A 144,179-nucleotide genomic window follows, 5' to 3' on the forward strand; every position below is an offset into this window, starting at 1 on the left:
GTTTCTGCGGGCTCTTTCAGACTGTAGTTAGGTTTCCCTCCAGTATGTCCTTTCAAATAATAGTCCTCACTAAACTGCTTAAAATAAAATTCGCGCACACTGATTAAAGTTTTGTCACAGTTTGAACTTTCATGTGCACTTTTAAGAGACTACAGTAGTGAATCATCAAAACGGAAAACGCGTTCGAAGATTGCGGCTTAAATTTTGAATAATTTGTCGAAATATTTGGCACACATATTCATAATATAGTAAAGAATGGCGGTACAGAGCCCAATTTGAGAAATATGTTAGTATGTGGAAATTACTCTATAACTAAACGCAATATTAAAAAAACGAGCATGTACCGCCATTAAGAAGAACCAAAAAATACACTTTCTTCAAATAAACTTTGTTATCCCATGCCTAGATTTTGTGTCATATTGGAACTACTAAAAATTTTTATCTCTAACAAGAAATCGAACATATTATGACTAAATAATTGATTAGGCAACATAAATAAATAGTCACTGTCATTTTGACAAACCTGCCTCAGATTTCTAAGTGTAATAGGACGATTCGCTTATCTGTTCTGTTATCTATATCGATATCTGTTCAGTGCAGTAGTGTATTATTTTAAGAATGCGGTTAGTGCTGATCCATAGGGAAGTAGTGTTTATTTTATGATTAATTTATTATATTTTTGTGTAATAGAACTAAGTTGTTGGACTATTTGAAAAAATAGATTATTGTTAATTGTGAGTTTTACTTATAGACAAGTATATTTACGTAAAAATATTTTGAATTCTATTGCGAGTACCTGTATAACAATTTAGGAGGATTTTTTATTCTAAAAATATTATCAATAGTTTAAAAAAAATGGGAAAAGTTCTATTTAAAAATGGGTTGAAACTAGTTAGTGTGCTTTTGGCGCTCTATGAACTAAATAAAACAAGACGGCTCTTGTTTCGCGTCACAACGAAATGATATATTTATTATTGTTTCATTATTATTTCGTGCAAATACCTATGTTAACATAAAATTTTCGCCAATTTTGGTTTATTTTTATAAATATCTATTTACTAATAATAAAATTGTTTTCTGTTGCAAAAGTTTCGCAGAACTTTCGAAAAAGGGTATGATACTATCTCCCTAAGTTATATTGATGACGCGCTACAGTAGGCTCTTAATCACTTTTTCTTCGACTCTGGATTTTCTCCAGTGTGAAATTTAAAATGTTTTTTCAAATGAACTTTCTGTGCAAACTGCTTAAAACAAATTTCACACTTATAAGGCTTTTCTCCAGTATGAATTTTCATATGTGTATTTAAACAACTTTTTTGAATAAACTGCTTAAAACAAACTTCACACTTGTAAGGCTTTTCACCAGTGTGTATTCTTAAATGAGTTTTTAAATGTCCACCTTGACTAAATTGTGTAGAACAAAGTTCACACTTGTAAGGTGTTTCCCCAGTGTGCACTCTCAAATGAATTTTCAGATCAGATGATTGACTAAACTTCTTGAAACAAACTTTACACTTGTAAGGCTTTTCCCCAGTATGTATCCTCAAATGCTTTTTCAAATTGTAATCTCGAGTAAATTGCTTGGAACAAACTTCACATTTTAATGTTTTTTCTTCAGCAGATCTACTCATATGTTGTTCCTTATTATATGAATGTACATTACACGTTTTCATAACTTTCAATGTGTCCTCCTTTTGCAGAAAGCCTAAAATAAGAACCGGAATACACATTATTTTACTGCAAGGGATAATTTAAGGGGCTATCCTAGTGTAGAAGTATGACATTTAGGGCTTTTTTTAGGATTTTAAAATAAAAAGTACTGTACCAGTTGTTTTGAAAATATGGTTGAGCATTTATTATAAAAAGAAGTACATGTAAATTTTTTTTTTAAAAAAAAAATATTGAAAATTAAACGATTTATGCGCCATCTGCTGGCACCGTGAAAAAAAATCCTAACAGAGATCCTGAAATATAAAATTTAAAAGTGATTATTGAAATATGTTATTTTTTATATAACATCAACCAGGATTTTTGAAAAATATTAAAATTTGGAAAAATGACGAAGTATTGAAATTTGTTTTAAAAATTAGCTAAAAAATTCTCAGTTTCAAAAACTGCCAAATCAACATTTTTTATTAAATCAAAAAACACTTAGTTGATGTTATAGAAAATAACTTATAGTTCAATAATCACTTTGAAATCTTATTTTTCAGAATCTCTATTAGTCCCAAACACTGCAGCAGTAGAGCTAGTTTTTTTCACTGTATCAGCAGATGGCGCACGAACCGTTTAATTTTAAATATTTTTTTTATGAACTTTTTTACATTTACTTATTTTTATAATAAATGCTCACGCAGATTTTCAAAACAATTGGTACAGTACTTTTTATTTTAGAAATTCCCAATAAAGTATATGAATTTCGTACTTTTACACTAGGATAGACCCTTAACAAATACAGAAAATTTTCAAAATGTGCCAGAACATAAAATATTCAACATACTATAATATAGTGTACAGCGGGCCTATCGGACCTAGTGAACTTGTGTGTGTCAAAACAATCAAACGTATCCTGTGAACTGTCTTTCTTGTACTACTCCCAAATTTCAATTTTACAGTTGTGATGTTTTTTTCATCTTGTCAATCCTAGCAAAGCTCTAGCTGTTAATTTTTTTTTTCAGTTTTGGGGACAGGGAAAAGTCATACGAAGCCAAATGCGGTGAATATATTGGCTGAGGCACAATCACTAAGCTATTTTTGGACAGAAAGTCATGAACAAACAATAACTTTGTTTGTTCTCTTACTTCTACTTCAACATCGCCTTATCCTGATAGTTCTATACCTAAGTATTTAAATTTCACCTCTTGTAATATAATTAATCCATTATGTCAAGTTTACATCTTACAGGTGTCTTTGACGTTGTCAAACATTTTGTTTCAGCAGCTGATATCAGCATGTTGTGTTTTGGTTAAATTGATGCAGAAGCTGTTTCAATCTCCCATCATATAACACTTCTTGGGCCGTCCGCACATGGGGCGACGCTCGAACTACTCGACTCGATTCCTCCGTACACGGAGCGTTTAGGATTGCAAATCTTATCGTCTTGTACGACTCTCGTCGCTTGCGATCCGTAGTGCACGAGAAAGTTCGAGTGAGACGCACGTTTCCAGTCATAATAGGTAGTTTATTTTATTTGTTTCCTTCGTTTTTTGTTGTTTTTTGCGCTGAATGAAATTTTACTTTTATTTAAAGATCGGTGCATGTTATGTTCGTTGATTGTAGTACTACCTACTAACTTTGTGGAAATATATTGTTTGTAATATAAAATTCTGAAAACATTGAACTTTTGTTTCTAGGTGTTTAATATAAAATTCGTTGTAGAAGTAGAAAAATGTCCTCAGTATAATGCTCATTGTATTCAAATTATACTAAAAATGTAACAATACCGTACTTTTCATAGATCGAAATAGTCGTTTTGGTTGATATATAAAAAATGCGTTCTTCCCGATTGGAAGATGTAAGCAAACTGAATCGACTAGTGTGCGGAGAACAATCGCTTGTGCCACAGAGTTCGTAGAAGACGAGCAAGACGCGCGAACTTCGAGACGTGTCTTCGATCGACCCATGTGCGGACGGCCTTACTCTCAAGCTCATTCTAATGTCAAGGCCGTCCGCTCATGAAGCGACGCTCGAAGTAATCGACTAGATTCCAATCGCGTAGATCTCTCCCCGTCACTTAAGTTCCTTCGTTGTGGCATTGAGCTCCGTACACGGAGCGTTTAGGATTGCAAATCTACTCGTCTTGTATGACTCTCGTTCCGTGCGATCTGAAGCGCACGAGAAAGTTCGAGTGAGACGTTTACAGTCATTATTTTATTTGTTTGCTTCGTTTTTGTTGATTTTTGCCCTAAATTAAATTTTAGTCTTTTTAAAGATCGGTGAATGTTATGTTCCTTGATTGTAGTACTATTAGTTTTGTGGAACTATATTGTTTGTAATGTAAAATTCTGAAAACATTGAACTTCTGTTTCTAGGTGTTTATTATAAAATTCGTTGAGGAAGTAGAAAAATACCCACAACTGTATAATGCAACTGAATAAAAATGTAATAATACCGTACTTTTCACAGATCGAAATAGTCGTTTTGGTTACTATATAAAAAATAATTTATAAAAACAGAATCGACAAGTGTGCGGAGGGCAATCGCTTGTGTCGCAGGGTGCGGAGACGTGTCTTCGATCGACTCATGTGCGGACGGCCAAACTTCTTGTTTTACATTAATTTAATTAAACTTGGTTTGATGTATTTTATTAAAAATTTTAAGCTCAAGAGAGAAATCGTTATTAGCATTATTTAAGCATTGCTTACAGCAAATTTCACACTTGTAAGGTTTTTCTCCAGTGAAAATTTTCACGTGTTCGCTTAAAGAAAATTTTCAGACAAACTGCCTAAGACAAATATTACACTTGTAAGGCTTTTCTTTTTTTTTTCTCTCATTACGAGAAAAGAGAAATGAGTGTGGAGGTATTGATAGAAGAGGCAATAAAACTAAAACTAGGTAATAAAACCTGCTTGGTTAAACTGGAGAGGAGACACGAAAAAGACATAGTCATGAATAAAGTAAACTCAAGTACATCAAAGATTATAAAATTTACATAAATAACGATTTAATAAAAGAGGAACTACATATAGAGGGAAAATTAAGACAAATAGCTAAAGAAGAAATACTTAATAAAGGGCAAAAACGTCAAAATAGAGTTTAGCTTATGAACTTCTTGTTTTACATTCATTTGATTAAACTTGGTTTTATGTATTTTAATAATAATTTTAAATTCAAAGAGAGAAATTATTATTTAACAATTGTTTGCAACAAATTTTACACTGTGTAACATGTGAATTTCATCCTATAGAATAATGGAAACTGAATTGACAGAAGATGTTAATGTGCCAGAGAGGGAACGAAATAGGGGTGTTTCCTGATATTTTCTTATTAGCTTAGAAATAGATAAATAGGAATGACAATAGAAATACTTAATCAAATACTGGGCGCCATAAAAACTTAGGTAAATAACTCAGGTAAAAAAATTATTAAAAAAATAGTTATTACTAATTACATACCTACACATTTGCATAAATATAAATATAGCATGACCTACCTTATTTCTTACTTAGTTGATTTGTACTTAGGAACAAGAGAAAGGGATCAGATAATAATATCAATAATCAAAACATTGTAAATGAATCAAATTTTTATTAAAATAAAAAAGAAAATGATGGATCTCTTGCAGATGTACAATATAAGAGACCATTTTTTTTACAAAAAGACAAAAAGTTTACATGAAATACCTTGTCAGAGATCGTCCTGTCCTTTTTCTACGATTTGATGTCCAAGGTACTCACTTTCACTCAAGTTACAGTAAAAAAATATGGAAAGTACATTATTGATTACTTGTATGAAAACTTTCAGTAACTACTCACAAAAAATAAGATGATACTGCTCACAAAAAATATTTAAATAACTTCTAAACTTCTTCAGTAGATTACTTTAACTTAATAAAAAAAATGCTGAAGGCAATTATTAACAACGCTAACAAAAACTTCCAAATAACTTCCGACTGCATGCGAAAAGATTATACCGATGCTAGTATTGAAATGTGGCATTCACCTAAAGGCGACGAAACGCTAGGGTTTACGACTTGATTAAACCATGATGGTCAAATAATCAGTTTGTTGTAGGACACTCAATTTCACTCTACATCACTGCACAAGACTTCTGAATTCTAAATCTGAACTTCATTCGCACTTAGCTCTGCGGAATCCGTCTTAAGCGGTTTCCGCCGAAGCTGGAACCAACTTCCTAACTCCTTGATTCAACTTAGAATCTTCAATAGAACATAGAACTGAATTGAATGAATCTTCTTCTCCTCTCAGTATGTAACTAGTTCGATTCTCCCTTTTTACCTCCTACCACAACATCATAATAAACCAATCAACCAATCAGAAAAAGTATCTATGTAATTGTGTACACGTTTAAGGCACGCATGTGAAAGTTTGCAGAATGAGCGATAGCGAGTTCTGCAATTCACATGAGTGCCTTAAAAATGTACTTTTTAACACGCATATCATACAATATTTTTTCTACAAACGTAATTACAGGACAATATCTACAAAAACTTTTACTTGAACGTGACTGACATTCCATTTTTATATTTTTTTGACATTACATCAAAATTTGCTATACGGTCAATACGAACTGCAGTGCCTTAAAAATATTTTAAAGCACTAGTGCCTTAAAGTAGCATTTTTAACGCTCGTATGGAGTGCTAAAAATTGCATTTTTAACACGGTTGTAGAAAAAAGAGTTTAAGACATGTTTTTAGTCACGCCTTCAAAAGTAGCCATCATCACTCTCAGCGAATCAGAGACTATACTCGTATACAGCAAAAATCCTACGTTCGTCTTAAATGGAGATTTCCCGTGAGAAGTGCTAACTAGACGAAAATGCAGGTGTGCTCGCCAACTACGACTTTAAACACTTATCAGCACTGTATAAACAAAGCTCCAATATTCCTGGCGTCTATCCGATAATTAAATTACTTTGTCGGTCACTTTTACATAATAAATCGAATACCAAGAGCTTAGATTTCGAGCAAAAATATAAACACAGGAAACCTAATGTATGGGAACTAAAACCATCGCGTCGTTAAAGCTATGGGTACATAATTCGCAAATATTTTACGGCTATCCCTACCTTTTCTGTCTTTACATGGCAAATTACGTGTAGTAAAATTCACACTGGTATGGATATATAAATATTACTAGAATGTCATTCTACTTGACAATGTCATAACTAACTTAAAGAGATGGCTTTTGAATGTTCTTGGATAACTGTTATTTTTTGTATAATTGCAAATTATTAATTCAGTGAATAAATATGATAATTTTTTCACTAACTATGTATTCAGTGATTGTAATAGTTTATATGTACCTACAACAAAAACTAATACTCAATCGAGAAAAGAGGAAAAGTGTTAAAGTGATTTTTGAATAATATATTGTTACTATGGAACGCTTACAATTTTGAGCATCTTTAACAACAAAATACTTGGATCACAGAATATATTTTGATGTATTCTCTGCTTCTATCTTCCATAAATAATACACAATAACTTTTTATAAAGTTCACGTCTTAAATCAATTATTTATCAAATACACTATATATCAATATTATTTAATCAACAACTCAAAATATTCCCGATTCATGTTAAATATTTAAAATTGTCACTGATTGTCAGTGTCTGACTGACATTATCCTGACAATATTCTATTCGACTGAGTGCGTTGTATGACAAAGATAGATTTGGAAAATATTACCACGGACATTGTGTTCATTTTTTTCGAATCCTGAAAAAACCAATAAATATTTTTGAAAAATGTAAACGCAGAATGAAAGACTAAATTATTACCGAGGGCCGAAAGTCCCTTAGAATAAATAAAAAGTTTATTTTGAATGAGATATTTGAAATTAAAAATAACACTAAATTTTCTCTTAGTTTTTCACCCCTGTAACTTATTAAAATAAACATTATAGAAGTTCTCAGGGACTTTCGGCCCTCGCTAATAACGTAATCTTTCATTCTGCGTTTAAATTTTTCAAAAATACTTATTAGTTTTCTCAGGATTCGAAAAAAATGAATCCCCATTTGAATAGCATTGCAGCCGAAAATACGTACCGATCCTCTTAACGAATTACGTAACAGACAGTCATATAATATCAGAAGCGATTCATGAATACAGGGTGGGACGAAAATGTTTTAGATAGAAAAAAAATAAAATTGCCGGCTCTTTTGATTAGGTTCGACACCGTTTCGCTGCCTCTCCCACGATTTTAACTTGGCGCAAGACAGTTCGAAATCGGAACCGAAACCAAAAAAACTGAAATGGACAAAAACAAAAATGAAGAAGACTAACACCTAGTAATCCCATGACAAAAAGCATTCGACTAGACGAGTCGACCCCAGGTGCGGTTCGTTGGCACTTAAGCACAGCTACCAATGGCGGATTTCTACTTCTAAAAGGGTGGAACAGACCAGTGCTGAAGTTTCTGGAAACGAAAAATAGTGGTGCTTCCAGCTCAGCAAAGGCGGGTGGGCAACAGGTAATCGATTTGCAAATAAAAAAAACATTGAACTTCCAACCAGCAATTAAAACATTTGCAACTACAAGTTGAAACTTACAAAAAAAAAAGAAGAAAAAAGGACGGCCTAAAGTTCCTTAAAAATCTTCCGATATTAAACTCAGCGGAAAATCTCCCAGATTAGGAAACTCCTAGAAAGACAAGAGATGTATTTAAAACCAAAACGTTAAAACAAAAATATAATTTTGAAAATAGGGCAGATGTCAAAATGAAACGTCCTTAATAATATCAATCTAAGCAAAATAGAAAGATTTGATTCAAAGCAAAAAACAAAACTAAAATAAATAAAAGCAAACTAAATAACAAAGTAGCAATTTGTTTTAGAGAATCCGCCAAGAAAAGAGAGCTAAACAACTAAACTAAATATATACAAGAGTAACCATGGAATGTTTCATCCAGGAGTCATAATGCATTTTTTCCGAAATGACGACACAGCAGTGTTCACTCAAACACAAATAATTGGTTTACGGTGCCATTGTTCAGAGACCTTAGGCTCACGTTAACAATACACACTATACACCGCATAGACAAAAATCAAACATACGACAGTGCATTTTGTTTATGACAGCGCAACGCGTCATCATAGACAAAAATAAGGTAAGATATGTTAACGCTTGTTTGGTTGTATAGGCTTCTTTTATCCTTGACTTACACCACGAATAACATAAGAATAATGATCGTAAGATATGTTAACGCTTGCTTGGCTGCATAGGCTTCTTTTATCCTTGATTTACACCACAAATAACAAAAGAATAATGATCTTAAGATATGTTGACGCTTGTTTGGCTGCATAGGCTTCTTTCATCCTTGATTTATGCCGCGAATAACATAAGAATTATGGATTTTACATCATTAACGCCATAAAAAAACAAAACAGAAAATAAACATGTTATCCTTGATTTTAATGCATAAAGTCTCTCATTTATGACTTACTCCAAGGACATGTATAATATAACGCCATAAGCAGTTATTTACACACAAACACAAAGGAGTTGCTGATAGTTTACGAACATTATAGTTCTACAAAGAAAAACTATCGTTGGTAACTAGACAATGGGATTTCTGATCTCGTTAATCTGATACCAAAACAAAAAAGGGGTGGATGTTTAGTTTTGTTGTAATACCTAGAATTAGTGATATCTAACGCGTATCATACGGCTGTAATAGGGTCAATATTCGGTAAGTCAACTTTAGAGAGGCACATAATCAGTAGGGTCTAATATTCAGGGTTACACAACTAAACCAATGGAACATATTCTACTAAAGTATTCAAGAAAATAAAATAAGCCTAAGTTTTGCTAACATCCTTAAAAGCAATATAGAGTTTGGTCGGGGTAGCAATAACTAAAATCTTGATATTTGCAAAAAAAAAATTAAAAAATTACATATAATATATACAAAAATATTTACACAAAATAGGATAAAGTTCACGTAACTGTAACTTTTCCTGTACCACGGACAAAAAAATATCAAAGATAAATTACGCAAAGGCGCAAAAGGAATTTTATAAAATAAAAAGAACACAAACAGAGCCGTGCGGTACATCTTTTCAATATGATGCAAGTCTTCGAAATGCCGCCCCTTAAGGGGGTAGGCGCAAAATTTCGTCTCCAATGCTTTTTAAATGCATTTATTTTTTTCGAATCCTGAGAAAACTATAAGTAATTTTGAAAATTTTAAACGCACAATGAAGGCCGCGTCCCACCATCAAATAATTTGATCAAACTGGTTTGAGCAAACTGAAAGTGACAGTTAGTGACGTCACATCCTGAGTGTTCATTGTGGATAATAATGAAAAATTTTAATTTTAAATAAAGTACAAACAAGTTAGACAACTCAATACAAAAAATTTGATCAAACTAGACTGATAGTGAGAGCACAGATTTTTAGAATTTCAAAAAAACTGCAATTGTGACGTCACTTTGACGTACTTCCGGAGTTCGTTCAAACTGTTTGATGGTGAGACGCGGCCTTGAAAGATTACGTTATTACCAAGGGCCGAAAGTCCCTGAAAACTTCTATAATGTTTATATTAATAAGTTAAGGGGTAAAAAAAGAGAAAAACTAGTGTGATTTTTAATTTCAAATATTTCATTCATTAAAAACTTTTGTTTATTCTAAGGGACTTCTGGCCCTTAGTAATAATGTAATCTTGCATTCTGTGTTTAAATTTTTTAAAAATATTTATTAGTTTTCTCAGGATTCGAAAAAAATGAATGCATTTAAAATCATTGGAGCCGAAATGTTGCGCCTACGCCCTTAAATATTATTGAAACTTAACTTTTATTTTTCCTAAATGAAACACAAAATGAACCAAAACTTTTATTTTAAAAACACAACATACTTTAAATAATTAAATGTATTTAAATAACATTTACAAAAATTACAATTTTACCCTTCCGACTTTAATTTTGCCAAACTCCTCAATCAGATTTGTGTACCTAGTCTAAGTAGCAGCTAATGGTGACTCTATTGATATGAGTGCTAATTTTTTTAGTTTTGTTTGTCTTATGGAGCTTGTAAAAAGTTTTTAATTATATTTAATTAATTTTGAAAAGCTTCTTTTCCCACTAGGTAGATACCGAGACAGGGAGTTTTAATAAAATTCTTAGTCATACAACTATATTTAGGTATAAAGAAATTAGGTTATTTTGGCACAAATAGTTCATAACCTCTAAAATTTAATGGAGTATGGTATCATTTGGAATATATCACGAAATTTTTCTAGAAGCTCATTTGACTCTATATCCGATTCTTTTCCTTTTTCTATTGAAAGTATTGAATGAAGATTCATACAACATTTTTTCTAGTGTTTTATCATCTATTTCCCTCAATTTAAAACTGTAATAAAATCTATCAAAAAATTTGAAATTTTTAGGTTTCTAGAATAAAAGGGAATATCGATGAATTAAAGCATTAATGACAATGGTTAAAATAGAGATGAAAAAATTTATTTTAAATTTATATTCCACTGTTAAGAGCTCATCCACAGACTTTTCGTAATCAACTTATATCAAGATATCAGCTTATATCAAGATTTTCTGCAATTTCATTTGCAGTAATTTTCATTTGATTATATAGCCAAATTGTATGTAACTTTTCATTTTTTCGCTTTAACAAAACATTGCTTTAAAAACAACAATCTATAAATCGTATACCTCAATATCGGATAACAGAAAACTTATAGAAAAAGATAGGCGTTGTGTGTATAATATATTTACACTTTCAGCTGACACTTGGTCCTATAGTTCAATTTGTATTTTGATTTTACTGATTATGGCGCCCCCCTTGTGGTACCGCCTGATGCGACTGCCTCAACGCATCATAGCACCGCACGGCGCTGAACACAAAGAGTCTTGACGTGTCTTTGGCACCGTTTCAACTGTAGTTAAGTTTTTCTCCAGTACGTTCTTAAAATGTCCTTTCGAATGATAGTCGTCACTAAACTGCTTAAAATAAAATTCGCGCACACTGATTCAAGTCTTATCACAGTGTGAATTTCCATGTGCACTTTTAATCACTTTTGCTTTGCCTCTGAATTTTCTTCAGTGTAAAATTTCAAATGTGTTTTCAAATTAACTTTCTGTGAAAACTGCTTAAAACAAATTTCACACTTATAAGGCTTTTCTCGTGTGCATTCTTAAATGTGTTTTCAAATTACCTGATAGAGTAAATGGCTTAAAACAGTGTTGTCAAAAAGAGGTATTTGAGATAACTTTTGCTTACTCTGCGTTACCAGACACAGTTTAACAACCGGTTAATTTTGAGTTTTAGAAAAATAACTAAATTTAATTTAATGTTCAACTTGTCTCGCGCCCCCCCTGATATGACCTCACGCCCCCCAGTTTGGGAACCCCTGGCTTAAAACGACCTATTTCGGGATTTTTCCTTAAAGTCGCCGCGTCGGTTTACGAAATAATGAATTTATTCCATTTGGCTTTTCCACAACTAATACACCAACCATACATACCCTAGAATCTAGACCAGGGGTGGGCAAATACTTTTAAACGCGGGCCAAAATGAAATTTTCAAAATGCCTCCTGGGCCGTATAGTCCAGGGTAATAAGGATTTTCTCGGGACACTCAAAGATCCAGGTAGCTGACTACTTTTTTAGTTATTGTAGACCTATAGGAAGAAAACCTACCTGTTTCCTGCCTAGAGTTCGCGTCCGTTTTTTAATTATTAACAATTTAGTGCAAAAATCGCGATTTTTTCGATTTTTACTTACTACTTACTAGCCAACGCCCACCCTTGGCATGTTAGCCATTTGGTGGCGCGCTGACCAGTATAGGCGAGCCGTTTCTCGTAGGCGATCTTCATCCTCCTCGGGTGGGTCTGTTATCAGGGCTGGGCACACTGGGAGGTGAGCAGCATCCATCTGGGGCTGATTACATAATGGACAGTTGTCATTTTCGCGGACTCCGATGCGATGTAGATGGGAAGCCAGGTAGTCATGTCCCGTAGTTATTCTGAACACGGCTACACTAATGGGTCTCGGCAAGTTGCGAGGAATTGGTGACTATTAGGTGGGCCCAAGATTTCCCAGCACCGGCTTGTATTTGCTGCTCTTTTATCTTCGCTTTGATTCCTCTTCTAATGGTGGATTTTGCTGATGTGTACGATTGGAAGCTAGGGGGCTATGGGAGAGTAGTGCCTTCTTTTGCAAGTTCATCCGCCGCTTCATTCCCTTCAACACCGACATGGCTAGGGATCCATTGTAGACTAATCAACCACCCTTTTTCCAGCAAGTTCGATAGTTGAACGCGGCAAGATATTGTTTTGACACAGTCGGTATATCGATTTGTCGACAGAGCGAGGATTGCGGCTTGGCAGTCGATGAAGAAGGCAACTTTTTGGGGCTGTTGGAAATTCTCAAGATTTTTTGCAGCTTCGTGTATAGCAGCTATTTCGGCGTCGTAGTTGGTGAGAGGGGCACCCACAGCTATGGAGCCTTTGAAGAATGTTGAGACATATCCTGCTCCTGTTCTTCCCGACTCCGGCAGCGAGGAGCCATCGCAGTAGATGTGGAGCCATTCATGCGCTGGGTACTTGGTGTGTATCGTCTCTAGGGCGGCTTTCCTTAGGACAATGTCTGACGATAAGTGCTTCGGGTCGTTATGGTTTTCGAGAAGCAATTCTGTGTTTGGTAGACAGCGGGCCAGTGTAGTTTGCGCTGGGAAGGGGACGGCTTCCGACAGGTCAATGTGGTATTTTTCCATGATTTGGTTTGCTACTGTAAGCGGAGTGATTTGTGTTTTAAGACGTGAGGCTGCTTGTCTATATTCGTCCCATTTTTGTGGAAGTATTCGTCTCTGCCTTTCCCAGAAGGGTAACGCGTGTTGCTCTCTGCGGCATTGTATTGGTTCAATACCGGTCTGGGCTTCCATTGATGTAATCGGTGTTGATTTTGGAGCACCGGTGATGACGCGAAGGGCAGTGTTCTGGGCGACTTTAAGCTTGGAGGTGGTGTTTGTACTCGCAGTTATTGTAGCTTCACTCCCGTATTCTAATATCGGCCGGACAATGGTTTTGTATGTTGCTACCAGGACATCTTGCGTGTCGCCCCACTTTGTTGCTGTGAGACGTTTGAGCAGTCGACATCTCTTTGTGGCTTTCTCTGCAATGTCGTCAATTTGAGGTTTCCACGTCATTTTCTTATCTATGTACACCCCCAGGTATTTTGTTACATCCTGTCTTTCCAAATCAACTCCTTTGTATGTCAGCTTGACAGCAGTCTGTTTTGTTGAAAGGGTAAGTACTTGATATACGGTTTTGGTTGTACCGACAGTTAGGCAGTTTTTATCCGCCCATTTTTCTAGATTTTTCAGAGCCTGGTTCATTACTCCCTCGAGCGCTCTCACACTGCTACTTGATGCCCATATTAGGAGGTCATCGGCATACAGGAGGGCTTTCACACCAGGTGTCTTTCTGATCATTGCGAACACATCGTATATCATTTTTCGATTTTTCTCACTCCATTTAAAAACTAAATAGTTGACATAAAATTACAAAATTCAGTTTTTTAGAACATTGAAAAACCTTCAAAATTCCGATTTTTGAAAGTTAAAAAGTTAATTTGTTGCTACGCAAACTGCAAAATAAGTGAAAATCGTTATTTGTTAATAACTTTTACTAAAACTACCTTAGAACTTTAGTGTTTCACCCAAAGTTGGATATTGGGATACTTAACAAACGCTCAAAATTTGAGACCGATCCATTAATTAGTTTTAGAGTTATTCTATTTGATTATCCCAGATACCTTTATTTTGCAATAAGATAAGACAGTAAATAATGAAGATAGAGCAATTCTGAGTATGCCAAATGAAAGTAAAAGAGTGATAGTATCAAAATAAATTAAAAAAAGATAAAAAAAATAATTAACAGTCAAAAATCCTAATGCCAAATTTTTAAAATTTTGTAGTTTATAAACATTTAGAATAACTTTAAAAATGTTGTCCGTAGAAACAATATTTTTATATATTCGAAAAGATAGTATTTTAACACGAATTTTCAAATAAAAAAATTTAGCGTGGACTCATTTGGGACAAAGTTAGCCATATGTTTTTTTTTAATTCACAGCTAATTTGTTTATAATAATTAAGGAATCTCATTAATGCCATTTTAAAGAATGGGATTTGTATTTTTTCTTAAAAAATTTGCACAAACATTATACCTTCACAGCACTCTCTACGATTTTTCAAAAATGTAGTGCAAACGATTACTAGGGGGAACCTACAAATCCAGCGAGTTAAAATACCGAAAAATCAATTTCAAACGAATATAATTTGCTGTATCTCCGGATCAACTCAATGGATTTTGATCTTTCTTTTTTTAATTGGTATGTAATTTTTACGTACATTACAAATATGCAATTTGTTTATAAATTTATTAATTAATAAACAGTCTAATTTGCTTAAACAATTCTTGAAGATATATTTTTTACAAAAATCTATTTTTTTAATCATAGTATCATTAATGATCACAGAAAAAGTTAAAGTACACTTTAATAAATAAATGATTTTTATTAGATAATTATTTATTGAAGATAATTTATTTATTAAAATATATCTTAACTTTTTCTATGATTAATAGGGATAGTATGATTAAAATCATGGATTTTTGGGAAAAAATTATTTTTTCAAAAATTGTTTAAACAAATTAGACTGTTATTTAATTAATAAATGTTTAGACAAATTGCATATTTGTAATTTACAGAAAAATTACATACAAATTAAAAAAAGAACGATCAAAATATATTCAGTAGATCCAGAGATATAGAAAATGATAGTAGTTTTAAGTTGCTTTTTTTAGGTTTTTGAACTCGTGCATTTGTCGGCTCCCAGCCCCACCTTCACTTACCACAACTAGTCACCAATTGAACTACTTTCGCACTTGTAAGGCGTTTCTCCAGTGTGCACTCTCAAATGCTTTTTTAAAGAATCTGCATAAATAAACTGCTTAAAACAAATTTCGCACTTGTAAGGCCTTTCACCAGTGTGAATTTTTGTATGAGTATTTAAAGAAATTTTTTGACTAAACTGCTTAAAACAAATTTGACACTTGTAAGGCTTTTCCCCAGTATGTATTCTTAAATGCTTTTTCAAATTTTCATCTTGACTAAATTGTTTAGAACAAATTTCACACTTGTAAGGTGTTTCCCCAGTGTGCACTCTCAAATGAATTTTCACATAAGATGATTGACTAAACTGCTTAAAACAAATTTCACACTTGTAAGGTCTTTCGCCAGTATGAATTTTAATGTGTTCATTTAAAGCAAATTTTCGGGCAAACTCCTTAAGACAAATATTACACTTGTAAGGCTTTTCTCCAGTATGTATCATCATATGATTTTTTAAATTTTCATCTCTACTAAACTGCTTAGAACAAATTTCACACTTGTAAGGTGTTTCCCCAGTGTGCACTCTCAAATGAATTTTCAGATCTGATGATTGTCTAAACTTCTTAAAACAATCTTTACACTTGTAAGGCTTTTCCCCAGTATGTATCCTCAAATGCTTTTTCAAATTGTAATTTCGAGTAAATTGCTTGGGACAAACTTCACATTTTAATGTTTTTTCTTCGGCAGATCTACTCATATGTTGTTCCTTATTATATAAATGTACATTAGGCGTTTTCATAACTTTCAATGTGTTCTCTTCTTGTAGAAAGCCTAAAATAAGAACCGGAATACACATTATTTTACTGCAAGGAATAATTTAACAAATAAGTACAGAAAATTTTCAAAATTTGCCGAAGCATAAAATAATTGCCGAATTTCAAAATATCCTTTCAAATGATAGTCCTCACTAAACTGCTTAACATAAAATTCGCACCATTAAAGTTTTGTCACAGTGTGAATTTCTATGGGCACTTTTCAAAACTTTTCCAAAATCACTTTTTCTTTTACTCTGGATTTTCTCAAGTGTGAAATTTCAAATGTGTTTTCAGTAGTAATTGCACAAGAGCTCTAAAATTCTATATTAATTTTAGAGATCGAGTGCAATTTGTTGCGATTATTTCATTAATAAAACTGTTCAGCACCAAAATTTTATTGTAATTTATTTATGTAAGTACAAATTAGTACAATTAAACACACAGTTGTTATAAATATTAATTTGACGGTTGAAAGTCATCACTTTTATAATTTTTAAAACATTAATTGTCATTAATGTCACTGAATATATTTTTTCGTGACAACGAAGAGCATCTGACGTAATATACTTGACGACGGGAAATTATCAAGAATTATCGATTTAATTTAGATTTATGTAGCTATTGGTCAGAATCTCAAATGAATGAAATAATCAAATTAATTTGCTGTGAAAACTGCTTAAAACAACACTCTCAAATTCTTTTTCAAAGAAACTGCATAAATAGACTGCTTAAAACAAATTTCACACTTGTAAAGTTTTCGTCAGTATGAATTTTCATATGTGTATTTAACCCCTTAATGCACAATTTTTTTGAAAAAGATTGGCAAAAAAATCAATTTATTTTTAATGTAAAAAGCGATCCTAATGCGCAGGTCAGCCCAACTAGTACTTGCGTTTATCCGATTACTGAAATAATCGTCACGAAACTGTCACTGGACGATTATAATTTTTGTTAGAATTATGAGAAGAATGTTGCGATGAACGATCGTTTTTTTGTTGGAACGTAGTTTTTTGTTTACTGCGCAGGAGCGTATATATATATATATATATATATATATATATTGAAAAATAAGCAAATCAGAATATGAATAGGCAAATTTGTCAGAAAGCAGCTCACAAGGAAGAGATAAGTTACAAGTAGAAAAAGGATTATATTTTATACTTAAATAAGCAAGTGTTATAGCTTACAACCCCATGTAAATGATAAATATCAATAAAACGATTGTTTTTTGCTTTCACATTATTATTTTCAATTCTCAATTGCACTCGAGTGTGAAAAATTACAGTAACATAAACTACAACGCCGCTCAAATTATCTCGAGTGTGCACAGTTTGGCCAGTTTAGCGCACTTGAGTTAACTATAGTGTGCACGTTAAGGGGTTAAAGAACCTTTTTGAATAAACTGCTTAAAACAAACTTGACACTTGTAAGGCTTTTCACCAGTGTGTATTCTTAAATGATTTTTTAAATGTCCACCTTGACTAAATTGTGTAGAAAAAACTTCAACTTGTAAGGTGTTTCCCCAGTGTGCACTCTCGAATGACTTTTCAGATCAGATGATTGACTAAATTGTTTACAACAAATTTCACACTTGTAAGGCTTTTCTCGAGTATGTATCCTCAAACGCTTTTGCTAACAAAAAGCGAAACAGTCGTTGCGGTACGGTTATCCTGTTGACCTAAAGGTATTTTCCCATCAGAGTCCAGCCCAATAAGGTTTCTACAGCTACCAGTCCACATCTTAAAATATGCCTTCTTCCGGTTTAGAGCTTTCCTACAATATCTGCACCTATTAAAATCTCTATAGGACACGTATCACCGGAATTTGATATCTCTATATTCAGCATCTTGAGTTCATCCATCCAGGGACCATTGAATACGGAAGAAATATCGCTACAGATTACGCGTTGATCTAGTGTTTCAAATCTGCAGCTGTAGTTATTTTAACTCAAATTAACATCATAAAAATCATGTTTTTGTGCTAGTCCGCTGCCTCCGAATAATCCATGTACAAGGTTAATCTGTCGCTTATATGGATAATCCAATAATCTAGTAGTAGATTTCAGAATATAAATATGTCTTTCGAGATCTGGTATCTATTAAGGCACGCACAATTCGCGTCTTGCCTAAGTGGTTCATATCGACGCCCAAAGTTTGCAAAAAACATTAGTAGTAGCACTATTGGCCAGTGACTGATTTATTTTCGGCACAACTTGACCATCTTACTTTTCTCTTCCTTTTTTACCTTGCCCATCGACGGTTCTCTGCACATTAGAGGAACATGTGATTTGTGACAAAGTAAACAACTTAACTGGCCACGGCATCTTCGAGATTGCTGTCCAATTTCTAAAGAGCGGAAACAAGCACCTTTTTCTGTCAAAATATTTACTCTCTGGTCATAAGTTAACTTCTGAGCTTAGAAGCAGTGGCTGCTTTCGTGTGCATTTTCGCAAAATACACATCTATTCGTTGTACTATGAGAATTTCATGTGCACTTTTAATCACTTTTTCTTTGACTCTGGATTTTCTCCAGTATGAAATTTCAAATGTGTTTTCAAATGAACTTTCTGTGCAAACTGCTTAAAACAAATTTCACACTTATAAGGCTTTTCTCCAGTGTGCATTCTTAAATGTGTTTTCAAATTACTTGATAGAGTAAATTGCTTAAAACAAATTCCACACTTGTAAGGCGTTTCTCTAGTGTGCACTCTCAAATGCTTTTTCAAAGAACTTGCATAAATAAACTGCATAAAACAAATGTCACACTTGTAAGGTTTTTCGCCAGTATGAATTTTCATATGTGTATTTAAACAATTTTTTTGAATAAACTGCTTAAAACAAACTACACACTTGTAAGGCCTTTCCCCAGTGTGCACTCTCATATGACTTTTCAGATAAGATGTTTGACTAAACTGCTTAAAACAAACTTTACACTTGTAAGGCTTTTCCCCACTATGTATCCTCAAATGCTGCTTCAAATTTTCATTTCGAGTAAATTGCTTGGAACAAATTTCACATTTTAATGTTTTTTCTTCAGCAGATCTACTAGTACGTTGTTCCTTATTACATGAATGTACATAACACGTTTTCATAACTTTCAATGGGTCCTCTTCTTGCAGAAAGCCTAAAATAAAAACCGAAATACACGTTTTTTTACTGCAAGGAATAATTTAACAAATAAATTGATAAGCAAAAAATGGGAAAGTCAGAAACAAAATACTATTGCATTGTCAAGCGTCGAAGCTGTGTAGATAGGAATATCTGAAGCTTCAAAGGTAGTAGTTATACAAGGTGTTTCATTGGAAAAAGGAAATACTTGAATGATGAATAGAGGTCACTGATGAGGTTCTAGATATACTACATTTATTGCGTGTTACTGATTTTTATAACCGAGTTACAGGGTGTAACTACCTTGTATATTTTCTTGATATTTGGTACACATATGTCTCATTTAGAAACCAAACCACCCAACTAGCAATCACAAGGAAAATCCAGGTCCGGACTAAAAAAATTATAAATTCATTGTGACCTTGAAACAACACCATGTATATTGAGATTTTCAAAACCCATTTGCATATTTGAAAAGAGCACAAAAAAAAAAGTTTAATGGTTCGATTAAATTGTTTGGCCAGACAATTAATGACTTTCACATTGGAGACCGCACACTGGACAAACCAATTACGGTACAATAACCCCGGATGGGAGTATTTTTTAAAACTTTACTTTGCAATCTTTATAAACTTACTATTGTTGGAACTCTAAGGTAGAACAAAAAAGAGGTACCAAAGGAATTGATGGAAATCGATAAAGATAGAAGAGTTCAAATTTCCTTGTACCCATACAATTATTAAAAAGTAACCTAGTATCATTGCCTTTGGAACCCTCGCAAATATATGGAGATCAACACAGATTAGCCAAAATACTTAAATAAGGCTATAGTATAGTAAAATAAAAACTGTGCTACTTTATGGGAAATGAACATGGGCAGTAACTGACGGAAATGTAAATAAAATCCAAGTTTTTGTAAATAGATGTCTACGTAAAATTCTAAAGGTATATTGGCCCAAAACCATAACAAATGTAGCACTATGGAGGAAAACCAAACAAGAACCCATCAGAACAACAATAAAGAGAGCAATATGGACAGACCCGCCGAGAGGGCGGTACAGCCGGTACATTTTACCGGGGCCCGGCGTCGACCAGACCAAAGATTTCTCCCATAAGTAATTTTTCCCGTTTTTTTTTGTTCTTCACTTTATGTGCATAATGCGTTCAATTAATAATCGGCTATATTTAATATGGCTTTTACTTCTATTTTGAAATATAGTTTATTGTTTTATTGCTGTTGAGACATCATACGTTGCTATTTTGGTTACAATACCGGCGCACTGCTTTTATTTATCGTCTGCTGGGGTTGAAAGCATTAAACCACTAGCACAGAAATTACCTGGAATTAATAAAGCTCTAGAAGAAGTAATTGAATTTTAATATATCAACATATATTTAAATATAATATATATGTTATGGTTAACGTCCGAAATAAGGTTAATCTCAATATTACTCAGTTAATATCGAGATTCTCCAGTCTAGTTGGTTAATGTCCGAAGCTAAACGATCTTCAGCCTTCAATCGGACAATAACCGGCTAATCTCGACATTAACACATGTGTCTTGTTAAAGTCCACACTGTTTTGTTGCGTAATCAAGTGGCATTCGTGCAAGAAGTATAGTTATTTGAAAGTGAAAATTTAAGTATTCAATATGTCCAATCAATTTAAAGACCAGTTTTACGAGAATCTTGATAAAATTATTTCCACAAAAAGGGATGACAACAGTGCTTATTTATCTCGTGAAAAATATGATTTAATTTGTAATCAAGTGAAAGAAGCAAAACGACAAGCTAAGAAAACAGCGATGTCATATCGACGTTTGGCCAAATACGATATAGTGAATGTGGCAAATCATTTCAAACTTATTGCTCCTTTGCACGAAGGTAAGGAGAAATTTTTATATTACGTAAAAAAAGAGGAATTATTTGATATTCTTTATGAAGTACATTTAAGTATTGACCATGGAGGAAGAACAAGAATGTTAAATTTTTTAAATGATAAATTCAAAAATATAACATAAGAAGTAGTAAAACTTTTTTTATTTTACCGGCACACATTATTACCGGCTGCGAAAATTGGTGATACTGTTAGATTACCTGTCCCCGATGTTGATAGAGGACGAGCTGATGCAAGGAATATATTAGGCGTTGTTACCACAGTTGAAGATAACATGTATTACAAAATTGGGACAGAAAAGGGCACGTTACCACAGTTATTTACAAGAAATCAGTTCGGTGTATGTCGGGCTCCCCTTATTGCTGCCGAAAAAGTTTCAGTTGTTGAAAAATCTCTTCGTGAGATTGCAGCGACTTCATCTCTATGTGGTGGTCAAGGGTACAAAAGATGCTCGTGCAAAACTAAATGTGATTCAAAAAAGTGCTGCTGTAAGGCAGCTAATATTTTTTATGCAACTCCAAGTGTCACGGAAGTTTGTCATGTTTGAATAAATATATAGCAGGTACTTTTTATACAATTGGCAACGTTGTAATATTTTCTAACACATTATTCAACGTTAACCAAGGAGAATACTTAAACTCGACATTAACCTGTTAATGTCAATATATCTGAATTTCGTACGACATTAACATTACATTTCGGTTAAAGTCAAGATTAACCGGTTAATGTCGAGATTAACCATTTTCGAAGTTTAACCGTAACATATACATATACAGGGTGTCCCGAAAAGATTGGTCATAAATTATACCACACATTCTGGGGTCAAAAATAGTTCGATTGAACCTAACTTACCTTAGTACAAATGTGTTCATAAAAAACGTTAAAGCCCTTTGAAGTTACAAAATGAAAATCGATTTTTTTCAATATATCGAAAACTATTAGAGATTTTTTATTGAATATGGACAAGGGACATTCTTATGGCAGGAACATCTTAAAACAAAATTATAGTGAAATTTGTCCATCCCATAAAAATTTTATGGCGGTTTTGTTCCCTTAAACCCCCCAAACTTTTGTGTACGTTCCAATTAATTCATTATTGTGGTACCATTAGTTAAACACAACGTTTCTAAAACTTTTTTGCCTCTTGGTATTTTTTAGATAAGCCAGTTTTTATCGGGATGCCGCTTCTTTTTTAATATGTTTACATAAGAATTTTATGGGGTTTTGTTCCTATAAACCCCCCAAATGATTGTGCACGTTCCAATTAAACTATTATTGTGGTACCATTAGGTAAACACAGTGTTTTTACAACTTTTTTGCCTCAGTCATTTTTTGATAAGTCACCTTTTATACAGATGTGGCTTCTTTTTCAAAATATACCTAATAATATAAATTATAAATAAATTTTCAGATTATTAACAGCTCTCTATAATCGTACTTAACCATATACAAATATGTGGTGGATTAGAAAAATATTCAAAATATCTCGATAAACACTGGCTTATCGAAAAATTACCAAGAGGCAAAAAAGTTTTAAAAATATTGTGTTTACCTAATAGTGCAACAATAATAATTTCATTGGAACGTACACAAAAGTTTGGGGGGTTTAAGGGAACAAAACCACCATAAAATGTTTATGGGATGCACAAATTTTACTTTATATTTCGATATATGAAATATATCACATTTTTCGATATACGAAAAAAATCGATTTTCAGTTTGTAACTTCAAAGGGCTGTAACTTTTTTTGTGTGCACTATTGTATATAGGTAAGTGAGGTTCAATCAACCTATTTTTGACCACAAAATCTGTGGTATAATTTATGACCAATCTTTTCGGGACACCCTGTATATGTGTACCTATTAATGTCATCGATTTGGTTTAAAATTTTAACAGCAATAAATCATATATTACAAATATTACAGTACAGTCAGCTAACTTTGGATATGGAGATTAAAAATAATATATCAAGGCTTCTTTGGATGCTGATTTGTAAACAAACGACCACATTTGGAATGAAAAGTGGCATTTTGATTTTTTAAGAAAACTTGTGTGGCATATTCAGTAATAATAATTGACTTATGCTCCCTTTTTAGGAAGTCAGGAGTATTAATAAAAGAATATTTTTAAAATATATAAAAATTACTAAAAAGATCGTTTTTGTTTCTACTTTCCTTGCTTATAACTTCAAAAAGTTTATTTTTAAAGCGAAGCCGTGTGGAAATTATATTAACGATAATTGAATTTTCTATTCGATACGGCTGGTTAAAAATATTTTAATTTATTACCCTTGATGCAAAATAGACGTAAATGGAAATAAATAGAAAACATGGGAGAAAATAAGATTGTTTTTAATCAATGATTTTCAACCACTTAAATTGCACTTAGTAGGTACCTTCATCATTCGTCCAGAAAATTTTTGTCATATAAGTCCACCAAATTTCATTAAAATCGATTTATTAGATTTCGCATAATTCTAAATTAAAAATATTTAAAACCTTGCACAACAAAAACTACACCATAGGTATAGGAGTTTGCCATTTTTTTTTATATAAAAAGCACTCTATATAGGGGAAAGGCGGGCAAAACGGGGTAGCTGCCTAAAACGGGGTACCCCTTTTTTTTTCAATATCACTCGCTCCATCTATACGACGTTAATGAAATTATATTATAGACGCCTGTTTACGCCTTCTGTCATAAAACAGATATAATTAGCTGTTAGTCGATTGTTGTGAAGAGTACATGTGCGTTTTCAGTTAACCAAGTTATAATATCGGCCGAAAAATTAGTATTACTAAAACAATTTATTATTTAATATCATTACGTCTAACTAACAGTGAATGTGTTCTAGAGTATTCGTTTGTCATTATGTTAAAAAATAAAAACTTGTAATAATTTAAACAGGTCATAATCTCAAAATCTGCTCTTTGGGCAAAATGGGGTACCAATAGGTAGGGTAAAATGGGGTACCCTTTTTACCATACCTATTGGTAGTCTTTACCCTTTTACCATACCAAGTAAGATAGAAGATGATCAAACCAAATCACAGACGAGTAAGAAATCGCAATTGAATAAAACTAAAAAAGTAGAGTCAGATTCAGAAGGCGAAGATAGTGACACTGACTGGTTCTGCGGAAACTTTTATTCAAGTTCCACAGAAGGATGGATAAGCTGATCTAGTTGCCTTAAATGGGCTAAAAATTCATGTGCAGGTGTAGAAGATGAGGATGATGAAGTAGTACTTGTATGCGAATTTTGTCAATAGGCTTTTCTTGGTTTCAATTTGGTACCCCATTTTACCCTATACAACGGGCATAATGGGGCAATTTACATTAGTTTCTGTTTTTTCATATAATAAAAAAAACTTTGACTTTTTTAAATTTAAATTTTATTAATAAATAGTTACTACTATAACAATGATATCTGTCTTATTTTAACCCTTTCAGTCACAACTTTTTTTGAGCTATGGGAAAATTCTCATATTTGGTATATAAAATAAACTATTTTTGTTGATAATTTTAACATCATTTTTTTTTATATGTCATATGTCACTTGGCATATGACATGTCCATGTTGATGGACATTATGACTTGAAGCAAAATAAAATAAACCTGAAGATTTTAGAAATTTATTTGAATATCATTAGAATGACGAAATGAACAATATTCTTTGTAAATAACGAATTAATCATTTTACATGAAATTTAAAAAAACAGTTACGACCGCTTACAAAACATAAGTGAACATTACATTTCACGCAAAATGTATGTGATTTTCCCTTACAGTTCTCCATTTTGCAACGTGTACTATCTTTTTTTTCATCTATTTTCGGAAAATGTCCATAGCTGTCGAACCGTAATTCAATATATGGCCTTGCTTCAGTTTTGTTTTTTTTATTATTTGTTGTACCAGTATTTTCTTGACCAGATGGTCTGCCTCTCTTTGGTGGAACCTTATGTAAAATGAGGTGTTGCCCAATACTCATTCTAAAGTCCCACAAATCCAGGATTTTATTGTGTTGTACGCCTAGCAGTTCAGCTTGTTTTCTATATTCCAACCACGAATTTACTATCGCCATATCTATAGCATGTGTTATCATACGTACAGTCCATTTTCTGGATCGTCTGTAGGATCTGTAAACGCTCAATAAAAAATCTAACTTATCAACACCACCCATGTTGGAATTGTAAAGCGATATGGCTTCCGGTCTAGATACATTTATATACTCTTTCGACGTCTTATCCCATCTCTGGCACAAATCCATTTTTCCCGCTGCAACAAAATTTGAAGCCACTAAAACTGGTTTATTGTCGAACCATTTTGTAATCACAATTCCATCTTCACTAACCGCTACATCAAAACTACCTCTACCATTTTTTTTTAGATCTTTATCAGATGTTAGTTCTGGTCCAAAAAATCGGTTTATTCTAATTGTTCCGACAGCCATAATAGATTTATTGTTCAACCATTGAAAGAGGTGATAAGAACTAAAGAAATTATCAAAGTACAAACCGTGATGAGTTTCTTCAATTCTCTCAACTAGCTGCATCACAGTTCCAGCTCCTTGTCCAAACTGTGCATAATTTTCTTTTATTTCCGTTTCAGCACCTTGATATATGATGAAATCGTAAATGGTACCAGATTGTCCAGCCAATATCCATAATTTGATCCCCCATTTTTTCGGTTTATTTGGGAGGTACTGCTTGACATTGATCTGTCCCTTGAATGGAACAATTTGCTCGTCAATGCACAAATTTGTTTCGGTTTGAAGTTCCCTACAACGATTTCTAATGGAATTATATATTTCTCGGACTTTCCACATGCGATCTGTTTCGTCACCTCTTGCTGTTACATCTACTAAGTGAATGGTATTGCGCAACTTAGAGAAGCGATTGAATGTCATATTATCTTTTACAATTGAAATACCTGTAAGCTGGGACCAATACAGTCTTGCTCTTGGGAATTTTAGATTTCCCATAATAATGTGAATGCCTACAAATCGCTTTATTTCTTCTTTATCTGATGGAGAAAACCGAGCAATATTTTTTTGTACGGCATGTAAGTTAGTCATTTCTGAAATCTTCTCAAACAGAGCATCAGGTATGTATTTCATAAAATATTCAATAGGAGCAGGTAATTCATCAACTTGTACTTCTTCTGGAACAAACCACTGTACTGGCCTGGTAAGATAGGTAATATTTTTTTTCCAACAAACATCTTTCTTATTTGTGAGTTTGAACTCTTCACAAAACTCTAGCAGTCTCTCCTTTGCAGTTGTTTGTTTTTCAGTGGTTTGGTTGGAATTTTCTTTGGTTTTCATGTCCTCAGACATTGGTTGTTCTGTAGTCACTTCATTGGGATATTCTAGATTTTCTAACTCACCTCTTTCTGTTGACTTCTGTTCTTGGATCAATCCGTCAAAAATAGTTTCCTCAATATCTTGGATATCATCGCCAAATTCTGAGGAAACGTCATTTAGATCCGCAATACTGTTGGCGTCATCAGCATCTGACAAACGTAATATTTCTGAGTCATCGTCTTTCATGAGTAAATCCAGAAGTTCATCCTCAGTCAAGGGTCGTGACCATCTCTTTTCTTTACTAGTTGACGGTAAACTTTCCATTTTATGGATATCTAAAACAACACGACCTTGCTAATTTTTATATGCATAAGTATACCTAAGTCATTTTGTCCATCTACATGGACATATAAATATACACCACTTTATAAGATATTTTCAGTCAACAGTTTGATACATAATATAAACACACTATACTAATGCTCTTTACTTACCCAAATCAGCAGGTATTTGTACGAAAAAACAAGTTTATTCAATAGAAATCGTTCCAATAACAAACAGGTGTTTTCACCACCACGACAGCGTGCTAAATGCAACCTGTTTTGCGTTTTATATAGCTTCACAAATCGACTAACAGATGGCTATCAATGTATTCAATGCGTTTCTTATGCATGTACCCACACATGGACAAAATGATTTGGGCGATAATAACCATCGATGTTTTAAGAGAATGCTTTGAAAATCGATGTCCATCGGTGTGGACACGATGACTGAAAGGGTTAAGACCTTAAAAGTTACAGATTTTTTTAAATCCCAATTTAAACCTTAAGTACCCCATTTTGCCCGCCCTTCCCCTACTATCCAATGTACTTTATAGAATTGAAATATGAGGGGTATAGTTTCAAAGTGTACATCTCCATATTTCACAAAAATTAAGATAGATGTCGCATTACGTCGAGATTCTAGCCCTGAATCGAAACAATAGAAAATCTCTTTTCAAAATAGTCATTATCCAATGCATTTTGAAGGCAGAAAATTAGACTTAAATTCAAAACGTACAATCTCCAATGACATTTAATTGTTTCTATGAAAGAGGTTATTCGTTTTTCTTGATTACTGAAAATTTAGGAAACCTAGAGATTGTACACTTTGAAACTATACCTCTCATATGATGATTTGGGTGACCTCTATGTAAGATTTACAAAAAAATAGAAATTCATGGTCTTCATTGTTGAAGAATCTAAATTAGTTACCAGCAATTATGGAATAAATCCAGAATTTACATCAAATAAAGAAAAATGATGCAAGCAGCCTGCGAATTTTTTGATGATTTGCCTGGGCCTAGTAGTAATGCTACTGATAATACAGAATAAAGTGTTGTATTGTGCATTGGTAAGATCTCTCTTAGACTATTCTTCAGTTGTGTGGTCTCCTAATTATGAAGTACCTACCTACATAAAAAGTTCATTGAGAACATTCAGCACAGATTTCTTTGTTTATGCTCATATAGATTTAATATACCTAGGCAGGTACATTATTATCCGGAAATTTTAAGTCAGTTGAAGTTGTCTACTTTAGAATCTTGAAGATTAATTATGATGCATGTTTTACACTCAAATTAGTTCTAGGTAAATTTAGCTGTCCTGATCTTTTATATGCTGTTAATCTGTGTGTACCTTCCAGGCAACTTGCCTGATCTCATCGACTTCTGTATTGTCAAAGGTATCTCTCTAAACTACTTGAAAGTTCAACCTTTGTTCGATCTCTCATCTGATCACTCTCCCTTCATTATTACTCTAAGTACATAGGTGCACCACATCACAAAACCACTAGTTTTATCCAATAGCTGGACAAACTGGAATACCTTCAGAGATATAATAAAAAATAGTATAACTTTAAACCTACCACTAAAATCTGAGCAAGATATAGAAGAAGCAGTCAAACATCTAACTGTAAAAATTCAACAAGCCGCATGGGAAGCTTCACCTGATATATCATATGCTAAGAGACCAGGCTCATACCCGCTCTATATAAAAACAATGATATATGAGAAAAGACAATTAAGAAAAAGATGGCAGACCACCAGTGCTCCAGATGACAAAACCAAATACAACAGAGCAACCCGTCAATTAAAAAAGGTCCTACAGGAACACAAAGAACAAGAAATAAACTATTTTCTAGAGAATCTGTCTAGCTCTGAAGAAAAGAACTACTCGTTATAGAAATTGTCTAAAAAACTCAAAACACAATCACAAACTAAAGCACCGATAAGAAAAAATGATGGCACCTGGTCTCGAAGTGACGAAGAGAGGGCTAACACCTTCGCTGAACATCTTCAGTCAGTTTTACCGCCCTGAACTTGGCACCCTTAATGATAGCACCCTTCCAAATTTTTAGAGTTCTGAGCTCTTTTTGAAGAGTTCTATAGTTCTCGCCGGGGTGCAGAAAGAGTTCTGCAGTTTAAATGCCGTTTTTTTTTAAACAAATTTTGGGGTGCCAATTTCAGGCCGCACCCCTTTTGTGCGGAAGGGTAGTTCCAGGTGCACAATTTGGAAGAAAATAAAGAGTTCTAGAGTTCTCAATAGTTTTTTTTAAGAGTTCCGTCATAGTACGCGAGTTAGGGGCATTTGAAAAAAAAGCGAGGATTTGCCTCCGCATGCGTATTGAACGATACTTGAGAATTATTATAGTTTAATATTATTATAGTATAATATTATTATAGACTAAAAATAGCTTTTCATGGAGCAAATCGAATCAAAAGGAGTTAAAAAAATTTGTAAGACAATATTAACATTTAAACAATCGATGCATATTCCCTTTTTTTATCAAAGTGTACTAAAAATTTAATGTATATTGAATCTCGAATTAGTAATTATTTACATAAGAATTTTTGTCTTTAATTATACAAGTTTATGAATAATTTATTCATAATTCATAAACAATAAATTAGAGTCGTTATATTTTTGTTAACCGCCCTGAGCTTGGCACCCTTAATGATAGCACCCTTCATGAATCAAAGGATTATTATTAACCATTAAATCTGCATATGTAATAATTTAATAAATAATCTGCATATGTAATAATAAATTATTTAATAAATAAAAAGGAGGCAAAAAATATTTTTTCTTTAAGAAAGATGAACCACATATGCAGATATAGTTTAGTGGTTAATAATAATCCTTTGATTCATTTTCCATGAAATCTGTGTCAGAAAAATATTCTGAAGCCGTTCCCGGGATTCGAACCCGGGACCTCCGCGACAACTGAAAATAGCGAAGCGCGCTACCCACTGTGCTATTGAAGGCACATGAGAAATTCCGTAAAAACATAGAGTTTAAGTTTTGAGCTTGAGCAACGAAAAAATATTTCAATTCACTATTTTATTACCTTCAAAAATCGTCATTTTGTAATAATTAATAATTGTGAAAATGTCGCAAGTTGTGCTAGCTCAAGATAAATTAGGAAGGATGAAAATCATGCAAATGTAAACGAAAACGAGCACGTAAAGAATATTAGAATCGATTTTTACTGATGAGCAATCGATGCACAACATATTTATTTATCTATTAAACTGGTTGTAATAGCTTTATATTGATTAATTATTTATATGGGAAATAAGCCACAATTAAAATGAAAAAAATAATTTTATTAACGTTTCGACGCCCAAATCGGGTGCCGTTGTCAAAATACAAAATACTACTAATGGAAACAAAAATGTTGTTGCTTAGTAAAAAAATTCTTCTAATAATTTATTTAATTTGACTCATTTATATCGGCAATTCAGATACATATGATACATTTTAAAGTAGAAGACTTTAAAATGATATTGCCAATATTTATGAGTTGCGTTCCTGGGACGACTTTACTGAAAGATAGTTCATTCGATTACATGAAATCAACCCCAACTCAAGAATATCCGTCACAAAAAAATCATAGCATGTGATCTGTCTTTAAAAAGACAACCACATGCAACGGTGACATTAAAATTCTAGTGTTAGAGATCTCATAGTAAATCACGAGGGAAAACCAGGAAAAACCTCGTGATACTATCCCGACATCGTAAGTATTTGGTCTTACATTTAAATTACTCTCAAAATTAATACCAAATTCTGACTTTACTATAATTTTGTTTAAATTATAAATAATATCAATAATATATGGATATATAAGTAATACTAAAATATAAAATATGTACTAACTCGACTATTGACTTACTAATTGTGGTATTTAATAATAAAAATGCCACAAGGAAATAGCTTCAGAACAGCTTTATATTGCGCTAGAAAAACCTCCTTGAAAAAGGATGCTGGTTATGCAAACTCTAATATCGATAAACAGAAATACAATATTATACTAAATATTTGCAAATCAATAATAGATAATGCATTTTTTTGGTTTATTAAACTAATTGTACTTCTCATTAAAAAGAATGCTAAATGAGCTAATTTGAACTAAAATGAGCACTACTTTACGAGTAGTAGTCATTATTCCCAAATTACCAATCGACGTGTAACCTGTTTTCTATTTTTTATTTGTTATACTAATTGCACTGGTTTGATATTAATCTCGAACAACCTCGTTAAAAAAGGATGCTGAAACGGATCAAATAAACTCAAATATTTCATAAAATAAGTTTCAATGCATTTTATTAATATATTCATATTTCTGCAGAAATTTGAAGTTAAGAAAACAGTTTTATACTTATTCACGCTTATAACCTTTAAACAACATTTTGCATAAATTTGTAGAAAGTATATCTACGTTCTTTGACAATAACAATCTACACTATCTTTTGGATACATCACAGCGTAGTATTTCAGTCATTTTGTTTATACGATGCCAAGTCACAAAATTTTTGATATCGATTCACTGACATGAAACATTAAAAAATATTGAATCGATGGCATGACTATTTTCTTAAATATTACGTTTTTCTTAACCTAAACAGTTTTTGTCTATTTTCTTAAATATTACGTTTTTCTTAACCTAAACAGTTTTTGTCTATTTTCTTAAATATTACGTTTTTCTTAACCTAAACAGTTTTTGTCTATTTTCAGAGCGCCATAGGACAAGAAAATGGCAATTTTGTCGTTTAAATCGCGATCGGACGTTGGAAATCAGCAGCACCCTCCAGAACTCTTGTTATTAATGAAACATGTCCTTTTGAACATGAGAACTCGGGGGTGCTGGGCGAAAGAACCACCCCTTATGTAGTTTCAGAGCGCCATGGGACAAGAAAATGGCAATTTTGTCTTAATATTTATTTCCTGTTTATTCATGTTGAAATTCGCGCAATTAGCATCCTGTTTCAATGAATTTATGCTAGCTCAATATTAAATAAGTACAATGAATCAGTTCAATAAATAAAGAAGGAGGGTACACGTTGATTGTCAATCTGTGAATGTGGACTATGCTACTCTGCTTCTGCTGCGTTTCGGTTTAAATTCGCTTATGCAGCATTTCTTATTAATAAGAAGTACTATTAGTTTGATAAAAAAAAATTTCTTCATATTACTGATTTATAATTATATTGACTTTAATATTTCATTTTTCCATCCATGTTGAAATTAGCATAATTTAATAAATTATGCTACTAATATAAGGCTATTTTTCATTTTAAACTGATTCTACTGGCTTAAATTTAGGCTGGCACAAATTCATTAATTAATGCTGTCAATTAAGCGAATTTAAACCGAAACAAGCAGAATAAGAATATCAAAGTCATATTCACAGATTGACAATAGATGAACTTTTTTTCATTTTAATATGATTCTGCTGGCTTAAATTCAGGTTGGCACAAACTCATCCAATAAAAATGCTCATAGAAAAGTAATTTTTATGTTATCAAGCTAAAATTCATCGACGTAGCACAAACAGTTTCATAAAAAACAAAAATTGTGCATTGTTTTCTGTTCTATAAATAATGACTTCAATATTAATTGTTTGTTCATTGATGTCAAAATTTGCGCGATTAGCATCATTTTTTCATGAGTTTGTGCTAGGTTAATATATAACGAATTTAATGAATGAGGTCATTAAATAAAAAAAGAGGACACACGTGGATTGTCAATCTGTGAATATGGATTGTCAATCTGTCAATCTGTGAATATGCTCTTACTACGTTTTGGTTTCATATTTTACCAATAAGGAGTACAATTACATAGTAAAAAAAATAGTCTATTGTGCACCGTTGAGGGAAAATACGAGTTTTGCATTTTATGGACAAAGTTGAACTCCGAGGCGAAGCCGAGGTGTTTTCAACCTTGTCCAAAACGCAAACGAGTATTTTTCCTCAAGGTGCACATACGATTCTGTCGACGGGAGAAAATGCGAGTTTGAGCGGAGCGAAAACGAGCGTTTTCGATCCGGAGGCGCACAAAAAATATTGCATTAATTTCTGATACTTAATTAAAATTTTTTTCTTTATATTTTTTATAATTTCCAGTATCAGCATCCTTTTTTAACGAGGTTGTTCGGGATTAATATCAAACCAGTGCAATTAGTATAACAAATAAAAAATAGAAAACAGGTTACACGTCGATTGGTCATTTGGGAATAATGACTCTACTACTCGTAAAGTAGTGCTCATTTTAGTTCAAATTCGCTCATTTAGCATTCTTTTTAATGAGAAGTACAATTAGTTTAATAAACCAAAAAAATGCATTATCTATTATTGATTTGCAAATATTTAGTATAATATTGTATTTCTGTTTATCGATATTAGAGTTTGCATAACCAGCATCCTTTTTCAAGGAGGGTTTTCTAGCGCAATATAAAGCTATTACAACCAGTTTAATAGATAAATAAATATGTTGTGCATCGATTGCTCATCAGTAAAAATCCATTCTAATATTCTTTACGTGCTCGTTTTCGTTTACATTTGCATGATTTTCATCCTTCCTAATTTATCTTGAGCTAGCACAACTTGCGACATTTTCACAAATATTAATTATTACAAAATGACGATTTTTGAAGGTAATAAAATAGTGAATTGAAATATTTTTTCGTTGCTCAAGCTCAAAACTTAAACTCTATGTTTTTACGGAATTTCTCATGTGCCTTCAATAGCACAGTGGGTAGCGCGCTTCGCTATTTTCAGTTGTCGCGGAGGTCCCGGGTTCGAATCCCGGGAACAGCTTCAGAATATTTTTCTGACACAGATTTCATGGAAAATGAATCAAAGGATTATTATTAACCACTAAACTATATCTGCATATGTGCCACATATGCAGATTTAATGGTTAATAATAATCCTTTGATTCATGAAGGGTGCTATCATTAAGGGTGCCAAGCTCAGGGCGGTTAACAAAAATATAACAACTCTAATTTATTGTTTATGAATTATGAATAAATTATTCATAAACTTGTATAATTAAAGACAAAAATTCTTATGTAAATAATTACTAATTCGAGATTCAATATACATTAAATTTTTAGTACACTTTGATAAAAAAAGGGAATATGCATCGATTGTTTAAATGTTAATATTGTCTTACAAATTTTTTTGCTCCTTTTGATTCGATTTGCTCCATGAAAAGCTATTTTTAGTCTATAATAATATTATACTATAATAATATTAAACTATAATAATTCTCAAGTATCGTTCAATACGCATGCGGCGGCAAATCCTCGCTTTTTTTTCAAATGCCCCTAACTCGCGTACTATGACGGAACTCTTAAAAAAAAACTATTGAGAACTCTAGAACTCTTTATTTTCTTCCAAATTGTGCACCTGGAACTACCCTTCCGCACAAAAGGGGTGCGGCCTGAAATTGGCACCCCAAAATTTGTTTAAAAAAAAACGGCATTTAAACTGCAGAACTCTTTCTGCACCCCGGCGAGAACTATAGAACTCTTCAAAAAGAGCTCAGAACTCTAAAAATTTGGAAGGGTACTATCATTAAGGGTGCCAAGTTCAGGGCGGTGTCAGTTTTCCAATCGCACAAGAGAGAGGTTCCAGAGAATGAAGAGAAATTTATTACAAATATAGCAGATGAACCCTACCAGATGTGTCTTCCCACCAGAAAAGTTAAAATTACCTAAATTCAAGAAGTAATAAAAAACTAAATACAAAAAAAGCACCTGGATATGACCTGATAACAGGACTAATTCTCAAAAAACTACCTGAAGAAGCAATAAAGCTACTAATGTACATATACAATGCTGTCCTAAGATTGTGCTATTGTCCTTTTCATGAGCATTTTTCAGTGCGTAACAAATGATAGGAAAAAGGGTGAGTCCGTGATAATACACATTTATGACATTTATTCTAACATGACATTTTAGTTAAATCTGACAGTTGTCACATTTTATTTTCAATTTGGAATAAAAACAAATCAATGTGTTTCTTGCATTTATAAAATGGTATTTTCTTTGATTTGTATAGTCTTATAAATTATACAGATTATATTTGTAATATTATTATCTAATTAAAAAAAATATTTTTTTTATTATGGCGCCATCTATCGACAACTAGAATAACTAGAATAAATATTGTAAATGTCTGTAATCATGGACGTGCCTTTTTTTCTGTCACATACAATTTAATGCGTTAGAAAGAAATCGAAAAACTGTGACGCACTGAAAGATGATCATGAGAAAAAGAATACTTCCCCTCCCAATGGAAGGTAGCACAAATCATTCTAATTCATAAACCCAACAAAGACACAACCCAACCTTCATCCTATCATCCTATTAGCCTTCTGCCTTTACCCTCCAAAGTGTTTGAGAGGCTTCTCCTGAAAAGAATAGACACTGTCATTACAGAAAAAACCTAATACCTCATTACCAATTCTGATGTCGACAACAACATGGCACAATTGAACAGGTCCATAGGGTAGTCAGAACCGCAAGAGATGCATTCGAGAACAAGAAATATTGTACAGCAGCCTTCCTGGATGTCTCCAAAGCCTTCGACAAGGTATGGCATAAAGGTCTAATATCAAAACTTAAAAGACAATTGTCTCATCCAATCTGCATGCTCCTACAATCATACCTCACCGGCAGATTGTATCAGATAAAACTAGGGGAGGCCCTCACTACTCTATATCCCATCCACTCTGGCATACCCCAAGGAAGTGTCCTTGGACCCACACTGTACCTTCTGTTCACAGTAGAGATACCAACTTCAGATCGTACAACAATTGCAACATATGCTGATGACACTGTCCTAATGGCTTGCCACGAAAATCTGACCCTAGCTTCACAGATACTACAAAGTCACTTAAATAGACTTGAAATATGGTTTAAACTGTGGAGAGTCAAAGTTAATAGCTCCAAGTCAACACACATTACATTTACACTAAGGAAGGGAATCAATCCAGCTGTAACCTTCAACAACACACCACTGCCAATAAGAAGTGACGTCAAATACTTGGAGATTTACTTGGAGATTTTAAAAAGTATATTTGGAACAAACGACTGCAACTGGGACTCGTTTATAGAAAGATGTACTGGTTCATGAATCAAAAATCACGCCTAAGTCTAGACAATAAACTTCTGATCTACAAAAGTGTACTGAAACCCATCTGGATGTACGGCATCCAAATCTGGGGAACTGCCAGTGAAACAAATTTACTCAAGATACAGCGCTTTCAATCAAAAGTTCTAAGGCAACTGTGCCAAGCTCCTTGGTACATTTCCAACGATAATATAAGAGGGATCTCCAAGTCCAAACCGTCAAAGAAGAAATTGTTTCTCTGTGCTCCAAGTACCACAATAGACTACAGGTTCACCCAAACATATTGGTCACCAATCTCCTGACACCCCTACAGAACAGAAGACTAAAAAGAACAGACACTCTTGACCTCAACACTAACTAATCATTCCCACTTATTACTATTGTATTACAGTGGAACCTCGATTATCCGTCAGGGCACCGGACCAAGGGTATGACGGATAATCGAAAAGACCGTTAACAGAACATTAAAAAAACTGAACATTGAAAATTATTGATAGTACAACTCTCAAATTTTATTTACATAATATATGTTTTGTTTTACAAGATAAGAGGAATTTTTGTTCGTACAATTGAATCAATGTGGTTTAAAATATTCTGAAATCTTTGTTTGTTTTACTGATGCTTCACATTTTTCTTAATACGCGTAAGATCATGCAAACTACGTTCTTGGCTTCTTCTTGTCAAGAATACCAACTCGATGAATTGTTGCATGTGCGATGCAGCTTCTCTAGCTTCTTTACGCAAATCTTTGTTAGTTACAATAACATCATTGACATTGCCACCATCAAATTTCGAGTCTGTGTCAGCTTCTGAATCTGTTTCGTCTACCTCTTTTGCCATTTCAATGATTTTATCGAATTTCCAGCCAGCAAATTTAGTTTGGCTTATCGCAATGCTTAAACAAAATGAATTAATGACCCAATTTTTGCTTATGTAGTAAATACAACTTATGTACAGACCCTGACGGTTACCAGAGATGACGGTTAATGGAGAGACGGATAATCGAGGTTCCACTGTACTATTCAAATTAATTCAATTAATTTATTAATAACTGTACTAATTCAATCATTATTGTACTTTTTTAGGTATTCACCACTGGGTGAATACTGACTGTGTCACACTCTTAACACTCATATGTATTGTTTATTATTTTTTATAAAATAGATTGCAATAAAATGGATGTAAAAAAAATGTTTTACACTCAAATTAGTTCTAGGTCAATTTAGCTGTCCTGATCTTTTATATGCTGTTAATCTGTGTATACCTTCCAGGCAACTTAGAAATACAAATACATTCTACACTAACTTTCACAATACAAATTATGGTAAAAATGTTCCAATGGACAGAATATTGCACTACCTCAATACAAATCCAAACATTGACATCTTTAACATATCAAATAGCAAACTGAAAGAAACAATTTGTGAAATTAGATAGTAGATTTATTATTTTTTTTTGTTTTGATCATTATCAAATTGGATATTATTTTTTATTGTTATAATTATTTTTTTTAAGTTAGTATCTAGTTGTATGAGCTCTTTAAATGCATGTAATATTTACTGTAATGGGGGTTTCCGTCAAAAAAAATAAATAATTTATTTATTTTTAACACATTTGGTGTCCATGACGCACAAGTAGCAGAATGAACGATTTAAGTATGTGGTACCAGCCAAGAGGCGCTTGTTCAAGATGGCACCGAACGTGATAAAGCATAGAAATATACCCATTAGTAGTATATACCCAATAGGTATCCATATGATTAGATATTGATACTGGTCTTGGTCTAGGGTTAAGATCAAAATTATAGTAAATGAAACAAATGTTATATTTATTTAGTTAGGTTCTAGTTCTGTAAAAGGGTAGACTTTTTAGGGATATGAAATTTATATCAATGAATTTTGTTTCACTTGCTGATGATTGTGCAATAGTTTAACACATTGGCTGCATTACGAGACAAATAGACTTCATATTAGATTAATGGTTGGCTGCGTCAACTTTGTCATAACGCATGGTGACAAATGGGGTATATGGGACATATATGCCTCATAACGCACTCAACATAAGTTTATAAATATCTCTAAACACAGACAAGGTGTTAAGCTTTAATTCTTGTTATTTATTTACCTGTTTCATTTGTTCCTATTTCTTCAACTGGTGTAAGCTTACTTTCATCTTGTTTTGCTTCAATCTTTATGGGGAACTGCTCTAAGTCTGAATAAACGAATGTATCATGTGTACTTTCTTCCTTAGATTCCTCCTGAACTTCAATTTTACAGGTGTCCAATAATGAATAATCCATCTTATTATGATATATTTCTTCCCTATAAGGCTCCTCACTGACCTCTGGTTTTATATCCAACTTTTCAATCTTTATGGGAGATTGCTCCAAGTCTGAATAAACGTATGTATCATGTGTACTTTCTTTCTTACATTCTTCCTGAATTTCAATTTTACAGCTGTCCAATAATGAATCATCCCTCTTACAATATATTTCTGCTCTACAAGTCTCCTCACTCACATCTTGGCACCTTGGTTTTATATCTGTGTTTATATCCATTTGGTAATAGTCTACAAGTACACGGTAAATTGAAGGTGGAATTACGAAAAAATTATTTGTACTCACTTTATAATGCTCAAAAAATTACAGGATCTGGATTTCAATTTCAACTTTCAACTTTCAACAATAAAATAATAAATAATGCATATTCAGCCTTGCCAGGCCCAAATAATTTATTTCCCCATATTGTGTTTTAAAAGTTGCCAGATTTTCAACAGAATTCCCCAGACTTATAAGGTTTGTTCAAATTCGATACAAAACCGCTCTGGAACCGTTACGAGCATGCGCAATAACGAAAATTTATGCGCAGTTACACATTTCTCGTTATTGCGCATACTCGTTACCGTTCAAGAACGGTTTTATTTAGGGAACCCCAGGGAATATCATTGTTCGCGGTAGTCACAATTCACCAAACTGTATTGAGTGTGGCCTATATGTGGAATCAGTCACCACGATCTTGTCGTTGTAAAACATTTAATATTCAGCCCTATTCTGTAACTTTTAACAAATCGAATAGAAATGACCAAGTCGAATCGTAATTACCCAAAATCGGAATGTTTGATATCTATCGCGTCATTTTTGTGTTTGGATCGGTATTCTGTAACTCATATCGTAATCGGAATCTCTGACTTCTATTTCACGCGGTTCTGAGGAGGTGGCAGCCGCGCAGTAACCAGCGAAATTGTGTTCTGTGACCTATTTTGTTACTTGAGATATGACACCGTTGCCATTTCCTCAATGTTTTCATACTTTCTTCATACTATCCTCAAAGTTTTGAGAAGTAAATAAAATATTCGTGTAAATACTGGATGCAAAAAGCTTAAAAGAGGATAAATGGTTTTAAATTAAAGTTAATTAAAATTGATATAAAAAAGAAGATAAACTGATAAATAAAAAAGATAAGTGAAGATAAGAAGTATAAATGCTTTTAAATCAAAGATATTTAAATTGATGTTATTAATTCATTATTATTAATAAATTATTTAAAATTGATATTACTAATAATATGCAATCTTTAAGATTCGATTTCAGTTGAAATAACTGCTAAACAACTTTTCCCAAAAATGGCATCTTTTCTATAATTTGTTCAGGCTATGAGCGTTGACTGATAAATATACAAGTATACTGGTATAATATTTATTTATCAAGCTATTCTTGTGCATTATACCATTGATTGCAATTGTACAAGAAATATACGAACAAAATATGGCAACAATGTGAATGGGAAACATTCAGACGCCAAGTAGCAAATAAATAAGGTTAGGTCCAATTATTCATACTCGTACAACATGTCTAAATGAAATATATATAGTTCTCTAAACAAATAACACCACAGACTAAAAATTAAGCAGCTAAAAAAAGGTACAAATACTATAAATAATTATAAATAAGTAGTATGTAATTAATTATTTTTATATATAAAATATAAACGTCAAAACAAAACAAAATGCGCTTGCGTCAACCACAATTCCGATAATCGGAATCTCATAATCTCATCTTGACAGGGTAAATGCTGTCGAAGTGATTTCTATTCACATTACGATTGTAGAGATTCCGAAGTAGTTATGGAATACGGATTTGGACTATTTCTATTCGACTTGGTCACTTCTATTCGATTTTACTGACTTCTATCATCGAAATGAGTTACAGAATAGGTATGATTGACATAATTAGGAATGGACTTTCTAAAATAACTATTTTTTACTAAATTTAATAACGTATTTTAGCCAGTTTGATTTCCCCAGATATTAGTCATTTTAAAAAAGTTTTTCCCCAGTCCCCAAAGTTTATCAATTTTCCCCAGTTATGGGGAAAATTCCCCAAACCTGGCATCCCTGTGCATATTATATATTATTATTTTTTCTCGTTCATGTCTAAGTTAGACGCGGCTAAACACAGTATAGGTAATAGGTATTTAGTCCATTCCGAAGTTGTAGTTTTGTTTTGACATTTCCCTTCTGACTTAACCTATATGTGTGTCTATAAAATAATATAATATATACAGGCATATTATTATGCCTTTACACTTACTTGTGAATTGTTTTTTGTTTTATTTATTTACTGAATATAGAGAGACTTTTAAACTGTCCAAGGTTGTTCTAGCTTTGTTTTTTTAAAATTTGTGATGTTTGTTATAATGATAATAGGAGTCTTATTTAAATTGGTGCATTAAAAGGGATTTATTATATTATTAGCAGTAATTCCAAATGCGAATATTAGAGCAGGGCATTTAGCACAAAATAAATCGATTTTTAAATACAGCACCTAGAGATTTGCAACTTTTTGTATTGTGTTTAGGATGGTGTCAGAAAAAAGGTATACTATAGAAAAATGGGTGGAAATGACCCCCGGTGCTCAAAAATCCTCCACACTCCAGAAGACAACATGCCTTAGCAGTGATCTTGGGCACCAGGTAGTGCATCCAGAAGGTGACGTGACCATAGACACGTTTCTAGACACAAGTCTCTAGACACGAAAAGTTTAAAGTCTCTAGGTGCTGTATTTAAAAGTCGATTTATTCCTATGTTTTTAGTGCTAATGGTCTATATGTTTCAACACTATATCATGCCCAAAACACGCCATAATAATGTGTTTTGAAATATGTCATAGAAACCTCATTTGTGACATTATTTACTTTTAATATTATATGACTACTGCATATGCATCCAATTTTCTGTAATTCTTGACGTTTTCGTAATCGAATTTTATCTGCACATTCTTTTGGCACCATCCCTAATTCCTCTAATTTAATCTAATAGCCTTTTAATAGTCTGTTTAATGGATTAAAATTATTTGATATGTAATTTAGTATGTTTACAAATTATAAAAAAAAGGGTGCCTGATATAATTTTGTTTTGACTATAATTAATGAATAATTAAAAAATTACTTTTTTTATATATTAAATAGTTATTTATGTATCAAGGGCATTAAATCGATGTTTATACCCTAAGGGCGACAAGCTTATAAATTACATAATTATGCACGTGGTGAATATAAAATTTTGTGTCATAGCGGTTCATTGCGTCAGTTAAAGTTTTAATTTTATAATATAATAAATTAGAAGAAATACTGTATCGCAGCAGGTATTTAGTACCGTTGCTAGAAAAGTGATGTTGGTTAGCAATTTGGTATTAACATAAACAAAGTTTTTCTATGTGAAATTGTCAAAAAAGTCAGAATGCAAGAGAAATTCGATATTTCTGAAAAAAGCCAATAAAGTGACTGAGAATTTATTACCAAATAAACGTATCTATGACAAGGAATACGCTAAATTTCAACCATGGATGACAGAAAATAATACTGAATGCGTAAATGAGACTGTACTACTGGCATACACTGTACAGGACGACCAAGAAAAACATGGAACAATAGCATAAGCAAGATTCTCAAAGAAAGAGGGAAGACATAGAGTGAGCCGAAGGAACCAGCTAGAGACAGAAAAGAGTGGTGTACATTTGTAGAAAAAAATTTAAGAGAGCTTGTACACCTCGACACCTTCGGGTATAAGAGGTTTTCGATTATGTATGTATGTATGCATGTTAATTATAGTCAGAACAAAATTATATCGGGCACCCCTTGTTTTTTATAATTGTTACCATACTAAATTACATATCCAATAATTTTAATCCATTATTAAACAGATCGGTGCAGATCGACATTATATTGGATCCTCTACTATAAATAAAAGATCCAAAGTACCAACAATACTGTCAGTAGTCTTAAAATATATTTATTAAAACATACCAACTGTAGAAAAATAATATAACTTATCAAATCTGTTTATTTAAAAAATACAGCTACTATTTATAATTATTATCAATATGATTTATACATAATCATTTGATTCTAATTTCACACTATCACTTTGGACGGTTATAGTATTTCTGGCATTATTCGAATTTCACTTTTATCCAATTGCGGTTGCAACTCCAATAGAGAGTCATGTAACAGTTTTGTAACTTGAATTTGTGGACGTCCGTGAGAGCGGTTGCAACTCCACTGGAGATTCCTGTGGCAGTTCTGTACTGGAAACTGTGTCGGAGAAATCCTAAAAAAATATTTTTGTTAGATTCCAAAGCCACAAGAATAATGGAAACATATAGCAAAGGAATTTGAAGCAAGATTGAACTTTCCCCATTGCTTCGGTGCCGTTGACGGCAAATATGTGCAGAGTATTCCACCAAATGGGCAAGGTTCCTATTTTTATAACTATAAAGGATTTCATAGTATGGTTTTGATGGCAGTTGTAAATGCTAATTATGAGTTCATAATATACGAATTTGGTGTGAATGGGAGAATTTGTGATGGAGGTGTTATAGAGCAAACAATATTTTACAACAAATTAAAAGAAAATACATTACAAATTCTAGTCTTTGATCGCCTCAGTGGTTCAGATGTTTTTATTGGTGTTGAAGCTTTTGCCTTAGCGCCACATTTCTTAAAACCGTTTAATCCAAGAGAATTAACAAATGAACGCAAAATATTCAATTACCGCCTGTCAAGGACAAGGCAAGTTGTAGAAAATGCCTTTGGTATTTTAGCTAACAGATTTCGAATTTTCCATACCACTATTAATTTAAATCTAAAAACTGTATATATCATTGTCATGACATATTGTGTACTCCATAACTTTTTGAGAAGTAAATATGCTTCACTTCAACCTATACTCCCATTGGAAGCTTAGACGATGACAATAGGAATGGTTTAAGAACAGAAGATTCTAATCTCATTGATATGCAGAGATAACATTATATAAGTATTTCCAGAGACGCCAAGCAAACTAAGGATAAACTTTTTTTATGGTATTTCAATAATGAAGGTAGTGTACCATGACAAAATAGCCATGGTGTAATTCATAATATAGTTTAATTATAGAATTTAATTCAAGTTCTAAATATTGTGAACGTAGATATAGTTTAATAAAGAAATTTTTTTAAATTAATCATGGTTTTTAATTGATAGAAACTTACAAAATACCTTTTCAGGTAGATATGATTATTCCACAAACGCAAATATGCAACAAATATGTGTGTCAAGTGTCAACAATAGAAATAGCAGGAAGTTTCTTAGACAGTTAGAAATTCAATTAGCATCTTTTATTTCGACAAAAATTTGGCATCCATGCCCAAAATTCTGCTTAAATTTTTGTAGAGAGTAGAAAGACTTCCGGAGTGGAAATTGAAACACCAACCAGTAGTAAATTAAGAAATGCAATTTTCTTTACACCTACAATAGTGGCTCAATCCCATATGAACATAATACTACATTAAATATGCCACAAGAAAACAGTGTCAGAACTTTGCAGAAATACATAAGTTGATTAATTATTATATTCTATTATTATAAGTATATAAATTTTTTTTGGCAGTAGTACCCCAATATTGGAAAATTAAATACTAAAATGGTAAAAGAAATTTATATGATTTAAAAGAATTCTCTATTTTAGAATGAACTAAAAATATAAAAATAAAATATTGCCTCTTTTAATTTTTCAATCATTAAAGTGTATGCTTCATTCTCTACTTTTCACCTTCCATAATGCATGCCAGCTCAAAAATTTGTACTCTTCAATTAAGAATAGGTTTGCAATGCTTCTATATCACTCATTTCGACTGTCCACCTTGAAAACTTTTGCTGGACTGAACTTCTGACCACACTTCAAGTAAAACTGCACAGGTAAAATCTTCAGCATGTTGACGAGAGTACAGACGGCGCGCGGCGCTTGGAGGCTTACATGTGATACCGTCTTGCTGCTCTTATGCTCTTACCTGCGCAAATGAGTCTCTGCAGACATGGTCTCAGGCAAAACGTAGTGTGTAGCCAGTGTATTATACTACAGACCTCAAGGCTCTGAGGATAGTCAGCATAATTTAGATTGCTCAGATTTCTGCATTATCATTATGAATGATATATCTACAACATTATGCTGTCATGACATTTGCAAATTTATTTTATATGGAACTAATCCATATAATTTTGAGTTAACCACTTTGATGGTTAGCGATGACTTTGGTGAAGGCGTTGCTGTGACATACATGATTTCGAATAGAATGAATACTACAATTTCTAAAATATTTTTTGACTGTATTAAAACCGCACTAGGTACCTAATAATATCACTACAGATATGTTTATGAGAGATATAATGGAAACTTTTTATAACGGATGGACAGCAGTGATGGGGCCTGTGTCTAATCGATTATTTTGTTCCTGGCACATTGATTGTGCCTGGAAAACTAATCTAGCAAAAATTTCTGTAGTTGAAAAAAGAATGGAAGTATGTATATAAGTGCTTGAAATTTATACAAAGTACTTTAAAAGTTAACAACTTTTAAAAAGATTTGTTGAATTTTCCAACTGGAGAATGATTCTGGTACTGTTAAATTTTATGAGTACCTGAGTAAAAATTATAGTTCGAATACTAAGTCCGGGTTCTACTGTTATAGAAAGGAATTACTAATAAATACAAATATGTACTTGGAGAGTAAGCACAGTATTATTAAGTATGCATATCTAGAAGGAAAAAGGTGAAACAACTAGATAAAAGCATGCATAATTTGATACACTACACTCGAGATAAACAAGTGGAAAGACTAATTCAGATAACAAAAGGTTTGTTGTAATGTAAATGTTTTGATTTAATTTTGTCAACATTTTTGTGGCTTTCAGGAAAAAGGACTGATTGATTGACTGCCATTAATTGTAGCCACAAATTATAAATTTGATACTGAAAGTGTGGAAGGAAATGATGAATTTAAAAAATGGATAATTAAAAATAAAACAAACTCAAAAATATGTACTGTTACAGAGAAACTGTTAATGTATGTTATCTTGTCAGCTACATACTATGTAAAATATGCTACCATTCCTACTCATGTACTTGCCTTGATTATTTTATTAAATTAAATTCTCGATTAAATTCAATCAAATCTTTAATTCAATCAAATATTTGCCAGCACATTCACTACCTTTGTATTACATGAGTCACACTAAATAATTAAGTTCCAAGTAGTGATATTTGGGAAGAACTGGAGTCTTCAGCACCTACGCACAAATCAAAAACCGAGGGATAGATAGAAATTACATAAGATACTATCTGCTCAGCACTGTAAGTAATTGCATTAGGTCAAAAATGCAACAGTGAAGATATTTTAATGACAGCCATTAATCAAATTAAAGCTGTGAAAGCCAACAAATTTCACGTTGATCCAAATATGAGACTTGAGAAAATTCAGAAAGGGTGAAACAGGTGTCATTTTCTACCAAGAAAAAGACAGTGTCTACGTCTGGTAAACTATTAAGGAAGCCCAATATCGCAGAGTCCTCCAATTTGAATGAAGTATCCTCTAAATGGTATGTATTTGCATAATGCCTGTACCTATGTGTTGTGAGTACACAATTAAGTAATCAGCAAACTGCATGCCCATTTCTTGTTTAAGTTCACCATTATCTATAAATAGTTTTTCTCAGATTTTAAAACAACAAAACTAGAACAACTTGCAACAGAACAACTCCTCTATATTCAATAATTCAATGAAACAAGAATCAATTCAATTTCAATATACAACTCCTTGTATACAACCAAACAACAAAACACAAAACATAGGTTAGGTTAAATAAAACGGAAATGTCAAAACAAACTACAACTTCGGAATGGACTAAATACCTATTACCTATACTGTGTTTAACCTATGGAGACCTGTGTAGGTCTCCATAGTTTAACCGTGTCTATCAAAGTTGCACTGCGCGCTTGCGCGTGAAGTTAGGCGTGCTGATGACAGTGACAGTTGCGATTTTGACACTATTGTGTCAAACTTCAAATTAGGCATTCCAAATCACGTGATATAATATGGCTGCTGGATGGCGAAACTGTCATCCATAGGCGTATCCAATGTTTAAACCACTTCATATTTAATTTGCTATCACAATTTCACAAATTTCGCTACACAATTAACAAAAAAACAAAACCAAACAGGATATTCTTTACAAATTTGTCAATATTCAAGGTAAACATTAGATACGCCATGACCACCCCCCTTAACTATGTCTATGGCCATGTCAGTTTAGCCATCCACCGGCCACCACTGACAGTTCATTGGAATCCCTAATTGTTTTCAAATTCAAATTTTCAAATTATTTGAGTAGTTGTTTGAATGGTTGTCAAATAGCGAATAGGTGTCAGTTTTTACCTTAGAATATAAAAAACCAGGAAGGAGTACAATGCGAACTGACTTCTTGCCAGGAAGGAGGTTGCAAATGGCGATCAGCTGTCAGATTTGCTTTCTATTTCCAGTGACGTACCTTTGAAAGAGGGAAGAAAAGAAATTCTTAACGATTTTATTACATCTTTGATGTTAAACAAACAGCTACAGATCAAGAGAAAATACGTATTAATATAATATTTTGTTGAAAAGTCAGTTAAATAACATTTTATTATACTAATAGCTGCAGTTAATTGATTGCATATACAGGAGCTTTACCAGATGGTACGCCTATGCACACAGCTGATCCAATACACAAACACCTTCTACCTCGTTGACAAAAACTTATGAGTCATCCACAGACGTTCAAGATGGCCGGTTCCGCTAGAAATTTAAGGTGTTGTTGATATATGAAAGACTCCTTCCTGTTTTTTTATATTCTAAGGTTTTTACGTTTTGCTAAAAAACCTTATCAAACCTAATTTAATTTGAAAACAGTTGTTACTTTTTGTTAATTTTTTTCTTCTTCTTCTTCTTCTTCCTTTATTGGGTTATATCCCTCGGGATAATTCGCCCGCGAGATTTCAGTTTCTCCAGGACTTGTGTTATGGAAGAATTTGGACCAATCACGGGTCACAGATTTTCGATTTGACACTTGACAGTTCGATCAACTTTTGAAAATATATCCATTTACCACAATAAAAACAAATTTGTTTTTAATACTGTGTGTTTACCTCTTTAATTTTGTTATTTTAGGTGAATTGGATTTATAGAAGTATAATATTGGATTTACATTTATCAAAATGTAGTGAACTGGAAAAATGAATTCAAATTCAGAAGATGTAAGTGTAATGATATGTAGATAATTAATATTAATGATAATAATTTTAATTCTATGAAGATGTACAGTATAATTCAATAAGCGATGCAGGGCATATAAACAACGATAAATTTAGCAGATAATTGTTAAAGATGTTCCAAATGAGTCTACTCGTTCCGATAAGTAACAGTATAATTATGACACTTTATTAATTTTTTTCTTTTCCCAACTATTAATGTTTATTGCATAGTAAATAAATTATTGTTATCACTGAACACATAGGATGTGAAAAAATGATCCGATTTATAAAATTAATGAATATTTTATGGTTACATGCAAGTAACAGTTCTTCAAAAATATATAAAAACTAACCGAAATGTCCATCTTTATTTCGTTACTGCCGACGTCGTCGGCAGCTCTTACAGGTTCGGACAAGATTTAAGTAGGTATTATTTCGGTGTTAAAATTTTGTAATTTGAATCGATTTGTTAGTAAATTTTTAGTGGTCTTGATGGTTAAACGACAATAAATTTTATTTATGCTGTTAATGTTGAATTAGCAATTATTTGTCGTGACATTTAAAACTATTTAAGTATATATTTTTATTTGTATAACGACCCTATCTGTACGTGATTGTGATTACCGTAACAGTAGTAACCACGTATTATTTCAATAACAGATAACAGATATTGAACCCAAAAATGTCATCCACTGATTCTGCTGATGAATTGGTTGAAAATACATGGAATCCTCCTCGAAAACGCAGTAAAAGAAGCCCTCTTAGCGTTGAAGTTACAGAAATAATTTTAAATGTTTTTAAATGTGAAAGACAAGAAAATCCCGGGATAGTGGTTGAAGATATGTATTGTGAAAAAAGTGGCCAATAAAGTTGGAGTTTGTGATAGAAGTGTTTACGCTGATCAAGGAATACAAAACGAATCATCAATTCGCTGAACCTTAGGGCTTGTTTATATGCAGGCGGTTTGCCAACGTCGACGTCGCGGTTTACCTGAAAAACCCAACCGCCGTGGTTCAAGTTAACATAGAAACAAATGCAACCGCTCAAAATCGTACATATGCAACCGAGAGTTTTACGCGGTTTACCAGCGTTTAAACAGGTTAATCGCGACGTTTACGTTGGCAAACCGCCCTATCTAAACAAGGAATTAAACCTATGACTTGCATGCCTCATTGCTTGACTTTACGTTTAGTTCTGATGCCATTTACAGTAATATGCATTCCCCAAAATTTTCAAATTTAGATAAGTTAATAGTCACGAGTCACGACATATTAATAATTAATTATGAATATATAATATATAGGGTGTCCTAAAACTAGCGGAACGGTCGAATATTTTGCGAAATAAACATCGGATCGAAAACTGAAAAATACGTATTCAATAATTTTCAAAAATCTATCAAATGCCATCAAACACCAACCCCCACTACACCCCTGGAGGTGGGGTAAGGGGTAACTTTAAAATCTCAAAGAGAAACCCCCAGTTTTTATTGCAGATTCGCATTCGTCATGAAAAATTAAGCAACATTTATTCAAAACATTTTTTAAAATAGCATAGATGGCGCTAATAAATGGTATTTTTCCAATTAAAGCGCCATCTATCAACAATTCTAAAAATGTTACGAATAATATGTTGCTTAATTTTTCATGACGAATCCGAATCTGTAATAAAAAGTGGGGGTTGCTATTTAAGATTTTAAAGTTAACCCCCACCCCACCTCCAGGGGGTAAGTTGGAGGGTCATGTTTGGTGTTATTCGATAGGTTTTCGAAAAGTATTAAAAACCTTTTTTGTTTGTTTTCTCATTTGGAAGTGTATTTCTCGAGATATTAGACCGTTTCTATAATTTACCTATGGTATCAGGATAAATCGTTTTTCTCAATTACAGCGCCATCTATCCACAGTTCGAAAAAATCTCTTGAATAAAAGTTGTTTACTTTTACGTAACGAATCCAAATCTGCAAAAAAACTAGGGGTTTCCATTTGAGATTTTAAAGTTACTCCCCACCCCACCTCCAGGGGGTGTAATGGGGGTTTGATGTCATTGTATAGATTTTTGAAAATGATTGAACACGTATTTTTCAGTTTTTCGATCCGATGTTTAGTTCGCGAAATATTCGACCGTTCCGCTACTTTTGGGACACCTTGTATATTATTTCAACATAATTGAGTAATGAGTATTTTTTTGTTATTATTTTTATGAAACTTTTTGCAATTGTACACACAACTAAGTATATCAAAAATTAAAAATAAAACTTATATTTTTTGTAGGCACTCTGTACATAAAATTGTTGGCAAAAAAATAAATTCTTGGGTTTTTCGCCCTGTATAAATGGTTCCTATTATCTAATATCAACTAAAACAATCTGGTTCTTTGTCGAGCACTTTTGCAAAATTAAAATATAAATTTCGTATTTTATACGATAATATATATTCTGACTAAACAAAAAGATAATCCTAAATGCGGCCCTGTTGAGGCCTACACGTGGTAATATTTACATCGCCCTGCATCGCTTATTGTTTTAAAATAAATACACCTTAAATATAAATACAAGTGTTTTAATTTATTACCAAAACAAATTTTAAATAGTAATAGTAAATTTAAATTGTACACTTTTGTTAGATCCAAACCACCAAAAATAGAAAAATTACAATCAAAGAAATAAAATGATTGGGGTTTTTTAATTACCTAATATGTAGGTATGTATTTTACCTTTCATTATAAGACTTTTTCTATGCTTGGAGGCACACAAAATAATAAGATAAACATCTTGTTCTTATGGTATTTCCTACAGTACATAGTACATCTATACTTATACAATACTTTTGCTTATATACTTATATAACCAAAAGTGCGTTTATACTTTTAAATACATACCTATACAATTTTAGTATAATCATACACATTACCCATTAAACTGTTAAACGTAAACACAGTTAAAAAATGGACAGGAAAAAACCTACAATGAAATAAACACATAAGTAGGTATCATTCTAAAATTTTTTACCCAAATCCAAATTATTTATTAAGCTAGATTTATAGTTTGACGGACTGTAGACATAGACACTCTGAAAAAAGATCAACATAGAAGTTTGTGTACTCTTGTTTATAAAGCTTGCCACTTGCCACGCATGGGGAGCTATACTATAATAATATATATTATATCATATCGCTCACTATAACGATTCCTAACTAGGAACCTAATTAGTTTAGAAACTAATGGTTCCATGCGTGCAGGTTCACTCATCATTAGATACTATAGTATCATATTGCTCACTACAGCGATTCCTAACTAGGAACGAATGGTTACATGTGTGCAGGCTCATTCATTTACTGTAGTGAGCGATGTGATATATGTAGTATAGCTCCCCGTGCGTGACAAGTTGTATAATCAAGAGTACACAAACTTCTATGTTGATCTTTTTCCAGTGCGTCTTCCTATACAATCCTTCAAACTATAAATCCAGCTTAATAAATAATTTGAATTTGGGTAAAGAATTTAGAATGGTACTAATGTGTTTATTTCATTTTAGACTTTTTCTGGCTATTTTTTAAATGTGTGTATGTTTAATGGGTAATGTGTGTGATTATATATCGTCACTGATTTGCAAAAAGAGGCCAAGTAACATTTTTATATTTTTATCAAGTGGAACTTTAGCTCCCTTTTACACAACCAGTTTAAAACAAAATGTTACTTGGTACCAAAAATTACGAGGCTATCTCAACAACAATAAGTAATACACTTGGTCCCTTTTTACAGAATAGGTAGAACCTTCGTACCTACTTATACAATGCTTTTACATATATATGCTTATATAAATAAAATATATAAAACTATAATGTAACCAAAAGTGCGTTTATACTTTTAAATACATACCTATACAATTTTACTTTAAGTATATTATAATCATACACATTACCCATTAAACTGTTGAAATGTGCACACAGTTAAAAATGGACAGGAAAAAACCTAAAATGAAATAAACACAATATAAGTATCATTCTAAAATTCTTTACCAAAATCCAAATTATTTATTAAGCTGGATTTATAGTTTGACGGACTGTAGACATAGACACTGAGAAAAGATCAACATATAAGTTTGTGTACTCTTGTTTATAAAGCTTGCCACGCATGGGGAGCTATACTATAATATATTATATCATATCGTTCACTATAACGATTCCTAACTAGGAACCTAATTAGTTAGGAACTAATGGTCCCATGCGTGCAGATTCACTCATAATTACTATAGTATCATATCGCTCACTACAGCGATTCCTAACTAGGAACAAATGGTTAGGTGCGTGCAGGCTCACTCATTTACTATAGTGAGTGATATGATATAGTATAGCTCCCCGTGCGTGACAAGCTTTATAATCAAGAGTACACAAACTTCTATGTTGATCTTTTTCCAGTGCGTCTTCCTCTACAGTCTGTCAAACTATAAATCCAGCTTAATAATTAATTTGGATTTGGGTAAAGAATTTAGAATGGTACTTAATGTGTTTATTTCATTTTATGCTTTTTCTGGCTATTTTTTAAATGTTTGTACGTTTAATGGGTAATGTGTGTGATTATATATTATTTAAAATAAAATTGTATATGCATTATGTATTTAAAAGTATCAAGGCACTTTTGATTACATTATAGTTTTATATATTTTAATTATATAAGCAAAAGTATTGTATAAGTTATAAGTAGATGTACTGTAGTGAATACCATAAGAACAAGATGGCATTGGTTGTTTTTGTATAAAGAAATTATAGAACATTCAAAAATATTTACCTTATTATATTGTGTGACTCCAGCATAGAAAAAGTCTTATAATGAAAGGTAAAATACATACATACTATTTTTTTTATAGAAAATTAAAAAATCCCAATCATTTTATTTCTTTGATTGTAACTTGTCTAATTTTTACTGGTTTGGATCTATAATAACAAAAATGTCTCATTTACTATTTAAAATTTGTTTTGGTAATAAATTAAAACACTTGTATTTATATTTAAGGTGTATTTTATTTTACATTTTCATAGTATTAAAATTATTATTATTATTTATCTACATATAATTACACTTACATCTTCTGAATTCATTTTTAGAGTTCACTTTGATAAATACAAGTAAGTAAATCCAATTAAACTTCTATCATCCAATTAACCTACAAAGATCAATAAAAGTACAGAATACTACAGAACAAAATAAAAATGGATAAAAATAACAAAATTAAAGAGGTAAATACACAATATTAAAAACAAATTTGTTTTTAGTTTTATTGTGGATTGTGGTAAATGGATCTATTTTCATTTTCGAAAGTTGACAATCGAACTGTCAAGTGTCAAAAAATCGAAAATCTGTGACTCGTGATTGGTCCAAATTCTCCCATAACACAAGTCCTGGAGAAACTGAAATCTCGCAATTCGCCCAGCTTACACCAGGGAAATACTCTTGTCTTGCTCTGGGCAATCGAATATTTCCAAATATATATGTTAAAGCCTCAATTTTTTTAAATATATATTAGCAGGAACATCTTCTTATAGGGCCAGACAGTCCCTACAGGAAAGGCAATATTATGACATAAACATAAGGGTTAAGGCTTTTATCATTTGGAGGTCTAATATCTTTTTATATCTTTATCTTCTTAATTTTTTTAATTCAAATTTGGGAATTGATTAATTTATAAATTAAGGCCCGGTCTTTTCACCTCCGAATAAATATAGTTAACGGGAAGTTTATCTGACAGATAAAAAAAGTAGCGTCTTTTCACTCTGGAATAAAGTTATCCGGCAGATAAATTGACGTTAAATATCAAATATTTAACTGCCGAATAAAGTACCGAATAAGAAGTTCTGGCAGATAAACTTTGATTTTCGTATATTTCATGGTTTCTGATTACCAGGAAACTAAAAATATAACATAAAATCTTGTAGGTCTGATTGAATTTATTGCAAAAGTAAAATTTTGTTATTTCTAAAAATTCTCAATCACAAATTTTATGTTATTTTGTTTTTATACATACCTACCTACTGTAATTTTTTAAGCAGAGTTATTAGATATTAAATTAAAGATGGGTTATAATTTGAAAAAATTATAATAGGTATGTATTATTATATACCTACAAATGAAAACAAGTTGTAAAAAATAAAAATAGAATAGTTTCTTATCCCATAATTTCTTTGAATTGCCAACTATTTTACGATTCCAAAATGAAAGGTTATTGATATATGTAGGTAGTAACTAGAATTATGTATGCACATGGTTCTCAGAAACAGTAGATGATACCTACCTTGAAAAAAAAGCTGCTGTTAAGTATCCAAAACATACTGGGTGTATCATGAAATTCTAAAAAAATAGAATATAGGAAGACTGATTTTATATTCTGACAATTTCGTAATACTCCCCGGATATGTTTTAAATAGGTACCTTCTTACTAATATTTTTTGTGCCAAATATAAGTAATTCTGTATTATTGCTGTTTAAATTCAGATCATAGCAATGGGTTGTTACTTGGAGATTCTGATTGTCCACTGAAGCCATTTTTAACGAGTCCGCAAATACATCCCTTTTTGTATATAGCAGAAAACAAAACAATTACATTGATTCAATTGTCCTATCTTACACTGAAGCAATATATTTATAACATAGAGAGAGATGAAAATGAATTGCTAAGTATAGACCAGGAATAAGCTAAATTATTGAATTTACTGAAGTTATGATGTTTGATAACCTTATAAAAATTTTTGTGTTAAGCTTGTCACGCACGGGGAACTATACTAAAATATATCTCATATCACTCACTATAGTAATGAGTGAGGCTGCATACACGGAACTATAATGTATATTATGGTTCCGTTTATGCAGGCTCACTCATTATTATAGTGAGCAATATGAGATATAATATATCTATTATAGTATACCTCCTGGTCAGTACCAAGCTTTATGGGGAAATAGAAGGATCATTAATATACATGTATAATTTTTTTATTCTTTATTTAATTGTCCTTTGTATAATTTAATTATTAAATTTAATAAATCAATGAATTTTTGTCTCTTCTGCCCTTTCATTTTCTCTGGCACGCTTGTGTTCTACCCTTTCCTCCTCTTTTTCTATCTGAAGCAATTGAGCTATGTTGAGTATTAGCGTTGTTCTTTCTTGTAATACATTCTCTTGTTTATTATTGGTAGCTTATTTCTGGAACTAGCTTTTTCTATGAGAACACAGGATTCCATCTTCTAGGTGTTTGTCATATCTGTAACTAATTTTTTTTATTTAGAAAAGTGAAAGATATCTACTAACAAATATTAAAATTAGGTTTTATTCTTGTTATTGGGATTCTTCAATTTACCATGTAAATTATCCAATCTTTAAAATATTGTGTTTTGATATACATAGTTGGTTTATCCCTAGTTTACTATTCAATATACCAGTTGGATGGATTATAAATCTGTAGCGTTTTGACAATGATTGATATGTCCATCTAGAATAATTTTTCAGGAGGGCATTTTGAAAGTTTAAATCATGTTTTGTCAACCCAAAAACGAAAAGTAATCAACATAAGAAATCAAGTAATATATCAAGTTCTGGCCTACCTAATATAGTAGAATCCCGATTATCCGTGCTCCTCGGGACCGAAGGTGGCACTGATAATCCGAACATGTATTTCTTATGTATAATAAGTACGTATACACATATGTACATATTATGTACCTACCATAAAAAGATAACAGAAAAAATAAATCTTTCATTATGAGTCTCTCTTTCGTCATATAGAGTTTCCGTTAAGTGATTTACAATGACGCTATGTTGATAAAACCTCAAAAATGCAACTTGAGTAATAGAAAATCATAGCACGGATAATTAGGGTTCTACTGTAAGTTAAAAGGGGACATGTGGGACAAAGGGAGTTTTACCTTCATCATACACATACCAAACTATACCAACTTGAAGAGATGTTACTAAATAGCATATCAAGCAAATAATCTCATTATGGCTAAAGTCAGACGTAACATCAAGTTTTGCTATACCACTACAAAAATATAGTATTGAATTTAAATAAAAGTTTTCCCCACATTAACAAATTTTTACATCATTGAACAGTTATTAGGTTTGTTCTAGCATCAGTTTCAAATGGTTTGAAACCATCAGCGAATAGTCGACCAGCACGAGTAGATAGGGGATAGCACTGGTGACTGTATTATGTTCTCCCACTGAGCAACTAATTGCTGACGGTTTCTGACTAGTTTGACTGTTTGCTAGAACAAACCTAATATTAATAATCATATAATATGTACATATATAATTATGTAAACAAAATTACCACTGCATCTGTTTCATTAGCTAGCTTGTCTTTATTTAAACTTGTCTTTGTCTTCTATTTTACATACAAATCAACAGTTTTCCTCTAATTTAAAATGGATTTACCTCTTGTTCAAGCTCTCCAGTAAACTATTTCAGCATAATCAATGTTTTCTTTCTAAAACAATATTGTTGTCTGATTAAAATATGGAAATGTATTTCTAAACCTTATGATTAAGTTGTAACTAAACTAAGTTAAGTTGTGACTAAACCTATTAAGTTGTAATTATGTGATTACATTTCCTTCTTCCAAAATGGAAATAAAATCATCTTTGAATCTAATTGTAATTATGTTAGGTTTAGGTTAAGTGTTAAGTTAAAGCTGAAATTATAAAAATAAACATAAAAGTCAGGTGTGTTCGGAATCCAAACTTTTAAGCTTATCTACCGGATAACTAACTGGAACATAAATTGACGTGAAAAGACGGGTACATTTTATCTGGCGAATAAATATTTATCCTCCAGATAGCTAACTGCCAGATAAGAGCATATTTATTCGGAGGTGAAAAGACCGGGCCTAAGTTTGGCTAAGTTAAGGAATTTAAGGATCAGGTTAATCCTACGTGGATTAAGGTTGGACATAAGTAGGCAAATTTCAATGGGAGTAGGGATATTTGTTTTGGCTACTTCTTTATATAGGTCAAAATTGGGTGACATATTTATAGGGCACTCAAAAATCAGATGATTTAAGGACCCAACTCGGCCACAGTCACAATATGGGTCGTCTTTTACTCCTATCCTGAATAGGTGAACTGGAGTAGCACAATAACCTGTCCTCATTCTAATAATGGTGGTTATATGTCTTCTGTCTTGGTATGCAAAATTGTGGTACCAGGGGAGTTTATCTATCTGACCTACAATTTTAGAGTAAAATGAATTATTTCGATTTTTCCCCTGCCATTCTTGCTTCCACCGATTCCAGATGGAATGCTTGATGTCTGGTAGAAAGTTGGAATATTGAAGAGTGATACCAGCAGCTACATTTAAGGTTCTACATATATTAGCTAGTTTATCAGCCACCATGTTCCCTTTAATATTCGAGTGTCCTGGAATCCATGCCAGACTAATATTAACGTTATTTTCTTTCGCTTCAATGATGCCTCTCTTGGTCATGAACGATGAATGTTCTGTTTCCATAGAATAGGTTGATCTGCCTATTTTCTGTAAGGCACTTTTAGAGTCCGAGCAGATGATTGCTTGTTTAATCCCATTTTTCAAAATAATTTGAAGGGCATGATTAATTGCGACAATCTCAGCCGTACATATTTGGGTATATACTTAGGTAGTTTACTGGTATAAGAATAGTTGATCTCTCGGCTAAAGACACCAAAGCCTGCTGATCCTTCATCATCAACCGAGCCGTCCGTGAAGAATTTGGTGTGACTAGGTTTATTCAGAATTATTTTTTGGAGTTGAACTGAGGCAAGTTCATCTGAACGATTAGATTGGATATTTATGATTGGAATTGTTGATAATTGATAGTCTAGTTCAAAGTTATGGCATGGATATAAGTCACTTAAATATAAGTTGGGATAAGTACTTTTAAATTTGTTTTTTAAAAGCACTAGAAATGGAATATTTCTGTTTTTCCAATTATTTTGGTTCCTTTGAATTGCCAAGTCTAACAGGTCGAGAGCAGAAATAATTGGGTTGCCAATTAACATTAAATTTTTGAATATAAATTTAGAGCTAAGCCATTCCCATCTAGATTTAAGCGAGATCTGACCACTTTCACTTAAGAGAGCATGAATTGGGGTAGATTTCATGCATCCAGTTATAATTCGGATACTTTTGTATTTTAGTTTCTCCAATATTTTAATTAAGGAAGTTGGACAATCGAAAATTACCTGGCAGCCATAGTCCAGATGGCTCTGAATCAGACCATTGTGTACAATTTGTAAGGTTTTTGGATCACTTCCCCAATAAGTCCCACAAAGAGCTCTCATCACATTCAGGCCACGATTTACTTTTAGTTCTATTGAGTTTACATATGAATTCCACTTTAAGTTTTTTTGAATATTTACCCCCAGGTATTTGACTGAATCCACCCAACCAATATTCTGGTTACAAAATATTACGTTAGGGGGAGAGATTTTCGTGTTTCCTTTTGTAAATAATATTGCAGAAGATTTGTTCTTAGATAGATTTAAATTGTGGTCTAGCAACCATGATTCCATCTGAATCAAGAATTTATTTACATTAATTACCAATTCATTAATATCACTCCCTCTAATCAGAAGAACCAAATCGTCTGCATACTGAATTAGATTGCATGAAGAGGGGATTAAATTATACAGGGAAAGACAATATAGGTTGAAGAGGATAGGGCTTAATGGGGAACCTTGGGGTAGTCCCAGACTTGATTTTCTTGGGCCATGGGTTTGTCCCAGTTTGTCTTTGACAAATAGCTCTCTATCATTTAGAAGGCAGAAAATCAAATTAGCCAGTTGGGTTGGAATGTTATACTTTAATAATTTGGAATACAGGAGTGATATATTGACATTATCATAAGCAGAAGAGATATCTAGAAAGATGCCAATAGTGTATTGGTTTTGAGCGAAGCCTATTTGAATTGTTTAGGTGAGGTATGTAAGGCATTCCGTACAACCTCATTCAGAGAAGTTCCGCTCATCAACCTCAGAAGTTCCGCATCTAGCACATTTCTTTTTTCCTCTACATTGGTTCGTAGAATGGCTATAAAGTAAGCAATTCCCACATTGAAGAACAGGGCTGATGAATGGTGTGACCCTCATTGGTAGTTGATATATGGAAATTTCTTTAGGAATAGTTTTTCCTGAAAAAGTTATGCTAATAGTTCCCGTGGAGACAAATTCAACCTTTGAATCCACTTGTACTCTTCGGTTCATTCGCTTAACACTTAATAGCTTACATAAAGCCAAGTTGGTTTCTGATGCCTCCTTTATTTCTTCCTATTCCTCTGTGAATATTTTATTAACTCCCCTTACTATACCCCTACCAGAAATCTGATGAAATGGAATGAACACGTCATACCCTAGGGCTTCCCAATCTTTCCTCACAACGAAATCGTTGGCTGCTTTTCTAGTGGCAAATAATACCCCTATCCTGTTTTTACCTTTTCTACTGATTTTCGTGATGTCTTTAATTTTTAAAACGGAAATAGATTTAGCTATACTTAACACGTGGTAATCTCCAATATTTTTATCCTGACCCTGGACAAATACTTCATAAGGACCTATGTCGGTCTCCGAATATAGTATTTGTTTTTTTCCTTTAAGACTTTTCTGAATAATTGGAGGTTGAGATTGACATTCATGTTGGTTGATTTTATTAGGAGGGTCAGGTGGTGGAGGAGGATCGGGAGGAACTTCTTCCTCCATCTTATGCGGCTGATTGACGAATTTAAAATCTATGCCAGTCGATGCAAATTAGAAATTAACAGGAAAATATAGATAGTTTTGGCCCTTACCCTTTTGGATGAGTTTCAAAAGTCGTCCGTTCACCTCGAACGATAATCACAGATTTGTCTATTTTAAGTTCTCTTCCAAAAAATCAAATGTCAAACACAACAAAATTCACAACAGATATTCACTGCGAAAAGAAGCCGAGGCTGTTCATCCCAGCGGACCTCGACTTCTTATCAACGATAAATAAAAAATTAACAAGAACTAACAACTGTTTTCAAATTAAATTAGGTTTGATGAGGTTTTTTTATCAAAAATTAAAAACTGTCAACTCTGACGTTTTTCAACCGAAACTATCTATCTGTTAATTTTTTTATTTATCGCTGATAAGAAGTCGAGGTCCGATGAGTTGACTAGCTTCGGCTTCTTTTCGCAGCGAATATATTTTGTGATGCTTGTTGTGTTTGACGTTTGATTTTCTGGAGGAAAATTTGAAATAGACAAATCTTTGGCTATCGTTCGTGGTGATAAGACTTTCCGCCGCGAGTTGCTCCAAAACTAACAAAACTTGTTGTGCACGTACTTCTGGTAAGTTGAGCATTGTTTCCAACTATTGTTTTTGCTTTTGATGGATTTTGTATTTGCTTTTGATTGATTTAGCCTTTGACTTTAGTTTAATTTGATTGAATTTTTGCTACTGTTAAGACTTGTAGTTTTAAGTTCTTGCTACAAGTTTAGACTTGTAGTTTTTCATTACGGTTGAGACCGGGGGGGGGGGGTATAAAAGTATAAAGGTGGTATCTTCTTCTTCTTTAAGTACCGTGCCCACATTTTTAGGCGTGGGTAGCTTCCATAAAAATTTGCCGATATCGTTCTCGATCTTGTGCGGCATGTAACAATTGATCTGCTGATAAGCCAGTCCATTGACGAAGGTTTCGGAGCCATGAATATTTCTTTCGACCAATTCCTCTTTTTCCGTCGATCTTTCCATTGAGTATTAACTGCAGCATCCTGTATCTGCTACCTCTCATTATATGCCCCAGATATTCAAGTTTTCTTTTTTTATCATCTTCATTAAGTCACCTTCGCCTTGACCTACTCTGTTTAAGACTTCTCTGTTTGAAATGCGTTGAACCCAAGATATTCTGATCATTCTACGATACGACCACATCTCAATGGCTTCTAATTTGTTCATCATGTTAACCTTCATGATCCAGGTTTCACATCCATATAGTAATACAGGATACACATAACATTTTAGGAACTTGATTCTTAGTTGTAAATTCAGCTGAGAGTTGCTCAGAATAGATCTAAGTTTCATAAATGCTCCTCTTGCAATTTCTATACGAGTTTTAATTTCTTCATCCGGATTTAGTGTCTCGTTTATCCAACATCCTAGGTATTTAAAATGGTTAACTTTTGTTATTGATTCATCACTGACAATTAGTTGCATAATATGGCCGACGTCTTGTTTACTAACCACAAGTAACTTTGTATTTGTTGCATTTATGTTAAGTCCGTTATTGGAGCATTCTCTAATGACTCGATCAATAAGGAATTGAAGATCTTCGATATTTTCAGCCATGATCGCGGTGTCGTCTGCATATTTGATGTTGTTAATAGTTTCTCCCCCGATTCGAACTCCATATTGTCCTTCCAAGGCTTCATTAAAAATTATTTCTGAGTATACGTTAAACAAAGTTGGTGATAACACACAACCCTGTCTGACACCTCTTTGAACGCAAATTTTGTCTGTTTCTTTGCCGTCTACCAGAATAGAAGCTTCTTGATTCCAATATAGATGTTGTAAAAGTCTCAGATCTTTATCATCTATTCCAATCATTTCTAGATATTCAAACAACCTGTCATGTTGAACTCTATCAAACGCCTTCTCAAAATCTATAAAGCAGACGTAAATTGGTTTCTGTACTTCCCATGATCGTTGAAGTAATGTTAACATTGAGAACAAAGCTTCCCTTGTTCCCAATCCTTCTCTGAAACCGAATTGTTTGTTTCCCATTGTCTCTTCACATTTCTGCTTGATTCTATTAAGAATTATCTTAAGAAGTAGCTTGAGAGAGTGGCTCATGAGACTAATTAGTCTAAAGTCTTTACATGATGATGTATTAGGTTTTTTTGGGAGTGGAATAAATGTAGACTCCAACCATATCTGTGGCATCATTCCAGTCTCGTATATATGCTTATAAATGTTTGTTAATTGTGAGACATTATCGTCATCCAGAAGTTTGGTATAAAGGTAAGAAGGTGGTATAAAGACATTAAATGATAATATGACAAAATTAAACACCAACAATTAAATACTCGCAGTATGATAATGGTCCATTTTTTGTATACTTGGAGTCCACTGAAAAAGTTGGATTTAACATTGGTAAAGTCAACAATATAAAAATAGCTAGGGACATCTTTAACTTGAGCTTAACAGATTTAAAAGGTATTAAAAATAAAAAGTTTTAAGTAAATGCTAGACGTCTCACCAGAAAGTCTATTCACAAAGACAGTGTATCCTATGAACCGACAGCTACGGTACTCCTTACTTTTAGAGGGTCAGGGTACCGCGATCCATACGATGCTATGGACTGGAAAGATTAGTTAATGTATATGTGCCCCCTGCAACACAATGTAACAAGTGCCTTCGCTATGACCATACTAGAAATAACTGCAAGAGTAAAGAAAAATGCCATTAAAATAATTAAAAATAACCCATTTAGCGCCAATGGTGCGAAAACGCACCATTTTTTTTGTAGAATTTTTTATTGACAATTCTTTAATTTTTTTGAAATCTTTGCATTTTTTAAGTAACCAGAAGATATAAGTGTAACAAACTCATGTTTTCATCACAAAAATATTTAATAAATGTCCGACATTTTCAATCCTTCTACACAACTTTATTTTAAGTGTAGTAATTTTATTGGCATAAAACTTTTGTGGTCAAATAAATTAAAACATTAGTTTTTTAACCTATTTGTACATTAATTGTTATAAAAATACAAAAAAAAATTTCTGAATCATCAAATCTCGTGTTTGAAAATAATGGTTCGATAACGAACCATTGGCGGAAGTCGACTTATAATCCTGGCTGATCAGGAATTTCGAGGTGACGACAGGTAGTAATTTGTTGGGATATTTCTTTATTATGTGTAAAAGCACGTATTGACTAGGTTTGCGCTCCGAGCTCCTGCAACTGCTCCGCATAGTGGATACGTTTGACGCTCCCGGATTGTGCAATTGTGCGCACTCTACCTCGGGCTCCAATCTGTGGCAGTTTATATGTAAGGGAGCGCATACCGCATCGATTGAAACAGTCGCAGGGAGCGCGGAGCGCAAGTGGTTCGTGAACATAGTGGATGGATTGCGCTCTGGGACCGTACAACAGTTCGCGCTCCGCCTCGGTGGTTTAATAGGTTGCTGTTTATATGTAGAGGAGCGCATGCCGTCTCGATGGGAGCAGTTGCAGGGAGCGCGGAGCGCAAGAGGTATGAAGAGAGGTGAACATAGTGGATGGTTGGCGCTCCCGGACCGTGCAACAGTACGGATCGGTGGTCCAATATTGCGAACATAGTGGGGACATACCTTTAGAAAGACGGGTATTCTGGTATTCAGTATTGTTATAATCTAGGGCTGGGGGGGGGGGGTCTACATAAGGGAGGTTGGTTGTGTTGTAGACAATATGTTGATTTGTCGAATTTATGCAACTGGCACAGTGCGAGAAACAGGATTGAAAAGTGTAAACTGGAAACATCTAAAATTATTTCTAAAAAAGATAGAGGGCCGTTCGACTTCGTTTTTGACAAAGAAGCTGAAGGTGTAGGCAATGTTCTAACCATTCTAATTTTGTTTATCAAATGTTGCCAGGTCCATTTACACTCTAAATGTTTTAAGACTCTTCACAAAAACTAAAATTGTTTATTTCAATTTTTATATCTCATTCCCGCCAAAGGTTCGAAAACGAACCATTTTTTTGTTGTGGCACCTGCCATTATCAAAGTGTAAAACAATTTTTTTACGAATGTTTAGGTTTATTTTACTCTAGTTAATCAAATATATTAAGTACATATTATTGCAGTATTCTTTGCTTGGCGGTTAATGGGTTAACTGTGGAGAGGAAAAACACACGGAAGAAACACAAAATATTACTTGTGTTACAAAGTGCTTTTACTGTAAACAAGAACACAAGTCTACATCAAAAATGTGTCCAGAATATAATAGACAAAAAAAATATCAAAGAAATGATGGCATTCGAAAACATAACATATTATGATGCAAACGAAATAGTTAAAAAGCAATATAAAGTAAAAGGAGAGTACTATATATTAATAAAGCTGAATTTCCACTTGTACGGGGAAACAAATCAATGGCAGATACCCCAGAGGTATATATTGAACCCTCAGAAAGAAGGACACAACATTTTACAGCCAATACAACTAAAAGAACATATCAACCAGCCCTGACTAACAACCCAAATAAAAAAAGAATAATCTAAAAGGGTTATGATAGAAAAGCTCATGAAGAATGTATAAACTTCCCCAATGGAGAGACAGCAAGCCAAAAATCTTCACAGCCTATAACTTTCAGTCCACATTATGAATCTAACACACAGCAGCCTATTAGTGCACTTAAAAATTCTAACAAAAGTTCATTACCTAACTCAAGAGGAGGAAATGAAACAAATTATCAATTATCTTTCAAATACATCTGAAAATAACAGAAATACAATAAGAAATTTCCTTTAGCAAAACACCAGCCCAGGACCATCTTCAATGGGATGGCTGACATATCTGATAACTAAAAACACAAAAATTCACAAATTTAAAATAATTCAATGGAATTTACGAAGCATCAATTCTAATAGAACAAATTTAATGAACTTAGTAGCACAGGAAAATCCAGATGTACTTTTACTAAACGAGACCTGGTTAAAAAACACTAAACAATTTACACTTAACTCTTATAAAAAATATTCGAGCTGATAGAAATAATATTTTACATGATAATGTCAAAATCGTTAGATCCAATACATAAGGTTTGTTCCAACACAACGAAGAACCGTCATATAACGATCACGTTACTATATTATTAACGTTCCATGGGTTCCATAGTAACGAAATAATACGTTCCATGTTACTGCGCAGGACGGTGATCGTTACATGGACGGTTTCTTGTTGTGTTGGAACAAACCTATAATTGTTAACAGGTGAAGTATACATAACAACAGTGTACAGCAATTCTGATATTCATGTAAATCATGAACTATTGTCTGATATGTATATCTAATAACTCACCATCAAGCAAAACCATTATACTGGGAGATCTTAATGCACACCATCCTATCTGGGACAAATGCCCAACCAACAGAGGTGGGAATATTATTTCTGAGTTCATAATGGGCAATGACATATGACATGGTGATAATGAACGACGGATCCCCAACTCTCCTTCAAAATCCCAATAATCACTTGAGTGCAGTAGACTTAACAAGAGTAAATAGTGATCTAGTCTTAAAAAAAAACATGGTACACCCTTGCAGACTGCGGTAATAGCAATCACTTTCCCACAGTCCTAGATGTGAACATGAAAAACAACAGCTTTTCAAACATCCATCTCGGCGCTTACAAAACAATACATTTTAATAAAGCAAATTGGGAACTATTTTACAACATAGTGAATCAACTTGATGCGCAGGACGTAATCACCTACAATGTTTGGAGTAATATTATCAAGAATGCAGCTGAAAATGCTATACCACATAAACATTGTGGGACAACTCAAAAGATAGGAAATCCATGGTGGGACGAGGAATGTTCAGAATGGATAAGAGAAAGAAAAGCCTCTATAGAAAAATTCAACAATGCCCCAACTCTAGAAAACTACATTAATGTAAAAAGAATAATAGCTCAAGTAAACTTATTCATCAGTTTCAATCCTCATCAAATACAACATCGTCCTCTTCTATTTCTTCATCTATGCAGCTTGAGCAGCTTAGACCACTCTTTCTACACTCACAGTTATGGATGCATTCGTCTTTGCAAGTACACACTATGAGGGAAAGTAATTCCTCGGGAGCTGCAGCATGTACTGTTGTAATTGGTGTCAGGAGTTCGCTAATCTTCTTCCAACCCCACATGAGCGGATCCTTCTTCTCATTCAGCCACTGCTGATCTGGTGGTAGGCTTTGAACGAATGCTGGCTGGAAGCTCCTGGTTATGCAGCTAACTTGAGCAAAGAATGTATAGGCTGCTTTGAAATAGCCTTCAAGTAGATTATGTGAGGTTGTTAAGGCTATGCAGCCTCTCAGAACTTTGACCTATAGAGATCTTTTGTCTAAGAAAAATTTTGTGTCCAAGAGAAATTATTTTGAACTAAATTAATTGACACAAAAAGAAGAATGTAGATATGTAATTTATTTAACTCAAAATACATTCTACTGGTGACAGAAAACAGAAAAAACAATGTTTATTTGATAAATAAACATTGTTTCCCACATAACAATATATACATATATATGGACAGACATCCATATACACCATCCACAACCAAAGGCTTTGGTGTTGCCAACCGTCGAGTAAGCTTTTTCCGTCAACTTACCTTAAAAATTCCCACTTTTATAAAAAAATTCCCTCCTGTTTACAAAATCTGAGAATATATGTTTAATTATTTTTAAATATTTTGATTTTTTTAAATATTTTACAATTTAGGCTGGAACAAAAATTCCCTTTTGAGTTAACTTTTCCCTTTATCACCTTTTATGTTGAAAATTCCTGCAAAAAGTGAAATTTCCCTCTGTTTGGCAACACTAACCACCGGTGCACCGATGTTGTTATTCCACAATAGATATCCCCGTCTTATAGGGCTTTTCATTCACAGTTATTTGTTTCGAGCTGCTGTCATATCTCGTATAATCCGTGTATATTAATATCATACACAGATTATACAACATATGACAGAAGCTCGAAACAAATGACATTCGACGAAAAGCTCTATTCTGACCATTTCTTACCTGAATGGATTAGGGATATGAACAACGGTAAAATATGAAATCGAAAATAGGCATTATTTGTATCTATGCATGCAGTGTTAAGGATGAAGTCGATGAAGACGAATGATTATGAAGTACTAGGACTAAAGAACACACATAATCTCTTTATTTTGTTTGCGGTGCTTCAAAATAGATATAACCTATTTTGGTAACTTCATATTATTTAATAAATACATATAAGTAAGTACATATAGATAAGTATATAAATTTTAGTTACTCATACATAGTTTAGTTTAGCTAAATATTATAATATAATAGTTTATATAAATAACTAAAATTTATAAATATGTACTTACTTTTCAAGTAATATTGCAGAATGTAGATAGGGGAAAGGTAGGTAAAGTGGAATAATTACCGATTCAAGCTTGTATCCCGGTAGAAGTATTCGTCTTAAAAGTTTGAGTTTATGGAAGAAGCCACTTACGTTATAGCCCTACGTAGTACTGTTAAGAAATTAAACTAATTTATCACCACTTCGGAGAAAAACGTCAAAAGTAAAAGTGGTGTAATATTCCACTTTACCCGCCATATTGTAGGTAAAGCGGAATTCAAAAACTTAAAATGAATTAATATTATTTATTCAACTAAGCATATAAACAGAGCTCAGGAACATTGAAAAACCCTCGTCTTAACTGTTTTGGTTCATTAATAATCATTTTAATGTCCTTAATGTTGTAATCTAATACATCATCTTTATTTGGCCATTTGAAATATTTTTGCGTCCTTTCCATACACTTTACAGATGCTGATTCACCTGATTTTGAAATTACTAAACCGGGAAATGTTTGTCCGTTGTACTCTACAGCTACATATATCCCTTCCTTAATATCTTCTGTTTTTATGGTAGGAATTTGAACTGGTAGGTCCAACTCTGAACCGCTGTCGGTGTCACTATAAATGCTGATGTTTGCATCATCTTCTTCTTCGCTGTCGCTTTGAAATAGTTGCTTCGTAACTTTCTTGGTTGGATTTTTTGGGGTCGGAGCCTTCAAATTCTTTAACTCTTCAATAAAAGGGGTAGAAGTTGCTACTACAGTTTTTCCTGATCGAGCCCTTTTCTTCGTTGGATTTTCGATATTTGAAGCGACCCGTGGGATAGGTAAAATATCCGCAGGACTAACAATAGTCTTATGGAGGAGAATGTCATTTGACACTGGAGTGGACGCTGATGGCAGGTTAGATGTAGCGAGTAGAGGCCCAGGACGATCAGTTGTATCTGCAGCCACGAAAACGTTTGGATCAGGTCTCTCAAACGGCCAAATACCCGTCTTCTTAAATCCTGAGATAGCTGTTGCCATACTAGCTGCCTTCAAGTAAGCTTCTCCGAAGAGAGGACCGACATCATGAATCGTCACAACTTTCCCCGGGTGGGTTCGCAGCCAAACTCGCACTGCCTGTTCATAGAAGGTCGACATGGGATACATAAATGATACGTCCAGTGGCTGAAGTCGATGTGTGCAATGTGGTGGTAGCACCAGGATGTCTACAAAGTTTTTCTTAGCAAGCTCTAAGACTTCAATGTTTTTTATGTGGGTTGAATGGCCATCTAAAATTAGTAAAACCCTGTCCTCGGAGGTAGGCTTCGCAAATTTAATAAAATGGTGAAACCAAGCCGTAAAGATTTCGGTCTGCATCCATCCAGAAGCATGCGTGAAAATTTTGGTATTCAGAGGAACTCCAATGTCGAATGTCAAGTGATGTCTCACCCGTGGAAAAATAAGAGCAGGAGGGATGTATTCCCCTGCAGCGTTGAAGCAAATTTCTGCAGTTGTAAGCGTACCTCTTTCAGCTGATGATAAAACTCCTACTTGCTTTTTCCCCTTTTTTGAAATAATCTTTGAAGGCTTATTTGGCACGGTAGAGATACCGGTTTCGTCACAATTATAGATGCGGTTAGGTTTGTAGTTGTGTTTTTGGTATAAGTCTTCCAATAAATCAAAGAACTTTCCGACACTAACTGCGTTAAATGCTGACGCTCGCGCTGCTGACGTTTTTTCTGGAAGTCGAAGTGAAAGAACTGGGTGCCGTTTCATGAAACCAAGCAACCATACTTTACCAGCTTCTTTCTTCTCATTATTGAATCTATGTTCAATGTTATTTCGTATGGCAAACTCGTAGGTAAGATATTTTAAGTCAGAAATAGTTAGCCCAAACAGGCGTTCTTCCATTTTAAGAATATAGTCTACCAACATCCTCTCTTGATCTACCGTGAACACGCAACGGAATCGTCCAAGTTGCTTCACTAAACGTTCTTCTGGTGGTCGCTTTAATCTTCTAAAAAGAGTTGTCGATGGAATGTTATATTGTTTTGCAGAAGAATGAATTGATAAACCACCTTGACATGCAGTTAGAGCCTCAGCCATTGCCTTCTCGTCCCAACTCTGCTGCGAAGTCTTTCGTTTGTAAAAATTAGGCATGCTAAAAAAATGTTGTCACTTAATAACATTGTTAAACTTTTAGGAGGTAAAGTGGAACGTCATTCCGCTTTACCCGCATACGTTTCATTCCACTTTACCCGCATCAACATTTTTTCTGTACAAACACGATAGCTACTAACCAAACGTGCTAATAAGTTAAAGAAAGAGTATTTATGTCCACAAATAACCATTTTATACAATAGATAATAAATACGGTTAGAAAAACTTACCTGTTGCTGATAAGAAATTTCGTCTTAGTCACCAAATATTACAACTTTTTGTTAAAAAACAATGATCTTGTTTAACTCACATGAACATATCAATGAAAGTGCGCCATATTGAAGTAAATATTGCCAAATGTCAAAAGGTATATTGTGGTAGGAGTTACAACAAAAACCGCCAATTTTGAAATTAAATTTTAAGCTTATTCCGCTTTACCCACCCATTCCACTTTACCTACCTTTCCCCTACTAACTACATTCTCATTTGCCATTAAAATATGTAAATATAATAGGTATTTGGTAGAACCAGTGGAACCTAAGATGAGATTAGGTGATGCCGAAAACATACTTCTGAGCAATATAGCACTTAATAGCAATTTCTTAGAATATCCTTAAAAGTATATTCTTCTAATACAAATATGTGCAGTAGTACGTTCTAAGTATATAAGTAGAAGGTTTATAGCACTTCCTTGGAATATTCTAAAAAGTACGTTTTTAGTATAAACTAAAAATATGTGCGGTAGTACGTTATAAGTATATAAATAGAAGGTTTATAGCACGTCCTTGGAATGTTCTAAAAAGTATATTCTTAGTATATACTGAAAAGAAGTGCGGTAGTACATTCTAAGTATATACATAGAACATTTAAGTACTGTAATGTAGTATATACTCAGTATGTGCTCTGCACATTCGCAATGGTAATTACGCATATTCTCAGTATATACTTTTTATAATCGCGATGATAATCGATTCGGTTATCATTTAATAATCGAGTATAGACTAGGGGGCCCCAATCGATCGCCCCAAAACGTGTCCAGTGTTCCCAGTGGAGAAGAAAAGCTTGGCCATACTCGTGACTAGAAAAAGACATTTTTTCCAGTTAGATCTACGTCTGAATGGTAAAATTTGTTGAGGGAAAGAAACTACAGTATAAAATAACATATAATTGTAAAAATAGTTTATTCTATGCATAAAATAAAATGTCACATATACAAAATTATACTACATATTTATGTAAAAATATTTAAGTACAAAATTTCTATATTTATATTACAATTATCACATCACTTTGGTCCCTTAATTTTACATAATATGTTTACAGTTATTACAATCAATCCAAAGCAAATCTATGTTGTTTTCAGACATATTATGTATTTAAAATGTGTATACTGGATATATGAAGATTATATTTATCAAAAACTGACTCAAGATAGAATTGTATGGAGAAATGCAATTAGGGAAGCCGACCCCGCATAGGGATAAGGCAAAGATAATGATGAATGATATCTATCAAAAACTAACCTATCGTTATAGTCAATATACTCTGGGCTAATTAGCAAAATACAAGGAAAAGTTATTTGCCAGCAATTTTATTGCTGAAATCTAATTTTATGATTCTATAATATATTAATAATATATTTATGCAAAGTCCGCAGATAGTGTGCTACTTTCTTTGTATAAACAAAATGGCGCCCCCAAATCGTGTTTTTTTTAATTGTTGCTGTATAACTCCAAAGATTTTAACTTTACACCAAAAACACTCAAAAAAATTTCACCGTAATTAAATTCTGCATAGAGACATGTTTTTCCCGATTTACTTCGACCAAAATTTTCCTCGGAAAATGCGGATTTTTCCAACAAAATCTTACATTTTCAACTAAAATTTTAGGCAAGTATTTAATTAAACTTGTTGACATAAAAGCCCTTTTGGTATGGATTATATTTCCGGAAGCCGATGAAAATTGAATGAACAGTTTAGCAACAATTAAATTGTTAATTAAAAATTTACGGTCACTATAATAACCACAATTCTGTAAAGTACATTAGATAGGTATAGTGCCATTTTATACAAAAATCATAGCTATTCGTATGTATCATAATAATTATGGTTATTATAGCGGCCGAAAATTGTTAATTATTAACAATTTAATTGTTGCTAAACTGTTCGTTCAGTTTCCATCGGCTTTTGGAAATATAATCTATATTAAAGGGTTTCCACGTCACCAAGTTATTTAATTATTAATAAATGATTACTTATCTAAAATTTTAGTTGAAAATTAAAGATTTTGTTGGAAAAACCCGCATTTTCCGAAGAAAATTATCGTCGAAGAAAATCGTAAAAACCTGTCTCTATGCAGAATTTAATTACGGTGAATTTTTATTTGGCTATTTTTATTGTAAAGTTAAATTTTTTGGATTTATAGAGCAATAATTGAAAAAAAAAATGTGTGTACCTACTTTGTATGCACGTAAGAAGTTATACTTCTATTATATGATTTCAACGAAATCAATATACTTTAAACAGTTTCTCTACTACTTTCCAAAAATTTTTATTAAAACAATACCAAAAATTAAAAAAATAAAAGAATAAAACACACACAAACATATTGAAAAATGCCACAAATGATTTCTGAACAATAATTGTTGCCAAACATTTTAATTAAATACGTATTTTCTAAAAAAAATTATATAGTAATATACTTACAATCATAAAATCTATAAAAAAAATAAAAAAATGATATAACTTGCATTGGGCTTGAACCTACTTCCCGTATATCCCGCCGTACGAGAGTCGAAGCGATTTCAAACTGCACCACCTTCGCGTATACGTCATGTGAGAATATACACAAACTCAACAACTTTTTGACATTTTGTTTATATGAATTTTTATTAGTTTGATTTTTGTCGAATTAAAATACAACAATATATAGAGTAAGAAAACGATACATTAGATGAAAATTTGTAGAAAGTTTGTTCGTAATTAGATTATGTAAATTAAAGCATTGCCTACTAAGGGTATAGCATAGCAAGTACTAGGTAAGTACATTATTTTTTTTACATTTTCTAAATAGGTATGAAGATAATTTTTTTTTGGAATACAACTGAAACATTTAGAATTACGTACCTGTGGCTTTTCAAAACTATTTAAAAAGTAACTATAATTATAAATTTGATTTTATTTCTGTCCTCACAACAATAAAAACTAATATATTATACAACATTTTTGTTTACCGATAACCTCCATATTGAACAATTATTGACAGATCATTTCAACACCCAATCAGAGCCCGTATAAAGAATAATACCAAACTGTCGGTGTGCGCATGCGCGCAGATCAATATAAATTCACCCTCAATCTCAATCGCGCCTAAAGAAGTATAACTTCAAAAAAGCACGATTTAGGGGCGTCATTTTGTTTATAAAAAAAAGTAGCACACTATCTACTTATATTATTAATATATGTATATCTAAGAATCATAAGATTCGATTTCAGCAATAAAATTGCTGGTAAATAACTTTTCCCAAAAATGGCATATTTTCCTATAATCTGCCCAGACTAATAGTTATCAACCCAAGCTGAATACATAAAAATTGACCTGGTCAATAGCACATATACTATTAAACTAATAAATAACAATGATCAAGAAAACAATAATATAAAAGTGATAAAAATAAAGAGATACATAATATAGGAGAAAGAGAAAAAAGCGAGAGAGGAATAAGGGAGAGAAAAGATGAAAAGTGTAGCTCAAACCTGAAATACATCAAGTAAAAAAACTATAATTTGTCAGGAAAAAGGAAGTGGCAAATATATTTAACATCTTCTAACAACCTTATTTATTTGTTTTTCGATTTTCATTAACATTAGCAAAGTGGATTAGACTTTATTTTGTTTTTTCAATGTTCCAGTCAAAGTTGACTGGCTGACTGGCTTATTATTATATTATTTTTATATTATTATTAAAACATGAAATTACAAAAATACCAAAATCCTAGTTAAAAACTAGGTTGAAGAAAATAGAATCACAACGTTCAAAATCGGCATACTTACTTTAAAAACATAAATATGTATGTTCTCGGCCTAAATGTATTTTCTAATGGAGCAGTTTTACTAAATTCAAAATATGCTTTAGTTTTGTTATAATACATTTATTTATTTATAACAAAATTTAACTACATATTTTTTCCAGTTGTAGACTTTTTTAGAAAGACTTACCACACGTGCACCTACCTTGTAACTTTCAAAATGCAAATATTCTCACTTGAAAGCTGTATAATTATTAAAACAATATTATAAACATTTTTGTTTTAATAGATAAATTAATTTATTATAACAAAACTAAAGCATTTAGTAATAGCTACGTTAGTTAGGTGGCTTAACTCGAGCTACTTGGGAATAAAAAAATGAAGAAAATTGTTCCATGGGAAGCCGCGAAAATACATTTTTTTAACATATACCGATTTAAAACGTTGAGATTATATTTTCTTCAACTTTGTTTTTGATTGGGATTTTGGTATTTTAGTAATTTTTCACGCGTAATTCCGATCGTTTTTATTATTACAATATAAATATTTTATAAGTCTATTGAAGATATCAAAATTTGTACCTACGTAGAAAGAGAGGATTGAAATAAAAAGGTAATGGTTTGTAAATTACCATCCTATTGTTTATACCTTCGTCTTTCCAAAAATGGCCCATTTTTCGACAATCTGCCCAGACTGTATGTAAAATTTAGAAATTTCAGAAAAAAATCACAACGGCGTTAATGGGTTAAATAATATCTGAATACAACACATCTCCGGATGGATTTTATGCTTGAAATATAAACTTAACTTTACAATCAGTAGCATTCTTTTTTAAGCTTACTTTTCTCTGTTAACTTATTTTTCAAATCTTGTTTAACATTAATCATATTGTATTTTTTATCTATTACATAACTGGAAGAGTAACTATGGTCAAAATTGGTGTTGTAATAGATGTTTGAAGTTCTAACTGCTTTTTGCTTATTGGGATCCAAATATTTTTTAACAAATGATTGCGATGTGAAGCTAATCCCGGCATCGTTCGTTTTTTTCTTTATCTGCATTTGTTCTTCAAACGTGTGATTCTTTACGTGTTTGCGGAGACTACTCGGGTCCGTGTATTTTTTGGCACAACCTAGTACTTGACAAGCGTATGGTTTCTGGAAATAATAGAAAAAAAAATTACGATATTTTAAATATTAAAAAATCAATGGGAAAATCCCAATAGTTGGCTGTATACTATAGTTTAAAAAACTCATACAGAAGTAAAAACTTCAAATTGTATTCTGGTATAAAATCGTTTATTAAAAACTATCTAAAATGTCATCCAAATCGATTGCAAAACGTTTTCGTTCTAATTCTATTTTATATTGATATAATTTGTAAGATGTATTAAAAATATATAATTCTGTGTAGAATTTCATAGTATGTATAATTTATCATCAATTGTTGTATATTAGGTACTTAGTTGCGCATAAATGCGACAATAATTATAGAACTGTTTCTCTTCTGCCAGCAAAATAATGCTACATATATAATCAATGAGACTAAAACATTAATTCAAAGATAAATTCCACAAGAGCAAACTGGATTTACCAAAGGTAGAGGTACTAGAGAACACCTATTGAATATAAGACAAATAATCGAAAAATCTAGGGAATTCAATATTCCACTGTACATATGCTTTATAGATAATCGTAAAGCGTTCGACAGGTTCAAGTGGAGACACTTATGGCGAACACTAAGAGAAGTAGGCGTACCACAACACACATTATTTCACTTATACCTAACAGAACTATACGAACATACTACTGGATCAGTTAAAGTTGACACACTTTCAAACGAATTCCATCCAGAACAGGGTGCCAGACAAGGATATTATATACTATCTCCACAATTATTCAATATATATGGGGAGCATATTATGAGAAGAGCACTTGAAAGATGGGAAAAAGGCATATGAATAAATTGTCATAAAATAATTAACCTACGTTTCGCAGATGCCACAGCCCTCCTTGCAAATAGCCAAGCAGAGCTGATTGATCTGATACGACTGGTCGAAAATGAAAGTCAAATATTTGGTCTGTAATTAAACATATCAAAGACCTAAAGATCGTGATAGTGGATAGACTACATAACAATCATCCAAACATAACCACAATTGACCGGTTTCAACCTACATATATGGTAAGTTTGTAGTAAGTTTGACCATACTTATATATGGGATCTTCTTCTTTTACGGCACTACAGCCCAAATTGAGCATTGGCCTCCTTTATTTTTTGCCTCCACCCTTGCTTGCGTGTGGCTGGTGAAATCTGGGATCATTGATCACAAACACAGGATCACTACAGAAAGAAATAAAACGTAGATGTGACCTAGCAAAAGTTGCCATAGCAAAATGACCACAATAAGGAAGGGCTGTCAAATTTCAAGAGCGTTAAGTTGAGGTTCGTCAACTGTTTAATATTCTCAATACTGACCTACGGATGTGAGTCTTGGACCCTGAGACAATCGAAAAGAAGAAAGATAGACGCCACTGAAATGTTCTGTTGGAGACGAATGCTACGAATTTCTTGAACCTACCGTACGATAAAAAATGTAACTTTAAAAGAGCTTAAAGTAAGCCAACGACTCTCCAGTCCAGTAAAGTCCATCTCCAACAATGAAAACACTTTGGACATGATATAAGAGCAAAAACAGAAACCATGGAAAAACTCATTATACAAGGAAAGGTGATAAAGGTGAGATGAAAAAGAAATATCGGCTGGTGATTCGATTCTTTTTTTGGAAATCGCGCAGTGGAACCAAAGAGTCCTTGAATGCTGTGTACAGTGACTTCTCCTTCGATGAAAACAGCCACACGGCTTTACTATGCCGTATTATTGGGTAGACTCGACGGCATTGCATTTTTAACACAGTTGTAGAAAAAAATTATAAAAGTGATGATTTTCAACCGTTAAATATTTATAACAACTGTATATTTAATTGTACTAATTTGTACTTACATAAATAAATTACAATAAAATTTGGGTTTTGAACAGTTTTATTCATGAAATAATCGCAGCAACTTGCACTCGATCTCTAAAATTATAATCGAATTTTTGCCCTCGTGACACTTTGACATAATTTCACTCCCCTTCGGGTCGTGAAATTAAAACTGTCAAAGTGTCACTCGGGAAAAATTCGATAATTTTAGAGCTCTTCTGCAATTACTACTGACACTGTTGCCGCTCTCAACGGTAACGGCTGTGAAAGGTACTATTAGGCAGGTACTTTTAGAAGATTATTGCTGTTAACTGCTGTGAAATACTAAAGGAGGATTTATTTATGATAATTCACAGAATGGCAAAGCAATATACAACCATACGAATTCTAATGTTTGAAATGGAGAATAGAACTAACAGAGCCGCAGGTTGCCCGAATGACACAATATGGAGAAATAAAAATATCGGAAAAGAAATGAAAGGAAGAATTTACAAGACAATCAGACCAATAATGACATACGTGGTAGAAACACGACCTGACAAAAATATTGCTCGAAACAGCGGAGATGAAAACCCTTCGAAAAATCGATCGTAAGACACTATGGACTATGGGACAGAGCTAGAAGTACAAATATACGACGTAGATGCATATTAATAACTAGGTAATAAACAGAAGAGTAGAATAGACGAGTGGAAACATCGTATAGCGGACTGACAACAAACAAAGTAGTAAAGACTGCGAGAGACGGTTCCTCAATAGGAAGATGGCCAATGGGAAGACCAGGAAAACGATGGAACAACTTAATTGAGGCACGTTGAAAAAACAGACAGTGTTATCTATGTCTTTACAAATAGAAGAAGAAGATGATGATGATATTAATATAAAAATATAGTGTAAGTACTACGAAATAATATTATTCCTTAGTCTCAGCATCCGTATGGCTTGCAAATTGTAGAAGCCTCGGAGGTGTAACCGGAGAAGGTTCCCATTGTTTTCAGTCTGGTGGGATGTAGAGTAACATTATGTTGTTTTATATGCCATTAGAGTGAAAACTTGGTCTTTTGCTAGCAGTTGCCGCTAGGGCATATATGCCATTTCGTTCGTTGCAATCCGTGACTGCACGTCGGAGTTTGTTTTGGTTGGATCAGAGAGAGCAGCATATGTGCCTCCTGATGAGAGACTAGTGAGTTTCGAAACCGGTAGGGGTGCTTGCTGCACTCTCTAATCGGACTAGAATATGATGCAACTGTATTTTCGTTTTGCAACGAAATTGAAAATGGTTATTTATTTTGATTAATATTATTCTGTTAGACTCAAATAATAAAACTTACGGTGTCAAAATGAGTTCTCTGGTGTTTGGCTCGATCGGAACTATTGGAAAAGCTCTTTGGGCACGTCGAAAATTGGCATACGTAAGGTCTTTCTCCTGTGTGACTTCGCTGATGTATTTTCAAATTTTCTAGTCTTGAAAAAGCTTTGTTACATCCTTTAAACTAAAACAAAACATAAAATACATAAAACTTGTATTATAGGAAAATTATCTATCTCATAGTAAACCAACCCTGGTACATGCCGATTGTAATTACACTCACCTAGTCCAGAAAGCCACTGCGCATCCGCTAGGAAAAATATTCTGATTCGGATTTTTTGCACAATCTTACTCAAAAAGGACTCCTTTTAACAAATTTGCATGTTTCCAGGACCAAAAGGTGGTCAAAAATTTTTTAAACGTTTTTTTTGTTTTTTCCTAAAATTATTTTTTTTTGCATGGAAAAAAGTTTTTTTAGGTTTTTGGATCATTCCAAACAGAAAAGGTCTTTATTGACTTTTCTCTAAAAATGATAGTTTTTGACATATAAGCGATTAAAAATTGAAAAATTGCGAAATCGGCCATTTTTAACCCTCAAAAACTATGTGAAAAACTGAAAATTTGAATGTTGCCAAGGTAGGTAGATATTCTTTAAATATCGATTGATGTAATCCCGAAGAGTTTTTTGCAATACAATATTCAAAACTCCTTTGTTTTTTAATTGCTAATCAAGCGTGCGCGACACTATTTTCCATCGACAGTATGGTGTATGGTGCAAATGAAAGGAATATATTCGTTATTTCGTAAACCGGCGACGTTAAGGAAAAATACCGAAACAGGTCGATTTTTATTTTTAAGTTATATTATGGCATATGGTATACTAGTGACGTCATCCATTTGGACGTGCTGACGTAATCGATGATTTTTGTAAATGAGAATAGGGGTCGTGTGCTAGCTCATTTGAAAGGTTCTTCAATTCTCTATTCAGTAATATAAACATTTACATAATTATTTATACAGGGTGTCCAAAAATTTTTTATTAAATTAATTATTTGACAAAAAAAGAAGTAGAAGGACACCCTGTATAAATAATTAGGTAAATGTTTACATTACTGAATAGAGAATTGAAGAACCTTTCAAATGAGCTACCACACGATCCCTATTCTCATTTTAAAAAAATCATCGATTACGTCATCACGCCCAGACGGATGACGTCACTAGTATACCATATATGCCATAATATCATAACTTAAAGATAAAAATCGACCTGTTTCGGAATTTTTCCTTAAAGTCGCCGGTTTACGAAATAACGAATTTATTCCTTTCATTTTGCACCATACTGTCGGTGAAAAATAGTGTCGCGCACGCTTGATGAGCAATTAAAAAACAAAGGAGTTTTGAATATTGTATTGCAAAAAACTCTTCGGGATTTCATCAATAGATGTTTAAAGAATATCTATCTACCTTGGCAATATACAAATTTTCAGTTTTTCACATAGTTTTTGAGGGTTAAAAATGGCCGATTTCGCAATTTTTCAATTTTTAATCGCTTATATGTCAAAAACTATCATTTTTAGAGAAAAGTCAATAAAGACCTTTTCTGTTTGGAATGATCCAAAAACCTAAAAAAACTTTTTTCCATGCAAAAAAAATAATTTTAGGAAAAAAAACAAAAAAAAAAACGTTTAAAAAATTTTTGACCTTTTGGTCTTGGAAACATGCAAATTTGTTAAAAGGAGTCCTTTTTGAGTAAGATTATGCAAAAAATCCGAATCAGAATATTTTTCCTAGCGGATGCGCAGTGGCTTTCTGGACTAACCGGCAAAATCGCAAAATTAACCACACACCTTGTATTTCTTTCAATTTGCAGAAATTATCAAACTTGGACCACATTTTATATGAAAGATACGGTGAAAACCACCTTTGAGGAAAACAAAACAGTAACATTTTTGAAAATAAAGTCACTTATCAAGGAATGCTTAGCAAAAATCCAATGTTTAAAAATCTTCGAAGAAATTTTAGACAAACATAATTTTGAAAACCAAAGTCTAATTAAAAAAATTGTGAATTTTAATACCTAATGGATGTTGCCGTCTCTTGCCCTTAGAGGACTTCTTGGAGCAGGTTCGGAAATCCATTCATTTACTGCAGCCTGCTTAGGCTATGCGAAGGACGTAGGGGCTGAAATACAATACGGGATTAACACCCAGGGGTGTGACAGAGGTCCCCGCAGTGTGAAGCTTGCGGGGGGCCCCAATTGCTTAGGGGTCCCATCTTGTCATCTGATATTATATAGAAGTCTGTTATTGTTATATTATTTTACGTTGTGTGTTTAAAATTAAAAACGTAAATTTCTAAATAGACGTATTTGCCAAGTGAATCATCTCAGAATATCTAGAAACTTAATTCCTTCCGGCCTACCGAAATTTTATGGTAACGACAATAAACTATAATGCTTTGTACGTGACTATTGAAAGATTTGAGAATTGCAATTTGCCGAAATGGGTTTTCTCTTTAATCTTTACCTACGTTTAGTATTTCGATACAATTATCCAGAGGCGTAACAGAGGCCCCCGCAACATGAAGCCCCAATATGTCAAGGTCCCCATCTTGTTGTGTAATATACATAAAAATGTGTTTTTATATTATTTGCATACATACGTTTTTTAAGCAGTGCAGTATTAAAAAATAAGTTGTCCATCCGAATTAATAAAATTGTAGATATATTCGCTGATAGTAGATAGTGCACGAAGAAAGTTGTTCATCTCATAGAATAATACTAATGTAATTACTTAGTAATTTTTGTTCTATTTTATTCTATACCAATAAAGATGAAAAATGTAAGTCGTCATAAACAATGCATGAATACACCAATAGCTCAGTAAATGACAGTTTTGGAGTGAAATTATCAGCGTCACGACGGACGTCTTTGCTTGACAATTTGGATTTAGGTTCTAGTTGCACTCCACTTCAAAGTTGGATTTATGCCGTTGGTTGTTTTTACTTCGGGGGGTGACACCCCTCCTTGAGGTGAAAAACATACGTTTAAAATAAGTCCGGAAATGCATAAATTGACTAATTATAAGCAACTTTTGTTCTTCTATAGAGTTTCTTTATCTATGCTAATACTTTTCAAGTCATTTGCGAGTGAAAATGTTTATTAAAAAAACAACGTTTTCAGACGGGTTTTTCGCAAATACCTCAAAAATAAGTATTTATCGAATTAAATATTAGATATCGAAAAAATATTTGTAGCAAAAATGTAGCTTATAAGATTCAGAAAATGGTGTACTTATTCATGAAGTCTATCGACACAGTAAAAGCACAGTTAAAGCTCATGAAAAATTATTCTTATTTGTCCAATTCCAAATCGAACATTTCAACCTGAAATAACCAAAAAATGAAGCAATTTTCGGGAAAAACTCTTAAAACTTTTTTTAAATGTTTCAAAAAAAAAACTTTATTTTTATTTTTTATAAAAGTTTCTAGCACCAAAACTATACGAGTTACGCTCATAATAAAGGTGGCCCCTTTTTTGGTAAAAAAAAAATCGTGAAAATCTGCCCCTATTTCGCACCCCAAATAAAATTTATCATTAGCGCTTTACCATTTACATATTTATTGTTTATATGATATGTAAGTTTGACCGGTTCGAAGTTCTTATTTTTTTAAAAATTTATAAGTTTTTTATTTTGGAAAAATGACTTTTTTTCAAAATAACTAAAAAGTATTAGTGATACGAAAAATCTCAAAGAGTAAAGAAATGTAGGTAGGTCTTGCTTTTATAAATATTTTGGCTTTATTTTGTTTTTCTGTAAGACAAAAATTGGTTAAGACATGGCTGTTTAAAATTTGCATATACTCGTGATTAGTGAATCGTTCAAGCCCTTAAACTAGAACCCTTTTAAAAATAAGCACTTTAAACCAGTAAAACTTACAGGTCGTATAAAAAAGTTAGGTAATTTGTAAAGGCGATAATGATTAGTTTCATTTGGGGTGCTTAATAGGGGGAGACTTTCACAATTTTTACCAAAAAAATGGGATTAACTGTATTTTGAGCGTAACTGGCTTAGTTTTGATGCTAGAAACTTTTGTAAAAAATAAAACTTCTTTTAAACACTTTAAAAAAGTTCTAATGAGTTTCCCCGAACAGTATTTCATTTTTTGGTCATATCACGTTGAAATATTCGATTTGGAATTTGACGAATAAGAAAAACTTTTCATAAGCTACAAGTTTTCTTTTACTGAGTCGATAGACTTCATTTTTGTTTTACTTTTTTTTTAAAGCTAGATACATTTTTGCTAACAATATTCTTTTCAATCGAATACTTACTCTTCGAACTATTTGCGAAAGATCGTCTAAAAACGTGGTTTTTTTGTTGAGCAATAAACATTTTTACTCATAAATAACTTGAAAAGTCTTGAGTTGACCACTTTGGTGGTGACACTGACAATTACACGGTATCGCCATATTTTACGTTGATTTACTGGGCTGTAACACATATAGGTATTTGTTACACATGTCGCATTGGGTAATTATTTTTTAAAGGGGGCCCCATTTCCAATTCTGCGGAGGGGGGACCCGACGGAGTTTGTTACGCCACTGTCAACACCGATGCACTACAATTCGAGATGACCGCTTGATTGTCAACAATATCTTAAGAAATTGCTTTTGCACTGCTGCTGAAACTCGTACGCATCATTTTGAGATGAGAAATGTTAATGTGAGTGAACGTACCATTAGAATAAGACTGAAAGAAAGAAATTTGTGGGCTTTCCGTCCAGCTCGTGCCCCACAACACCGTAGAGCTAGATCTGGTTTTGCGCGAGAATATGCTAACTGGACTGTGGCGGAATGGAAGAACATACGGTTCTCAGATCAGAGCAGAATAGACCTAAGGGGTCCAGATGGACGTCAGCTTGTCTTCTTCTTCTTTAAGTGCCATCTCCACGACGAATGTTGGCAATCATCATGGCTATTTTAACATTCGAGGCAGCTGCTCTGAACAGTTGCCTTGAACTGCAACCAAACCATTCTCTCAGGTTCCTCAACCAGGAAACGCGTCTCCTATCTACGCTTCTCCTAACTTCTATTTTTCCTTGAATTATGAGTCTCAAGATGTTATATCTTTCGCCTCTCATCACATGTCCGAGATATTGCAATTTCCTGTCTTTTATTATGTTTTAAATTTCCCTCTCTCTGCCAATTCTCCTTAACACTTCTATATTCGTGACTCTATCTATCCATGAAATCCTTAACACTCTTCTAAATGTCCACATTTCAAACGCGTTAAGTCGATTTATTGCATTTTAATTTAATGTCCATGATTTTGCTCCGTAGTAAAGCACACTGTGTACATAACACTTAATAGGGAACTGCACATTTTTTTATTACATAATAATGTTCAGTTTTGTATAAAAATGAGACTTCCAAAATTTCACGCTTCAAAAACTCATAATAACTTAGAAGTACAAATTTAAAGTCTTCTTTATTTTAAAATAGTTCAAACGACCCGTGACGTCACAGAGTATAACTATGTGGTTCCGTTTATGGTTATATTTACGTATATTCTTCTTCTTCTTCTTTAGTTTATTGGCCTCCACCTACTTGGGTATTTGCCCAGCTCGTCGTCGGGGAATAAAGGAAAAATATTTATATTCTAATGACATTTATCGTATGTCGTTGTAATAATATATACCAGTTTGTTGAGATTGGAGTTTGATGCAGTTTTTGAAGGAAAGGAAAGAAGGTTTACTATTAAAAATAAAACCATTTTGTAAAAGTACAAATTTTCTATGAATAGTTCAGACGATCAAAAACCTTTTAACGTCACATAACTGTATTTTTTACTGACGTTTATAATGTCTAATTTAAAATTATATTACAATTGGTGTAGAATGTAAACAGACAACCCCGTGACGTCACGACGCGTTTTGGGGTGGCTGGTATAAGTTGAATTTTTAGTCGTCTTTAGGGGCCAAACGAAAGACAAACAAAACTTTTTTATCTTTGATACAGGTTCTAAATTATGTTCTGTTGAGATTTATACCATTTTTTTCAATTTAAAATTTTATGCAAGTTCCCTATCAGTCTTAGTCTGAGGGCCTACAGTCATCAAAATGAAAGGTTTTCTCCATGCACTATAACCGAAATAGTGGATTACCGAGGAGGGTCAATAATGATTTGGGGAGGTTTCTCTTACGAAGCTTCAATATAGGCAGTACGATCTTATTTTGCTCGATATAGGCAGTGTGAATGCTCAAAGATACGCGAAAGAAGGTTTCCAAGACCATGTACCATGTCATACCTTTTGCACCGTTCACTGGTGAAAACTTTAGATTAATGCATGACAATGCCGTTGCCACACCTCAAGATTCAACCCTGAGTACCTTAATGAGGTCGGGATTTAAGTTTTACCATGGCCGGCACGGAGTCCCGACCCAATTGAACACGTTTGGGACAACCTCAAAAAACGGGTAAGAGCAGGAGTACCAGCCCGAACATCTTTATGAGAGCTCACGATGGCTCCGGTAGATGAATGGCACAATATCCTCAATCAGATATCCAGTATAACATGAATGGGTTGCCAAACGGTCTCCAAGAAGTCTTAAGGGCCAGTGGCGGCAACATTCATTATTAATACTCACACCATATTAACTTACCCCCCCCCATATTAACTTATTTATTATTAGCACCTAAGCAAAACGCTCGGACAGGTCGATTTTTAAAATAATTATAGTATGTATTATAGCATCAATGTTTCGAACTATACTAGATCCCTCTTCAGATGACAGTCATAACTTTGACTTTTTTAATGGGAAAGTACATCATGTGACACCTCATTTAAAAGCTTTTGAAATACCGATTACAAAAATGTATAATACTTACGCAAAATTTCGGCCCAATGCTTTTTAAATGCATTCATTTCTTTGAATCCTGAGAAAACTAATAGGAATTTATGAAAAATTTAAAACGCAGAATGAAAGATTACATTATTACCGAGGGCCGGAAGTCCCTAAAAACTTCTATAATCTTTATTTTAATAAGTTACAGGGGTGCAAACGAAGAGAAAATTTAATATGATTTTTAATTTCAAATATATCCTTCAAAAGAAACTTATAGTTTAAGCAACTGGACTTTCTGCCCTCGGTAATAGTGTAATCTTTCATTCTGCGTTTAAATTTTTCAAAAATACTCATTAGTTTTCTCAAATGCATTTAAAAAGCGTTTGACCGAAATTTTGCCCAAGTATTATACATTTTTGTAATCAGTATTCCAAAATGAAGTATCACATCATGTACTTTCCCGTTTAAAAAAATCAAAGTTATGACTGTCACCTGAAGAGGGATCGCATAAAATTCGAAACATTGATGGTATAACATACCATGATTATTTTAAAAATCGACCTGTTCGAGCGTTTTCCTTATGTGCTAAAAATAAATCAGTTAATATTGTGGGAGGGGGCGGGCACTTAATTAGACTATGATTTTCAAAATTATGTTTGTTTGAATTTTCTTCGAAGATTTTTTCAAAAATTTTACTGTTTTGTTTTCCTCAAAGGTGGTTTTTACCGTAAATGTCATAAAATGTGGTCCAAGAGAGAATTTCAGCAAATTGAAAGAAATACAAGGTGAACGGTTAATTTTGCTGGTGAGTGTAGATTGAATTGTTTCGATGGCAATAACCATAATTAAGTTTTGAAAATATTTTAAATTGACTCGTTTACAAAATCCGTTCGACTTTATAAATCTTTGACGTTTTCTTTTATTTTAAAAGGTTCCATTAATATAAATTTATTTCTTTAATTTTTCGGGCAGTGTAATTTACACGATTATATTTTTTATCATTGAAAAAATATTTTTGCTAAGCGATTTGTTAAAAGAAAGAGAAACGAAATAAACATAATTTTTTTGATAATATAAAAGAACTATCAATTTAGTCTAAGTACCTTAATAAAATAAATATTCCTTGTCTATAGTGCAGTGGGTTAATGTTTTTCTTGTAAACTATGTATGCGACATGAAAATAAATATTTCGGTAATCCATGTGTGCCGAGGCGCAGCACAACGCCTCTACGGTTTGTTTGGGTTTCTGAATTCAAGCTAAGCAGCTACAGGTGCAAGTTATTCATTAAATAATTAAATATACAGTGGTGGCTTCAGCTTAAAAAACAAGTAATTGGACTTCGTAAGTCCTAGGTTTTCACCCAGTGAAAACCTAGGACGTATTGGGACCTAAGTGATCGTATTGGGACCGTGCAAGTTCGGAAAAGCGACACCTGGTTTCATAGATTAGCAACATTCTTCGCACTTTTAATTATATTGGCCAATTATATTAGTCCTGGTTGCTGAATAATTGTCAATTCCATAGCACAAAAAAATTATAAGAAGAAAAAGTAAGATTTAGGTTATGTTATTAAAAGGTAAACAATTGTATACAGTAAATAAAATTAATTATTAAAATGCAGTACTGCAAGCAAAATACAATTATTTAAAGTTACTTTTATATAATAATTGCTTATCATACGAATATCAATATTTTTTAGCAACATATAATTTTTCTACTTCAATGACGTTAGGTATGAAATATACGTCAATTTGACAATTTCAATTGATAATATGATTTATTTAGGAAAGCTGCAAGATTTCTCCGCTATTCGCGCACGATCGTTTCTCGTATCCCCTCCAAGTACTTGCACACCGCGAATAACCGAAAGTCGATATTTGAAATCTTCGTGTAACTTTGCGTCAACTGATATACGATTTCACTAATTTTGAGTCATTTTTACTAAACTTTCGGTCATGATTGTTTAAACGGAAATGACTTCAAAACAGGAACTAAAGATTCAAACTCGACTTTTCAATATGGTAAAATTTTTTGGTCAAAATAAACGGAAGTGGCTAGAAAACCTAATTCTAGTAAAAACTGTTTTGTAATTTTTTTTAAACTTATTGTACTTTTGTACTTTTGTTTTAAAGTACTTTTTGAGTTATTCGTGGTTGATAATTTGCCATTTTCATTAAAAAATGTCACATTTCCGAACGGTTTTTTTGCGAATACCTTAAAAAAGTATGCATCTAACGAAAAACAAATATAAAACATTTATAAAGCTTATGAAAAATCAACTAGATTCGTTTCTTCACAAATCTTCTAGTTGTAATACAAAATGAGATATGGTAGGCAAAAATAGATTTTTTTTGTGCATGCTTAAATCAGTGTGTTCAACTTAAAATAACAGAGAAATGGTCGATTTTAGGGGTATAATGTTACAAATACCTTTTGTGGTTGTTGAAAAGACCTTTAAAATGAGCACTGTTAAATGTCGATTACAATCAAACTAGAGATATGGTGCAAAAAAATTGATGACTAATGTATCTTAGGGAAAATGGGAAGTATGTTTTAACCCCTCATCCACCAGAATTTAAATGCATCGTTTTCCTTCTACAATACATTTTACTATCGCGATATTTCTTTTTCTCCATGTAACCCGAAGAGATACGAATATAAGATACAGTACAAAAATGTAGGGTTTTTTCAGATAATAATTTTGTTTTGTCTTTCATTACTGTATCTCTATCATTTTCGAGTTACACGGAGAAAAAGGAAGAAAGATAAACCCATCCAACTTTTTGAACATAGAACTAATACTATAATAAAAGGTATTGTAGAAGGAAAACGATGCATTTAAATTCTGGTGGATGAATATGGGTTGAATATATTTCTCATTTTCTTTAAAATACATGTCATCAATTTTTTTTGCACCATATCTCACTTAATTTGAATGTAATCGACATTTAACAGTACTCATTGTAAAGGTCTTTTCAACTACCACAAAAGCATTTGTAGCATTATACCCTTAATATCGACCATTTCTCTGTTATTTTAAGTTGAACACACTGATTTGAGCATGCACCAAAAAAAATCTCTTTTGACCTACCATATCTCTTTTTGTATTATAACTAGAAGATTTATGAAGAAACAAATCTGTTTGATTTTTCATAAGCTATAAAAAGGTTTTTTTATAGTTTTTTTCGTTAGATGCATAATTTTTAAGGTATTCGCAAAAAACCGTCCGAAAAGGTGACATTTAAAGAGTAAGTATTAAGTTTTCAAAAAAAATATAGAACAGTTTTTGCTTAGAATTAGGTTCTCTAGCCACTTCCGTGATTATTTTGACCAAAAAATTTTCCGCCCCCCAGAGAAGGGGTGGGAACCACCCCCAAGATAAAAGCGCATTTCGGCATAGGGTAGACTTTGAATTAGGAGATAAGTAGAGGCTAGTCGCAAAATTTCATTAAAATTTATGCAGAAGGATAGAATTCGGAGGTAATATCCTGTTTTTCCTCTCATTGACTGGCGTACATGTGTTATACATGACATATTGGCCAATTATATTAGTCCTGGTTGCTGGATAATTGTCAAGACCATAGTCCAAAAAAATAATAAGAAGAAAAAATAAGATGCAGGTTATGTTTAACAAACGTAAACAATTGTATGTAGTAAATAAAATCAGTTATTAAAATGCAGTACTGCAAGCAAAATACAATTAATTAAATTTACCTTTATATAATAATTGCATATCATATCAATATTGTGGAGCAATATATAATTTTTCTGCGTCAATGACAGAAGGTATTAAATATACGTCAATTTGACAATTTCAATTGACAATATGAATTATTTAAGATAGATGCAATATTTCTCCGCGACTCGCGCACGGTCGTTTCTCGTTTCCCTTTCCAAGTACTTGCACACCGCGACTATTGATTATGTACTATAGAAAGGAACTACAACGTTAACGGGGTTTTATTATTTCATATGGTCAATTAATCTCTATATATGAAAAAACCGCGGAGTGCTACCATTTAAAGGGGTGCGTTTTTGAGAAATGGGTGAATTAGTCCCTGGGCACAGGTTATACTAGGGTGAGTTCTATGCACTTTTGGTACAAACACGTCTACATAAAAATTGTTCCTGATTAAATTTACTATCTAAATATAACTTTTTAAAGTCAAAGATACTTTTTTTTACAAAAATATATTCAAAAGAAAAAGCACAAAGAAACCCAAAAGAAAGAAATTTTGTTTTTTGTCCCATAACTTTTGTCCACGAGGATATAGGTATAGACATTGCTTCACAGAAAAAAAACTTACATATTTTCTCTTTAAAATGATGTTCAGGAGAGGTCATTGGGATTTACAGTTTTCGAAATATGATTTTTCAAAGTTCGCCACTCACAGCAATTTTGGGCAATTTTCCTTGTTATTTCGCAAATATTGTTCTGTAACTTTTTTCTACGTAACTTTAGGTATATACAATGGTACATGTAAGAGGAATAGAAATCAATTACCTTTAAAATGGTCTACTGTATAATGTTGTACGATTTCTTTTAAAGAGGTTATCTTTTTCAAGACTTTATACTTTTAACGAGTTTTTATATTTTTTAAGATTATTTTTAAAATTTCCCATTATAACTTTTTTTTCTATATGGAATATATTATATAATAAAAAAGAAAGCTTATTCTGTTTACTTTAAAATGGTGTATTATAAAAAATTCTAGGGTTATTTTTGAATAACATATGCTTTTTCAAATTGTAATAAGTACTTGCAACGATTTTTGATTTTAGGATTATTTTTTAAATTCCTCATTATAACTTTTTTATGTGATTGTGTGTTATGATTGAATCTTATTTTTTATAGGTAATACTTTGGATCCACTTGACTCGGCCGGGCAAACTTCAAAATATGGATTAATTCCAATATTTACTGTCAAAGCTCCTGCACCACAAGCTTTGCTTGAAAAAATAGCATGTAAATGTACCAAAGGATGCACAAAAAACTGCGGTTGTAGGAAGATAGGAATTAGTTGTTCAATATTTTGCAAAGAGTGCATGTGAATTAGTACTAATTGTGGGAACTCTAAGATAACTCAGGTGTCAGAGGAAGATATTGAAGCTAATGCTAACGAAGAGATGGACTTTGATTTTAAAAAATTTTCAAATGTCAACGTTTAAATAATTTTAACTAAAGTGATGTTTTTTAAGACTAATGTTTATGTAACTTTTGTAAAAGAAATTATTTTACATAATACAGGTAAAAAAATATCAAAGAATCACTCGGTTTCCATTATGTATTTAAATAGAGATTATATACCATTTTAAAGAACAGAAAGTAAGCCCTCTTTGTTGCCCAATATATAGATAGTATATTGTATATTCATGTACAAGAAAAGAAAAGTTATAATGAGAAATTTCAAAAATAATCGTAAACAATGTAAAAAATAATATTTTTTTATATTAGGTATTGTATAATATATAACATATTATATAATAATTTTATTTTATTTTTATAGTATAATATAAAAAAATCGTTAAAAGTATAAAACCTTGAAAAACCATAATCTCTTTAAAAAAAGTCGTACAACGTTATACAGTACACCATTTTAAAGGTAATTGATTTCTACTCCTATTACGTGTACCATTGCATATACCTAAAGTTACGTAGGAAAAAGTTACAGAACAATATTTGCGAAATAACAAGGAAAATTGCCCAAAATTGCTGTGAGTGGCGAACTTTGAAAAATCATATTTCGAAAACTGTAAATCCTAATGACCCCTACCAAACATAATTTTAAAGAGAAAATATTTAAGTTATTTTTCTGTGAAGCAATGTCTATACCTATATCCCCGTGGACAAAAGTTATGGGACAAAAAACAAAATTTCTTTCTTTTGGGTTTCTTTGTGCTTTTTCTTTTGAATATAATTTTGTAAAAAAAAGTATCTTTGACTTTAAAAAGTTATATTTAGATAGGAAATTTAACCAGGAACAATTTTTATGTAAACGTGTTTGTACCAAAAGTGCATAGAACTCACCCTAATGTAACCTGTGCCCAGGGACTAATTCACCCATTTCTCAAAAACGCACCCCTTTAAATGGTAGCACTCCGCGGTTTTTTCATATATAGATGTCCATTGACCATATAAAATAATAAAACCCCGTTAACGTTGTAGTTCCTTTTAGCTATCTTATTTTGAATATAATCAATAGCCTATTATCCCAGATAGGGTTTACAATATTTTTTTAATAATTTTCGTTATGTTCGACCTAATTTTTACCGCCACTGAGACAGATAAAAGAAAGAGTTGTTGACAGTTCTCAAACATGTGTTTGTTTGTAGTCACGTTAGATGAACGCAATTTTTTTTCGGCGACTTGCCAATGAACTCTTTAATTTAACACTGACAGGGCTACGGTTAATTTATAATGCAGCGTAAAAAATTGCGGAAATGATTTTTTTCTTTTGCGAAAAAACATTTAGCTGTATACACTCGAATGGTGAATTAAGAAAGTTCCCATTCATGTTTTGAAGAGATGATGTCATTTTATAGAATGTATGATATAGGGATATGTTTCGTACGTTTTTTTAGACAAACACATTTAGCGAATGTGAGGCTACTAACTTGTTTATACTTGAAATTTTAACAATTAAATAAAATGTGTATGAATTTTAATGAATTTTTTGAGTATTTATTTATTGGGGTGTCTATCCATTTACCTATTAGGGGTTCGCAATTACAGTAGACTCCCGTAAGTTGGGCCTCGGTTAATTCGGTCTCCTATTAGTCCGGTCGGCTCTCTGCCTGCAGTGGCCACCAATTTTTCTGCAAGCTTTTTAAAATATCATCGGTGACCAAAACTTGAGCCCAAAGCAAATAGACAATCAACGAAACTGGGTCAAATTTGAAAATGCTGCCCAGAAAGACCTTTGTCATCCCACAAGAAACATCTGCTATAGGGTTTAAAGTCAGAAAAAAGATGATAACGGTCGCCTTGTGTTCAAATGCTTCGGAGATCCACATTGCGTCCTATTTGTCATGGTAACGGGTCAATTGCTCGAATGCAATTGCTCGAAAATCAATTGCTCGACATGAAAATTGCTCGAAATACAAATTGCTCGAATAAAAAAGGAAATTATATATCTAAAATATTTATTCAAAATAATACAAAATATAGACATAAGAAAGATTCTTGAATTAGGACAAATTATGTGATATGTCACATATATAATAGTATATTAATTTATGCTGAAAAAGTATTTATTACAAATCTAAACTATCTTTGAACTTTTAAAATAATAAGAAAAATAACGGTTTTGATTTTCTCTCATTATGATAATTAGGTATTGTCATAATTTCCAGGTATTAGGGAAAGATTAAAATCATTAAATACCCATTAACATGCTTACCCATTACCAATGTTTCTTTATTGGGTATGTATTGGATATTTGTGGATATTTTGTGGATTATTGTGAATAAATATTTTAGATATATAACTTCTCTTTTTTATTTTATTTTATTTTATTTTATTTTATTTTATTTTATTTTATTTTATTTTATTTTATTCGAGCAATTTTCATGTCGAGCAATTGATTTTCGAGCAATTGCATTCGAGCAATTAACCTAGAACCATTTGTCATGGGCACAGCAGCAACACTGAGAGCGTTTAAGAACATAAACATGGAAACTTTGCCAGTGTATTATCGGTCGCAGAAATCAGTATGAATGGACACATATTTGTTAAAAGGGAATGGTTCGTCTACGAATTTGTTCCCAAAGTGAAAAAACATTTGACAAAATTAAAACTGCCCAGCAAATCACTTCTACTTCCTGACAACGCGCCTTCTCACCAGAAAGATATTCAGTGTGACGATGAAAAATAAATTAAACTGCTGTTTCTGCCACTCAATGTAACAAGTCTTCAACAGCCGATGGACCAAGGGGCCATTGAGTGCTTCAAGAAGAAGTATCGGTGACAACTGCTTTCTGAAGTTCTTTCCAAATTAAAGGCTGAGGACAACTTAGTCCTAGAAATATTGAAGTCAGTTAATATGAAGGATGTTGTGTATATGTCGGCCAAGGCATACGACGAAATACCACTGTCGACTTTTGTAAAGTCTTGGAAAAAACTTTGGCCAAATATAGAAGATAAGATTGACCAAGCAAACACAACAGCAGATGAGCCAAACAACATTCTTGTTAACGCACCTGATGACAATAGCTTATTGCACGACGTTCGGCAACTATCGAACTGTGGTCCCATTGTTGAAGAGGATTATTGGTGTGTATCACCTTTGAAAAGGAGCTACACAACCAGGTTTGAACGACGACGAAATCGCCGAGTTTGTCATTCGCCAGGAAAATGAGAAGAATATAGCGCGGCAAATGCTGCTGATAAAGTGTTTAAGAAGCCAAACCAGTAATGTACAATAAATGGGTATTTTTTTAGATAGGCATCATTTAGTTCGGCCACTTTTAAGTTTGACCTAGGGTCCAGTCCCGAGATGGCCGAACTTACGGGAGTCTACTTTAGTAAGTTTATTTTTGAATGCTACTTGTATCCGTAGATGGGTAGGTATTACCTATAATATTTTTGATTAAATAAGATTTAGATTAAATAATATACGAGTCAATTATTACGTCAATATGAAGAATAGTATAGAAACAAAAATGAAAAAACTTTAATATAAATAAATGTTTAATGTGACATTCATCCACCTTAACAAGTTTTTCTGCTACATTGTATATTCCGATATTTGCCTCTATTTTGTAAGAAAAATATATGATCCGAATACTAACCAATACCGAATGATAACAAATGCCGAAGTCAAACAGATGTATAGGTATAGGGCTATCGATGTAGCCCGAGAGATTAAATTTCAACGTCTAAGATGGGCTGGGCATGCCCATAGACCATGCCCAATTAAATAATAACCGCCTAACCAAGTTAATCTGGGAGGAAGCCCCGACAAGGAGAAGACCCTTATCACGTCCACAAAGGCGATAGAGAGATAGCATATGGTCAGATTTAAGAACAAAGGGGCCACTGACTCAACCATCATGGACGACCGTTCGAAATGAAAGCGGGTTGTGCAGTTAGCCAAGACCCACTCTGGGTTGTAGTGCTACGAGAAGAAGAAGAAGAATTGTACTGTTCTTAGAAAATAGTAAACTATGACTGTATAATATCTGAATTTATCTTTTATGTATTTCGTAACGTAAAGCGAAATAAATTACAGAGACTCAGAACAGATCAAATAGACGATGATGAAGTACAACCATTCAGTGTGGACGAGATAAGACAAACCATAAATGAAATGAAAAATGACACATTCACAGCACCTGGAAACATCCCCATTAAATTGATAGAACTCGGACCGTCAATACTGTATAATTGTTGGAGGAGATCTTTAATAAATGTAAAATCAAACAAGAAAATATTCTAGAATATTGGAGCTAAGGGCTTGTTTATCTGCAGGCGGTTTGCCAAAGTCGACTGCGCCGTTTACCTGTTTTACTGGAATTCACCCTAATGCCGCCTTTGAAGTTTCACCCTAATACCAAGGAAAATAGGGGGGAACAGGTTAATCGCGACGTTTACGTTGGCAAACCGCCCTATATGAACAAGGCCTTAGCGTGTATATGCTCCAACATGTTCTTTTCTGTATAATCTGTTAAACTACACAATATACATATCGCACCTCCGCTCAAAGAGGGTCATAACTCAAAACATTTTAAAATCGGTTTTATTGCACCAACAGTTTAATAGAACTATAAACTCCTATCGTACAAAGTGTCACGCCTATGGGTCAAGTATTTATCGTTAGATGACACTAGTGTCATTATATCACTATATATATGACACTAGTGACACAAATAGTGTCACATATCGACTTGTGCAAAGCATTTGTTCATCTAAGATATGTATAAAGCGTCGTTTGTAGAGTTAAGACACTATATGTGAGTACTTTATTCAAAACAATCTGCGTATGTGCTCAAGAAAAGTGACACATTTATCACTTATTTATCTTTCTTTTTGCAGTATTTTGTGTTTAATGTTGTTACTTGTATTTAAAATTACATCATTAAAAAGTAAAGTCTGTTAACCAGATAATAATAATGGTATTATATTCTGTACTCTGTACTGCAAGTGTCACTTTTAATAAATCATATTTCGTAAATTTTTCGTTATATTATCTGTATAGTGTCACAACTTAATTTTTTTTTAAATATCTTTTATGCTACTCTTTGAGCTGAGGTGCGATATGTGCTTTAAACAAATTTAAATGTACAGGGTGATTTAGCAAATGTAGCATGTAAAACACCCTATATATTTTATGTTTTTAAAAGCTCCTTAATAACCTGATATCAACGAATTATATCATAATTGGGTCTATTGTTAATTGCAGAAGTTAAGTTTAAGAGGCAAAACTGATTTAATCAGATATATTCTTAGTTACCTAATACCTAATATTTCGTAAGGTACTGCACAATGTCTACAATTCATGCACAACTCAGAGTACTTGGACATGTCAAACTATTTTTAAAGAATCTGTACTACGTTAAACATGATGTGGAAGTGGATATTTTTTTGTGTCGTAGTCAATATATGCAACACCATTGGCGGATACACGGGGAAGGAAAATGGGAAAATTCCCCCTCCTCCAAAAAGTTCCAAAATTAAAGAAAGAATTGTTGGAACATAAAAATATATGAGCTGACATGAATACAGACAGACAAATTCAAGCCAATAATACCCCTAGTTGGGAACATTAAGGAAATTGAGTGCATATAAATTATTATTTATATTTTTTATGTAGTTTGGGTTTATCTTTTTTTATGCCTTCTGGTTGGTGCTTCATTGGAAGTTCCCTGAAATGCAAAAATGTCTAGATCCGCCACAGTTTAACACAACCAATTAGCATTATAGACACAATCAACACAAGATCTGCTAGTAGTCCAGAAAGCCACTGCGCATCCCCTAGGAAAAATATTCTGATTCGGATTTTTTGCACAATCTTACTCAAAAATGACTCCTTTTAACAAATTTGCATGTTGCCAGGACCAAAATGTGGTCAAAAATTTTTTAAACGTTTTTTTTTGTTCTTTTTCCTAAAATTATTTTTTTTGCATGGAAAAAAGGTTTTTTAGGTTTTTTGGATCATTCCAAACAGAAAAGGTCTTTAGTGACTTTTCTCTAAAAATTATATTTTTTGACATATAAGCGATTAAAAATTGAAAAATTGCGAAATCGGCCATTTTTAACCCTCAAAAACTATGTGAAAAACTGAAAATTTGAATATTGCCAAGGTAGGTAGATATTCTTTAAACATCGATTGATGAAATCCTATCCTGAAGAGTTTTTTGCAATACAATATTCAAAACTCCTTTGTTTTTTAATTGCTGATCAAGCGTGCGCTACACTATTTTCCACCGACAGTATGGTGCAAATGAAAGGAATAAATTCGTTATTTCGTAAACCGACTACTTTAAGGAAAAATCCCGAAACAGGTCGATTTTTATTTTTAAGTTATGATATTGTGGCATATATGGTATACTAGTGACGTCATCCGTCTGGGCGTGATGACGTAATCGATGCTTTTTTAAATGAGAATAGGGGTCGTGTGCTAGCTCATTTGAAAGGATCTTCAATTCTCTATTCAGTAATATAAACATTTACATAATTATTTATACAGGGTGTCCAAAAAATTTTTATTAAATTAAATTATTTGACAAAAAAAGAAGTAGAAGGATACCCTGTATAAATAATTATGTAAATGTTTACATTACTGAATAGAGAATTAAATAACTTTTCAAATAAGCTACCACACGACCCCTATTCTCATTTAAAAAAATCATCGATTACGTCATCACGCCCAGACGGATGACGTCACTAGTATACCATATATGTCACAATATCATAACTTAAAAATAAAAATCGACCTGTTTCGGGATTTTTCCCTAAAATCACCGGTTTACGAAATAACGAATTTATTCCTTTCATTTGCACCATACTGTCGGTGGAAAATATTGTCGCGCACGCTTGATTGGCAATTAAAAAACAAAGGAGTTTTGAATATTGTATTGCAAAAAACTCTTCGGGATTTCATCAATCGATGTTTAAAGAATATCTACTTACCTTGGCAACATTAAAATTTTCAGGTTTTCACATAGTTTTTGAGGGTTAAAAATGGCCGATTTCGCAATTTTTCAATTTTTAATCGCTTATATGTCAAAAACTATCATTTTTAGAGAAAAGTCACTAAAGACCTTTTCTGTTTGGAATGATCCAAGAAACCTAAAAAAACTTTTTTTCATGCAAGAAAAAATAATTTTAGGAAAAAAACAAAAAAAAACCTTTAAAAAATTTTTGACCACCTTTTGGTCCTGGCAACATGCAAATTTATTAAAAAGGGTCCTTTTTGAGTAAGATTGTGCAAAAAATCCGAATCAAAATATTTTTCTTAGCGGATGCGCAGTGGCTTTCTGGACTATAGGCCGATCTTCTCTTTCCTCATATTGGTTTTCGATTCGTTCTTTTATCAGTCGACCGTACAACCTCCCCAATGTTGTCTCCTTTTTTGTAGATAGAGGTACACGCCAAGCTCCAAATTTCTGGAATATTTTGTTGTTTGATTTGACATTAATTTATTAAAGATCTCCTCAAACAATTCTATATTATTGACGGTCCAAGTTTTATTAATTCAATGGGGATGTTTCCAGGTGCTGTGGGTATACCTTCTATTTATAATTTAATTAATAATAATATAATCAATAGTACTTACAGGACACTTATTTGGTTTCTCCCCACTGTGTACTCTCATATGTATCAGCAGTTTGTATCGTGCATTAAATGGTTTGGTTTTCCTTGGACAGTTTGTCCAAAAACAAGTAAACTCTTCTCCTAAAATAAGCAAACAAATTACTTCAATTTTTTGTTTAGTTTTAAATATCAAATATTGATATAAATGTTATTTCATTACCTCGTTTTAGTTCTACATGGGATTTTTCAATATGTTTGACTAGACATGTCTGTGATTCATAAAACTGAAAACAGTTTTCCCATTTACACTGTACGTTTACCGAACTGCTAACCTCTTCACATTCTAGATCTTCCACATCATGAATTTCAGTCTAAAATATGAAAAAATAGTTGATTGATTTAAATTATTATTTTATATATATATACATATATATATATATATATATATATATATATATATATATATATATATATATATATATATATATATATATATATATATGTTACGCTCAAACTCCAAATTCGGACAATGTCCGAAATTACTCACTTCGCGATGTGGATAACGTGAATTACCCACGTCGCGGAGTGATCATTTTATTCGGACATTGGTCGAAGCGAAATACCTAGAACGCGTTGTGTAGAAACGCCGAAATTCGTTTATCACGGTTCAGACGTGCAGGTCGAGACATGTCACCCCCACTATCCTCACTGTTTGCAACCACTGTTAGGTAAAAAGTCAGGCAGCCAAAATGTTAAAGCTTCATCATCATCATCATTGGCTCTACAACCCATGGTGGGTCTTGGCCTGTTCCAGAATCAGCTTCCATTCCTTCCTATCCTTCGCCTTGGTTTTCTAATTTCGCACTCCTACGTTAGGGCTTATGTTAAAGCTTACCGAAAGAAAATTAACCCCAGTTTCAGTCGGCGATAAAGTTATGGTAAAAATTCCTGATGTCGACCGGGGCCGACTAGCTCCAAGAAATGTAATGGCTGTTGTAATAAATAAGAACGATGATTCCTATACCATTGGTACCAAGCATGGAGTTCTTGACAAACAGTGTTTTAGAAACCAGTTCCAGGTACAGTCGGAAAAATGAAAGAATATCCATGAACGAACATATAAAACACGCTGTATTTTCTTGTCACCGTGTCACAAAGAAAATTGTCCAGTGCAAGTACATGTAACAATAATTATTACATGTACTTGCGCTGGTCAATTTTTTGTGTGACACGGTGACAGGTAAATACAGCGTGTTTTATATGTGCGTTCATGGGTATTCTTTCATTTTTCCTGCTGTAGCTCCTAATAAATTTATTAATAACATCGATGTACCTGATGAACAGCTCAATATCCGCATAGAAGCAATAATGTCATCCGGGTCCAAACAAGGTTCCATAAGATGTGGATCCAAGAAGAACTGTTCGGGAAAATCTTGCAAATGTGTAAAATTTAACATAAAATACAATTCTAAATGTCACGGTAGCACTTCTTGTGCTAACAAGTAAAGTGAATATTTTCTGAAAAGAACTGTAATAAACATTGAAAGTGGTACATGTATGAAATTAATATACTCATATAAAAGATGTAGGTATATGTATGAAAACGTTTTTAAGTATTTTATTAAAGTTATGCTTAGTTTTTTAAAATATTTTACTGTTTAGTTTTTTTTAATTAAAATAAATGGAATTTCAAGGAAAATTTGATTTTATTTTACTTCCTATTATGGAATTAGTGTAGGTTATGGTTGTGTTTAAAGGCTTTTCGGCGTTTGCGCAGATTAAAAATACCCACAACCCGACGTGGGTAAAATAGATACCCACGTCGGTTTATGTGAATTATGGTTTAGCTCAATATCCGGTGAACGTGTTTATTTCGGCAATTGAGTACTTTCGTTTACCACAACGCGTTCTGGGTATTTCATTTAGACCAATGTCCGAATAAAATGCTCACTCCGCGACGTGGGTAATTCAAGTTGTCCACATCGCGAAGTGAGTAAAAATTTCGGACGTTGTCCGAATTCGAAGTTTGAGTGTAACATAATATATACATAAGTATTATTTATTTATTAGGTACTAAAAACTATTTTTACCAAGTGAAATATAAAAACAAGAAAAATAACTAAGTTACAATATGTGGGACACGTAGTGTGGTGGTAAAGGAGCCCAAGCGTAAACCTTGTACCCTGAAAATGTACCTCTACCTACAGTGGTTCCCAACCTTTTATGTCTGGCGACCCACCTTCTGATGTTTTTTCATATTCGCGACCCATCCCACACCCATAATAATACGCATATGTACGTTATTCAGACACTGTAAGAGCCACGCCGCGACCCACCGGTTGGGAAACGCTGCTTGGCTCTTAATGCAGGGGAGTTCGTTAAGGGGGGACGAAAAAAAAATCTATCCTTAGAAAAACTCGAAATCGTCAGATTAAGATAAGGTAAGATAAGTAAATGCAAAACAGTGTATATTTAAAAAATCTGACGATTTGAGCGGGGCGTAAGGTAATGGGTGATTCCCAAAGTTTCACAAGAAAAAAGCGAATATTTCGCGAAATGAATGACAGATTGAAAAACTAAAAAATACATACTCAATATTTTTCAAAAATCTATCGAATGATACCAAATACGACTTCCCACGGAGAGGGGTGGGGGGTAAATTTAATATTTTAAATACGAATCCCGCGATATTTCGCGAAATGAACATCAGATCGAAAAACTGAAAAATACACTTATTCAATATTTTTGAAAAATCTATCGAATGGCACCAAACCCGACATCTCACGGAGGTGGAGTGGGGGTTTACTTTAAAATCTTAAATAGAAGCCCCAATTTTTTATTCCAGATTTGGATTCCTTACGTAAAAATAAGTGACTTTTATTCGGGACATTTTTTCGAATTATGAATAGATGGCGCTATAATTGAAAAAAAAAACGATTGTTGGAAATGGAAAATTAAATTAAAAAATGGAAAGGCCCCACTAAAATGGAAAACTTTACTTAAATTTTTTTGGTTTTAGGACCTACTCTTCACAACCCAATAATAGGTCCCCAAAGCTCTCGAGTGACTGCACATTTAGCATACTTTGCTCCCCTACCATGGGCACAGCGATATGAAATGTTAAGATCGAAAATACAGGGAAATATAAGAGGAGAAAGGAGTATAGGAAGAGGAGAATAGAAGAGGATAAGGAGGAAGGAGTATATGAAGAAGGAGAGTGTTATGGTTGAAAAAGGTAAGGGACTGTTTTAAATGCAGTTCAATAGAACCCTTCAGAGCAGCGGTAGATAGAATAAAGATAGCAGCGGTAGATAGAGTAATGACGATGATGATGATATCTACCCAACTTCCCATGGGAACACGACACTTTAAGAAGAAGAAGACCAAGTGAAAAAAGAAATACCTATATTGATGGTATAAGTAAAAAACGCCGTAATTTACCACATTTTTACAATTTTTATGGTGCAACCTTTAGCAACCTTTACAGTGTATTGCCGAGTAAGTTTTAGTGAGACGTTACGTGTGTTTTCTAAGTCATAGTCATCATCATTAGCAGTTTTGCTCCCGTAAACCATTCCATTGCATTTTGCTTGCCCAGTTCCATTTCAACGTTGTAATTCTTTTAACTCACTGCGTCCGTAATACCAGTTTTTCTCCTAATTATTTGATTTAAAATCTGTTTCTGAGGGATATATTTAAAATTGGCTTCTCCATTGCTCTCTGTGCTACTTATATTTTATTGATTTCTTTTCTGGTAAGTGTCAATATTTCTGCTTCATACGTTAAAACTGTGAGTAAATACTGATCAATGTCCTTTTCAAGAACATAGGAATATCTGCACTAAAAAACTTTATTATTGTCTTGGATAAGGCAGTCCGAGACACAAGAATTATTAGAGATGGCGGTATAGTCCTGTCGCCAGGGGGGGTACAACGGCCTCCTTTATTCAGATGGACTTACCCAAGTTTTTTTCATGTATTTTGATACGTAGAATACGAATATTTTTTGGGTAACAGTTGATCCGGATGTCGATAAGATTGTTATTGACCAAGAACTTGAGGAATTACATAAGAGAGATTTCTCGCAAAACAAAACATTTTTTTTTGTATTTTTTGGTTCATTCTAAGTAAAAAATGTTCTAACAAGTTTTCCCGTAGGATGCTTAGTTTTCGAGATAAACGCGGTTGAACTTTCAAAAAATCGAAAAACTGCAATTTTTAAACCCGAATAACTTTTGATTAAAAAATAAAATAGCAATTCTGCTTAGCGCATTTGAAAGCTCAAGTCAAATTATATCGGTTTTGATTATTTGCATTGCTAAAAATTTATTGTGTTATTGTTAAACAAAGCTACAAACACCTAGTGCGTGAGTGATGTTTTCTCATTTAAAATCGAACGAGTAGGTAGAATAGGTACTAGTGCAATCGAGGCTATTTCTACGTAGCATGCGTTAAAACGCATGTAAAGGCACGGGAAACACTATGTGTTTATAGCTTTGTTAAACAATAAAAAAAGAATGTGTGTGTACTACTATGTACGCACGTAAGAAGATATTCTTCTATTATATAATAGGTAATTTAAACGAAGTAAATATACTTAAAAGGTTATTTGTATTTTATTTAAAAATCAAACTAACTTTCTTATCTACCACTTTCAAAAAATTTTTATTAAAACAACCAAAAATAAAAAAAAATATGAATCGCCCCGGGAATTGAACCCGCAACCTTCCAATCTCAGTGCTAACGCATTTCTAACTACTCCATCGAGGCACTAGAAATGAACATGTAAGTTCGGATATAATTACACAACACGGCGACATATAGTGTAAAAATGTTATGCTTACATAATATTTTATTAATCCAAAAACACAAGAATTATAATAAATAATACATTTCCTAAAACCACTAATATATTCTTTTAATGACTTATTTGCACGGTTACAGATACATACATACCTATCTTGAAAGATTAGCAATGAACTACATACTGTCAGTGTGCGCAGGCGCGCGGTAAATGTACAATTTTACCCTCAATCGATTCGCCGCTAAAGAAGAATATCTTCAAAAATAAATTTTTAGCAATGCAAATAATTAAAACCGATATAATTTGACTTAAACTTTCAAATGCGGTAAGCAGACTGACTATTTTATTTTTTAATCAAAAGTTATTCGGGTTCAAAAATTGCAATTTTTCGATTTTTTGAAAGTTCAACCGCGGTTATATCGAAAACTAGCCATCCTACGAAAAAATTGTAGAAACATGTTTTGCTTAGAATGACCCAAAAAATACCAAAAAATGTTTTGTTTTGCGAGAGATCGCGGTTATGTAATTCCTCAAGTTCTTGGTCAATAACAATCTTATCGACATCCGGATCAACTGTTACCCAAAAAATTCGTATTCTACGGGTCAAAATACATGGAAAAAACTTGGGTAAGTCCATCTGAAAAAAAACTGAATCCAATGAAACTGAAAAATGAAAGCTAATGATTTAGAAAATTCAAAATTAAATAAGACAAATAAAGTAAATTCAAATCATACCAATAAACTAAAAACAAAATTAGGTCCATCAGACAATTTAAAAATAATAAATAATTCACAAACAAATAAAAAGAAAATAGATATTGCAAACATTGAATTCCTAAATAAAGCTAATTCTACATATTCTGTAGGTAGCATAGTAACAGTAGTTACTGATTCCATGTCTAGTAATAGTAATATATCCACATGTATTTCCCATAATAATTCTAGCGAGGGTGAAATAAGTGAAAGGGAAGATGAAATCAGTGAAAATAGTACAAATATAAGCAACGTACAAAAAGAGAAAAGAAAAAGACTCAATTCCTTAGGAAGCGGCTCAGACAAAGGAGAAATTAAACGAGCCAAAGAAATGGACACATACCACAAAGAACTAGTTCGATCATTGGACACATTAACTGAACAGATGAAAAAAATGGAGGCGGAAAATAAGCGCCTAATGAATCAAATCCATCAAATGCAAGAAGAAAACAAGTTCCAAATGGTCAAACTAGAAGAGAAAATAACCGGCAAAGATCAAGAAATACAGAAACTAACTCAAAAGCTACTTGAGATGATAGACAAACATGCGGAAAAGGAAAAGCTGATTTTAAAATCGAACGAAAAACCAACGCAAGCTGAAAAACAAACGCAGAAGAAAACGACGGTAGAAGAACCAACAAATATGCATGAAAAGGAAAGACGTAGAACTTCTGCTAATAGTCCAAATAAAGAAAACTTAATTGAAATGGAAAACAACAATGCTGAATGGACAACCCAGCAGCACCAGAAGAAAAAACAAAACAAAAAAACCAAAATAACAGAAAAAAACGTCACAGAAGAAGAACCGAAAAATATTAGCGCTGCTGAAAAGCAGACATTAATAATACAAAAGAGAAATGAAGAAGCATGCGTAGCCAGAGGAATGCTAAGAAAGAAATATGAACAAGAGAAAGATCAACACACTGAAATAGAAATGGAGACTGAAAACGAAAATGAAAAAGAAAAATCGAAAAACAGTATTCCCAAATTACCAGCGCAAAAACAAAATACCGTAACAACAACAGAAAAAGAACAGCCAACGAAGGCTGCACCTAGACCACCGGCGATTATCCTCAAATCGATAGGAAAAAGCCAAGAGATATTACAAAAAGCCGCAGAAAGGGGAATCGGATCCGCTAATAAATTCGCTAAATCTGGAAGGTCAATCGTGATCCAGACAAATAATAGAGAAGGGTACCTAGCAATGATCAAGATACTTGAAGAACAAAATACAAAGAACCCTGAAAGCCCTATTGAATACATCGCATATCCAATAGATTCAGAACGCACCACAAGATTAGTAATCAGAGGATTACATGAAACAACAGAAACAAGCAATATACAAAAAGAACTTAACAAAAACGGAATCATGGCCATTAAAGTAACAAATATGATCTCCAAGAAGGAAGACAAGAAAAAATTGCCACTTTTCTTAGTTACAATAAACGAAGAAGATAAAGAAAAAATGAAAAGCTTGACAACTCTCTGTTACATGAAAATATATATCGAAGAAGAAATAAGAAAAAATACAGAAGTTATGCAGTGCTATAACTGCCAAGGATTCTACCATGGATCCAAAGCCTGTCACTGTGGAACTAAATGCGTTAAGTGTGGCGGATCACACATTAGCAGCGAATGCACAAAGGACAGGAACACCGAACCAAAGTGCGCAAACTGTGGCGAAGCCCACACAGCTAATTACAGAGGATGCTCCAAAGCACCAAAAAGAAAAACATACACCTCACAGGCACAAACAAGAAACAGAACAGAAGAACACACACCTACAGACAGAAGTACCAACAAAAGCTACGCACAAATAACAAAGACGACAGATGAATCTAAACAAAACAACGAAACGGCAAATCTCATGGCAATTGTAAATGAACAGATGAAAAACTTCATGTTCATGTTCGAGAGGATGACCAATGTAGTGAGTGCTATGGGCAATATTGGTGTAAACAGAACTAACTAATCAGTTGGGCGATCTGCGTATAGGGTCATGGAATCCAAATGGGCTAAAACAGAAAATTAACACCTTGGACGAGTTTTCCAACAGACTCGAACTAGACATCATAGCCTTACAAGAAACTAAGATAACGGAAAAAACAAAAACAAAATTTCCAGGTTATGATGTCTATAGAAATGACTACACAGCCACATCAGGAGGCACGGCGATCTTGGTGAAAAAAGGAATCAAACACCAAGTAATTCCTACACCAGACGGACTCATCACTATGGAAGCCACCATAGTGAGGATCAAGACAGGAAAAGATATGCTGAAAATTGTTTCAGCATATGTTAGACCAAATGATCCAATCTTCAAGGAAGACTTAAATGTCATATTAGACACAGTAGAGCCCTCTATCATTATAGGAGATCTGAACGCAAGATCTCCGAACTGGTTCGATAGAACCACAAACCGCAACGGGAGAATATTGTGTGGCTATCTCGAAGAACGACCAAACACGATGGTGGCGGGACCCATAGAACCCACATGCTTCCATGGTGGAAACAGACTTCCCACATTCCTAGACATAGCAATTCTACAAAATGTGGGTCAACAATACGAAATATATTCAATGAATGAGGGTGACTCAGATCACAACCCAATTGTACTGACCCTGGGAGCAGTAGAAACAAACAACTTGCAAACCTATAAGAAAAAACGAACAAATTGGCCAAACTACAAAAGAATAGTAAGTGAAACTATTGGTGCAATACCAACAATAAATACAAAAGAAGAACTAGAGGAATGCGTTAAACATCTAGAAAAAACGATACAAAACGCTATCGAGGCCAGCACCACAGAAGAAAAAACTCCAACAACAAAAGGAAGATTCAGGGAAATCAGCAATGAGCTGAAAGAACTGATAAACGAGAAAAACAGGAAAAGAAGAAGAGCCAACAGAACAAGAAACCCAGAGGACAAAAGAATTGCTAATGAACTGAATAGGGAAGTCAAAAAACAATTAGACGATCATCGAAATGAAAACTGGGACAACTATATCCAGCAACTAAACCCAAATAAATCCGCGTTCTGGAAGCTATCTAAAATACTAAGAAAAGATAAAAAACCAATCCCTCCTTTACACGGTGAAAATGGAATTGTGTACACAGAAGAAGACAAAGCGGAAGTAATGAAAAACACGCTAGAAAGAGAATGTAGGGAAAACTATCATCCCGATGAAGATCTAGACTTCACAGAAGAAGTCGAACGAAGATGTAGAATTCTAAAAAGAAGAAAGGGCATTATAGGTATTACACACACCTCCCCTGAAGAGATCAGACAGCTGATCAAGCGTACTAATGCTAAAAAAGCTCCAGGACCGGACAAGATAACAAACAGAGCTCTGAAAAATCTGCCAGGAAAAGCAATAGTGTACATAACAAATTTAATAAACAACATCTTAAGACTAAGACATTTTCCTGACAGATGGAAAGAGGCTCACGTAATCATGATTGAAAAACCAGGAAAAAATGGTACATTTCCACAGAATTATCGACCGATAAGCTTATTATCAGCATTAAGCAAAATCGCAGAGCGGGTCATATTAGTTAGGCTAAAAGAAGAATCTGAAGCAATCGGAACAATACCTGAAGCACAGTTCGGATTCAGATCCGAGCACTCGTGTGAACTTCAAGTGCTGAGGTTAACAGAATATATCACGAAAGGGTTCAACGAAAAGAAATATACAGCGGCCGCCTTTCTAGACGTCAGTAAAGCATTTGACAGGGTATGGCACGACGGCCTGCTGTATAAAATGAACCAATATGGTTATAGTGAGGCGATGACGTGTCTTCTCTCGTCATACCTAGCCAACAGGAGGTTCAGAGTTCGGATAGGGCCAACCCTGTCCGAAGTTGGGACCATGGAGGCTGGTGTGCCACAGGGGGCAGTGTTGTCGCCATATCTATATACCATATATACGGCAGACACCCCAACTGAACCCAGATCGTTGCTAAGTCTATACGCAGATGATACAGCGATAGCTTTTAGCAGTACCCACCCAGATTTTGCAACAAGACATCTACAAAGAGCTCTTGACGAACTACAAGAATGGTGTGTGCAGTGGAAAATAGCTGTCAATCCTGACAAAACACAGGCCGTTATGTACCAAAAAGAAGAGGCAGACCAAATGAGGTACTATCCCTATTTGATACCCAAATTGAATGGTCAAATCAAGCCAAATACCTAGGCGTAATGTTGGACAAAAGGCTGACCTTTACAGAACACGTAAAACAAACGGTCAACAAAGCTAAAGCCCTTAGGAGTCAACTGTCATCGCTAATAGGTCGAAAGAGTAAACTGAGATTTAAGACAAAGATTAGGATGACAAATTGTATAATTTTGCCAACTCTAACATACGCCTCAGCCGCATGGGGGCACACGTGTAAAACCAATAAGAAAAAAATACAAACCATCCAAAACCACATGATCAGGGAAGCTCTGAATATACCTACATATGTCCCATTAAGATATGTATTTGGACATACGCAACAAAAGAAAGTCCTGAGAATGATAGACGAAAGAGCACATGAAATATTTAACAATATCAGACACCATCCTAGCAGATTATTAAGAGAATTGACTAACTACGACGAAAACCAAAGAACGGTACATAGACGGCCTAGACAGCAGTTAGCTGGATATAGAGGAAACCCTTAAGAATGAAAAATTGAGATAACCACAGAATATCGAAACACAAATGTCGCCCTTCAGGCACTAAGTACCCTTCAGGTAGGTCAAATGGACCATAGCCGCGGAATGTGAGCATCAAGGTCACGTACCGACAGACGTGGGCTTGATGGCCACACCTTTCGGGCGCTCAGCCGTCGAGGAGAACAAAATTTATTTTGCCAATTCGCCGGCTGATTGGCAACGTGGCATTGATTGGCAACGTGGCATTAGATAGAAAACAAAGTGTTTTAATTTTCGCCTGCATTTTACCCGATTTTCGCGTGGTGCAGCGAACATTGAATGCTGAGTGAGTGAAAAAGGAAAGGTATAAACTGTGCCCTACCTAATGCAAGAATAATATAAGTAAAAACGGTAAAAAATAGTATAAAATACTAAACGGACAAATAAAAGTGAGGTTAACAGCTAACAGATAAGCTTATAAACACTGGCGAACGCTGGTCAAATTTCAAGCGGTGTTGCCGGATTTAAAAAAAATAGAAACACCTGCCGAAAAACAAAAGCAATTTTGGTGCGTGGATAATTGGGCATACCTCCGCGTGGTTGAAACGGGTGTGCCCAGTTAACGCTACGTACAAAATGGCTGAGAACGAGTATAGTGTGGACGAAAAGACAAGAAAAAGAGGAGATGAATCGGAAGATGAGGCAGACGATAGCAGAAGTAAAAAAGTACATCGGTCGCCTGGGAATGATAGGCAACTAGAAAAAATATTGGAGAGCCTAAATATTATCACAATGGAAATAAGGGAACTAAGAGAAGAACAAAAAGAGTACAGAGCGGAAATGAAGGAACTCAGACAAGAAAATGAAAAGCTGAAACAGGAAAACAGAGAAACCCAACAAAAAGTGGAAGAATTGGAAAATAAAATAGACAGAATAGAAAAGGACAAAAGACGAAATAATATAATACTGCAGGGAGTAGATATGGATACCTACGATCAAAACATAACAAAAGATAACGTCCAAGATTTTTTATGCAATGCACTAAAAGTTGAGACAAAAATAAAAAGCGCAAGAAAAATTGGAAGTAAATCCTGCTTGATTGAGCTCGAAAATGCAACGGACAAAGAAGAAATTATGAAAAATAAAGGCAAATTGAGAGACATAAAGGGAAAAGAAATATATATTAATGACGACATGGACAAAAATGAACGGATGATACAGGGTAAAATCAGAACGAAGGCAAAAGAGGCTAAATTGGAAGGAAAAAACGTCAAGGTAGGATTTCAAAAAATAAAAATAAATGAGGAGGTATGGACATGGAATAAACATCAGCAACAACTCTTAAAAATAGAAAACCAAAACAGAAACCAAAAAAACTAAACGACGTAAATGAAACGGTAGCAACAACGGCAATGGACAAGGAGACGATTGGGATTAAAAACAAGAAAATGAAAACTAATTTGGGAACATGGAACGTAAGAGGCACTTATGAAACGGGAAAACTTAAAGAATTAATTAGAGAAACAAAAAGATATGAAATAGATATATTAGCTTTACAAGAAACAAAACAATTAGACACAGAAATAGTAGAAATAGATGATATAGTATTTTTTAAAAGTGGGGGGAATAACAGATTGCTAGGAACAGGCTTTATCATACAGAAAAGATGGAAAACCAGAGTGATGAATTTCAAGCCGATATCAGATAGAATGTGCACAATTAGGTTAAAAGGGAATCAACGAAACATAAGCATAATAAATGTACATGCACCAATAGAAGACGCCACCGAAGAAGACAAAGATGCATACTATGAGCAACTAGAGAGAGAATATGACAGATTACCAGCATTTGATATCAAAATAGTAATGGGAGACTGCAATGCTAAAGTGGGAAAAGAGGATATATATGAAAATATAACAGGAAAATACAGTAAACACGATGTATCAAATGATAATGGTCAAAGAATTATAGGTTTTGCCACAGAAAGACAAATGGTAATAAAAAGCACATACCAACGCAGAAAAGATATACATAAAGGAACGTGGATTTCCCCTGACAAAAGGACAATAAATCAAATAGACCACATATTAATAGAGAAGAAGCACGCCCATAATATAATAAATATAAAAAGTATGAGAGGAGCGGAATGTGACTCAGATCACTTTTTGGTAAGAGCAGCCTATAGAATAAATGCTAATATAAAGAAAGACAATCAAAGGGACAAAGAAATCAAAAAACAATTCAACACAGCAATACTAAAAGATAATATGACACAGAAGAAGTACGAACAACAAATAACCAGCAGACTAAACGAAGAACCAGAAACACTAGACCCGGAAGAAAAGTGGGAAAGCATAAAAGAAGCAGTTTTAAACACCAGTAAAGAAATATTAATTAAAGGTAATAGAAAACAAAAAGCAAAAGAATGGTATGATGAGGAATGTCAAAAAATAGCAGAAGAAATTAGAAAAATAAGAATAAAAAACTTAAGAAATAATAGTGACATTAGCACACAAGAATATAGAGAATTGAAGAGAATTATGAAGAGAACATGCAGAAATAAAAAAAGAAAATACAACGAAGAAAAACTCAAAGTGATAGAGGAAAAATTCCAAAAAAAGGAAATAAGATCCTTTTACCAGGAAACAAGAAAAATGGAAAGGGGATATCAGAAACATAACCCATATATGAAAAATGAGGAAGGAATATTAATAAATGAACCCGGGGAAATAATGAGAAATTGGCAAACTTATTTTACACAACTTTTAAACAAAAACGAAGAAGAAAGGGGAACAATCCAGGAAATTGAAGATGACCATATAGTAATAGAAACACCTACGAGGGAAGAATTAGAAAATGAAATAAGAGGGCAAAAAAACAATAAAAGCCCAGGAATAACGGAAATATCGGCGGAAATGATAAAGGCAGGAGGAAAAAGACTACACAAGGAGATACATAGCCTGATAAAAAGTATATGGGAAACAGAAAGAATGCCAGGAGAATGGACCAGGGCAAGGATATGCCCCATACATAAAAAAGGTGATAAAATGAGATGTGAAAATTATAGAGGTATCGCGTTGCTAGAAGTCGTGTACAAAATATTGACAAACATCTTAAGAAAAAAGCTGAATCAATACACGGAAAAGATATTGGGCGAATATCAGGCAGGATTCAGAAGTAATAGGTCGACGACAGACCAAATATTTGCGTTAAAAGAAATCCAAACTACGTGCTACGAACATAAAATAGCAGTATACGTCCTGTTCGTCGACTTTAAACAGGCCTATGATACGGTAAAGCGGCAACAGATGTACGCACTAATGAAAGAAATGGGCATACCAAGTAAAATCGTCAGGATGGTAAAGATGACTATGGATAACTCCACAAACGAAATAGCATGGAAGGGACATAAATCAAATAATTTTGAAACAAAGGAAGGATTAAGACAAGGAGACCCACTATCAACGACTCTTTTTAATGTAATACTGGAAGGAATAATCAGGAAAAGTAAAATAAGCACACACGAAACGATTTTTAAAAATGGCCACCAATGTATTGCATTCGCAGATGATCTAACATTATTATCGACAAGTAAGAAAGAGCTAACAAAATTAATGAGCAATATAATAAAACAAGCCAAACCTTTTGGTCTTCTCATAAATAAGGAAAAGACAAAATACATGATAATGGGAGAAACAGATAAAGAAAATGAAGACAATTTCACATTGGAGATAGAAGGAGAAAATGTATGCGCATTTAAAAGAGTTTCAGAATTTACATACCTGGGTGTAAAAGTAGATGAAAAGGGACATGGGGAAGGGGAAATAAAAGCAAGAATAGCAAAAGCAAACAAAAAGTATGGAGCATTGCGTCCATTAATGAAATCCAAAGATGTGTCAAGAAAAACAAAAATAAGAATCTACAAAACAGTTATCAGACCTACAGCTACATATGCATGTGAAACATGGGTGCTTAAAAAATCAGAAATAGACCTTTTAGAAAGATGGGAGAGGAAAATACAACGAGCAATATATGGAGGCGTGAAAATAGACGGTCAATGGAGAAGAAGAAATAATAAGGAACTTGAAGAACTATATAATGAACCAAAAATAACGACGGCAATCAAAGCACAGAGAATCCGATACTTAGGACACATAGAAAGAATGGGAAAGGCGAGAATGCCAAAAATGGTTCTATTACGTAAGCCAATACAAAAAAGAAGAATAGGAAGACCAAGAAGGAGATGGAAGGACAGCGTATATGAAGACTTAAAACAAAGTAATATTGTAAACTGGAAAGAAAAAGCTTTGGACAGAAAACAATGGAAGGAAGTGGTGAAGAAATGTATGGAAAGACTATAATGTTAAGTGTAGTATTAAGTGTTTTATACAAACAAATGTAATATTGTATATATTATAGTAGTATAGGATATAGCATTATATATAAATATGTAATAGTAATTGTAAGGAAAAATTAAATCTTTCAGCCCTAGGCCTTCTCGGCCTGTTGAGCTTAATAAATATAATAATAATTCGCCGGCTGAGTGACCGAGCACACACGGTCTGGACAGCAAGACACCGATTTAGATTGGTGCCTTGATGTCCGGAACACATTTTTTTAGGACTCAAGTCCAAAGTAAAGTAAAAAATTAACTTAGTCATTAATAGGGAGAAAAGCTCTTCTAGCTACCCCTAAAACCAGGTGGCTTAACCACATGAAGTAATACAAAGGGTGTCCCATTACCCAGGGCATCCAAAGTAACATTAAGATCAACGCCTCCCCATTCGGTATGTCCTTCGATGGGGAGGGGTGGAGGTATAGCTTGGGGGTCAGATAGGTACCACTCCATTATGGGGTGTGACCGGTTTGATCTTCGGACATGTGGGTTCCACTTTTCCATTGGAACACACATGTTCCCCGGGGCTGGGGTTGATACGAGCATGTGTGTGTGTGTGTGTGTGTGTGTGTGAAAGATAGAAGCTGAAGAGTAATATAATAAGGGCATTAAATGATCAGCAGTTAAAAATAAAGAAGAAAAATGACTGCACAAATGAGAATGGTTAACTAAAATAGTATATAATAAAATCACAATAAAGATGCACTAGAAATAAACAAAAAACCAAGACACGTTGAATATTACGAGGAGAACTCCCAAATCATAACTTACAATATACAGGGTGTTTGGTAAAGAATGGGCCATAGCATAACCTGAGATTCTTGAGGTTAAAATAGGTAGATTTAAGCTAACTTACCTTAGTACAAAAGTTGATAATAACCGAAATAGGGTGTCAAAGTTAAACTTTTATTTTATTTATTTTTGAATATTTCCTGACAGGCATTTCACAACATAACGAAATTTAGTAAGTGGTGCTGGCACTGTATACCCTACTAAATTATGTTAAACAAACGTTTCTGGATACTACCAGAGGCGTACGACGGGGGAACGTGAATGGTTGACCCTTCCCAAATTCTACTCCATTGGCGGAATTGCCATTTTAGTGCAATTTTTTGATTCACCAATACTTTCTATGTCAATAAGATACCTTTCATTCGTAATCGTAGCAATGAAGCCATTAGTTTTCGAGATACTTGAAGCTAAAAACGAAGGAGCATAATACATTAATCAAAATAAGTGTGCCTTTTCATTTTTAACTTCAAATATCTCGAAAACTAATGACTTTATCGTTACGAATGAAGCGTATATTATTTGCATATAAAGTATTGGAGAATGTAAAAATTATGCTAAAATAGCAGTTTCATCAGTGGCGTAGAATTTGGGAAGGGTCAACCATTCACTTTCCCCTGTCGTACGCCTCTGGTAGTAGCCAGAAACGATTATTTAACATAATTTAGTAGGGTGTACAGTGCCTTCATTCATGGTTGAAGAATTTAAGAGATTGGTACAAGTGCAGCAGCTGCCAATTATTTAGATATACGGTATCAAAAATACGCATAGCCTTGATGATAGCCAAACTTCGGAACGAGGACGGCACCTGAAGAAGAAGAAGACAGTGCCTACACTTTTTGCCAAGTATGACATGGATATGTCAAATTATTTTAAAGTATTCTTTTTTTTTTAAATAATTTATCCTTTATTTAAAACTTTAAGAAATATGTGTGCCCGGTACTATAAAACTATTTGACATATGCTTATGATACTTGGCAGAAAGTGTAGGTACTGTACATCCTACTAAATTATGTTAAATAATCGTGTCTGGCTACTACCAGAGGCGTACGACAGGGGACCAAGTGAATGGTTGACCCTTCCCAAATTCTTCCCAAATTCTACGCCACTGATGAAATTGCTATTTTAGCATAATTTTTAGATTCTCCAATACTTTCTATGCAAATAATATACTCTTCATTCGTAACGATGACTCATTAGTTTTCGAGATATTTGAAGTTAAAAATGAAAAGGCACACTTATTTTGATTAATGTATTATGCTCTTTCGTTTTTAGCTTCAAATATTTTGAAAACTAATGGCTTTATCGTTACGAATGAATAGTATGTTATTTGCATAGAAAGTATTGGAGAATCAAAAAATTGCACTAAAATAGCAATTCCACCAGTGGCGTAGAATTTGGGATGGGTCAATCATTCACGTTCCCCGTCGTACGCCTCGGGTAGTAGCCAGAAACGTTTGTTTAACATAATTTAGTAGGGTGGACAGTACCAGCACCCCTTACCAAATTTCGTGTTGTTGTCCCCTGCCTGTCAGGAAATATTCAAAAATAAATAAAATACAAGTTTAACTTTGACACCCTGTATTTCGGTTATTATCAACTTTTGTACTAAGGTAAGTTAGCTTAAATCGACCAATTTTAACCTCAGGAATCTAAGGTTAAGCTATGGCCCATTCTTTACCAAACACCCTGTATATACATTGTAAATCCCAAATCATTATTTACAAAGTTTATACATTGCAAATCATTATTCGGGAGTGCTCCTCGTAAAATTCAACGCGTCTTGGTTTGTTTATTTCTAGTGCATCTTTATTGTGATTTTAGTATAGTATCCATCGATGATAAAATGGAAGAACATAAATATAATAAAATTGTCAAGGGCTGGAAATGTGGAGGAGGATAATGAGGAAAGCGCATAACACATGGGGATGCAGGCAAAGAGAATAATGATAATGATAATGATGATGTAATATATGAAATTTTAAATAAAATAAACTATACTGAAACAATTTAAACCTTACCTCATTTTTAATTTGTGCACAATTGGTTGAACTAAGAAAAGGATCGTCGTTAAGAAGAGCTTCACTTTGTGTAAGTACCATTTGATTCTCCTCTATGTTGAAAAATGCTGCCGATGGATCCTGCGTTATACTGTTGTCAATAAACTGTATTGAACATTTTGAGTTCAGTAAATGACCATATTCATTGTTAGATACAGCACAATCCTAAAATAAAAGATACATTGTCAATATGGTTATGTTTAATATCAACCTGTTTATACAATTTTATATAAGACAACTCCATAGTGTAATCTGGAATAAAAACGTCAAAGAAAAAACAAAAAAATGATATACGAAATAATAGTATGAAGTATCATGACATATGCAGCAGAAATGGTCATAAACAAAAAAAAACCAAAGGAACATTCTGGCAACCGAAATGGAATACTGGAGAAGATGATGTGGTCTGACAAGAAGAGACAGAATATCAAATAAAGAGATAAGGACAAGAATGAAAGTGGAAAAAAGATGCCCTACAGTATATACAGAGTGTGAGTAAATCAGAATGACAAACTTTAAGGAGCAATTCTAAATGAAAAAATAATGACACTTTACATATTTAACATATGTCCGCAAATGCTTTGTTTCCGAGATACGGGGTGTTGAAATTTTTATTTCAAACTGCCAATTTATTTATTGCTCTAAGACCGGTTGACATGTTTTTATGCAAAAAATAAAGCATCTTGACGTTTACAAAGTATTTGAAAAAGTTTCTATGCATATGGAAACTACATCGAATACTTTGTAAGCGTTAAGATGTTTTATTTTTTTGTATAAAAACGGCGCCAGATATGAAAAAAAAGGCAAGATATATTTTTTGTCACGAATTATATAAGGAATTATATAAGGACCTCAAATGATGAATATAAAATTCTTCTGTAACATTTAAAGGAGGTCATTTTAAACATCTGTTGTAGCTTTGCACCTAGTTAAAATCTTATTAGTAATATTTTCTGTTATTGTTCTAGTTTAGTAGGTATTATTATATTAAATAGTTCTTGATAATGTATTAAGAAATGAAAAATACGCGCCAAGATGTTTTATTTTTTTGCATAAACACGGTGCACCGCAAAGAGAGGTTTTTTATCATAAATTAAACGTCGAATTTAAAAATAATTTTTAGTTTGAAATATCTCAGTGGCCTACTATTTTCTTTCTTTAAAAATTTCAGACCATTACCCGTAGGCGCGCCAATGATGAATACAAAATTGTTAATTGTATGTCAAAAATGCGCAATAACTACATCTTAAAACCCACCAAATTTCATTTTCATATCTCAACAGGTTTTAGAGCAATAAATAAATTGGCAGTTTGAAATAAAACTTTCAACACCCCGTATCTCGGAAACGAAGCATTTGCGGACATATGTTTATAGAACAAACTCTAATTATTTTTTAGTGTAGAATTACCCCTTAAAGTTTGTCATACTTATTTACTAAAACCCTGTATATAGTGCAGTAACTGAAGGTTTTCACCTCCGATTTCGTTGAACCTCCATTTCGTTGAACCTCCGATTTTCATGAAAATTTGTGACTAGTTAGAAAATACCTCAAGGAATAAAGATGACATGATGCTAACTTGCGCTTTTGCCCTGGGGGTTGATGCCACCTCTTCTCGGGGGTGAAAATTAGTTTATTAAAAATAACATAGAGGGATTAATTATAAGCAAAATTTGTTATATAAAGTTATTAACTTAAATCCATACTTTTTGAGTTATTAAAGATCAAACATTTTATTTTCTCTGAAGCTATTTCCTTGTGGCATTTTTATAATTAAGTATTTTCTATGGGAAATAAGCCACAATTTTACTAAAAAATGAATATTAACGTTTCGAAGCCCAAATCGGGTTTCGTTGTCAAAATACAAAATACTATTGATTTATATATTATATAATATATTATAAATATAAATTTATATATATATATATATATATATGTATATATATGTATATATATATATATATATATATATATATATATATATACAATAGTATTTTGTATTTTGACAACGAAACCCGATTTGGCCTTCGAAACGTTAATAAATTCATTTTTTAGTAAAACTGTGGCTTATTTCCCATAGAAAATACTTAATTTTATTTTATCGTAAAAAATGCATGTTTTAAAGCTGTTTTTCACGTATAACTCAAAAAACTATAAGCTTTTACAAAAAAGTTATTATGACCAAAATTGAAGATAATAAAAAACTGAATGCACTGTCCACTTAAAGAACTAACCTGTTGTTAATTCAAAGTGGGTTATGGGTAATTGAATGTATATTTTTTTCGGCGAATACTCAAATCTAAATATTCAAGCTTAAAAAAAGGGAAAACAAAGCATTTTATAAAATATATCTGTTAAACACTTGTCAAAGTACTTCGGAGTACCTATCAAATGAGCTCCAGAAGAAGTTAATGGCATCAAAATTAAGCAAGTTATGATGAAAATAAGAGAAACCTTCCGAATTTCTTAGAAAAAAGTGAAAAATAAAACATACGCCATTTCCTCAAAAATTAAAATTTATTGTAATTCTTACAAGAGTTTTTATATTAGCATAAGTAATGATTTCAACAATTTTGACCAGTTTAGAATGCATATTTAAAAAAAAAGATATAATTTAACGAAATCAGAATTTTTAAAATTATCGTAATTTTCATTTTCTTTTGATAAATAACTCCAAAAATACTTAACATACCTAAAAAATGATATACTACCAAATTTATTTTTTTCTGTATTAAATATTTTACCTGTTTTACTATTTCTGTAGGGTAAAAAATGACTGAGATAGAAACGTTTAAAGCTAAAATTTTGCTGGGAGAATCATGTAACCGGGGTCATTTAACATAAGAAAACAGGGGGTTTAAAAGATTAAGTTTAACGCGGTTTAATAGCCCTTGAAATTAACTTTCAAATGGTATTTACATGAACTTGATATCATACAAATTAATGAAGTTATTTAAGAGAAAACAATAACATTTTTTGGAAAAATTTTTAAAAGATGAATTTTGAAAAAATTTTGCAGCATAAATTTTAGTGCTATCAACTTCTTCGGGGGCCCATTTGGTACATATAGAGAAATCTTTAATAAGTTTATGTTCTAGAATGAATCCTTTTCCCGTTATTTAAGCTTGAATACTTAGATTTGGGTACTGGCCGAAAAATATATACCTTCAATTACCTATAACTCACTTAAAGTTAACACTAAAAGGGTTTTTCTAGTAAGGAGTTTATTTCATTTTTTATTACCTTCAATTCTGGGACTAATAACTTTTTTGTAAAAACTTATAGTTTTTGAGTTATTTATGAAAAATCGGTTAAAAACATGCATTTTTCTCACGAAAAATTAAAATTTTTGATCTTTAATAACTCAAATAGTATTCATTTAAATTAATAACTTCACATAACAAATTTTACTTAGAATTTGTCCCTCTATCGAATTGTGGGTTTACTTTTAATAAAATAATTTTCACCCACGAGAGGGGGTGGCATCCACCCCCAGGGTAAAAGCGCAAGTTGGAACCATGTCACCTTTGTTCCTCGAGATATCCTCTATCCTCTAATCACTCACCAATTTTCATGCAAATCGATGGAGGTTAAACGAAATCGGAGGTAATAGCTCATATCCATCTTCAGTGACTGCACTAATAAGAGAGAAGACTAAAATGGTACGACCACGTACGCAGATCAGAAAGTAGAAAGAAAGAAAATTCAGTTTTCACGATTTCCTTAGGACCTCCCACAGTTTTTACATAATTTGCTATCCATTCGACTTCATATACTTAACAAAATAAATTCAAAATTGTTAGAAATTAAAATATATTTCCAATAAAAAAAATCCAATATAAAATAGAAAAGAAATCAAAAATGAAATCAAATCTAGGTATATAAAAATAGACAATTTACGCAGCTATACTATACCTATCTAAATTTAATGAAATAGATAATATATCTATTTTTGTTGGAGTTATATATAGTAAATCATAATATATTATATTTACCTGGTTAGTAAATTCCAAATCGTTGCTTACAGTTTTTCGTAAAAAATTGTTAAAATTCGTATTATTTCTTATGGTTTCTACTGGTGGTAAAAAACCATTGCATTCATTATCATCCGAATTTTTTTCATCTGTCAAGTTGCCTTCGTTGTCATCTAACAAATATGAGCCGTCCACTAGTTCAGTAGTAATGTTAATATTTTCTAAATTAATATAATCTCCATTCTTAATTTCAAATTTGTTTCCACCAAACGGAGGAGGAACAAAAAACTTTGAGAAGCCTTCGTATGTTGAGGATTCCGAGAAAGAATTTTCAGTTGTGAACGTCTCCGTATCGAAGTTTTCCTCCACGCTTGTTTTGGTGTTGTGGTCAAAGTCAACTTCGAAATCATCAAAATCAAAATTAATATCCATTTCGCTGTTAGGGGTACTTACTGGAGAATCATTGGAAATTAAATAGTCTATGAGATAATCATCGGTGACTTGATCAGAATAATTTTCAGTTTCGGATAACGCCGGTTCGTTGAATGTTGAAAGAATATCACTTTTAGTGAGAGTCTGCGCTTCGTAAAAAGCGAGGTTGAACTTCTCCATGAGTTCTGCTTGTGTGAGATGGTTGAGGGGATTGTATAGTTGGTCTGTCATTTCGTAGTTTTTCAACATCTAAAAAAGTTACATTTCCGTTAAGACTATTCATAATTAAATAGGACAAAATCAATGGGAAATATACAGCCAGTAGCTGGCTGTATATACCATAATTAAAAAATCATACAGAAGTAAAAACTTCGTTTGTACAATGGTATAAAAAGTTTATTAAAAAACTATTAAAAAGCCATCCAAATGGATTTCACAACGTTTTCGATCTAGATCAGATCAATTTCAGTGCCTAGAACGAAGTATTTCTACGTTAGAATGAATGCAAAAGGTTAAAATTGTGACTAGTTAAAGAAAAAATGTGTGTAAATACTTACGTTCTGCTTAGTAGATGAAACTAGCAACCTTATAAAATTGGTAACATCGAGAAATATGATTTAAATGTTAATAATGTGATAATTGTAGCGATTCCAAGTCGATGTTAAAAGATTTTATTTATTTGTTAAGAGTGCTCAAAGGGTAACATGGTTCCCTGCTAGATACCACACGACCCACACGTTCTTATCGAGCAGGGAACCATGTTGCCTTTTGAGCAATCTTAACAAATATAATCTTTTAACATCGACTTGTGAGTCCTTACAATTATCACATTATTAACATGTAAATCATATTTCTCGATGTTACCAATTTTATAAGGTTGCTAGTTTCATTTAATAAGCAGAACGTAAGTATTTACCATATTTTTTCTTTAACTAGTCACAATGTTGACCTTTTCCATTCATTCTAACGTGGAAATACTTCGTTCTAGGCACTGAAGATGATCTTCGCGTTTTGGAATCCATTTGGATGACTTTTTAATAGACAGTTTTTTAATAAACTTTTTATACCATTGTACAAACGAAGTTTTTACTTCTGTATGATTAACTAAATATGAAATGACAATTAGAAATAACCTACGTGACTAAACTAACATATATTAAGGGCATAGGCGCAAAATGTGGTCTGTCAAAATGTTAATGTCTTTTAAATGTATTAACTTTTTTAAATCCTGAGAAAACTAATAAATATTTTTGAAAAATTTAAACGCAGAATGAAAGATTTACATTTCTACTGAGGGCCGAAAGTCCCTGAAGACTTCTATAATGTTTATTTTAATAATTTACAGGGGTGAAAATAAAAGAAATAATTTAGTGTGATTTTTAATTGCAAATATTTCATTCAAAAGAAACTTTATATTTATTATAAGGGACTTTCGGCCCTCGGTAATAACGTAATATTTCCTTCCGCGTTTAAATTTTTCGAAAATACTTATTAGTTTTCTCAGGATTGGAAAAAAAATTAATACATTTAAGACACATTGAAAATTCTGACAGGCGACATTTTTCACCTTTCCCCTTAATATCAATATTAAACATCTACTCTATCAAACTCAGCAGATAGTTGAAACTATTTTTTTCATTATAGATAATAGTAGTAGATGGATTCGACCGTTTCTTGATGGAAGTTCAGTTTATCTAACAATAAAACACTGAAAAACTTAAAAAAAAAACCATGTTAAAAAATAACCTCGAGATATCATTGAATATCATAGACCTGGATCCCGCGTACCAAAAAAAGTTAATTAATAGCAAGCTGAAAATTTGTTAATAGCTTAACGGTGTCTAGTCGGATAAACTTTGATGTATGGGAACACTGAAACAGGGTAAGTTTTAATTGTGGAACAGGTTAAAAATTTGGAACGTCAGACTATGAAAAGGTTCCATGTATTTTGTCGGACAGAACTTCCAAGTGATTTGTTACCATTTCATTAAACTTTCATGCAAAAATCAGACTGGTGTTTATCACCAACTGGGCATTTTAATGAGTGCAACACGAAGAACATGTCAAATGACAGGAATCATGTTGGTTAATAATAATAGCAGTCTGATTTTTGCATGAGAGTTTAATGGAAGGGTAATAAATCAATTGGATGTTCTGTCCGACAAAATGCATGGGACATTTTCGTAATCTGACCTTCCAAATTTTTAAACTGTTCCACAATTAAAACTTCCCCTGTTCCAGTGTTCCCGTACATCAAAGTTTATCCGACTAGACACCGTTAAGCTATTAACAAATTTTCTGCTTGCTATTAATAAACTTTTTCTTGGTACGCGGGATCCAGGCCTATCAGTAAGCAAATAGCACAACGGGCACAACGAACAAACACAATAAACAAAATTTTAAACCAAAAACTGCCTAAGACAGCTCTGAAATTAGTCTTCCCACCACCAGAGAAAAAACCTAGGCCCTTCTGCTCTATTACATATACAGGCAAGATATCAACAAAAATAGCCAAACACATAAAAGGGAAAGGATTAACACCAGCTTCCAGAACAAAGAACAACTTAAAAAAATACATAAGGAACAATAAGAGCCAGAAGAAAAAGCAATTACAGGTGTACACAAACTGACATATTGTCGTGATTGTCCAAAAACTTACATCGGCCAAACTGGCAGAATCTTTAACAAACGTAAACGTACAGCAGAACACAAAAGGGGTTTCAATAATAGTAAAACAGATTCTATGCTTATATTCATGAGCATTTTTCAGTGTGTCACAAATGATAGAAAAAAGGTAAGTCCGTGATAATATACATTTTAGTGATATGAAATTTTAGTTAAATCTGACAGTTGTCACATTTTATTTGCAATTTTTCATAAAACAAGTCAATTGTGTTTATTGCATTTATAAAATGGTATTTTCTTTGATTTGTATAGTCTTATAAATTGTACAGATTATAGTCGTAGATATATTATATAATTCGTAAATAATTTTTTTTATTATAGCGCCATCTATTGACAACTAGAATAAATGTTATAAATGTCACCGACGAAATGTAATCACCGATGTGCGTTTTTTCTGTCACATGCAATTTAATGCGTTAGATACAAATCGAAAAACTGTGACGCACTGAAAGATCCTCATGAGAAAAAGCATACATATTCACTTCACCTTCTAGATCATAATCATTTTTTAATGAACAGTTTCAAATTATTCATATTCAAAATAAAGGCTTAAGTTATCTTCGTTAGAATATATGGAAATTAAGGAATTAAAAAATATAGATATAATTCTGGATGACCAACTTGAGACAAACAACTCCCCACTCCTTAACCTATTCAGTTAAAGACTAAGGCTACGGCTCCACGGGCGACAAATTTACGCTAACAGTAGCCGTAAAACGAACTTAAGGTTCCGCGGAACGGAATAGGAATAGCCGAACTGAACCGACTACAGGACTTGTGAGTAGTCGGTTCAGTTCGGCTATTCCTATTCCGTTCCGCGGAACCTTAAGTTCGTTTTACGGCTACTGCTAGCGTAAATTTGTCACCCGTGGAGCCGTAGCCTAAAGTGCAGACAGACAGTAAAATACATCACTTGAGAAAGGCACTCTGTCGAAACAACTGTAGTGACATTAACTCAGGGCCGTGCCGTGCTATGATGCGGTGAGGCAGTCGCATCAGGCGGCATCACAAGGGGGCGGCATAATCAGTAAAATCAAAATGCAAATTGAACCATTTAATAATTAAAAAAATATATAGGACCAAGTGTCAGCCGAAGGTATAAATATTATATACATACAACGCTTATCTTTTCCTATAAGTTCTTTGATTCCGACATTAGGTATATGATTTATGAATTTATGTTTTTACAGCAATGTTTAACCGAAAAAATAAAAAGTTACAGACAATCTGGCTATGACCAAATGAAAATTACTGCAAATGAAATTGCAGAAAATATTGATATAAGTTGATATCTTAATAACGAAAAGTTTGTGGATGAGCTCTTAACAATTGAAAATAAAAAAAAAATATTTTTTCATCTATATTTTAGACATTGTCATTAATGCTTTGATTGATCAATTGATCGATTTTCGCTTCTAGAAACTCTGAAAATTTCAAATTTTTATATGAAAGTGTTAAATTGAGGGAATATATGATAAAACACTAGAAAAATATTGTATAAATATTCATACTTTCAATAGAAAAAGATAAAGAATCGGATATAGAGGCTATATAGGCGGATATATTGTTACGGGTTAAAAGTCGCTAAGCAACTAGAAACGATTCTTATAAATAAGATTGTCATAATTTTTGCTTTATTGTCACAAGTACTGGCCTAAACAATTATAAAAATCAGGCTTCTATATTGTCTTGAACATTAGCTGCTATCAAGCCATTTTTAAGTCCGAAATCATATAGAAAATCAGGCATGAAGTAGGCTTTAGGTATACATTGCTACCTGTCTAGTAAGGGTCATCTCTTTGTCTTTACCTGTCTAGTGTCATATCTTACTCACTTTTGATTTACACTTCATGAGGACAAGTTAGTATTGTCCTATGAAACTCCTTAAGGATATTTAATCAGAAGTAATCCAGATAACTAATTAAGAAATATTCAATTTGATGAAGTTGACGATTGTCTTGCTCAGCAAGGATTTAAAATATCTGGATATTTAGGTCCCCAAGACCTTTCTTTTTGGCCATACGCTATCTTTAAGGCCAACAATTTTTCTTTCTCTCCAATTCATTTTGATGTTGTGAGTTTTTTTTGAAACACCCTTGTCCAGGGTCGATATTTATATAACCTGTATATCTGTGAAGTATCCAAGTATATTAATGCAGTACGACATCATCCACGTGTATAACATCGACGGAAAAAAACATAAGGTAGGATCAAACCAATACTTCTCTTAAAAGAACGTTGTTTTGCCTGTCTAAGCCACCACACCATACAGCAGTCTGACAAATATCTCGGTTTTGTATTTTTTTCTTGTAAATAGTACCTAAATATAATATTACATAGTTTTAAGAATTATAATATGGGTGTACGCTGAAAAGAATATTCTTAGAGGCAAATATAAACTTTAGTTGAGCTTTTTACCTTTTCCTTTTGGGTTTTTTTTTATATTTTCAATTAAGATTAATATGAATTATTTTAGTTTTGGTTAATAAGAATAAATAGTTTGTGAATTCTCCGATTTTTTTGATTTCTTATTATTATTTTTTTGTTTGGTAGAAAATAAAACTAGTTATTTACCTTCGCATACCTTCAATAAAAACCGGTAACATCGGCGAAGAGTAACATTTGGCGCCCAACGTGGGGAGTGTTGCCATTTCACGCAAAAATATTTAAGAATAGGATACTATAATATATTGTTGAGATTTTTTTTTGTCTTTACTTTATACTTCATCTCTAATCGAGATAGGGTTTTATTTTATTCTTTTTCGGTTTACTTAATATGGAGGTTAATAGACTTTTGGGTGATGAACTCAGTTATGAGTTATCAATAAGAAGTTTACCAATTGATGCAAATGTACACACGAAAAGGGCTACGTTGAGAGAAGCTCTTAAAGCAGAAAGAGAGGGACAAAGAGATTCTCCTAAGGTGGTTAATATAGACCCATCTTTTGAGTTTTCGTTGTGCTCAGGGAAACTTAGCGATCTGGAAGAAGGTATAGAACATTTTAATAAACAGAACAGAACTAATGAATTTAAAAGAATTAGTTCCCGTCTAACACATGTTAAACTTAGACTTAACAGACTTCAATGCAACGAAAAACAGGAAGCTCAAAGGAATCAACTATTAGATTGGCACAAACGGTTACTATTAGAAGTCAACAGGATTTATGAGAGCTTTGGGAAAGATAATCAAGTAGAGCACATCTCACTTTTGGATACTTCAGTTCCATTGTTGCCTGAAATTGTTCATTCCGGGTCTCATGAATGTGGTTTGGTAAACTCAGAATCATTAGCTGAAGAGCATCCTATTGAAGCTGCGCTGTTTGGAGCTACTAACAGTTCACCAACTGCAGGCAATAGAGTTTCATTCTTAAGGCAGGTTTTTGAAGAAAATCAACATGATAGCACGATACAACCACAAGTACATTCTCAAAGATGTTCTAGTTCTCTGAGGGTTTCAAGCAGAATATCAGATGGGAATCAAGAGTATATGTCCAGTGCTATAAATAGACCACTTAATTCAAGTAGAGAAATGAATTCTTCTGAAAATCACAATAGGCATACGGAACCACAAACTGATACAAGATTATCAAGGCACAATTTTAATAATGGAAGTAGTGCAACAGTACCTACAAGGGAGATTGATAATACTTTAGCTCGACATTTTAATCTGGAAACACCTTCATCTAACTTCAACAGTAAAATAATGGATTCGCTAGATTTCTTAAAGCATGATGTTCAGAACGTTGATATAAGTAGATGGAGATTACAATATGATGGAATCTCGAGCGTTACTAGTTTTCTAGAAAGAGTGGAGGAACTCAGAGTTTCAAGAGGAGTATCTAAAGAGAGACTACTTCGTTCGGCTCCAGAACTTTTTACCAAAGACGCCTTACTCTGGTACAGAATGGGAAATTTTACATCGTGGGATAATCTGGTCCAGGAACTTAGGTCTGCTTTCCAGCCCCATGACTATGAGAATTCCTTATGGGAGGAAATCCGAAGAAGAACACAGGGCTCACAGGAACGAGTTATAAACTATATTTCAGTCATGGAAAATCTATTCAAGAAACTATTGATCCCCCCTAACGAAGAAGAAAGACTGAATATCATTCGTAGGAATATGCTTCCTTATATTCAGCAGGGCTTGGCTTTAACAAAAATTAGCAACATTAGTGATCTTTGTTCATTAGCCAAGGCTATGGAAGCAATGGAAACAAGGATTCGACAATTTTGCCCTCCTCCTTCAAGCACCAGACTTTTGGTAGAACCTGAATTAGCTTATAGAAAGCCGTCAACTCCTATTTTTACGAGTCCGGTTACAACACCTGTGTTTACAGAAGAAGTTGCAAATAGCGATAAATCTGAACATTTGAATAAGGGTACATGCTTTAATTGTGGATCTGAGGGACACAAGTTTAAAAATTGTAACCAGCCTAAGAAGTTCTTCTGTTATAAATGTGGATGCAACAATGTGACAACGAAAAACTGTCCCAGGTGTTCAAAAAAACGCAGCTTCTCTCCCTCGGTAAGTCGGACGAGTGGAGTGGAATGTAAATCAACTCCGACAACTGATAATACAGCGGTCCTTGAATACATTTTAGCCCATGCTGAAGGTGATCAACGACCATACTTGAGTGTCTCAATTCTTGGAAAGGATATACTTGGATTATTGGATAGTGGAGCATCACGAACCATTCTTGGAAAATCTGGTTGGGATGTGTTTAAAGACATTTGCCCATTAAATAAAGATAACAAGAAATCATGTATAGTTGCTTCAGGTGATTCATGTGAAAGTATAGGATCTATTACTGTACCAGTACGGTTAAGAGATCGGGTTCGTGTTTTGAATATTCTAGTTATCCCATCCCTTGTTTCTTCGCTTATTTTAGGTATTGACTTTTGGTCAGCTATGGGGATAGTCCCAGACCTTTTTAAGGGAGAATGGTTTTTTAACCGTGAAGAAGAGTTAAATAGTGTATTAATTTCTGGAATCCAGGACTTTGATTCATTAAATAAAGAACAATGTGATCAATTACAAAAGATTGTAGATAAAGCGTTTTTAGGAATGACATCTCAAGAGACAGGATGTATAAAGGGCGTGGAGCATGTGATACATACCAATTCACCACCCATTAAACAAAGGTACTACCCATTGTCACCAGCTCTACAAAAGGTAGTTAATACCGAACTGGACCAAATGTTAGAAAAAGGCATAGTAGAACCTTCAACCTCACCGTGGTCGTCGCCCATAGTCATGGTACAAAAGAATGACAAATGGAGATTTTGTGTTAACTATAGAAAGTTAAATGCGGTAAGCGTTCCGGATGCATATCAAATTCCTTATGTGTCATCTATTCTAGATAAACTTCGAGATGCACGATATTTAACTACCTTGGATGTCAAATCAGCATATTGGCAAATAAATGTAGCTATGGAATCTAGACCTTTAACTGCTTTCACAGTGCCTAATAGAGGTTTATTTCAGTTTCGTCGTATGCCTTTTGGGCTACATTCAGTTCCTGCTACATGGCAGCGTGCAATTGACAATATTTTAGGTCCCGAATTAGACAGTTATGTTTTTGTATATCTTGATGATATAATTATTTGTACATCAACGTTTGAGCAGCATTTAAAAGTTTTAGAGACAGTATTTCAGCGTTTAACCGACGCTGGTGTTACTCTTAATAGGGAGAAGTGTTTAATATGTCGTTCAGAATTGAAGTATTTAGGCTACGTAGTAAATAAATCTGGATTACTTGTCGATCCAGAAAAGGTAGAAGCAATACTGGGAATACCGACACCGAGAACTGTTCAGGATGTTCGTCGGATTGTAGGTATGGCATCATGGTATAGGAGATTTATTCCATCATTTAGTACTGTTGTCTCACCGCTTACTCAACTTACTCGAAAAAATGTACAATTCGTTTGGAATAAGACATGCGAGGACGCCCTGAATAAGGTTAAAGAATATTTAGTTTCGGCACCCATTTTGGCGTGTCCTGATTTTTCTTTACCATTTATAGTAGAGACAGATGCAAGTGACTATGGATTGGGGGCTGTTCTTTCTCAAAAACATGGAGATGAAGAACACGTTATAGCTTATTTGAGTCGATCACTGACAAAAACCGAAAGGAAGTATTCTACTACAGAGAAAGAATGTCTCGCCGTTCTATTTGCTGTAGAGAAACTAAGACCATACTTAGAAGCTACTAAATTTGTAGTTATTACAGACCATTTTAGTTTAAAGTGGTTGTTTTCCATTAAAGACCCCATAGGCAGAATTGCTCGTTGGGCTCTGCGTTTGCAGGCATATGACTTTGAAGTCATACACCGGAAAGGAAAAGATCATCTAGTGCCTGACGCACTATCTCGTGCAGTTCCTTGCATAAATGCTTTGGATGTAGACTGTTCTACTTCTACACAGGTCAGTCTAGACCGATGGTACTTGGGTATGATTTCCAAGGTCAACAAATTTCCTAGAAACTATCCACTTTGGAGGATAGAGGGAGGAAGACTTTTGAAGAATATAAAACCGCGATACCCTGAACTAGCTTTATCAGAGTGGGTAACGGTTGTTCCAAGGGAACAAAGACTAAACCTTATAAGAGATCATCATGATCCTCCAACGTATGGACACCTTGGCGTTTCAAAAACATTTGGAAGACTTAGTCAAAAATATTATTGGCCAAAGATGCGATCAGATATAGGACGCTATATAAAGAACTGTACAACATGTCAACGGATAAAACCAGAACAGCAACGTCCTAGAGGTCAATTGTTATCTCAGCAGCCGACTGCCACTCATCCATGGACTCTCATCAGTATAGACTTAGTTGGACCTTTACCTAGGACCACTTCAGGATTTTCGTATATTTTCACCGTGTTAGATTGCTTTTCCAAATTTATTTTAGCTTTCCCAATTAGAGCAGCGACATCAGCCAACATAGTTAAGTTGCTAGAAAATGAGGTGTTTCTAGTCTATGGTGTACCAGAGAGAATTTTGTTGGATAATGGAGCACAATTTCGTGGCCATACATTCCAACAACTTGTCTCAAACTATGGTATTGAATTAAAGTTTACAGCACTATACCATCCACAAGCTAATCCCGTGGAAAGAGTTCATAGAGTAATAAAAACTATGTTGACGGCCTATGTCTCTCAAAATCAAAGACACTGGGATCTTCTTTTGCCAAAGATTACATGTGCCTTGCGATGTTCGGTTCATGAAGTCACCGGAGTCTCACCGAACCTTATTAATTTTGGTAGGGAAATCAATCTGAATGGCAATAGAAATAGACATGAGTCTGAACAAGGTCAGTATAATATCGGAACAAGGAAGGAATCTCTGGATAAACTGTTTTCTGATGTTCGGAAGAAACTTAAGTCAGCGTATGAAAAAAGTAAAGTTCCATATAACCTGCGAAGAAGGACAGAAACATATAAAGTAGGGGACATGGTTTGGAGAAGAAATTTCGTTCAGTCTGATGCTACAAGATATTTCAGCGCAAAATTGGCCCAAAAGTTTGTAGGACCATTTAGTATTAAGAAAGTGGTCTCCCCATGGAGTTATGAACTTGTTGATGAAAATGGCTCTCATGCAGGAACCTGGAATGCAAAAGATTTGAAACCGGTTACTCAGGACAGTGAGGTTAAGGACATTAAGTCTAAACCTCCTGATGTGGAAGTATAGAGTTACAATGTGTTGAAAATTTTATTGTAAGATTTTGTTATCTTTACAAGTTTTTGTTTTATTTTTTTTGGTTTTGTTTTTTTTATTTTTGTTTTATTTTTATTTTGTTTTGTACCGTTAGGACTTAAAAGTTTCTTTGAAACTTTTTGCAAGTAAGGGTGGGGTTGTTACGGGTTAAAAGTCGCTAAGCAACTAGAAACGATTCTTATAAATAAGATTGTCATAATTTTTGCTTTATTGTCACAAGTACTGGCCTAAACAATTATAAAAATCAGGCTTCTATATTGTCTTGAACATTAGCTGCTATCAAGCCATTTTTAAGTCCGAAATCATATAGAAAATCAGGCATGAAGTAGGCTTTAGGTATACATTGCTACCTGTCTAGTAAGGGTCATCTCTTTGTCTTTACCTGTCTAGTGTCATATCTTGCTCACTTTTGATTTACACTTCATGAGGACAAGTTAGTATTGTCCTATGAAACTCCTTAAGGATATTTAATCAGAAGTAATCCAGATAACTAATTAAGAAATATTCAATTTGATGAAGTTGACGATTGTCTTGCTCAGCAAGGATTTAAAATATCTGGATATTTAGGTCCCCAAGACCTTTCTTTTTGGCCATACGCTATCTTTAAGGCCAACAATTTTTCTTTCTCTCCAATTCATTTTGATGTTGTGAGTTTTTTTTGAAACACCCTTGTCCAGGGTCGATATTTATATAACCTGTATATCTGTGAAGTATCCAAGTATATTAATGCAGTACGACATCATCCACGTGTATAACATCGACGGAAAAAAACATAAGGTAGGATCAAACCAATACTTCTCTTAAAAGAACGTTGTTTTGCCTGTCTAAGCCACCACACCATACAGCAGTCTGACAAATATCTCGGTTTTGTATTTTTTTCTTGTAAATAGTACCTAAATATAATATTACATAGTTTTAAGAATTATAATATGGGTGTACGCTGAAAAGAATATTCTTAGAGGCAAATATAAACTTTAGTTGAGCTTTTTACCTTTTCCTTTTGGGTTTTTTTTTTATATTTTCAATTAAGATTAATATGAATTATTTTAGTTTTGGTTAATAAGAATAAATAGTTTGTGAATTCTCCGATTTTTTTGATTTCTTATTATTATTTTTTTGTTTGGTAGAAAATAAAACTAGTTATTTACCTTCGCATACCTTCAATAAAAACCGGTAACATCGGCGAAGAGTAACAATATCTTCTAGATTCTAGAAGTATTTCGTGATATATCCCAAATGATACCAAACTCCATGAAATCTTTAGAGGTTTTGAACTATTTGTGCCAAAATAACCTAATTTCTTCATACCTAAATGTAGTTGTATCACTAAGAATTTTATTAACACTCTCTGTCTCGGTAGCTAGTGGGGAAAGAAGTTTTTCAAAATTAAAAATTATTAAAAACTATTTACGAAACTCCAAAGACAAACACAACTAAAAAAAATTAGCACTCATTTCAATAGAGTCTACTCACTAGCTGCTACTTTAGACTACACCAATCTGATTGACGAATTTGGCAAAATTAAAGTCATAAGAGTAAAATTGTAATTTTTGTAAATGTTATTTAAGGTTAGTACATATTCTATTTCATTTAATTTAAAGTATGCTTTGTTTTTAAAATAAGTTTTCATTCATTTTGTTTAGTTTCATTTAGTAAAAATAAAAGGTAAATTTTAAGAATATTTAAAGGCGTAGTCGCAACATTTCGGCTCCAATGCTTTTTAAATGCATTAATTTTTTTGAATTCTGAGAAAACTAAAAAATATTTTAGAAAAATTTAAACGCATAATGAAAAATTACATTATTACCGAGGGCCGAACGTCCCTTAGAATAAACAAAAAGTTTCTTTTAAATGAGATACATATTTGAAAATAAAAATCACACTAAATTTTCACCTTTTCTTCATCACTGTAACTTATTAAAATAAACATTATAGAAGTTTTCAGGAACTTTCAGCTCTCGGTAATACCGTAATTTTTCATTCTGTGTTTAAATTTTTCAAAAATATTTATTAGTTTTCTCATGATTCGAAAAAAATGAATACATTTAAAAAGCACTGGAGCCGAAATTTTGCGCCTACCCCCTTAAGTAAGGGGGTAGTAACCTTTTGACCATAGCTCTGAAGATGTATAAGCGCTCAGCTAGGAATTATTTAATTTAACCACTTAAAAAGTACATTTCTCCCGATTTACCTGTATTCATAAGTGTGTACAAAACTATTTCAGTCTTTACATTTCCTAAAAGTTATTCTAATTGTTTATACGCTAAAAATAATAGACCAGGATATTTAGCACAGAATAAATCGATGTTTAAATACAACACCTACCGACTATTTACATTGTGTTTAGGATGATGTCAGGAAAAAAGTCTACTATAGAAAAATGGGTGGAAATGCATAGTTGTATTTTAAAGTGCATAAAATTCATCCAAATATAAACATGTCAAAATAAGTGTATTAAGGTGTGACGATAATATAATTTTATCGTCTAGAGTACGCCAATAAATTAAGCAAAACGTGTTTTTATACCGTCTCGGACTATAAAAGACGGAACGAAAAGCCTAGTTGATTTATTATTCTCGGAGCGTTGATCGGGGAATAATAAACAACAACGAGGTATAAGAGATGAGTTTAAGTATTAAGTATATCCCGACCATTTTCCGCAACCCTACAACCCCCGTCGTCTTGGTGCGTTGAACGAATTTCAACGGTTTCATTTTACCCATCCTATACGAGAGGCGATCGTAATTCCTTACATGTCTTTCCCCCTGGCGAATTGAGCGAGATGTTCTATCCTTATACGTCCATTTCATATTGATAAATGTAATTCCTAATCCACACGATCGTCGGTATTATTTATTCATGTACCAAATATCGTCACATCGACCCGAACCTAAAATCCGATAGGTAGATTATAAACATATTTAATTAACGAAATTAACGAGTAATTAAGGCTAATTATCCTATCTTTTGTATGTTTTGATTCTAAATAAAATTTTTTTAAAAAATGAACCCTGTCTTCAACTGTATTTTGTTACCCGAGAGTTTCGCATTGGACCAGATCGTTACAACCGGCCAGATTTTGTTACTCGGGGGTTTTTGGGATCGCTAAAGACGAATTCGCCATCATAACCGACCACCAGAGCACCTGATACCCAGGTTCACCGCCAAGGCACATCATCTGAAGTTTCGAGTGTTTTCGGCACTAAATTGATGCAAACAGATTACTTGGGGTAATACAGATAACAGGGGGTAACAGATCACTGAACAAGAATACGCCATCAGAACCAGCACCCATTGCACCTGGTGCTCAAAACCCCTCCAAAGTAATATGTGTGTACCAGTTTAGTGCTGATTACCCTTGAGCCTCCAGAGGAAGTGCCTTAGCAGTGGCCAGGTTCTCCGGAGGTCGGTTCTGATGGCGTAGGCGTGTTCAGCGACCAAATAACCGCCAGAGTAACAAAATACGGCGCTTAATATGAAAACTTTGACATGTTTATGCACTATTGGATTCGTTTTATGAACTTTAAAATGAAGGAACCGAAGCTTTTCACCTCACAATTTTTACAGAATGGATCGATTTGTTTGAAAATTTGAGAATAAGTAGTGGATAGTCCAAGTATCAAAATCTATATGATGCCGAAAGGCGCTTTTAACATGGGGGTGGTTGACACCCCATCTAGTGGGTGGAAATTTTTTATTATATTTTGACCGCAAAAGTTGATAAAAACATTCATTATAAGCAAAAAACGTTCTATATATTTTTTTGATAAAATTAATAGTTTTCGATTTATTCGCTATCGAAAGTGTTATTTTCATATCTACGAAATCAATGGTTTTCGATGGTATAATCATTTACGATTCACTCAATTTTTGCCGTAGAAAATTTTTTTAAACCATGTTCTTGGATATTAAATAACCTACAATTTCATATTTAAACATTTTTTCGTATCTCTCATGCTAATCTTTATATTCTGAAGAGAATGGCATTTTTACCAAAATACAAAAATTCGTTATTCGCTTTAAACTCCAGTTTTTTTAAACTAATCATTATAAGCCCGTCAAACTTCTAGAATCCATTAACAATACATAAATAAAGAAGAATGAATAAGGCCAATGACTAAAATCAGCGCTAACTTACATTATTATGCTTCCAATTGAATTTCCCCCTTTTTTTTTTCAAGAAAATATATTGATTTTTTAACCGTAACTTTTTTATTTTTTATAGTAGAAAGTTTAGTATAAAAGAATTTTGTAGATTTTTACAAGATCTATTATAAGGCTGTTGATATTAAATCCTTTTAAAATCCCCAGTCGCAAAAAGAGATGACATTGAAAGGCTTGGTAAAGGTAGTTTTTGCATGTTATTACAAGTTTTAATTGTCAATAGCTCACTCAATTTTTGCGTAGAAAAAATTTTTGCCAACCAAGTTCTTGGGAATTAAATAAGTTACAATTTTATATTTAAATATTTTTTCGTATCTCTGATGCTAATCTTTCTATTCTAAAGAAAAGGCATTTTTTACCAAACTACAAAAACTCATTATTCACTTTTAACTCCACTTTTTTTTAACTAATCATTCTAAGCCGACCAAACTTCTGGAACCTATTATTAATACATAAATAAAGCAGAGCAAATCAGGTCAATGACTAATTTTAATTAAGGTGGTGATTAGGGGGTTATTTTCGATCACATTTTGCTGAAAAAAAAATGGGGGCTGACATTCTTTTCGTTTTGTAAGTCACTTAATTTTTGAGCTAGAGACTTTTTTTTTATTTTTGGAGATAGATATTTTTAAATACTTTAAATTAGTTTCAACAAGTTATCCTCGAAAAACGCATAGTTTTCCCGTCTTTTGACTTTGTAACTACAATATTTAGCTTTTGACGAAGAAGAGATAACATATAATAAAGTATAGCTCGATTACTATTGGTGTTAAAAAAAACTGGAAAAAACGGTTTTGTTTATTTTTTCAAAAAAGGTACATTTTTGTTAAGAAGAGTTGTTTTGATAAAACGAAATCTTTTTGAGATATTAGCAGAAAACTGATTAAAAACGTTGATTTTTTCGATATAAAACTAACAGTTTCGATAGCGAATAAATCGAAAACTATTAATTTTATCAAAAAAATATATAGAACGTTTTTTGCTCAATATGAATTTTACCAACTTTTGCGGTCCAAATATAATAAAAAATTTCCACCCCCGACATGGGGTGGCAACCAACCCCATGGTAAAAGCTCCTTTCAGCATCATATAAATTTTGATCCTTCGACTATCCACTACTTATTCGCAACTTTTCAAGCAAATCGATCCATTCTGTAAAAATTGCGAGGTTTTGTCCTATTTTAAGCTTCATTACTTGGACTATATGCATTTCCACCCATTTTTCTATAGTAGACTTTTTTCCTGACTTCATCCTGAACCCATTGCAGAAAGTTGCAAGTCTCTAGGTTCTGTATTTAAAAATCGATTTATTCCGGTGTTTTTAGTGCTAAATGCCTTTATGTCTATAACAGTAACTTTTCTAAACGATTTTTGGTTTTAAATGTGATTTTTTGAACCTTTTCTGATACTTAATGATTTTTTTACTAAACTCTTAAACTTTCATTTGTTATGCGTAATTTAAAAACTGTGTAATTTAAATGTGTTTTAAATGCATTCATTTTTTCGAATCCTGAGAAAACTAAAAAGTATTTTTGAAAAATTTAAACGCAGAATAAAAGATTGCATTATTATCGAGGGCCGAAAGTCCCTGAGTAGTGCGGCAGATTCGTGCAAATATTATAGGAATTGTGCATTTAATGATAGAAGCACATAATTTGGACCACATATACTACATATATAAAGGTTCAAATTTAGATACGAGGTCATCTCAGATCTTGCCTTTTACAGAAAATGCAGGCATTTAAAATGGCGACGATACATATGTGACTAATAGCACAATAACTTTTAAACGAAAAGTTCGACATCAACCAAATTTGGTATATGGGTTCTTTTTTTATGTATAAGATCGAGCTCCTGAACCGGAAGAATCGGTTTACGAAAAGTTGTGTTTTTCCTGATTTTTTATGCAAAAATATTATTTTATATAAGTATTATATATTATATATAAGTATTACCGGTGTTGAAGAGAGCGTAAAAATATCTTTTAGGAAATATTTTGAACTCTTTAGTTATGTTAATTACCATGTAATAAACGCATAACTTATCTTCACATGTACCTATGTGCGGCAGATTCGTGCAAATATAAAAATTATCGTGCATTTAATGGTAGAAGCATATAATTTGTACCACATATACTACACATATAAACGTTCAAATTTAGATACGATTCCATCTCGGATTTTGCCTTTTACAAAAAAGACGGGCATTCAAAATGGCGACTATACATATGTGACTAATAGCACGATAACTTTTGAGCAAAAAGTCCGATTTCAACCAAATTTGGGATATAGGTTCTTTTTTTGATTTATAAGATCGTGCAAATAATAATATAAGAATTATTGTGCATTTAATGGTAGAAGTATATAATTTGGAACACACATACTACAGATACAAAGATTCAAATTTAGATAGGAGTCCATTTCAAATTTTGTCTTTTACAAAAATCCACAAGGAAAAGAAAAGGTTTTCCTGTAGTTGGCTGTATACCATCAATCACAAAATTGGAAAGAAATCCTTTGTAAAAGGTATAAAATTTTTTATTAAAAATCCCTTAAAAGGGCTACATCACAACAAAACGTTTTCGATTTTTATAAAAAATCATCATCAGTGTTCGATCTAAAAATAAGTATAACCGATTTAATGAATATAAAGTTATTATTTAAATTTTGACAAAGGTTAGAGCAAGTTGGTTATACTTACAAACTGGATGCTAGCTGAGCCACAAAAGAAAAATATCTGGGTAAAAACCCTTTACATATAATATAGATGCCTTAAAAGTGCATACTTCGATAAAAAGGCCTGTGATGGTCACATGGCAAACAGGATAAGGGCATTACTACTACCTTAGGGCATTATCCTGTTTGCCATGTGACCATCACAGGCCTTTTTATCGAAGTATGCACTTTTAAGGCATCTATATTATATGTAAAGGGTTTTTACCCAGATATTTTTCTTTTGTGGCTCAGCTAGCATCCAGTTTGTAAGTATAACCAACTTGCTCTAACCTTTGTCAAAATTTAAATAATAACTTTATATTCATTAAATCGGTTATACTTATTTTTAGATCGAACACTGATGATGATTTTTTATAAAAATCGAAAACGTTTTGTTGTGATGTAGCCCTTTTAAGGGATTTTTAATAAAAAATTTTATACCTTTTACAAAGGATTTCTTTCCAATTTTACAAAAATAGCGGGCATTCAAAATGAATCTGTCGCCCATAGGTACATGTGAACATTGAACATATGTTATGCATTTATTAAATGGTAATTAACATTACCAAAAAGTTCAAAATATTTCCTAAAATCTTTTTAATGGCGGTATTATCTTTTTGAAAAATTTATACAATATACAGGGTGAAAGATTTGAAAAGAAAACAACATATTTTTACACAAAACAACAGTAAAAACACAACTTCTGGTAAACTGGTGCTTCCGATTCAAGACCTTTACCTTACTCATCAAAAACAGAACTTACATTCCAAATTTGGTTGAAATCTGACGTCCCGTTCAAAAGTTATGGTGCTATTAGTCACATATGTATACTCGCCATTTTGAATGCCTGCCATTTTTGTAAAAAAAAAAAACAAAAACTGCTATGGCCTCATACCTAGATTTGAACCTTTATATGTGTAGTATATGTCGTCCAAATTATATGCTTCTACCATTAAATGCACAATAATTCTTATATTTGCACGAATCTGCAGCACATAAGTACATGTGAAGATACGTTATGCATTTATTAAATAGTAATTCACAGAACTAAAAAGTTCAAAATATTTCCTAAAAAATATTTTTACGCTCTTTTCAATGGCGGTATTAACTTTTTAAAAAAATAATACATACAGGGTGAAAGAATTGAAAAAAAAACAACATATTTTTATATTAAAACCAGGAAAAACACAACTTATGGTAAACCGATGCTTCCGGTTCAAGACCTCGATATTTTACATCAAAAACGGAACCTATTTACCAAATTGGAATGAAATCTGACATCTAGTTCAAAAGTTATCGTGCTATTAGTCACATATGTATAGTCGCCATTTTGAATGCCTGCCATTTTTGTAAAAGGCGAAATCTGAGATGGCCTCGTATCTAAATTTGAACCTTTATATGTGTAGTATATGTGATCCAAATTATATACTTCTATCATTAAATGCACAATTGTTTCACATATCGGCTGCACTAGAAAACTTCTATAATGTTTATTTTAATAAGGTACAGGGGTGAAAAAGTCGAGAAAATTGAGCGTGATTTTTAATTTCAAATATCTCATTCAAAAGATACTTTTTGGTTATTCAAAGGGACTGTCGTCCCTCGGTAAGAATGTAATTTTTAAATTTTTCTAAATTAATTTACCTATTAGTTAGCATACTTATTAGTTTTCTCAGAATAATAAATGAAAATAGTTTCTGTCCTTGTGGGATCGGTACTCACCGGAGGGGCCGCAGACGTTCGAATACAATTAGCGTCTCTTTGCAAAAACTATCACGTCGACTTTGCAAAGTAACAAGTCACTTACTCAACACACACACTACACATTACACCTGAGTTAGTGATAAGTTATACAGTTACGTGGCTAAAAGTTCTAGTTCTAAACCAAGGCCAGAATCAGAGAAAAAAAAAGTTTTCTCAGAATTCGAAAAAACAAAAATGAATGCGTTTAAAACACATGCCATTGATGACACATTTAAATGATACGATACATATTGGTAGTTTTACACTTGAATTTTCATTTGATATGCGTAGAATTATCGAATCTTCATTATGTTATTGCAAAAAGGTGTATGGGATAAACAAATTGAATAACTTTTAAAGTAATTGATGGATCGATTTGAAATTTTGAGAGTTTATTACACACCATAATACACAATTTTTGGCGCAATAATAAATATCTGGTTTGATTTTGACAATAGTTACAAACAATTCACTTTAACAAATTGAAAAGTCTCAGATACAGAATTCACCATGATAATAAAATTAAAATGGTAAATAGTTATTTAAACCTCAAACTTTTCTTGTTAAAAGTTCTTTCTGGTACATCCTTAATCTGCGACTTTTACAATTTATATGACCGCAGACGACGAATATAGAAAACAAAAAGGACTCCACTATATGCAATCACATTCCGTTTTCATTCGTCTAGGAAAAGGACAGAAAGAAACTTCCTAGTAATCAAATCTTAGTAAAGATAGAAAAGTAAAAGATGGTTTTGCTTGTTTTCGATTCAGAGGGATGCACAATCGCTGGACAGCTGTTTCCACCATTGCAGGCTTCCTCAACAGCGCTAGCGTGCACACCTCTAAATCGAAAAACAGCTCGACCATCTATTTAAGGGGAATTTCAATGATCTTTGAAATTCCCCTTAAATAGGTGCACGCTAGCGCTGTTGAGGAAGCCTGCAATGGTGGAAACAGCTGTCCAGCGATTGTGAATCCCTCTGAATTGAAAACAAGCAAAACCATCTTTTACTTTACTAATTAACTTTAATTTTACAACATACATATCTAAATCGGAATTTTTAAGTTTTCTTTTATGTTTTAACAGATAAAATTTTATAATTTTACCTCAAATTTACCTAATTAATGGTCAGCAAAATATCGAAAAAATTTGCATTTTTACTCTAAATTCTTAATAATCAAAAAAATCACGACGAAATCTCTGCAGAAAATGGATAAACGGATAGATTTTCTTTATACCTATAGCTCTAAAAAGATTCAGCTATGAACTAAAAAAATTCAGCTCCCGAACAACAAAATTTAAAACAAACTAACAATAAAAAATATATGCCTGGATCCCGCGTCAAAAAAAAAAGTTGATTAATAGCAAGCTGAAAATTTGTCAATAGCTTAACGGTGTCTAATCGGACAAACTTTGATGTACGGGAACACTGGAACAGGGGAAGTTTTAATTGTGGAACAGGTTAAAAATTTGGAACGTCAGACTACGAAAACGTTCCATGTATTTTGTCGGACAGAACTTCCAATTGATTTGTTACCCTTTTGGTAGGGGAGCAAAGTATGCTAAATTTGCAATCACTCGAGCGTTATGGGGATCTATTGGGTTGTGATTATTAGGTCCTAAAACCAAAAAAAGTTAAGTAAAATTTTCCATTTTAGTGGGGACTTTCCATTTTTTAATTTAATTTTCCATTTCCAACAATAATTTTTTCCGATTTTAGCGCCATCTATCCATAATTCGAAAAAATGCCTCGAATCAAAGTTGCTTATTTTTACGTAAAGAATCTAATTTTGCAATAAAAATTTGGGGGTCCCATTTAAGATTTTAAAGTAACCCCCCATCCCATCTCCGCAGGGATTCGTGTTTGGTACCATTCGATAGATTTTTCAAAAACATTTTGAAAGTGTATTTTGCAGTTTTTCGATCTGATGTTCATTTTGCAAAATATCGCGGGGTTTGTATTTAAAATTTTAAATTTACCCCCACCCCTCTCCATGGGGGTGTTAAAGGGAAAAGATTGTAATACCGTTTTAAAAGTATGATTTTTATTTCGTAAATTAAGGCATACTCAAAGTTACCTAACATAAAGAACGAATAAAAGTATTGAACACATCACCCGAGGAGATAAAATCGCACATCCCGTTCAAAAGTGTATTAACGCAAAAAAATTCAATTTGTTTGTCAATGTGTTTATCTCACCAATAAAATGAATTACGCATCATATTTTTCCTCATAAAATTGTAATATCGCGACCTTAAAAATATTTCAGTAAAAAGAGCGAAACGATAGGTATGCCACAACTAAAAATCAAAGCTCATGTTCCGGTACAAACAGTCCCATTTCAAACTCGTGACTTGAAGGTGCGCTAGTTTCCGGTCAAAAACTAATAAAAAAGTACTAATTTAAAAAGCGACTATTATAACACCAATGGTTTTAACGTTACTTTCAGGAAAAAGTGTCGTAACTATATCAAATTTCTTTGAGAAAAACTGTATTATTTAGAATCAAAATATTATATTTTGTTGTTATTTTATTTTAACAAATATTTTTCCTATGTTGCTCTAACCCAGTTGTAACAGGTAAAAATTGATACAATAATTAAATGTAGGTATATAATATTATTCTACCTAAAATAAAAAATATACCTACGTATTAGGAAATAATCAAAGCAAATATTTTGTTAATGTCCGACTGGTATATTATTTGACAAATAATAACATGATTTCGAAATCGGTTAAGTATGATATAATGCCCTAGGGCGTTATTTTGAAAAATAAAGGACAAAGTACAAAAATATAGGGCATTAAATTTAAATAACTAGTTAAATACTGTCAAGTTGACAAATAACAACCTAAGTAAAACTATGGTTACCACAATTACGTTACGACTATTGAAATGTTTATTTGAAAACTAATTAATTCAAATTTCATTCAAATTTTTCGCATATAAAGAATAATTTAGTCGGACATTAAACGTTGAAGGCGCACGGGTATTATAGATAATAATGCTTTCGGTCAACGTATATCCCTTGGGCCAAAGGCCCTCGATATATACACCATTGACCTCAAGCGTTATTATCCTTATAATACCCTTGGCACTAAATATTTCGCTCTCGTGCAAAATTTTAAAATTTTGAGTTACTACGGTTTAGAATGGGATGTGCATGTACAATATGCTGATAGATATATCAGATAAGATATGTAATTAGAGTTAGATAATAGATAGATATTAGAATTGAAAAAAAAATTACCTACTGCTGAATACAACCGGTCCAAAAGCAATTAATTGTACGGTTAATGTTTATAATTGAGAAATTTAAATATACTTTGATATATTTTGGTTTTTCTTATCAAACTACTTTAAAACGAGTGATTTAGTAATCAATACAAAAATAAAGAACTTGCTTAATAAATTACACCTATGCCACACATAATTAGTATAAGGAGTTATTAACTTCTTATAAGTTTAGATAAAAAAATTTACTCACCCTTAAATAAGCTGTTTCACAATACCTAACTTTCACAAAACACAAAATTCAAAAATAAAAAAAACAAGGTAAAACCTATTTTGGTTACATTAAAAAAAATTAAATAGCCGCACACAAAATTAATTCTAAGAATGTCTGTCAATGAAATCGATTAAAAATGTTTGCCGATGGTAGCCCTAATGAGTACACTGAATACATCAAGTGGAGCCATCAAAATATCATAACTAAATTAAGATGACATCTTTAAGTGTTATAATTTTAAACCCCATGAGATTCCGACAGTTGGTAAAAAATCTCTCGAGTACGATCGTCGTTTTTCGGAAGAGCTTGCGAAGCTTTCCTAATGTTTTGTCTCGCTCTCTGTCTGTTACGCCAGATTCTGTTATCGTGTCTCGTATTAATGTATGCTAGAAATTTGTCCTTTTACTGCTGAAGTTTCAGTGAAAGCAATTAGAAGGCGTTTCCTGAAAATTTTACATACAAGATTAAGGCGATGGATATATAATAATAATTTCAAAAGTTTGGATTATACACGGGAAATCTTAATTTATTTTTAAATTACGATTTGTTTTCATTCTGGGCGTGACGGTATAATCGATATTTTTTTTTAATAAAAATAGGGATCCTATGCTAGAGCTCATTAAGGGGATGGGTACGTAGTTTCTGCTCCAATGATATTCAAATGGGATTCATTTTTTTTCGAATCCTGAGAAAACTAATGAGTATTTTTGAAAAATTTAAACGCACAATGAAAGATTACGTTATTAGCGAGGGCCGAAAGTCCCTGAGAACTTCGATAATGTTTATTTTAATAAGTTATAGGTGGGAAAAACTGAGAGAAAATTAAGTGGATTTTTAATTTCAAATATCTCATTCATAAACTTTTAATTTATTCTAAGGGACTTTCGGCCCTAGGTAATAATTTAGTCTTTCATTCTGCGTTTAAATTTTTCAAAAATATTTATTGGTTTTTTCAGGATTCGAAAAAAATGAACACATTGCCGGTGGCAATATTTTCCAAATCTATCTTTGTCATACAACGCACTCACTCGAATAGAATATTGTCAGCATATTGTCAGTCAGACAGTGACAATAAATTTTAAATATTTGACATGGCATCGGGAATATTTTGAGTTGTTGATTAAATAATATTGATAGTGTATTTGATAAATAATTGATTTAAGACGTGAACTTAATAAAAAGTTATTTATTGTTTATTATTTAAGGAAGATCCAAGCAGAGGATACACCAGGATATATTCAGTGATCCAAGTAGGTATTTTGTTGTTAAAGATTTTCATAATTGTAAGCGTTTCATAGTAACAATATGTCATTAAAAAATCACTTTCTCACTTTTCCTCATTTCTCTATTGATTATTAGTTTTTTTTGTACAGTAGATTAATTATTACAATCACTGAATACATAGTTAGTGAAAAAATTATCATATTAATTAACATAATTAATAATATAAGCAGTTAATTATACAAGTAACAGTTATCCAAGAACATTCAAAAGCCATCTTTAAAGTTAATGATGACATTGTCAAGTAAAGTTGACATATCCATACCAGTGAGAATTTTACTACACGTAATTTGCCGTGTAAAGACAGAAAAAGTAGGGATAGGGATAGCCGTAAAATATTTGCGAAATATGTACCGATGGTCTTAAGGTTATTCAGTTGTGCGCTTTAGGGGCTCTGTATTCATCGGCAAAGTACGTATCATGTGGGAGTCCTTGGTACATGATAAGACAGGTACTCACAGATACTCCCAGATGAAACCCTACCTCGAACAATGCATTATCTGGACTTTATTATACACTCACCGGCACAAAATTCCGCCACCCAAAATTTTTGATTAAGTTTGACAATTTATAACTTTATTATTTGTGCTTCGATTTTCAAGATTCTTGCACCAGTTTGTAGGTATTGATATTGTGTGGTATTATTCCGGTAACAAAAATTTTTTGCTTGCATGGCATTATACAGGGGTGAAAGAAAACGTTGTATTTTCTCCTAACTTTAAAGAATTCTGTGGAAAAATGGAAAAGCTGATTTTGTTTCATAGTCCTGTCATACTATCCCGGAGGCATCACTAAAATTTTGTTTTTTGAATTATCCGAATATCTCTTTTTTTGTAAGAGCTGTACCATTTTTTGTAAATAAAAACACTGATTGACTCATAAAATACAGGTTGGATTGAATGGATTGAATGGCCCGCAAGCAGCCCAGATCTCAATCCTATTGAGCATTTACGAGATGAATTAAAAAAGTTATTCGCCGACATCCTAGGCCTTCAGAAAATTTGATACAGTTATGGCTCTCGTAGAAGAATATCGGGCTATTCCCCAGGCAAGGATAATACTTCTTTATTCGATGCCAAACAGATTGCAAGCAGTCGTTGCTGCAAGAGGTGGACATACCCGCTATTGAATTGTTTTGTTGTTAACTTTGTTTTGTTTTGTTAATTTTAGTGCGCTTGATAATTTTAATGAAATATACCTTCAAAGCAAGTTTTTATTTACAGCTCTTACAATAAAAGAGATATTCAGATAATTCAAAAAACAAAACCTTAGTGATACCTCCAGGATAACACAAAAGGAGTATGAAATAAAATCAGCCCTGCAATTTTTAAAATTAGGAGAAATTACAACGCTTCCATTAACCCCCGTATAATGCCGTCCAAGCAAAAATTTGTTATTACCTTAATAATAACGAACGACACCAATACATGTGCCTACAAACTGATGCAAGAATCTTGAAACTCGGAGTACAAATAATAAAGTTGTAGATTGTCAAACTTAATCAAAAATTTTGAGTGGCGGAATTTTGTGCCGGTGAGTGTATCTTCGGTAATATTTTCTGTTTGTCTGTGGCTGTCTGTGGTCTTCTAGCTCAACGAATTTTATTCTGGATTTTTCCTCCACCATAACCAGTAGGTACGCTTATTTGTTTTATGTCTCTGAATAGGAACCGTTCAGAAA

At 33.0% G+C, this 144,179-nt stretch overlaps 3 protein-coding genes and 1 long non-coding RNA gene across 4 annotated transcripts; all 4 read right to left on the bottom strand.

Annotated features, from left to right (window-relative positions):
* Window positions 1-24,812: 24,812 nt before the first annotated feature.
* LOC126888862 (piggyBac transposable element-derived protein 3-like) lies at window positions 24,813-38,875 on the bottom strand. Its single transcript, XM_050657289.1, has 3 exons — window positions 38,734-38,875; window positions 38,235-38,678; window positions 24,813-26,985 (listed from the first exon to the last, which is right to left on the bottom strand). Exons 2-3 carry the CDS (start codon window positions 38,665-38,667, stop codon window positions 25,040-25,042), a joined length of 2,379 nt encoding a protein of 792 aa, XP_050513246.1. The 5' UTR covers window positions 38,668-38,678; window positions 38,734-38,875; the 3' UTR covers window positions 24,813-25,039.
* A 15,806-nt stretch (window positions 38,876-54,681) lies between these two features.
* On the bottom strand, window positions 54,682-56,589 carry LOC126888870 (uncharacterized). The gene is made up of 2 exons (XR_007699687.1): window positions 56,437-56,589; window positions 54,682-56,182 (listed from the first exon to the last, which is right to left on the bottom strand). It is a non-coding gene; the product is annotated as an uncharacterized LOC126888870 (long non-coding RNA).
* A 10,496-nt stretch (window positions 56,590-67,085) lies between these two features.
* On the bottom strand, window positions 67,086-69,380 carry LOC126888561 (uncharacterized). Its single transcript, XM_050656909.1, has 2 exons — window positions 69,149-69,380; window positions 67,086-68,919 (listed from the first exon to the last, which is right to left on the bottom strand). Exon 2 carries the CDS (start codon window positions 68,916-68,918, stop codon window positions 67,086-67,088), a length of 1,833 nt encoding a protein of 610 aa, XP_050512866.1. The 5' UTR covers window position 68,919; window positions 69,149-69,380.
* Window positions 69,381-70,082: 702 nt separating this feature from the next.
* LOC114336813 (zinc finger protein 891-like) lies at window positions 70,083-118,915 on the bottom strand. Its single transcript, XM_050656910.1, has 6 exons — window positions 118,274-118,915; window positions 114,241-114,444; window positions 97,060-97,210; window positions 96,862-96,980; window positions 77,261-77,422; window positions 70,083-74,103 (listed from the first exon to the last, which is right to left on the bottom strand). Exons 1-6 carry the CDS (start codon window positions 118,913-118,915, stop codon window positions 73,762-73,764), a joined length of 1,620 nt encoding a protein of 539 aa, XP_050512867.1. The 3' UTR covers window positions 70,083-73,761.
* Between the last annotated feature and the right edge of the window lie 25,264 nt (window positions 118,916-144,179).

Source organism: Diabrotica virgifera, chromosome 7 (genome assembly GCF_917563875.1).
Source record: "Diabrotica virgifera virgifera chromosome 7, PGI_DIABVI_V3a".
Lineage (NCBI taxonomy): Eukaryota > Metazoa > Arthropoda > Insecta > Coleoptera > Chrysomelidae > Diabrotica > Diabrotica virgifera.

Excerpts from the sequence above, each read along its gene's own strand:
- LOC126888862 (XM_050657289.1), bottom strand. The coding sequence starts at position 38,667 with ATGGATATAAACACAGATATAAAACCAAGGTGCCAAGATGTGAGTGAG. Across the intron at positions 26,986-38,234 it reads AATAGGAACAAATGAAACAG|ATATCCATAAAATGGAAAGT; the intron begins GTAAATAAATAA and ends GTGTTGTTTTAG.
- LOC126888561 (XM_050656909.1), bottom strand. The coding sequence starts at position 68,918 with ATGCCTAATTTTTACAAACGAAAGACTTCGCAGCAGAGTTGGGACGAG.
- LOC114336813 (XM_050656910.1), bottom strand. The coding sequence starts at position 118,915 with ATGACAGACCAACTATACAATCCCCTCAACCATCTCACACAAGCAGAA. Across the intron at positions 97,211-114,240 it reads GTGCACAAATTAAAAATGAG|ACTGAAATTCATGATGTGGA; the intron begins GTAAGGTTTAAA and ends TTCATATTTTAG. Across the intron at positions 96,981-97,059 it reads CCATGTAGAACTAAAACGAG|GAGAAGAGTTTACTTGTTTT; the intron begins GTAATGAAATAA and ends TGCTTATTTTAG.